At 40.9% G+C, this 144,179-nt stretch overlaps 7 protein-coding genes across 19 annotated transcripts in view; 3 read left to right on the top strand and 4 right to left on the bottom strand.

Moving 5' to 3' along the window:
- Positions 1 to 7,687: 7,687 nt before the first annotated feature.
- Positions 7,688 to 13,092, bottom strand: slc2a9l1 (solute carrier family 2 member 9, like 1). The gene is made up of 12 exons (XM_030778608.1): positions 13,069 to 13,092; positions 12,291 to 12,386; positions 11,880 to 12,040; positions 11,580 to 11,704; positions 11,136 to 11,265; positions 10,879 to 11,027; positions 10,317 to 10,504; positions 9,437 to 9,547; positions 9,020 to 9,121; positions 8,629 to 8,704; positions 8,341 to 8,468; positions 7,688 to 7,873 (listed from the first exon to the last, which is right to left on the bottom strand). The coding sequence occupies exons 1-12, from the start codon at positions 13,090 to 13,092 to the stop codon at positions 7,688 to 7,690; spliced, it is 1,476 nt and encodes a 491-aa protein (XP_030634468.1).
- An 885-nt stretch (positions 13,093 to 13,977) lies between these two features.
- On the top strand, positions 13,978 to 16,951 carry psmd6 (proteasome 26S subunit, non-ATPase 6). 2 transcript variants are annotated; one of them, XM_030776760.1, is made up of 8 exons: positions 13,978 to 14,211; positions 14,692 to 14,897; positions 15,018 to 15,163; positions 15,297 to 15,516; positions 15,818 to 15,926; positions 16,126 to 16,294; positions 16,549 to 16,626; positions 16,731 to 16,951. In XM_030776760.1, the coding sequence occupies exons 1-8, from the start codon at positions 14,067 to 14,069 to the stop codon at positions 16,825 to 16,827; spliced, it is 1,170 nt and encodes a 389-aa protein (XP_030632620.1). In that variant the 5' UTR covers positions 13,978 to 14,066; the 3' UTR covers positions 16,828 to 16,951. The 2 variants fall into 2 exon arrangements, with proteins under 2 accessions (XP_030632620.1, XP_030632621.1); XM_030776761.1 differs by having other exon boundaries at positions 13,978 to 14,094.
- Positions 16,952 to 20,526: 3,575 nt separating this feature from the next.
- atxn7 (ataxin 7) lies at positions 20,527 to 40,711 on the bottom strand. Its single transcript, XM_030777463.1, has 12 exons — positions 40,625 to 40,711; positions 36,436 to 36,651; positions 36,197 to 36,265; positions 31,176 to 31,280; positions 25,594 to 25,834; positions 24,825 to 25,096; positions 24,565 to 24,647; positions 24,127 to 24,395; positions 23,403 to 23,601; positions 22,724 to 22,845; positions 21,229 to 22,357; positions 20,527 to 20,865 (listed from the first exon to the last, which is right to left on the bottom strand). The coding sequence occupies exons 2-12, from the start codon at positions 36,641 to 36,643 to the stop codon at positions 20,848 to 20,850; spliced, it is 2,715 nt and encodes a 904-aa protein (XP_030633323.1). The 5' UTR covers positions 36,644 to 36,651; positions 40,625 to 40,711; the 3' UTR covers positions 20,527 to 20,847.
- A 2,417-nt stretch (positions 40,712 to 43,128) lies between these two features.
- On the top strand, positions 43,129 to 45,431 carry thoc7 (THO complex 7). The gene is made up of 8 exons (XM_030777655.1): positions 43,129 to 43,165; positions 43,753 to 43,873; positions 44,082 to 44,209; positions 44,314 to 44,400; positions 44,521 to 44,578; positions 44,863 to 44,929; positions 45,074 to 45,143; positions 45,242 to 45,431. Exons 1-8 carry the CDS (start codon positions 43,147 to 43,149, stop codon positions 45,301 to 45,303), a joined length of 612 nt encoding a protein of 203 aa, XP_030633515.1. The 5' UTR covers positions 43,129 to 43,146; the 3' UTR covers positions 45,304 to 45,431.
- A 7,947-nt stretch (positions 45,432 to 53,378) lies between these two features.
- synpra (synaptoporin a) lies at positions 53,379 to 75,529 on the bottom strand. Of its 2 annotated transcripts, XM_030777659.1 has the most exons (6): positions 75,512 to 75,529; positions 75,311 to 75,376; positions 56,545 to 56,669; positions 54,635 to 54,833; positions 54,163 to 54,354; positions 53,379 to 53,651 (listed from the first exon to the last, which is right to left on the bottom strand). In XM_030777659.1, exons 1-6 carry the CDS (start codon positions 75,527 to 75,529, stop codon positions 53,379 to 53,381), a joined length of 873 nt encoding a protein of 290 aa, XP_030633519.1. The 2 variants fall into 2 exon arrangements, with proteins under 2 accessions (XP_030633519.1, XP_030633520.1); XM_030777660.1 differs by lacking the exons at positions 75,311 to 75,376; positions 75,512 to 75,529 and adding an exon at positions 59,812 to 59,835.
- A 12,773-nt stretch (positions 75,530 to 88,302) lies between these two features.
- Positions 88,303 to 102,135, bottom strand: nampt2 (nicotinamide phosphoribosyltransferase 2). 2 transcript variants are annotated; one of them, XM_030777617.1, is made up of 11 exons: positions 101,976 to 102,135; positions 97,806 to 97,941; positions 96,715 to 96,818; positions 96,431 to 96,559; positions 95,836 to 95,994; positions 91,713 to 91,843; positions 91,190 to 91,415; positions 90,673 to 90,792; positions 90,380 to 90,520; positions 89,934 to 90,059; positions 88,303 to 89,149 (listed from the first exon to the last, which is right to left on the bottom strand). In XM_030777617.1, the coding sequence occupies exons 1-11, from the start codon at positions 102,021 to 102,023 to the stop codon at positions 88,976 to 88,978; spliced, it is 1,494 nt and encodes a 497-aa protein (XP_030633477.1). In that variant the 5' UTR covers positions 102,024 to 102,135; the 3' UTR covers positions 88,303 to 88,975. The 2 variants fall into 2 exon arrangements, with proteins under 2 accessions (XP_030633477.1, XP_030633478.1); XM_030777618.1 differs by having other exon boundaries at positions 89,925 to 90,059.
- Positions 102,136 to 106,220: 4,085 nt separating this feature from the next.
- Positions 106,221 to 144,179, top strand: part of cadpsa (Ca2+-dependent activator protein for secretion a) — an 86,974-nt gene continuing 49,015 nt past the window's right edge. For all 10 annotated transcript variants that reach the window (XM_030776274.1, XM_030776272.1, XM_030776275.1 and 7 more), the window contains exons 1-7: positions 106,221 to 106,553; positions 119,015 to 119,128; positions 121,373 to 121,705; positions 133,587 to 133,667; positions 134,193 to 134,426; positions 135,818 to 135,939; positions 143,303 to 143,414. In XM_030776274.1, the coding sequence (XP_030632134.1) occupies positions 106,221 to 106,553; positions 119,015 to 119,128; positions 121,373 to 121,705; positions 133,587 to 133,667; positions 134,193 to 134,426; positions 135,818 to 135,939; positions 143,303 to 143,414 (1,329 nt within the window). The remainder of the gene's footprint in view (positions 106,554 to 119,014; positions 119,129 to 121,372; positions 121,706 to 133,586; positions 133,668 to 134,192; positions 134,427 to 135,817; positions 135,940 to 143,302; positions 143,415 to 144,179) is intronic.

Genomic DNA, 144,179 nt, shown 5'->3' on the forward strand with positions numbered 1-144,179 from the left:
GTGTGTTATAGCTCCAGGCAAAAGCATTTGAGACCGGATCTCTCTCTCTCTCTTTCTCTCTCTCTCTCTCTCTCTCTCTCTCTCGCTGCCTGATAGGCCGTAGCTGCAGGCCTCTGCCACAGTGAAAGCAATATCAGAAGAAATGAATGTCTGCACTGCACCATTGTTTCCAGAGCAATGAGTCCAGAGCAGGAAAAACTCAATCATTATTTCCACTGGTCAGTGTATTGATTGTGGTGCTTGGCTTTGCTCCTGATGGCACTTGGAGCTGATGAAATTCTTTTCAGACTTATCTGTGAGGGAACCTTTCTGAATACACCCTAACTTTTCTTTACTCATTCATTTGACCAGGGCTTACTGAACAGAGAACAAATCTGAACTTGAGACAAGGAAAGCCACAGTCTTTCCATGGTTGAATAGCTTTTTAAGGTAGTGCAGATTGCAGCCGAATGTATTTTTGTTGTTGTTGTTGTTGTTGTTTTCAGATTGAAGTATTTGAAAAAAAAAGAAGGAACCACAACAGATATGTGCACTGTCTGCACACTTGTTATGCAGATGTGAAATCATTGATTAATATTTAAAGAATGGAATTTACTTTTTGTAAACTGTAAACCAGCACTAAGACTTCATTGTCAAATAGACATTGCAATCCTATTAACATTTTAATTAGTAGCAGGTGTGAACCGTGAGTATAAAAACATCAGAATTGGTGTGCACAGTTATTATTCAAGTTGTCTTTAATCAAAACATGGGAAGAAAAAACAACCTGTTTTTGGAAGAAAAGAGTAAAATTCTGGATGACCTGTTGCAAGGGAAGACGAGCATTGGAAATGCAGAGCACTTTCAAACAATTCATTGTGAAAACCTGAGAAATTTACTGGTAATAGTCAGGTCGGCAGGAAGAAATGCAAACAGGCCAATTTTAGGAGTATTTCCAGTAGGGAGCTTTCCAGAATCAAGTGAGAAGCAGCTAGGAATCCATTAGCCAACAGCAAGACTATTTTTGAAACCAGTGGTCTGGCAAAAATACCTCAGTCTACCAGATGTAAGGTGCCTCAGAGCCTTAGTACGGTACAAAAACCAAGGACCACACCACTAATTACTAAGGTACAGCAACAAAAACTATGAAGTGGCCAGAAAAGTATGTGAAGTATGACTTTTGAAAGGTTATCTCCACAGATGACTGTAGAGGAACTTGAGACAGGCCAGATGGATGGGTCTGAGGTTGGATGCCAGGTGGCCGGTCAGCACCCGTGAGGTTTCACCATCAACACTGCGGTGGAGGTGTTATGTTTTGGGCTGCAGTTGTTGACAACCAACTTATCGGTCCATTCCAAGTGAAAGATGGTGTAAAAGTAAACTCTTAGGGAGATTGCAATTTTGTAGAACAAAAACTTCGTTCCATAGTGCAGTAAAGACCTGAAAAAGTCTTGTATTTATGCATGGTACACACCAAAGTGGTTGAAACAGCACTGCATAAAAGATGACCAGCTGATGCAGCAGCCATCAAACTCACCAGATTTAAATCCAACAGACAATTTATGGTCCATCGTGAAGCAGGAAAGTACGTATATACCTCCAAAGCAGCGCTTTGAGAGGCCATCAGGGAAAGTTCATGCAGCATCAACAAAGATGCCGTCAAGACACTAACAACTTCAGTAGACATTAGACTTCATTAGGAATACTGTCAAGGAAAACACATTGATGTTTTCAAAAGATTTGTCTCTCTCTCTAATTCCTTTTAAAAGTGAAAAAAAAAAATCACTCGTGCAATAAGAGTGCACACAATCTGAGATGCTCGTGACGGGCACATTTAGACGTGTGGCAGTGGTCAGGTTTGGCTGAATGGAGAAAAGTCACAGAGGTGTAAATGCCAAGACAAGTTTGTGAAATGTGACCAACCAATTATCCAATGTTCCCAGCATTCCACTGGTCCAAGATCATGCGGCGGGACTAAACTTAGAAGAGCTGAACTCAAACAAAAGGCACACTCTCTACTGACTGATTAAACACACTGAAAAACACACCGGGGCGGCAATGGTCAAAGCGGCTTTTGATTTTGGGTGTGATGATAGCTATTACTCTATTTTAAAAGTACTGAATTCTCTGAATTGTTCTGTGAACGCGTCCTTACATACCAGGATGAATCTGACTTGTTAAGAAAAAAAATCACTCATTGTTTGAAATGCTTTAATATGAATTGGTCATACCGGAGACAATACTGTAGCAGCGTGAAAAATAATCACATGTTGTCAAAGATGACTGTCCATGAATGAGGTACATTAACAATGTGTGCCATTGACACAGTAACACATTAAGTGGTAATTCTGATTCTTTCTTTCTTTTTAACTACAGTTTCACGTGCCTTTAGCAGTTTCACAGTTTTAGTTCTGTGATAAATGACTCTTTTCCTCTTGTAATAATTAATCCAACCAAAGTTTACTTTCCAAAGTATTTAGTGTTATTATTTCATTATAGGATCAACTTAGAAGCTACACAGTTACAGATTTAAACTGACTGCAGTAAACTGGGGAAAACTTGCCTCTGGAGACCCAAAAGGTTTACACGTATCCAATTATAAAACATTAAAATGCCTTGTATGGCTGTAGTAGATTGTGTTTTCCCCCTCTTTTAGTTTTTTACTTCTCACGATTATCTCACACTTGTATCTGGCCACTTACTGAAATTTAGCCCTGCAATACTTATATCTGAGTCAGCTCCTATTACAAGTATAAGCTTGGACTGTATTTTGTCTCACTTGTAAGTCACTTTGGATAGAAGCGTCTTCCTAATAAATAATTCTGAATGTTTAGAATAAACAAATGATTATTTATTAGAACCATATGAAAACATGAACCACATGAACAAACGGTAAATTAACCGTAACTCCTAATGTGTTTATATCACTGTGCTGAAGCAGCGCACAGAGTTTGGTGCTGTATGTTAGCAAATACGATGCCGCAGATTGAAAGTGTAAGTGCAGGTAGTCCACTGCCCAATGAGACCTCTGTGTGAAGTGAAACTAAACTGAAATTTGGTTCATGCAATTTTTTTTTTTTTAAAGAAGGCCTTTAATTTCAATGTCTTTTGCCAAAAAAAAAATCCAAATTAAAACAAGCACAGATTATTTGTCTTTCACTTCATTTTAGCCCTTTAAAAATGGTTATGATGTTGGATACAGAACATTCTATGTACTGCATATTCATAGCTATGTAACACTGGGCTGAAGACATACTCTTGCACAGCAATCATTTGTTCCCTACAAGCAGAAAAGTGGTGTGTTGAGTCGTTTTGGAAGTCGCTGAAAGCCATAATTATCGGTCCTTAAGAGAGCAAAACTGCACCAAATTACAGCTCAGCACAGATGGGACTAAAATAGCATGATTCAATTATTTACAACTGAAGAATGTTGGTGTGTTATCGTGGCTCACCAGGGGCCAGGGCCGGCGAATAAGAGATGCGTGACTGGAATGGACAAGGCTTCCTCATGCTCTGCTCCTCATCATGTGTGTTCAATTAGCCCTTAGCGCCGTAGCTGGAGAGCTCGAGCCTCGGTTTTTAGCTTGCTATAACTGACCTCTCACATTCTTCCTTTCACGACTCACATACTCGCTTTTAGTTGCAATCTTCTCTACAAAAGAGAAATAGCTATTTTCTTCCTGCATTGTAAAACTGACCCCTAACAAAACAGGGATAGCTCCAATCTTGACTAAAAATCCAGCGATGGCTCTAATCCTGACAGTAGAAATGTGAGATAGATGGGTAAAAAGTCTGGTTTTATATGGACAGTGATTTACTAAGTGAGAGAAGGCATGTGAGCAGAGCTTAAAGAATGGAATTGTGTGTAACCAGAAATCCCCTCGGTGATAATATTTTACATACCCTGCATTACCGAGCATTCATTCCTACATGCCGAGCTGATTCAGTCTAAAAATGCTTGAATAGGGAAGTTCCATAATTTCAAATGTACAATGACAGCCCTTCAAAAGTTTCTAGATTTATTCCTCTCTAAAAAGCGCATAAAAAATAGCAAACAACGGCTCTGTATGAAAAACTGTGAGGGAAAAAAAAGAGACATGCTCTATTGGCGTCGACACGGATGTCCAAATATGACCTCCGCTTTTGAATTTAACCTATTTACAGACCAAGAGTTGACAAATCAACAGATTCAAAGGAGATTTTTTTTTGTATTCATAAAGAATGCCAAGCTCACAGATCACATTTAATCCCCCCGTGTCAAAGAGGTCCATCTGTTACGGACGGACGTCCAGCGCCCAGCGTCTTACAGAAACTAATGGCATTATCGTACCTCGGTCCTACTGTCACCCATCTGGGCCCCACTAACACAAACTCCGACTCCTGCTGAAAAAGCTGCTTTTCTCTTGCTGTGTCCTTCTCTGTATGTCTGCCTGTCTGTATAGCCAGTGGTTTCCATTTACACAGTAACCATGACAATCAAGAAGAGTGAGGAACTGAACCGCATTCACAGCAATAACGATTTCTTTCCATTTTTGTTTCACTAAGACAACCATTTAAGCTCTTATAATGCACTCTTCGTTTATTTTAGCGTCCCTGAAGTGTCCGCATGGACAAGTGAGTCATTTCTGGCATTAGACTGATGTGATTCAATACTTTCATGTCCTTAGCACAACGCAGTCATCGGTCAGAGCAGAGCTTTTTCACTGATTATCCGGCGTCTGCGCCGGTTCACGTCGTCAAGGCCTGAGTATGATGCGCACTCCGTTTTAGCCTTGAACAGTTTGTGAGTCAGACAATGCCTTTGATCTTGTGTCTGGACGTATTTCTCCCTCTCCCAGGTTCATCTGGAATGCAACAAATGAGATGGTTCAGCACACCATGAGCTCAGTGTCCTTGAATCAGATGAATTTTGACTGGGTTTTGTTCATAACTGTCAATGTAACCGTCAAGTGAGACCATCATTTTTCATGAGTGTATCACCAAGTGATCCTTGTATATATATTAAAATATTGAAAAAAATCATACATACATATTAAACATGTTTTTATTAGAGAAATCAGATGTCTTGTTTTTTAAGATTACTGTTAAATTCAGTAAGAGAGAGAGAGAAAAAAAAAGTCTGGGCGTTAGTCCATGAAGGATGTGAACTGTGTGTTTTTATCCTTTGATGAAAGAGAGCGCCCATCTGCTCCGACAGTCCTAATCACTCAGACGTCTAATGAGTGACTTCAGTCACATGTTTGATAGACCTAATCGAACATTAAAGGAAAACTGTGTCTGTGTGTGTGTGTGTGTCAATGAAACTAATTATACATTCTCAATCTCAAGTGACCCATGAATTTAAACAAGCACCATGTCATTGTGCGCTCTTTCCATTTACTTTCTCTTTTACATTATCTGTTAAACTCATAATCCCTCTATTCTACTGCTCTGTATGTCAGATGTCAGGATACTTCATCATCCAAGCTACTGAGAGGCAAATCATCAACCTTCCCAGAGAATGTCACATCCTCTTCGTTATCACAGACACTTAACCACACAGGAATTACCTGCGTCATTTTGACCTTTGAACACCTTAATTATTGCTCTGGAGACCTCTCCACTGTTTTTCTTTTTTTTTTTATGTCTTTCTAATATCCTCAAAGAAACAGAAAGGTGTCAGACTATATTCACTGCACAGAAGACTAAATGTAGCACACAGCACAGCTGAGTCTCAAAGACGAACATTGAAAGTAGGTCTCAGTGTTAACCCCGATTCACAGTGGAAGAAGTGCAAATTCTCAAGGATGATTCGCCTACATGAAGAAGTTAGACTAGAAAACAAATAAATCAAAAATTACAGAAATAACAACTACATAATATTACTGTAGTTACACATTAGTGTGTAATATGTACAATTAACTGACTCATTATATTGCTATAATGTAGAAAAATACATACTACATAAAAACGTTTGTAGCAATCGTCTACTTGACATATAAATTTGAATTAAATTTTGTGTTTTGGCTCTGAATAATCGTTATGTGTTAAAATTAAAACTGATCGAGATCTGGCCTTTAGAGTAAATTGACAAAATGTGCTGGCATCCAGTATGACTAACACCGTTCTCTGGAAAACAGATAAACAGCCCCACCTGCTGAATTGTCAGTTGTACTGCTGTTATCGGTGGATTCGTCAGGAGGGTTATGAAAATGGCTTCAAGAAAAAGCTTCAGCTACCAGTGTCATTAAACATTACATTCCTATTTTAACAAGTTTAAAATTTCAAACAAGCAGTGTCCAATAGTTAATGTCACATTAAGGCTGAGTGATTTGCCAAAGGTATCTAGAATTTAGTATTCTCAAATTCTGTACATGATGGTTCAGACTGGTTTGTGCCTAGGAAACAGTGCAATAGCAAGGTGAATGTTTATATGTTTTGTATCTTGTGCTCTATACCTTTTGCTTGTGACAAAGAAGCAGACATTTTGCAAAACTGCACTGTTTTGTAATTGTAAGCCGTTGTGTTCTATTAAGTGCCAAATCATTTTTATATATTTTTACACGTTTACATAACTTTTAAATATGTCTTCATAAACTACTGAACTACATATTTTTATCATTAATTCCAAATTGGTGAATTTCATAGCTAGGCAGTAGAATGTCTAGGTTGTTAATTCACAGTGGCCAGGTCCACGGGGAGAGAGGGGAAGTAAAGGCTCGTAGTCGCTCAAATTAATCCTATAGCTAATCCTCCACCGAGATAACACATAGTGGCCGATAGTTAATCTCATTTCTGCTCGGATAGCGTCAGTCGCCATTGGTCGTGCCTCTGAGTTGTAAATGGGGCTGATTTGAAGAGCAAATGAATTCAATCTCCAATGTGGGGCCTGGCACACGTTGATAAGAAAACTCCAAAAAAAAAACAAAACACCGCAGGTCTTCCAGAGGGTGCTATGTTAAAATGTTTAAAGTAGTTTAAGTGGAAAGTACAGACATACGCATTCTGACACAGAGAAGGGGAATTATGAGAAAACACAGAGCGCGTAGCAGAAGCCTGATCAAAACACTGATATCATCAAACTGTGCGAGCGATGTAAAAGTTGGCGTGACAGAGAACCTGAGTGCGATTGCTCTGAGATCATACACATTAAATGACTGACTTGCATGTATTTAAAATTACGAAAGTTCAAGTTTCGACAGAGGTGGCATCGTGCGGTGCTATGTGGGTTTTCCTTTGAAAAAGGTGTAACACAATCTTCAATGTAATGTTAAAATATCTGAAAAGTAGATATCAGTATGACAAAGACACGGAAACATAATTCATGAACATATGAAATATAGGCTTTAACCTAGGTTACAGTGGCCAAGTGGTACCAGCATAATGGTAAGACAATTGGCCCAGTACTTGGCAAGCTGGGGATTCAAAGCCCATAACAGTTCATTGCCGATGTCTTGTTGAGCAAGACACTTAACCTCATCATTGCGCCAGATGTCTGTGACAGCAGACAGTAATGATAATCAGTTGCTCCATAAATTCACTAGAACCAATATCAGTTTGCATAGAGTGAAACCAGCGTCACGATGGTTGTTTTTCTCTTGCGGCTGTACACAGACACACGCCAGCCATTAGGTCGATTTAACACCTTCCAAATCCTAAAGGGGTTTAGTGCTTTGTTTTCCTCACACTTTATAATAGTGTAGCACACTCGTATATTCAGCATGGCTTTTCACAGTTTTGTCTCAATGGTCATGTCCTCCACAGTTGAAGATCTACATGGCTGAATGTTCTTAAACTCCTCCGATATCTCCAGAGGCGTTTTCGCTTTGGTTTCAGGCAGAATGAAGAAGATGTAAAGCGCAGCCAGCAGACACACACAGGAGAAGAGGACAAAGCACAGAGACTTGAGCAGATCCTGCAGAAAGCGTGGAGCCAAGAGAGCTTTTGTTCAGTTCAAAATCATAGTCGTTAAAGCGAAAGGTTGTCGAAAGCTTACAATTACCTTTACTTAAAATCTAGCGAGTTCTATGTTGCCTTTGTCGAAATTGTAAAGATATTTTTAAAAAGCAGAAGATGAACAAAGGATACAATGAGAGAATCTTTAAATCACATCTCGCAGGAGAGAATGGTTCATATTCAGGCATCGACCTTAAATTTGACATCTCTATAATGTTTTCAAAGTAATGTGGTTTTGTTCTCCCCTGATTCAAATGTATTCTTTTTACAGGCTCCAACAATTTAAACACAGGTCAACAACTTTAGTTGGAGCATACACCTCCATGTAAGACTTACCCAACATCCTACACAAAGAACCTAGAGCAATGAGACATGATATATACTGTATAATATAATAGGAGCAGAGACAGTAGCGATGAAACTCACTATAAGAAAGGGGAAGGTAAGTCCGAGGACAGCAAATCCCGCCCAGCGCAAACAGCCTATGAAGACGAACGCTGCCGGTCGGTAGGACTGGACAAATATCTCGTGAGAGAGAGGTTGTGCGACCGCGGCTGGGAATCAGAAAAACCAGTGCAATCAAGTGCTTGTAATCTAACCTTAAGCGATACACTGTAGATAAGTATGAACTAAACGAATACATGCATAGATATTAATACATCTATGGGTAAACATTATTCGGTAATAATACATATTGTTGTGTATATTTAATACCTGGTCCTCCCCCATAGAATACCACAAAAAGAAATATCAGGCATGAACTGCTGTATGGAATCCACGAACTGTAGTCCTAGAGATGAAAATGAGATTAACAATACACACACACACACACACACACACACATACACACACAGAGCATGCTATGCACACAAATGTACACAAAATAAAAAACTTGTCATTTAAATTTACACCCTAATGATCACTGATAATAGCCAGCCTATCTAACAGTTCAGTGCATTAGTGATCTCCATTAGAAGTGAACATCTTGCTTACTGTGTACTGTTTGTGTCGTGAAAAATCAAGTACTAAATGGATGGAAGTTAACATACTCAGGGCTCATGGCACAGTGGACATGTCCTCAGATTATAATCTATAGAGGCCTTACCTTAAAGTATAGAGTGACTGTGATTAAGGCCATTATCACTGACATTCCCCCAAACCCCCCCAACAACAACACTCTCCTCCCCACCCTGTCAATGAGTAGACCCTGTACAGGGGGAGAGAGAGAGACAGAGAGAGAGAGAGAGAGAGTGAGAGAGAGAGAGAGTGTGTGACAGAGAGACAAAGAGACAGTGAGATCTGCTAGCACAAAAATAAAGCACTTATCCTGAACTCTCCAATCACTCATACTCGCAGCTCACGGACTGAAATCAAAAACACTGCTCCAAAATGATTTACCACGAGGTAATCAAGTGTTGTTCTCTAGTCTATGACAAACAAGCTCTATTTTTAATGCCTGCTTTAAATGAGAGTTAGAGGTGACCTGTGATGTTGTATGATGTGTTTTTAAAAGAGGACTCACACAGGAGATGGAGGTCAGGACCTCTGATGTCCCGATGCCCAGGGTCACGTAGCGGATCTTCTCCTCAGGAATGCCGGCCTCCAGGAAGATGTTGAAGGAGAAGACACTGATCTGTGAGATGTGACCAGAAAACATCAGAGAAAAAAAAGTAAGGGGAGATTTATCAGCACTTGTCTTACACGTATAAACTTTCCCCGTCATTCAAAGTGATACTCTTGTCAATAACTAACTAGGTTTGGGACTTACCTCATGCATATTTTTCAGAGGTGATTATGTCACGTGTGATTATGTCACATTTTTGTCTCTGACCCCTTTGTTCCAATGTATCAGCGATCGACTATTAACCACCCAGTTAACCACAGGCTAAACCAGCCCATGAACTGATCATCACACTCAGCTGTTCCTTCTCAGCTGTTCCTTCTTAACTCACTCATTTCGCCTTTTGTTTAAATACTTCACGTGCTGGCTCAGTTCTTCGGAGAGTATCTCAACCTCTCTGAGTGTACAGAGCTGTGCATGTCTCATGTATCCACTTTCGATTCTAGTTTTGTCTTAATACATCTGTTTACTGGGTTTTTACTCTGGCCTGTTCTAACGATCTGACTTTGGACATCAATTCAGTAAACTTCTGCTCAGAACTTGAATCCTCCCTCACAGACTATTCTCGACAGACTGGATGTGATTTTATGCGAGATTATATATTTGGTTAGACCTGGCACCAACGGTGTGGAATTCACACGTTGAATGTACTAGAGAGCGCACGAGGCTGACATAGTTTCTACCCGTTTGCTCCGATGCACGAAGCCAAAGACAAAACCCCTTGTTCGCCTTCTTTTATATTCTATCTGTTAATGACAGTAAGAGTCTGCTTGGGCTTTACCGCGGAGATGCCGCAGAATTGGATGGCTCCGCTGAGGACCAGCACGGAGATGAGCTGCCAACGTAGGTTTGTGTCTCTGACTAATTCCAGCAGGCTCTTACTGTGTTCTCCTCTTATAGCTGTCTGCTCAGCACGCATCTCCTCCAGTTCCGGCCTGTAGTCACCCGGGCCCCACAGACACTGCAGAGCTGCAGAGAACCAAAGAGAAGAGAGAACTCCAAGTACAGCAGTGCGGAAAATACACGTTGTACGATAGTAATACATCAACAGTTAAGATACTCTTACGCATGCATGAATGGACAACAAGATGTGTATAAGGTTGACATGCTGACAACATAGTTAAAGTTCCTCCTAAATATATGTTCTGTATAGAGCTGTTGGGGAGGGAAGGGGAGGGGAGGCGAGGGGCGGGGAGGCGAGGGGAGGGGAGGGGGGTGAGCACCTGATGGTACCTGATTAGACAAAGCCTTTGCTTGCCTGTGTTGTGCAATTCCTTTTTTAAATAACAAAATGCCAGTCCTTTGAGCAATGACGGGCAAAATTGAACAATGTAACTTTGTACCTTGTCTGCACTGGTCCGCGTTGTCTTTTTCTATCAATAAGTATCTTGGGGCTTCAGGAAAGAAGGGCAGGGTCACCAGTTGAACAACAGCGAAAACCGTCGAGACAGAGAGGAGAACATTCCAGCACTCCTCACGGCCAAGAACTTCCCTTTTCAAACCAAAGGATAGATTTACTTGGTCGGATAACAGGCCAAAAGTTTTAATCTTTCCATAAGCATTTTTTTTTGTCCATCTTAAAATATTCCTTTATATTTACCTCAGACCAGCAAACTGTCCAGCTAGCTTTCCAAGTGACACAAAGGTAGCGACTGTAAGAGTCACCATTCCTCTCAGTTTCTTTGGGGAACTTTCTCCAAGGTAAATGGCATGAATGTTTAAACCCAAACCTATAGAAACAAAAAGCTTAAATTGCAAATTCTTACCACCGTGATCTATGTAACATAAATGTGATCTTAAAAACATCAGTTGTCAAATATTACTCTAAAAATCAAATATACATTTCCTTAAACATATAATACAAAAGGTACTGATTAAAATCACCGGAAGCGTAAATGCTATTCCGCTGGGAATCATTATCGTAATGTAGTGTGACACCTGACTTTTTAGTAATTGAAAACTAGATGTCTGATGAAACACGCCATGTACGATTTCACATGACTTTACAGTTTTTCACGTCAGGCATGAGAAACCCGCAACACACCTGCAGTGACTCCATACAGGAATCGTGCCAGCAAGATCATTTCAAAAGAGTTGGCGACTTTACTTGAAAACATGATTACTGAAGCCACAATGTTGATCACTCCATTGAAGAGCATGGCCTTCTTTCTGAAATTAAAAAACAAAAAACAACAAAAAAAAAAAAAACATATTTGGGCTCATGTTTAAGGTGACAAAAACGTAATGTCACAAAAAAAAAAAAATTACATTGGTGATTGTTTTAATATTGTTAATATTGTTAATATATATGCGCTTTAATATTTTGTGACGGGCAGACTCTCACCTTCCGAGCTGACTTGTTAAACATCTGATGACCACAGAGCCAGCCAGGCCACCGACGGCGTAGGCAAAGACGACGGCTGACCAGACGAACGTCACCACGTTCGCCCTGGGGGCCTCACCGTATCGTTCTGCCCACGTGGCGTTGATGAAACTCTGGATATACTGAGGATATGAAGTGACATCAGACGGCAAGAGTGATTACACATGGGTCTTACATAGTTAGCATAGCACAGTTATCAATCAGGTGGATTTCATATGATCAAAGAGAAAGAACTGTGGCAAAAAAAAAAAAAAAAAAATTGCTGACGTCTAACAGAATAACGTACAAAAACAAAAGCATCGTCCTCTGTATGCTTAATTTCAATCTAATGATTTAGGCAAAATATGACAGTTAAGTGGAGTTGTGGCTTACTGGTGATGGTGAACTGATAACTGTAACGTGAAAGCCATTTTGAAAGGATCCACCAATCCCAAGGATGATAATGAAGACCAATGCTTTTCCTCGCACCTGAAAACATACACAAGTAAGTGAATCACGTCTGATGTTGCACAGTTTGAAAATGATGTGCATTCATCACTGATCTTTCTATATTTTAAATGTTTATATTTGACAAATAAAACATATTAAAAAATATAATATCATAATACATTTTACTATATTTTCTTTGTCCTTTATACCGCCCATAAACAGCAGCTGTGTAGATGAAGAACTATCATTTTAAATCATGTCATACGACATATATCGTATGACATGCCACTGAACATGGAATTTATCTGTCTGAGGTTTTAATAAAAAAAATCTGTTATCCACATTTGATCTCAAATCTACAGACATAGTTATTGTTCCTTGCACTGGAGAAAATGAAAAATAAATGTTGATGAAATCATAACAGTTTTCTCGACTCTTTAACACATGGCAAATTTGTTTTCATTAAAAATCATTCTTTATCAAATTCTTATATATTTAGTTGATTTACAGCAACTACTAAAAGAATAATAACTGTCTGCCTTATCAGTTAGACTATCAGCCATGTGCTCTCATATTACCAAAAGGCATTCTGCTTTCATACTGTAGTAGAAGTAAAATAATGAAAATACTGGCAGCTACAAATATCTAGTTTATCCAGTTGTTCAGATAACTCCAGAACGGTGAAAGGGTGAAAATATGGGTTGTTAAAAGGTTTGCTTACCAGCTGTTTTAGTAAATTCTGCATATTTATCTGATCGCAGGTTTAGGAAACACCAGCGTCTCCTGCGAGGTAAGTGCAAACTGTGAAGCCTAAAGTTAGACGCCTGAGTCATGGAGATTAATTTTTTACACAAGTTAATCCTTGATATGTTTCTTAACTGCCAAACAATGAGTGCAAGTTACAGAACCTGGGAAGTGGCACCCGTTTTTGCGTCTTTTTAATTGTGCGTACGATTTAGTCGAGTGCGGGCGGTTTCATTAAGTCGCGCGCACGTTTAAATTGTGCGAACGATTAAGCAAAGCGTGAGCACGAATGAATTACAAAGGCACGGGAGACTTTTTAAAAAAAAAAAAAAAAAAAAAGTAATATCGCACGTGAAATTATTTCAAAATTGGGGTGAAGCATAAAGGCATCTTGGAGTTGCTCGCCTTGAGGCATGGTATGATACTGTACTGGGAGGTGAGGTGTTTTTTTTTTTAATTATGCGCTTTTTTTTTTATTTGTACACACTACTCAATTAAGTCGTGCTCAAAAACAGAAAACAAAACGAACAAACTAAAAAAAAGTTTCTCACCCCGCGGGTCCTGTCGGAAGTTATCAGTTCGCATCTGCTCTTGTTTTACTGTTATATTGAAGATGACAAATGAGCGGCTACGTTTCTACCTCTAAAGATCAATGTTCATCAACACCGACCGTTCACTCACATTTCTCGTGTCCGACAAGATCCTCACCGATCCTCCTGTTACTCCTGTTGTAATTTGAAAGTAGTTTCTTCTTTTGCCAGAAGAGGGCAGTACTAATTTATTTGAGAACGCTGTAGTAACGTTCAAGCTTGTCTTTTCCTCGTATCGTTGATATGAAGGTTGGGGAAGTAGTTCTCATGCATTTTTTGTTTAGATTTCACCGTAGTCATCCTTGCCATTGCTAGTTCGCGTCGTCTTCGTGCACAGTCATAATTTAAAACACTCATTAGCTAGTCAACATTTATATTCGTCGAAATGCCTTTAGAAAATTTGGAAGAGGAAGGTTTACCAAAAAACCCTGATTTGAGGATAGCACAATTGAAATTTCTGCTGACTCTCGATGGTCACCGACAAGATGCTACAGTTAAAACGGAGCTCATGGAGGCCATCAGGGCTAACAGTAAGTTTGTTTGTAAAAATGCCTAACCGAGCTAGATATTTGGCACGCAACTGAGACAGGCCACATTAAATCGAATTAATGTGTAGGAAATGATCACTGGTTAACATTTACTACACTGTATCTTAGATAACCATAGTCACCTTAATAGCTAACTAGGTTAGCTTGTCACTTGGCTAGCTAGCATAGCTAACGTTAGAGTAGGGGAGCTCACAGCGGTTAAGTTTACCGGCTAGGTTTTATTTTGGCATGACAGCCATAGCTATAAAGCCGCGTTAAAAGCTTAGTGATACACACTTTAGGGACTTCAGTCGCTTGGCTTAACTTTTTGCGTGAGACGTTTTCATCTTGAAACTACATATTTTTCTGTTACTACAGTTGTGTGATATTTTGACAAGAGTGACGGTTGTGTTTACTAGCTTGTAGTTTTGTAAAAATCCGGTTAGTTTCTGTCATAATATTGGAGTGTTGACTTTGTTTTAGATATGGCTCCATACTACGAGGCTCTGTGTAAAGAACTGAAATGGCAGGTGGACGCAGACCTGCTGAGCAAAATGAAGAGGGCGAATGAAGAAGAGCTGAAACGCCTTGACGATGTTTTGGAAGACGCTGAGAAGAATCTTGGAGAAAGTGAAATACGAGATGCCATGATGGCTAAAGCTGAATACCTTATTCGGATTGGAGACAAAGTAAGTAACTTTTTTTTTACTTAAAGAAGTCATCAGAATATGTGATGGTTCTTACTCCTGCAGCTGTTGCGGGACCCACTCGTCCTTTCAAACTCTGACTCTCGCGTTGATCTCCTGTAGGAAGGAGCCTTGACTGCCTTCAGGAAGACTTACGATAAGACTGTCGCTCTTGGACATCGCCTAGATATTGTCTTTTACCTTCTAAGGATTGGCCTTTTTTACATGGACAGCGACTTAATCACACGCAATACCGAGAAGGCCAAAAGGTACCCAGTGATCATTTTATTTTTATTAAACAGTCTCAAAGTATCACAGCATGTGGTTTTATAGTAGCTTTTAGTCTCTTCATAATTTATGTGCCCAAGTACTTGAGTATGATATAATGATTTCTCGTTCCAGTCTTATTGAGGAGGGAGGTGACTGGGACAGGAGAAACCGTTTGAAGGTGTATCAGGGGCTCTATTGCGTAGCCATCCGGGACTTCAAACAGGCAGCTGAACTCTTCCTGGACACCGTGTCCACCTTTACCTCCTACGAGTTGATGGACTACAAGACCTTCGTTACATACACAGTGTATGTGTGTATGATAGCATTGAAGAGGCCTGACCTGAGAGAAAAGGTAAGTTCTACAAATGTGAATTATTACACTCCTGCTTGCCTGAATTATTCTTTTGAAATAGATGTTTTATGTAGCGCTTTTTTAGTAGGCTGCAGCTTGGTTCCCTCCTATAGTACCACAGCACTAATTTAATGTGACTATTTAAAAGGGAAAAAAATGATCCATTCTTAAATGTCCCTCTTTGCTTTGATATTACTCTTTCTCCTTTTGTGTATGCGTATATACAGATTGCACATTTCGGGTTGGCTTTAAAACGTTTGCATTCTGCACATCTTTTCCCTCTTCACCTCCTCCCTCACAGGTGATTAAAGGAGCAGAGATCCTGGAGGTGTTGCACAGTTTGCCCGCTGTCCGTCAGTACCTGTTCTCTCTCTACGAGTGTCGTTACTCCGTCTTCTTCCAGTCCCTGGGTGAGTTGAGTAGATTTGGCCAAACCATATCAGGCCTAATAATACACAACCCAAAAGCTACAGATCCAATTATACTAGCAGCAGATGAATGGGTACTTGACATCCTTCCAGGCTTCCATCTTCAGGAGAACACAGTATAACTTTTCATCCTCCTCACGAAGTGACCCCGATAAAATGCGTTTCCCTTCCTTTGTTGCAGCACAAGTGGAGCAGGAGATGAAGAAGGACTGGCTGTTTGCTCCCCATTACCGTTACTACGTACGAGAAATGCGTATCCACGCCTACAGCCAGCTTCTGGAGTCCTACCGTTCCCTCACTCTGGGCTACATGGCCGAGGCCTTTGGCGTCAGCACCGAGTTCATCGACCAGTACGTTCATCTTGAATGAGGTCTACTCAGAGCCCGCTTAGTGCTTCCAAATGAAGAGACAAACACGCTCGTCTCCAAATGGAGTGTTTATGTGAATCATCCTTTAGTCCCTTAGGCTGTTCAGCTGCCCAGTATGTTATGCTGGGATGAAGCACTGACTCTAAATGTGTGACATTATGTGAAGATGTTGTGCAAATCGTGTGTGGAGACTAAACATACTTTTTTTTTTTTTTTTCTCCCCCTTCTCTCTCCAGGGAACTCTCCAGATTCATCGCTGCCGGCCGTTTACACTGCAAGATCGACAAAGTTAATGAGATAGTGGAAACCAACAGGTACAAAGCACTGAAACAGCAGGATTAGCCATTTGTGTTTGGAAGTGCAATAAACCGTCTAATGCCATTTTCTCTTATGCCCCCCCCCCTCTTTCTTTTTTCAGACCAGACAGTAAGAACTGGCAGTACCAGGAAACCATCAAGAAAGGGGATCTCCTCCTGAACAGAGTTCAGAAGCTGTCCAGGGTTATCAACATGTAACGTAGCATGTGGCATCTTTTCAATGTGTCAAACCTCAGTGGTTGTAGGACAACACGTCTGAATTAAAAAAAAAAAAAAAAAGACCTTTGCTTTCTGTATATATAATAAAAACGTTTTCAGAGAACACCTTGTTTTTTTTTTTCCTTCTCTACGATGTCCAACATACAGAAAATATTTCAAGGAAAAAAAATAGACAGAGTTGTTTTTTCTTCATATAAATAACTGTATAAATTATTTTTTTTATTTACAGAAACCTGTTACAAAACAAATAGACTATACAATCTTTTCTTTAAATATTAAGTAAATCTACCCTACCATATTTGTTCATGAATTACATAGCAGCCAACACACAAAGTCCAGCTGATCAAATGATTTTTGATTATGTATACAAAAAAAGAAGAATCAAATATACACACTTGTACATACGTTTCTATGTAGAACCCTCTCCTCTACAAACAAGCTGTGTTCTATCACATTCCAAGTCTGTGGTGCTTTAGCAAACATCACAAAGTTTCCATCGTACAGAAACATCGTCGGCATTGTCAGTGGAGTTGGAGTTTGAAGGTAAAAAAAAAAAAAAAACTAAAATGGGTTAAAAACAAGTATTGACAACAGCCAAAATATCCAGGTTTAAAAAAAAAATTCATTTCTTTTACCCAGAAATTCCGGAGAGGACAAAACGAAAGTAGTCAATGAGATCAAATGATAGGAGAGATAAGAGGGAAAGATTTTTACCACGTCACTGTCTCTAACGCTTGCGTCATTCCTACATGACGCATACTTCATACACCAATCTGTGCAGCATTGCCGCTCAGTCTGGCCAAGACAATGATCATGTGTGTAGGACTCAAGCAGGTTTAAAAAGCAAGCTTCAAAACCAACTGTGACATTCAAGTAATGTTAAAAAATACTACTCAGGAAAAAAAAACAAACGAACAAAAAAAAAAAAAACCGCTCCGTCTTAAAACAGTCAGTGAAGAACTAATTCAGGCACTTCCTTTTTTTTCATTATTTAAACAGTTGCAAAATATTTGTTTTTTTGTTTTGTTTTTTAAATTAAAAGCAGTGTTTCTAATTTCACAATGTTTGGCAACAACGGTGCAAGCAGATGCACACTACAAGTGTTAACCTTCCTTGCGATAATTGCTTCACTCCTTCCAGCCACCATGTGAAAAGTGTTGCCGTAAAGAAATGCATAAGTACTCAAATTTCTCGTTTCTTCTAGAATCCACGTAACGCATGACGGACAAACCTCTTGCAGAATATCACAGGCAAAGTCGATCACATTCTCTGATAACATTTTGTTGATTGGGAGGCAACAAAGTAAAGTAAAAAGCACTATTGAGACTCTTGAAAATAAAACTGCATCACGTAAAAGGTTTCCGCTACAGTGGCAATACTTCTGAAGGACCCCAGTATACGACTAATAACGATGCTCCATTTGCTAGTTATAGAGGCGTATTGCAATATTGGCTTGGCAGTGAACCACTTCAAATAATCTTACAACTTATCCATTTACTAAATAAATAATAATGATCTCAGTTGTACCAAAAATTGTGTATACGAAAATGCCTGTGCAAAAATACATCTCAATATGTACAATTCTTTAACAAAATATGTATTCTGAAATAGGGATACTTCAATATTCGTTATAGTTCATGTAAGAAAAAAGCCAAAGTAAGATACAAAACGCTCTGCTGTTCAGCTACGCTTGCTGACTGACATCAGTGGAGTTGAGAAATTTACAGGAGTTAGAAAGAGTCACAGCTAGCTTACAACTTGCTCAGCGAAGCCATCTTGATGATTTTCCAGACAAATAAATACTTGCTCTCAAAGCTTTACATCTCGACTAAACAAGAGACCTATTGCCAGGAAAGGACTCCATGGAAAACTGACATATATTGAAAATGTAATATATAGCACTTAGCCGTTGCATAACAGAGGTGCAAGCACACCTTTTTTCATCAAGCAATAATCACTGATGATGAAGTACACTGACTTTAATTAAAATGGGTCATTTGCAAAGTCAGTGGAGGGTTAAGATAAAAAAAAAAAAAAAAAAAAGATTAAACAGTGGGCGCGACTGCGGGATGTTGAAACACGACTCGTGTCTGAAAACGAGAGCGGGGCGATGTTTAACTCTCTCATTTGAGCTCCACACCTCACGACATCAATTAAAACATTGAATAGTAACTACATATAATACAGGAGAACGTAATAACTGAAGTGCCCAAGAGCTGGTATAGTGGTCATCTGACAGACTAAGCGCGAGAGAAATTGCTTTTAGATTAATTACAAGAGCAAAGACTATGATATTCCTGGAATAAATAGTGGGGTTTTGCTCGTTAGTGCCTCTCACAGTATAGGCTATCACATCTTGTTCTTTATGCTATAACGAGATGCCCAAAAGATCGACCCATATGCGTGAATCATCCTATATTTACTGTGCAATTGCTGTGAACGCAAACGGTCACTTCTGCAACCTAAACTGCACTAATAGGGTAGAAAATTCCAAATATATGGATAATTATTTGGATGATCCATGTCTTAGTGTGTTTCGAGCAATTTTCAAGGAATGTCCAGGCAAATGACTTAGTACGGTGTAGCCTAGTTTTTAACGGTAATTATTACATTAGATATTCTTTACATTCTCTCCAAATGTCTGCAAGGATGCATAATTTGTTCAGAATTGTCTTCTAAAGCAAACGTCACTGTTCCACGACCTTTGTCATCTCTCGATGCCAAAACATCATCCGCACGCATTAAAATGAGTGTTGTGTTCAAACTGGGCTAATATAATTATATTGTTTAAGAGGAGAGCAGGGAGGTTCCCACAATTAATTAAAAAAAACAAACAAACCCTAAAATAAACACATAGGGGTAGGAAATTAAAGCATTCAAAAGGAGTAACTACTGTCATTTCAGCACTGCACATTCTAAGATGCAAAATTTGGTTGGGTTTGCTGACATTATGCTAAATTATGCACATTTATCTTAGTTTCCTCCCTGGCTTAAATCAGCTCCTAAATCAAACTGTCTGTGTGTCAGACCAGCTTAATGTGGTGATCTTGAGATATATGGGCATGGGTTCAACGGAAAAGCCAAGCGTAACAATACTCTGGTCAACTCGCTGACTTTACCAAGAGTTGAAATGCACAATTTGTTTTTTTTTTTTTTAACGACTTCATCTTTGCATAAAATTGGGTTTAAGCTAATCATTTAGAGACATGTTTGAAATCTCCCTCTAGTCTGCGCTGAGTAAACAATTCTTCTTGTTGAACAAGGTCGAATTTGATGTGTCAGGGCTAAAAAAAAACAAAAGAAACAATAAAACATGCTAAAAGTGACTGGATTGTATTTCATGAGTGTCTGGAACTCCTGTTGTATTCCGGTCTCTCATTCATTTCTGTGCATCTCATCAGAGGCTGTAGAGTTCAGGTGCTGTAGGTTTCTTTTTCCTTTTCCAGTCAAATCCAATCCGACAGACACACATACACCATTCTACGCATTCACACATTCGTACACACACACAAACACACACGGAAGAGATTGATGGGAACGAACTCATTTTGCCGTGTTGGCTTTTTTTTTCCAGTCACTCCCATGGTGCATGGTGATGCCGGTGTGACCATGTACCAGCCCTTATCTGTACCTCCGTATCCTCGACACGAGCTCACGGGCTTGGCTACTCCTCCTGCTCCCTCCACGTAGTAAAACCTAACACATAACTCCACAAACACTGAGAAGAAGCTGTGAGCGCGTCACCTTAGCCCGCTGTCTCAGTGCGACGCCCTCACATGGCTTTGGGAGGAATTTTTTTCTTTTGTTTTTTTGTTTTTTTTTTTTCCCCATGACGTCACCGGACTGTCCAGAACCAGAAGAAGATCTCCACCCCTGAGGATCATGGGAAGCTGAGAGTAACACATAAGAAGGCCTCATGCAGTCTGGAGCGACGTCGCTCGCCGAGCCACTCCAGATCCGTCCTACCCTTCGGCACACTCGGGAACCAGGCCACCAATGTCAGGGACGAGCCTTTGGCTGGTGGAAAGATGAACAAGGAAAAAAAAAAACAAACAAACAAAAAAAAAAACAGCTAAAACATCTCGACAATCAGCAAAACATAGATTACATGGGCTATACGTACAGAATTACTCAGCCTGAACTCACTGATCAAAGAACATCCCTCTGACTACGCTGGACATTGTGGAAAATTCAAGAAATCTATCAATAAACACTGGGTGGCACTCAAGAGTCCTTACTATTGGTACTGAGAAGCAACAAAGAGCATGAAGTTTTTGAGGTTAACACTCTCTAAGCACATTAGAGCTGCATATGGTAGAATACATCTGAAAACACAATCTCTCTGAGTAATCTGGGACAAAAGCCCACAGGTCCTCCTACCTGATGTATGAGGGAGTTGTTGGGGAGGCCTTGTGTTCCTGGTATAGGTCGAGCATGTTTGCCGTGAATGTTGTTTATGGCTGGAGATTTGGCCATTTTAGGCCTGCCTGGACCCTGGCCCCCTCCTTCTCCACCTCCGCCGCCTCCTCCTCCTCCTCCTCCTACAGCGCTATTGAGGTTGCTGGAGGCCGGCGAGCTCTTCCTCTTCTTGCCCTCCATCCGAACGTCGGCGTGGCCGTGAGAGAAGCTCCCGTGGTGCTCGCTGGACTGGTGTACGAAAGGTCCCAGCGACAGCGTGGAGTCGCTGCTGTTCATTACCACGCTCATCCGCTTGATGGATTCGGCGGGGCTTCCCGACGGAGGACCCCGCCCCGTGAGCTCCTGTCTCAGGCTCAGAGAGTTGGTCCTTCCCGGGGTGCAATTTAAACCCACGCTGTACACCCCGCTGTGAGAAGAGGTGGAGGAGGAGGAGGAGGAGGAGGTTGTGGTTGAGGTGAGGGAGGAGAGGTATGAGCTCCCTGAGCTGCCAGAGTTCACCGCACAGTTCTTCTTAAACGAGGAAGAGGAGGAGGACGAAGATGACAAGGAGTCAGTAGCGTAAGTGCTGTGAGACATGAGCAGAGAACTGTTCTTTCTTTTCTTTCCCGAACTGAGGCTTACGCTGTTGCTGCTGCTACTGCTGCTGCTGTTGTTACTGTTGCTGGAGCTGTTGACGGTGTTGCCGGGGGTGGGAGAGTTAGTGGCGGAGCTGGCCGTGGTGGAACCGGTTTCCTTGGTTCTGAAGGACTTGCCGCTGGAGCGGGACTTGAGGGGTCGGCCGGAAAGCATTGATGGTGCCGAGGAATGGGCAGAAGGCATCTGGGGCGATGAAGACACTTGTCTGGACGAGGCGCTGTAGGCGGGATGTTCGGCTTGGCCCTGCTGGGAGGCGCGGGCGTTTAAGGTCATCCCGTAAGACAGGGCAGACTTGCCGTCGTACGACTGGCTGTAGGGAGGCGGCAGGGGAGCTGGCGACGGGCTGAGGAAGCCCGAGGAAGAGGAGGAGGTGCTGTGGGCAGAGGACAGAGAGTTTGTGCTTGTCCTGTGTGACACTACTGAGGATGAGTTCTCCAACGCCAGAGGGATTTTCCTAAAGGGGCGACATGTCAAAGTGATGACACTGTGAGACCATACACAGAAAACGTCTTTCAAAAAAGCAAAACTCTCTAATCCTTATAAAAACCAACCAGGGGGGAAAAAAGTTGTGTGAGAGACAAAGCAATAAGTCTCTAAGTAGTATACACAGCATACTCAGCATGTAGTAGGACTCTGACATTAAGAATTTAAAACAATGATTCCTCCCAGAAACCAATGTTGTGTCTAAAGACCGTAGAGGGATAAAAACAAAATAGCAGGTTATAAATAAAAAAAACAAAAATTCTGGCAAAAAAATCTGAACTAAAACAAACAAACTAACAAACAATAAAAACGCCACCACCAACAACAAATAACTCACTTCCACATCTGAGAGTTGACGTGCTTGTCCATCATGGCGTTAAGTGCGCACCGGACTCGATCCCAGCGTCTGTCGAATGAATAACAGCTCCTCCCAAACAGTCGACTTCCAAAAGTGCAGAACTGAGTGGAGAGACAGACAGTGTGTCAACAGCCCTGCGGCACATCGACTCAGCAACCTCTGCATGCATGCTCACAGCCAGAGATGGTTTCTCAAATACTTCTCCCTAACACAGCAGTGTACGTGCTCAGAGAAATGAGAGGGGGGGAGAGAGAGAGAGCGAGAGAGAGAGAGAGAAAACAAAGTGGCAGAAATACAGCTAGAAATACAGCACAGACAGAGAACAAAGGGGCGGGAAAGAAGGTAGGTTGAGTGTAGGTAGGTGGACGACATGACAGCAGGGTTTATAGAAGATGCCGAAGATGAGAAAATTGCGGTTTTAAATTGGCTGTGGCGATGCGTATCATATCGCGATATCATATCCAAATCAGATCACATTGTTCTAATTTCATTTACGAGTACACGGAGGTCAATAAAAACTTTACCACTTCATTCTAACCAGTTTAAGACAAACTGTAAAGGCTGAACGGACGCTTAAAAAAATCAAGCCAAGCCCAGTGTATTTAAAGGCTAATTGGAGCTGGTCTCTCGGGTGACGGGGGCGGCTGCGTGGACTTACGGCTGCTGGCCGAGGATGGTAACCTGAATAATGGCAGTCCAGTTTCTCAGTGCCTTCCTCCCTCTCCTCATTCTCTCCCTCATCACTGGACAGACGACTGGCCCCGTCAGCAGAGGGTGGGGGGTGGTGGAGTAGCTCGTGGGCCACGCCCATGTCTCCCTGGGCATTGTTTCCACTGTAAGCGTTGCTGCTGTTAAGTCTTTCGAGACAAAACCAAAAAGCTCAAAACGTCAGTATTAAAAGAATTCAAAAATTTAACTTTGAAAGCCTGCGTTTCATGAAGGATATTCACTTTCACACCTTCTCTAAAAGTAAGACCCATTATATATATATACATATAAGAAGTTGCAACTGGTAAATAAAAGCGTGATTTTTTTTTTTTTTTTTACAAGACTTGGCAGTTGAGAATTGAATATGCACAACACCTGCTCTGAAAATGAAAATGAAAAATAATAATAACATCTGAATCACTCATTATGTTGTCATTATAATTCGTAACACATTTATTTGTGCAGTTATCAAGAGGGTTTGGTGTAGTTGCTAGCCATGACTAACAGATCCCTAGGAAAAAGACAAAAAGCTGCCAACTAAATGATTCAATCTACCGCTGCTAATGCGTGTGCAGCTCACCAGAGGTTTGTAGGTTTGCGCTGCAGGGCTAAGTGAGTGGGATGGATGCAGATAAGTCAGATAAGAGAGGAGTAGAGGAGGAGAGGAGCCTCACCGTGGAAGACCAGGATTGTGAGGTTTGGGTTTGCTGAGGGCCAAAGGCTTGGTGGCATCGGTTGTCCCGTTGCCGTGGGAGACCTGGTGGGGGTCTTGTAAAAGGCGGGAGGGGGAAGGATGAGGGTCCCTGAGAGGGGGTGTTTGCTGGGGAAGGTCGGACCTGTGCTGGAGCTCCTTTTCCCGGGCTTTGCTTTTGTGCTCTGCTAGCAGAGTGTCAAAGCGTTTCCTGCGGCCTGGCACCGCCCTCCTCTGGCTTAAGGAATGTGTCTGTCCAAAGAGACAGATCATGTGACAGTCAAAGCTGGATGTCTGACCAATTTTTGAACAGTATCATAATCTATGGTACAGTACAATACAGAGTCAAATACAGACATTGGTTTAACTTCAGATGAGGTTTCCATCACGCTATTTCACTGGAAGTTGTTGAGAAGGTTACCTTGCATGTTAAGGATCTTGTGCATGGCTTCCTGGCTCCTATGTCCAACACCCCACAGTGAATATCTGGATTAAATTCTCGTTCTGTTGAGGAAAAGAGAATGAAGGAAGCCTTATCAACCAGTCTCATCGACGATTAGAAAACAGGGACAATGAATACAAATCAAAGGTCGTCAAGCGATTCCTCTTATCTGTTCTCATTTATTCTACAGCTGTGTTACATATTACCATCTCCTCGTCGCTGTAGCTTACGATGCTCACCTGATAGCCTCTTGCACAGGTGTCTTCGGCTACTGATACTGCTGTCCTGCTTCTTGTCCAGGGAGGAGAGGTGGCCCTTACCGTTGGGGATCTGGCCAGGGGCCAGCAGAGGTGGCTTTGGTATGGAGGGGCAATTAAGGCCTGGCTTCATGGGAGAGCTCACAGTGGTGGAGGAGGTGGAGGAGGAGGAGGAAGAGGGGGGAATGTGGGACAGCTTGGCTAAGGGATCCACCTTTAGGTGCATCTTCTCCACTTTGACAGCAGGAGTATGGCTGGTTAGAGAAAGGCAAAGAGAGAGAAACAGGGAGGGTAGAGAGAGAGAGAGAGAGAGAGAGAGAGAGAGAGAAATGGAGAGAAAGGACTATTTTCAGTGTATGTGATCTTAAAGGTCAATATCCGCGTCATTTCAGCAGGGTTTTTGAGCGTGGGTACAAAAGCACTTGAGTGTGGTAAAAGTGAGGGAAATTCCTAGCCTGAGCTAGGGCCACTCTAACCCCCCACCCAAACACAGCTTGCCGAGTGTTCCAAGCAGCATTACTGACGCAATACTGAGCAATTATGAATTGTTTTTGACACAACAAAAAAAAAACGAAAAATAAAAACAAAAAAAAACACTTCCTTGTCTGAGGGCCCTTACAGCCAACACGGTCTGTTGAGATGATTATTTCAAGTATAAAGTGAGCCTGTATAAAATGAGTGAAGACGGCACAAATGAAGAGGAGGCAATTCAGACATACTTATGGGAGGAGAAGGCTGGAGAGAGACTTACACGTCATCAGGCAGCACCTTGAAGGGAAAGGGGGGCCTGCGATGAGGCAGCTTCTCTTTGGCTGGTTTGAGGATTTTGGAATTCGAGGAGGTGCTGTTCCCGCTGGAGGAACGGCCGATTGCCCCGCCGCTGACCACCCCGCCCCCGCCCCCCTTGCTCCGGGACGCCAGCGCAGAGAGAGGGAAAGCGGTCGAGGGCGCGAAACTGGACGGGGGCTTACTGGCAGAGCTGTGTCTTCTCTCTAAAAACGGCAAAAAGGACAACAGTTATAGTTGACAAGCTACAATCAAACAGTGTAACATTTATCTATGTACATCGCTCAACAGTATCATTAAGTACAGTTAAATTAGGCCTGATACTTAAGCACACTTGTGTTTACATCAAAACCAACGTAGATGCCAGAGGAAGTGTAACTAGTACAAATGTGACTTTGGTTCCTGTGCGGTTCTTAGACCGTCAAAGGGTTTGAGAACGATGCTACTTTACACCGTTGGGAGGATAAACAGGGATGAATCCTCTATCTATGGTAAAGTCAAGAATTCAGGCTCACAAAAGACACTGAAAAACGTTAGAGGTTCACACTAAGTACAGCATCATTAAGTACAGTTAAATTGGGCCTGATACTTAAGCACACTTGTGTTTACATCAAAACCAACGTAGATGCCAGAGGAAGTGCAACTAGTACAAATGTGACTTTGGTTCCTGTGTGGTTCTTAGACCGTCAAAGGGTTTGAGAACGATGCTACTTTACACCATTGGGAGGATATACAGGGATGAATCCTCTACCTATGGTAAAGTCAAGAATTCAAGCTCACGAAAGACACCGGAAAAACGTTAGAGGTTCACGACATCACTGGAATGATATCACTGGAGTGAGTTTTATTGTACACCACAGTAAGGCTGCAGTGAACAGAAGAAAAAGCTAGCTGTCCAACCTTGAGCTTCTAAGAGGTCTACAGAAAACCTTTCTGAATGAGGGTGCCTGTAATAAAACGCTCACAGCTTCTTTTGAGTCTTGAGAGCAGTGTAGTAAAAAAGGGATCTCCACAAACTCGGCATGTTAACTGTAAATATACCCTAATGAATGAGATGACTAGGACTGTGATGCTATTAATGGCAGAGCTGTTGACAAGTGTGGTGGAAATCTTTTTTCTTTTTTTTTTCTTAGCACATGTTCTGTACATACTCCGAGGACATGGCTAGGGGGTTATGTGGTAGAGGTGGATAAGAGGTCAGAGAGAAATGGTGGGTAGAAGAACAATAGAGAATAGACCGCTGAAAAAGAGGGAAATGGTTGCTCTGGTCTAGGACTCAATAATCTGGAACAAGTTCATCTTCAGCCCAGAGAGTTTTGTAGATGGACTTTTACATGCGATGAACAGTCCTCGCTCGTGAAGAGGGAGAACACTTTTTTCGACAACGAAATCACACTGACCTCTGACCTTTCAAACAGAGATTCACAAAAGCTTGGAATACTGTTATCAAACCGTCATAAACAAAACCTTTCACCCAAAAGACAGAAAGAAAGAGGAAAAAGTGTGCCAGAGAGAAAGAAATAAAGAAGGAAAGAAAGAGGAGAAAGACAGAAAGAGGAGAAAAGAAATAGGAGGAAAGAAAAGACAGGGGGAAAAAAAAAAGAAATGGCATTGTGCTTTATAGACTCCAGAGCAAACTCCTTTCCTGCTTCCAACTTTGCCTGAGCTCTCATTACGAGCACTGAACAATACAAATCTGTCCACTTCCCTCCAATTTCATCCCTATGAAAATGACTGCATACAGAAAAAAAAAAAGCTAGAGGCTCTCTGTAAAAGAATAAGATACAAAGGCATTAGATATCACTAGACCCAGCATGAGTTAGCTCTTTATACCAAACTACAGCTAAAACGGCAGCAGAAACAGCAGTCGAGCCGAGGCTCGCTGGCGTGTTGAGTTAATGCACAACTCCACTAACCTTCTGCAAACTCCATGCAGGTCTGGGCTGCCAGCCAAGGGCCGTACTCAGTGGGAGTGTATCAGCGGGCTTTCAAACACCCCCCCTCCCCCCTCCCTGCCTCCTCTCCCCAACTCTCTCACACACAGAGCACCAGCCTGGGCCTCTCCCCACACACACACAAACACACACACACACACTCATACATATCCCTGCTGGTCCCGCCCCGCAGAGGCAGTTAAGCCTGCACGCAAGCCTACGTCACACACACAACTTGAAACGCACTTCCGACTCTTACGTCTAAGACGCGCAAATCGATGTTGAGAAAGTCAAGGAGTCGTTCGGGTCTTAGCCGCTAAGAAAAATTCAGACACGAGGAGCAGCGGAGGAGAAGGAGGAGGAGAAGCTTTGATTTATGTCAGACTATCGAACACAAAGTCGCCAGCACGGCTAGGCCCTCTGGTGACGAAGCTGGCAGGGTTCCAAGAAAGTGAGCTCAAAACAATTTATATAGCTGAAGCTCCAATCAACAGAGGCCTAATTAGGCCAGAGCATTCCACAGTATCGCTCTGTTCTGCACCAAAAAGCAATCCAACAACAACAGTTAGTGATAAAGGCCACCACGCACTAAATAACGCCTAAGCTAATTGCTTAATGACAACAGGATATTGTGCATTAACAAACTATCATCCAAACAGATTCATGGCAGCAGCGCTGATGAAGTGAAAGCTTAAAAAGAAAAAAAAAAAATCAGTTCAGTCTTGTTTCAATCTCATTTAAACCAACCGCGGAATTATACCGACGATAAAAGTGTTTATTTGAGAGTCTTTTGGTAACAAAACCCGTTACCCAAAAGCCCTCGTGGACTACCCAGCGAAAGTGAAGGCGGAGGAGAGGAGAGTCTTTGTTCACCAGCTTTCATAAATTAATGAATAAAACACGAAGCCAGCAGCCTGCCCGAAACTCCCGACATGTCACTCCTGCTGTGAGCACAAGTATAGCTAAGCACTGCATCCAGAATCTCTAGCTAAAGCACACACAGCCGCAGCAGCAGCTCAATGAGCTGCAAGCACACAGTGCACAGACACACACACACACACACACACACACACACACACACACAGTACGTCAAACCGAGATTGGAGAACCCACGCAAATGAGTCCCTACATGGGCCCAGCGTGACACCAGCTAGACCACAACTATGGCAGATTGGGCCGCACACTCAATCCACTCCGCCACTCAAGTCTCTGAAAAAGACCTACGCTCGGGGAGGCACTTCAAGAGCGCAGGATACAAAAGGCAAGGAAAAGAAAAGAAAAAGAAAAAGAAAAAGATTGTGTTGGAAGAAAAGAAAACATTATTTTAACAAGCGTAATAAAGCCATGGCAAATCGGGGTAAACAGTAACCATGCTAGGCTTGGGGGGGCGGGGGGGCTCTTACACTTGTTAAAACGACTTGATGAATGAATCTAATTTACAGAAACTGTAGCTGATTCTGTAAAAAAAAAAAAAAATCATCATTTGAAATCTGATAGAAGAACAAGGCCTTTCATATACACGGACCATGCCAAGCCACGGGCTTTCCTCAGGTCATTGTCAAGCACGACAGATCCTTCACGCAGCTCAGTTACTGCACCCCCTCTGCCACACACACACACACACACACACACACACACGCAAACACACACACAGGATCGGTTGTGTTTCATTCACTGTAGTGTTAATCTGTGCATGAATCTTTCCCTCTGATGAATGAAAGTGGCTGTGTTAAGAAAAAAAAAAAAAAAAAACTCTGGCTGAAAGCGTGTGTGTGCAGTCAGCCTTAGAGAAGCACAAGTGTCTCTCTCTCTCTCTGTTTATGAGAGATAAACTCTCATTCTGTGAGATCACAGGAAATCTCCATACTTGTCCCTCCTTAGCATTTAGTTACACATCACGTAGTGACTCCCCCCCCCCCCCCCTCCCCCAACAGCTGGATCAAGCCGTTTACCAGAAATTTCTGGCATTGCAAAACTTGCCTGCTTTCAAAATCTTCAAGTGTTTGAATGAAGGGGGAAAAAAACGAAACAACAACAACAAAAACCCCCAAACAACAACGCTGCAATAAAACTTGCACAGCGGTCAGTGCTCACATAAAACGTTACACTTAACATCCCTACAGACAACGCTTTTCCAATATGAGCTTTAAATCTTGTACTGTATACAGCGCGAATCAGTCACTACGCTGAATAAGCGATGAAGGACGCCACCGTGGAGCGGTCGCGACATTGTGTCTCCCCCTTGTGGACAATCCTGATGGAATGAAGCCAACAGCGTCCACCCCTGAAAATAGCCATTCAGGTGCTCCTTATGCGAACCACGCTTTGTATTACAACAATGCGTTAATGAATACGACGGCATTAGGCTATGCCAGCCGGCGAGAGGGGGCTATTGACTGGCGAACAGATTAGGGACACATAGAGACAGGTGGTCATCCCACTCTCTTGAGATCTATTAGCGAGATGAGCGCGGCACCGACACGATGATCTCTCATTTAGACCGGTCTAAGCCACACAAACGCTTCCGTATCCGGAGAGGAAGCGCCGCTCACCTAAAGCACAAGCATCATCTCCGTGCAAATCCTTACGGGGTTTTAGGGAATTAAATTTTACCGTCGGAATGAGTCAAACCTGGGCTCAGTGGCGCAATGTTTCAAGTGGATGTCTTTACTGAGTTAATTTAAGATACTGGGGATTGTTATATGAAATAATTTCAGCTTGTGAAACATTTTATACTTATTATTCCAGAATCTTATTCCCACTGGAACCCTTCACTGTACCCCACATTCTATAATATAGTCTATATTCTATAACCGTGTATTCTGAAATCCCCAAAAATCTCAAGTACACATTTTTTGGCAAATCAGAAGCTCTCAAAAGAAGCCAAAAACAACCACAAACACCAATCATCTAACTCTATTGTCTGAGACAATAATCGGTATTGGCCAGGCTCGCCTAGGCTCTCAGAGGGACGGGTCGTTGAGTACAAATAATGGACAGTCAGTTTGCTAAACATAACCGAGAGCAGAGGTGGGGACGATACGCGTAATTTTTTTTTTTTTTTTAAACGAGAACCAGCAAAACGATCCCTCGATTCTCTGACTCATAATTCCATAACTCATCTCCATCTCCTCAACATGCAGGTCAGCGATCCCGGACCGAGCGCGCAAACGAGACGACGGCCCGGCCCTTTTTTTTTTTAAATTCATCAAGTGTTTTTAGACCTCTCGCAGACAGCTAGACATACTACAAAACACTGGATTTAAATAACCCTGCACGGACGCTGTGACTAAAAGGAGCACATCAAATATTAACTTGAGAATTGTAAACAGAACTCGGTGACGGTGAAAATCAAAGGCTCCTACTCTCCCTCTTCATGTTATGATAGCGTCGGCAGAGCACAGGCAGGAAAGAGGAAGATTTTTTTTTTTTTTTCCCCTCCCTTCTTTAAATCTCTTGAGTAAGATGAGATTTTTTTTTCTCCCCTAAAACACCTAAGCTGAGAGAGAGAGAGAGAGAGAGAGAGAGAGAGAGAGAGAGCTGTGAGACATGGAAGGTAGAAGGTACAGTAAAAGTTGGAGGATGAAGCAGAAGCTGGGTGGAGAAGACTCACCGTGGTGTGCCTGGAAGGCCTGCGGCTTGACGACCTGGCTGCAGTGGTTGCACATTACCAGGTAGAAATCATCCTGTGCAGGACACTGGCCGAAGATGGACATGTCTACAGTTACATGAGGGAGGAAAAAAAAACACACACACACACTTATCAGCAAGGGACAACTTTCAAGATAAGTTTATAATCTTTTTTTTTTTTTTTTTTGGTACTGTCGTGTTCTCATCTTAAAAGGGCTTTATCAGTGGGGATCGGATTCATTGCACTGGCCGTGACAGATGAGGTTCATGAAATTACCACAGATACCTTTATGACTGGACACTTTGAGAATAGGGATGAGGGGAATTACAGTCACCCCGTGGCTTCAAATATGCCCCTGGATTTCCCGCCGAGGATGCTAAGCATAAGCAATCACAGCCAATTGAACGCATCAAATCCCCGAAATCTACTTATTTAAGGTAAAAGCACAAAAACAAAAAGATAAGTGAAAATAACTGGTGCGCGTTCCCTATAATACATATACCACTGATATTAATACATCACCTTCAAAATGTTTTTTTTTATTATACGGTTATAAATAAAACTTTCAAACTGCCAGAACACCCATATTACAGTCTCTGATATTGCACTATATAAAAGCCACGAGTGTGTCCGACTACAAAGACCCAGTAAGACAGGACAGGTAATGAGTGAGAAGATTCCTACCCAAACAACTTAGGCCTCTAGAGAGGTAGTTACTGGACAGGACTTGGCCTACCAATAGCATGGGCAAGGCCAGACGTGGGGAGAGTGAGGTTAATAGCAGCCCACAGGCAAATGCCACTGTGTTTGTGTGTAATGAACAGTCACCATGGGCTGTCTGACAGTTCAGAGTAGAATACCCAGCCAATTTTAAGGGGGACATTCTGAGAGCAAATAACCATCCATTTCACACAATAAGTGAGTCATTACTAGGTACTCCTCCAATTTCAAAAAGGAAAGAAAGAAAGAATGCGTGATAACAAAATGAAGGTTAAAAAGAACTGGCATTCCAAAGGTTGCCGGAAGGAATGCCCAGTGGAGTGACGCGTGGAGTGCTCTGACTGCGAGTGGCAGTCATAGGTTATGAAACACCTGCGAGTGAAAATATCCATAAAACAAACCTTGTTGGGATAGGCATACAGTAAGTGCCTTGGTTTCGGTATTCCTGTTTTGAAAAGCTCACCTGGTTTCCCTGTGGAATTGTGCTGCCAAAAATGCAAGTGACCATGCCAAAAATAGACGGATGAGCTTTGAGAACAAATATAATTCCCCTCAGAGAAAACGGTAGATCGTCTTTACTCGTTTAATAACTAACTGAACTGGTCTGACGTGAAACTCGTCCAATACGCGCGTCGTTGGTGAGACGTGTCCGTAGAGCAATACACCAAATCTACGTTTGTACTGTTGGTGTTACTGATAATCTGGATGATGTTATAAAAAAAAAAGATCCACAACATAACCACTGCTCAGCCATGTGTCAGCCGACATACTCCTCAGATAAGTTCCAGTGTAACACATTAATAGACACGGTTAGGCCCACTATCAACAAATATCTCAAATGACATCACTATGATACATGTTTCGCTGCTGTGGAGGTACGTTAACTGTGCTGGTAAAAGACGACTCTGTCTCCGCTCCACCATGAGAGAGTCCTCCACCCCTCTCCGCACTAAACTGAATCTATCTGCTGTTCTTTACGTGGTGGATATGGGAAGTGACTTTCTTTCTTTAACGCTAAAATTAAGAGGAGCTGTGCAGAGGCCAGGTCTGATCACAAATTGCGGTCACCGGGAGAGCAGGCGAGCTAATTAAGCGGGGCTAATTAAGAGGCAGTCCGAAGTGCCCGGGCCAGGCCGCGGTGGCAGACTCCGACGCCATCCACGCGGAGCCTTGAAGACTCTTGAAAAATCAGAATTGCTTAAAAAGCGCTATTACGCCTTCATACCGGCTTACCTGGGCTCTTACGCCGATCATTAGCGGCCCTAAAACGAGAACATTTAAGACCTTCGCGAGGGCTAATCGTCAAGGCTCTAGTTCATCAGGCGCGTTACAAACGGTGCCATTCTCGATCGGCTTCCGGCGGCGTAATAGTCGTGAGGGAACAAGCGCTTTAAGGGCCGGCCTGTGAGGTCAGGAGGGCCGGGGCGGCTTTGCGAGGCGCAGGCCGAGCATTAAAAATCCATAACTGAAAAGATCGCTCGAGCAAGTCGTCTTTGCTCTGACGGCAAACGATGGTGCCGAAGAGGAGCAGATGGTTCTTAATAAAAAATAAATAAATAAAGCGGTGCACTTTTCGTGCGACTTAGCATGGCTAAGGACATCAATCCGAACGTTACGAGACATCCCAGCCGTGAAAGCAGACCAGGGTCTGATGTGCTCTGAATATGCTGACAGCTCTGCTCCAACAGAATGGTACGACTTCATATCACAGACGCTGCTTTTTTCTATTTCTGCATGTTTCAGGTTTGTGTGTGTGAGCGAGCGAGAGACAGAGAGAGAGAGAGGAGAGAGAGAGAGAGAGACTGAGCGGATAATTTCACCATCCCTTTCGTTGGCAGTGATAAACGATCAGGGGAGAGCGGCTCTTAGAAGGCCAGTGCACAAATCGAGACTGCGCACTCCCAGCACAAACTCCAACCTGATGTCTGCCACCCAGCTCTCTTTCTCTCTCTCATTCTCTCCTTCTCTCTCTCTTCATCTGCCCAGAGAAGGAGTCACTTGTTCAAACACCTTGTCTCCATGAGCTCATCAAAACAGTGGAGCCTTTTAGTCACGTTTCACAGATGATTGTACAAGCCTTGAGTCATGTCGTGGATATGGTAGCCTGTGTGCGCGTGCGTGTATGTGTGTGTGGGAATGGCTCTTACTGTGAGGGGGTAAAAAATTGTGAGTCATTGCTGAGGTGTTGTCAACAACATATGGGGGTCAATATTCAAGCCCCTAACTCAGAGGGCTAATTCTGAATGATGAGATAAAAGTCGTACAGAGGCTAAAGAGCAGTTACTCCTGCGTGACTCTATACAGACCTACATAGGAGCTTAGATACAAGTACTGATTTACATACCAGACCGAGAGCTTGTTGTTTTGCTTAACCATTTCTGGTACGACACAGATCAGAAATCATTTCTGTATTTCACAATTTCTGCTTTCTTTAGCCCGTGAGAGGATGTGGGTGTGAAAATGCTGAACACATATTGCCTCTCTCACTCTGCTGAAAGTATTCAGAGGACCACAATACACCACCTGGTGATCCTCAGAGAGAGAGAGAGAGAGGCCAAGCAGGCAGCAAACATGTTCCAGATATAACCCTGTCTTTGTTGTTATGATTGCTGCAGTCACCATTAGGCTTCAACATTTCAAAATAAATAAATAAATAAATAAAGGACGACAAAATCCGAAAGTGAAACTGAAATACAACTCTTCCTGAAACAGCAGAACGGCACAATGTCAACATGTTTGTTAATCTTCCTCAACCTCTCACGTAAAAAAGCTAAACTCCACAGCGAAAACAAAAGAAAAGCAAACAAAACAAAACCAAAAAAAAAGCTAAACTCTCTTCCAGTCTCGTTCTGAGTAGGAAAACAGACTAAATCTATCCTTAATTGCTGTATTATGTCAGACATGTACGGTAGTCACCATTTGTCATCTGTCAAACAGAAATGGCTACATCTCTCGTGTTGTGGCTTCTGTGGGTCTTCTAGGATCTGACTGATTTGTTGGAAATTGTGCAATGTTCCTACAGCGTACACACTGACTCCATTGTTTGCCAATGCAAATGCATGGTGAGATAAGTGTCCTGACAAGTACAGTATGTAACCCTTCCTTTTCAGCTTAAAAAAAAAAAGCTTTGCCTCAGTAGACCGAGGAAATACACCACTGATGTCTGAACACAGTTTGCCCAACTGGTTTACATGTCCTTAGCTTCTCTCTCTCTCTCTCTCTCTCACACACACACTAACTCGTGCTCTCTCTCTCTTTCTCACACTCTCTCTCTCCCCCTCTCTCTTGAAAAGGCAAACTGGGACATCACAGTAGGTGTAATCTGACATCAAATAAGCAAAGGATCTATGCCCTGCTTACAACTTTCGCTTTAAGTAGACAACGGGTTTAGCCGGAACGAAGAGGAAGAGCCCACAATGACTGCGTGAGCCATACGAGCTAACTATGAAAATGCATGCAGTGTATAAATTAGAGGATTTATTCAAATATTAAATTAACGGTGGACTGTTTAAAAAAATGTTCTGTTAAATCTTGGTCACTTAACTACCCAATTCTCCTCTCAGTCACGTTTCTCATTCTCTGGACAAAGTGATCGCTTTAATGATTGTTGATGTTTAGGTGTAAACTTGGCGTTATTTTATTCTACAGATAATGCCGTCTTCATGACAGACTTTTAGGGAAAAAAGGAGCAGCCCCCCCTCCCCCATAAAAACAGTATGGTTTTCCATAGGCTTCTCTTGGATTTAAGATTGAATATCACAAATTTGCCTTTTATAATGGCTACTTAATAGAAACTGGTGACAGATGGGCCATGGTATTCCGTAACAGTTAAAGTATGCTCTAGTCAATCTGAAGTTAACAATACAATTTCTTGCTTTTAAAGTCCTTCCATTCATCAAATTTTGGACAATCAATTGCACGATAATACAAACGAACTGACTGTCTAGACTGTCGAGTAACCAGCATTAATCCTTAATGACAAGCTCAGTTCTGCCATTTTTTCCCCCTTTGAAACTGCAGCCACAAGTGTGTGCATGTGTATATGTGAGTGATCCACTCCCCTCCAGTAAACTGCACAACACCATATTACCTGTGCAACCACATCATACAAGAAGGAGCTAACTTGTAGGTTTAAGTAGAGAATTGAAGCAATGTATCATGAGCCCTCAAGTCACAAGTCAGATGCACTTGTTAAACTGAGCCTCCACATTTCTGCCGGTGCGTGTGAAGTGTGCAAGGTACCAAAACAAAAACACACCTTTGCCCAGAAAAAGAGCACTCACCGTCTCTGCACAGCCGCGTGGCTTCTCGATTTTTCCCGCACTCTTTTAAACTTTCTTCCAATTCAGCACCTAAAGAAGCGATCGGATTCAGTTAGATAAACAGTTACACTTGCTTGCTTGTGCTGCTGCTACCAGCAACGTTTTAAAATATTTCCCAAACTGCACGCAATCGGTAAAAGCTCGCTATGTTCGGTCGTTGCCCGTTTAAACGCGCAGATTATTAATCCGCGACAACTCACCGTCGATCCCATGGAGTTTCACAGTATCGACCCAGTTGCTCCAAGGCTGTCCCAACATTATTTCTGGACTAGGCAGGGATCTGCGCTCCGCAACAGTCGCCATTGCTGTAGAGCCTTCTCCCCTCTGGTTCTGCTGCTGTTGCTGCTTTAGCTGCCTGGCCGCTTTGCGCTGCTCCCCCCTGACGTCATCATCGGCCCTTTCCGACATTCTTTCCGCTACATTGTAACAAAACAGCAATCAACGTTTAAGGTGGCAAACTAGGATTCCCCCATTGGCAGACACCACAAAAGCCTGTTTCATGCACACCCTTTCTCGATTCATACGTGTCAGTGGTAAAAGAGAGCCGGTTGAACTGAATGCCATTTCGACTGACAGGAGTAATGCATAGTATATTCGATGGACTAACTCGAAACATACATTCTGGGTAATCGGTGATTGCAGAGATAAAACTTATAGGAGGAACTAGAAACTTCACTGACGCGTATGGGGAAACAGCGGGAAACCAGGTCAAATATGAAAATTTCCTTCTATTGATATACTCACCTTGTCGGATAGCTAGTTTCAACTGCAATATCGCCGAAGCCATAACACGAGTAACACTCATACGAATTGTCAGTCAAACAGTCCTACTATTGAAAAGACGTGGTGACGTATGGTGGTCTATTACCATCGACTGATTACTGTTCCTGGACATATGAAAAATATGATCACGTGTCAGAGAGGATAATGAGCCAATATGAATGATAAGTAATATCAACTTAGCGGTATAAGGGCAGAGTTATTGACGTGAATCCCTTTTAACTAAGCATTATTGCACGATTTTAAATCGTAGTCTATTTCCTTAAGCACCACTTCAAGCTTCCTGTATTTTTTTCATGATCATCTGAAAAATGCTGAACCAACTACAAGTGCATATAAGACATACATGCCATAGTAGAATATTTGCAGTTCATGTGATAAACCATGGGTAATGGTTTGCATTGATTTCATGTTCATCAAACAATACAAGTGACCATCGGCCAGATACACCTCTACCAAAGGATTGAAGTTTACCAGTTTGAACAGTTTTATATTTCCTCAGGGTTACCTTGCCCTGTAAGGACTAGGATGCATCAGAATCATGCCAACAAAACAAAACCCATAGCATAACAGAGATGCCAGAAACCTTGGTCATAGTAAACCAGCCCTCAGGCTTATTGGTTTCCTCTAGCCTACACCATACATGCATTTCACTTGTTAAGAACAGGGTGAAAAACGACTCAACTGACTTTTCTACTGCTCAGTAGATCACTGTCAATATTGCTCACACCATGTTCTTCAGGAATATACATTCTTCAGCTTTAATAAGAGGTATGGGCACTGAAATCCAACCACTGTATCTGTGGACTGCTCTTCACGAAATTTGCTTGCTCATGTCCGAGGCTGATATCCGCTGTTAAAAGATTCAGATTAGCTTGTCTGTTTTGCCTTGCGTCTCACAATCACAGTCGAGCACAAAGCACTTTCAGCCACTGTCAACCCTTTCTCTCAGATTTCAATGCCAGAATCCTTTTAGCCTCTGATTCTTATGAAACATCAGCAAGCCCAGCAGTCATCACCGCTGAAAACCTTTCTGAAATGTGTCTGAACAATCACACAAGAAATTCTATTCCTGTTGAACAGATCGATACGCAGGGCAAGGTGGCCCTGTACTTTTATACATGACTCTAAGCATGATGGGAAGCCAACTGATTAACTAGCTCAAGAACCAAAACTCTTATGTACATATTAATTTAGCCAGTTACCTGTCTAAATGTATTTTAAGCACACATGCAAAAATTATAGCTAAATATATGTATCCATACTCCAAGGATGAACTGAAATCCATGACCATGTTGATATCGCTGGCCAATGCTTGGTGCAGATAGAGTAGTGATACAGTAATAAGCAATGAAGTTGGATTCACAGATGGTCCAGAACAGGTCTTCAGGTGAGTATGAGAAAGCATGACTGGCAGGTGCTGAAACAGCTGGTGTCACATCATCTCAAAAGACAGGCATGCATGTCGAGGACAGATCAGCCACAGGTTAAATAGCAAACAGTGTTCCTCAAAGATAGTACATTTCTACTGAGTTTTTGTTGTTATCAGTGCTGTTTTGAAAAACGGTAATGAATATTAAGATATCAGTAATAAGGAATTAAGGGGGAATGCAAAAAGGAATTAAAAAGGAATGCAAAGCTCTCATTTTTTTTTCTCTAATAATTGTGGTTGTTACACATTTCCTAAGTTTGTCAAGTTTAGTCGTAGCTGCTACATGTATCATAACAGTGTACTGTATTTTTACTCACTGCTCAACTGATTTTTTATCTTTTACTTTTCTTTGAAAATGTTAATACATTATGTAGCAGCACATTTTTCTGATGCTTTCTCTAGAGGTCTGTAATAAGAGAGAGCGCTTTATGTGATGAAATCATAATCTGTCAATAAAGGATTTGAGGAATGCCAATATCAGCATTTCCAACCCGTTTTTTTTTTCTTTTTTCACCAGTGGGTGATACAGGCAAAGAAAAGCTAATATTATAAATAGACTTTTAATGGTTTAATTAGCCGGTATGGATTCGGAAGAAAGTAGTTTTTTACTTTGCAAACCTGGTTTTCATTTTTCTGTTTGAAAATGCTCTCATTGTACACCTGACCTCGTCTGGCAGCACCTCAGTTTGCTGCAGCTCAGTGGCAGGGAAACGCTGAGCTCGAATTAACCTAATGCTCCAACAGGAAATGAAGTCAATCTTACAGTGTCTATTCAGCAAGCAAGTACTGCGACATATGTTAAAACCAATTCATGACAAAACCTACCCAATCACGGCTGCTCAGAGAACCATCTCTTAAAAAAACAAAAAAAAAATCCATAAACCTTTTTCGATCATCAACTAGTTTAAGTTCTGCCTACTAGATACTAGTGATGGGTGACATGCCTTAAAGATATTTTGTTTTTTTTTTTTTTTGGCGTTCTGGCAGTAACGACATCAAGTATTTAAGTATTTTAAGTGAGTATTTCCAAATTTTGCTCATGGTGTAGACTTGTGAGTTTAAATGCTCACACTTTCTCCCATGTGGGTTTTATGACTGTGAGTTAACTAGGTTAAATGTGAGTCTTAAGAGACAAGCAGCTGAAGTGAGATGCTTCAGTTATTTACATTCATCTCTTTGTTACACCTGTGCATTACATGTGAACAAACGAGCATGAATAAACATGAGAAACCGTGCATAAGGCACAGACAAAACCATGCTTAATCTAGGACATTGGAGTTTCTGTGCCAGGAACACAGTCTGTAGAGCTCTGACCATGCCACAGAGTGAGCACCACCAGGGACTCGTTGGAGTTCGCTGGAGGCAGCTTATTGCTCCGTGTCGATCATGAACAAAATCTTCAGTTCACTGCCACTACCTTTATAAACTTAGCGGGATAACAACTGTTTACGTCACTGGAGTTTGACAAGGAAAACTAAACTTAGGACAGGAAATGTAGGCATAATTGGTTTCCACACCTGGAGCAACTGGCAAAATGATGAACTAAAACTAGTCGGTCAACTGAACTAATATTACACAATCCACAAAGATCTTCATTATTAACCTCTTATCACCTCTATGACACTAAAAAAAAGGGAAAATGACAATTCTAAACTGTACTGTTCTATCAGTGTATGCTGTCAATGTTATCTATTTAGTGATTATTTTTGTTCAGGGTGTATTAATTTTTACTCAAACAAAGGCTTTGATGAGGTTCTCAATGCAATGCTAAAATGGTTCAATTGATATGAATGTTCCAATGACAGTGCGTGACTGTCACAGTTTTCTGTCAGTAGTTTTCAACTATTTGTTCTATCTGGAAATGTTGTTTAAGCACTGCAAAATGCAATGTCACATATAATAAATAAAGCCATTTGAAACACTGTGGACAGAGAATACATCAATAGATATTATCATGAACAAAAATATGTCACATAGCCCTAAAGCTTATTGTATGGATTACAATGATTGCTGATGACAGGAATAAATTATATTATTACAATGACTCTTACTAAGATGACATGGCACATAAACAACATACTAAAACACCTTTCTGGATAATACTCAGTTGGTTCCTTTCTGGATCACCGATCTCTCTATTGTCAAAGCATTTGGCGATGTGTTTATTTTATAAGTACCTTGTCAAACGTGAAAACGGGAAAATCAGCTGGACAAATCAGAAGATCCTCATAGGCTTTGGTGATTATAGTCCGCCACACAAGCTGGAGAGGATATCTGGGAGAGAGAGACAGAGGAATAAAAAGGGAACATGTTCATGTATCGCTATCACTTTCTGTGAATACTAATCACCATTCAGGGTATTAACTGTTTGTTTGTCTGTTAGGGGAGGCTGTGTGCTCTAAGGCCTAGAGAGACCGGCTGGAGCTCTCTGGTCTACGGTTTTCACACTGGTACATGAGCTACTTATGGAGCTACCCGTCGCTGCAGAGTAATCCAATCCAATAAGCACTATCCCTGGTTAACCATCTCAGAGCTCTACAGTTGGCAGCTCAATAATCCTTTTCAGGGATAAAAACGAAACACTGAAAACATTTGGCCTTTTCAGAATGTGACTTTAGCTTTCACTACTTAATGAAAGCGGAGGCTCAAATAGAGACTCTTCCAACTTCTCTGCAACAATAAAATAACCATTCTACTTTACCTGAGTGGATCAAATACTTTTTAAAGTCTATTTCAAGTTACAAAGCCACTTAAAAAGAAAACTTCTCAAAAAATTTCATCAAGGCTGCAATGTAGTTAAATGTAATTTTACTTAATGGATAGTAGTATTTACACTGTCAAAAATATAACTTCTTTATATATCTGCAAGCATAAACTGAGACTGTTATTTGAATTTGTATTATGCTCATTCATATCATCAATATCTGTTTAGTCACTGTTGCCTGAGATATAGCAATCAAATACATGAATTCAAAATGGAAGAACACAAAATAATATTCAACGTAGGCCTATGTAATCTATAACAATGTATGACTGTGGACCAGTTGTTTGTCTGGCTGGTGTGAGATGAGGATTTTCCATTTTTCTTGGTGCGTGTGTGAGGCGAATGCTGAAGCACTTGAAGCTACAAATGGACTTTCAATGTTTCTTGAGCAGCAATTTAACAATTAAATAAAGGAGATAAATTTCTAACAAGGTATTACAAGCTTTATCTAGGACTAACTGCAAACACAGAGACATGGAATAATAAGAACAGACCTAGAGCTATAAAGATCTGAATTGTGGCAAATTATACCTGAATTGAGAATATGAAAGCAATTCTAATAAGGGATAATAGTTCATTTCCAAGATCTTACTAATTGTATGTACCATTAACTACATTAAACAAACAAATAATGAAAAAATAAATGCAGCCGTTTGAAGATAAGGACAGTAATTTCACTCCACAAATGATAATCCAGAGAAATAAACTGTCACTGTTAATTATATTTACCCTTGTTACATACTATTAAATCATTTTTACAGCAAGATTATATATTGTATACTAATGCAAAAATCAAATTAGAGGCAATAACAGAACAGGAAGAGCAGCGGCAGATATGAGTGTTGCTCTCTTTTGCTTTAGCCCTTTGGACCTGCTAAAACTAAAAGTTCTGCACACCATCACATACAGTGCTGCAAAAACTTCAATATTAACAGCAGCAAAGATTACAGCGCAATGATTATGCAAATATTTGTGCGCCCATGGAATATCCCAGGCATTCTTTTTCTCCCCCTTCATCCAAAAACAATTCCACTTCTTTTCCTGTACTTGGGCAGGTAGTTACTTGAACTGTTGAAGTGCAGTTGACAGTGTCTCCATTAAGGCCACCTACTGGAAAACTGGGAAAAACTCGTTTTAAAATTAAAATTAATAGCAACTTTTTAATGTAACTTCTTAAATCTGAAGTATTATCGCAGGTCAAAAAGTGAAAATTAAAGATGCCGATTACGTCACCTAAATAAAATGTTTCTGACATTCGTGGGGAGGGGAGGGGGGAACAGTAGCAGAGCTAGCCTCTCCGCTAGCAGGGCAAGTGAAGCCAGCCAGCCATTAGTGGGGTAGCATGCTAGCATGAAACTGGCCATACAGCAGAACAGTTTTTTAGCTGCTAATATCGATGTCATCTTTGTTCTCTTACCTATTTCCTGGACGTTAGAGATGGCAGTTGAGCTCCAAACAGAACAATCGGTGTAGAATGTAGACTTTTCAAAGAATGAAGATCGGGTAAAAGAACGAATGCAATGTTTCACTGACTGTGGAGGTCTTCACCAGGTGCTTCCATGTCTGTTTACCAGGCAGCATTCTGGGACACGGACGTCACTTCACGCGCACGCACGCACGTCGGGCGCTGTGGCAGTTAATAGACCACACTGTCACAGCCCACGAGTATACAGTTTAGGAGGCAAGAGACAGGAATATATTATTTCATTGTGCATGAGTACTTATGAATATTTGAAGACTATCTTTTGCGCCGAAGGCTTAGAGGATGCTCTTATTAATAAATATTCGTCAGAGTATTACTGATGGCTCTGGTAACTTTTCTGAACCAATAAGCGTTCTCGGATACAGAGGCGGGGCGCTTTCCCTGTCCAGCGGCCGAGTTGTGTTCTACCGATTGTTAATAAAGTTTTTGAATGCGATTGCTGTTGTGAACAAATGGGTTCCGTCACTGATGGTAAGATAATTGATATTATTGCCAGCTTTAATCAAGTAATTGTTCAATTTGGCTATTATAGCATGCCTAGGTGTTTTCCTTATTAAGCACGTTGTAAACACAGGCTAGTTAGCCAATGTCGTGATACGTTGTGGAAACTTTCATACCACTAGTAAAAACAAATGATAGCTAAAGCTAACTAGCTTTTCAGTCGCGCTGATTCAAACAAGCTAAGCTAGTACAGCTGACTTTCTTGTGATAGGACACATTCTATCCCTGAAAATATGGGTATCTTGTCATGCTTATTATCAAAACTTGAATCACAATATAAGTGTCTTGTACAAGATATTTTGTGTCCATTAAGGCTAGGTAGCAGTTGTTTGAAATAGCTGGTGCTGGCTAATTCTGTTTCGATAGCTATCCTAGGTAAGGGTTAGCTGTACTGTAGTGTCACTAGTTATTAGATTGGTTAGTCTGTGTTCTGATAAATATTAAACAAAAACGTAGAAACTGGGAACCTATCTCAGTAGTTGGTAAGCTATAGCTAAGGTCGACTTAAATTTATCATTAGCAAAAGTTTTCTGATAACTGCTTTATCCCCCATCTAGATGAGGTTATTCGGAAGCGGCTTCTCATTGATGGCGACGGGGCAGGAGACGACCGGCGCATCAACGTGCTCCTGAAAAGCTTTACCAAATGGTGCAACTCAAATACATCACCTGAGGAGGGGTAATTTTCCTCAATTTTATGTTTACCAACACAGTTAATTCATTTAGTGTAGTTTAATAGAGCTTTTCCCAGGGCAACACTTCACAACCAAAATATGTTGTAAAAATCTCAGCAGACATAATTTGCATTCAAAATTCTGTCAGTGCTGTGGCTGGACAGTAAGATTTAATGTTTGAGGCAGGGGGCTCACAAATATTTGTCTGTCCAGGTTTGCCCAGTACCAGAGGATGTTGGGCACTTTGGCACAATGTGAATTTTCAATGGGGAAGACCTTGCTGGTGTATGACATGAACCTTAAAGAAATGGAGAATTATGAGAAAATCTACAGAGATATCGGTGAGAATTCTTCTTACACTTACAGTATACAAATAAGAATGATCTAAGTGGTGTATTATTAACTAAATTTAAGAAATTAAAATATTCCAGTTTTTTCTTTGCAGAACAAAGTATAACGTCTGCGCATGAGAAAATAGCAGAATGCAAAAAGGAGATCCAGAGGGCAAAGAGAATCCGGAAGAATCGTCAAGGTAATGATGAGTCTAGGGTCACGATGATTTTGACACTGATTGTTTATGCCATTAATCGAAATGTCTGTGCAGATAAATGACTGATCAGTAACAGTAAAATTTGTATTTCTTGTTTTCTAGAGTATGATGCGTTGGCTAAAGTTATCCAGAAACACCCTGACAGACATGAAACAATGGAGTGAGTATTTCACCTTTTATTATCGTACGTGTGCCAGATGGGGCATGTCATAATAGTGTGTGGACTAGTACTTGCGGTGATTATGTGAATTCATTTCGTCTACTTTATTTACCGCAAGTGCGGTACCGTTTACAGGATCCGCCGATGCTAATGCTTAAATTACCGCAAGTGCGGTACCGTTTACAGGATCCGCCGATGCTAATGCTTAAATTACCGCAAGTGCGGTACCGTTTACAGGATCCGCCGATGCTAATGCTTAAATGAGAGTTTGTTTATCTCTACAGGCAACTTGAGGCACTTGACAAAGAACTGCAGCAGCTCTCACACATAAAGGAGAACGTAGAGGACAAAGTATGTAAACAAAACAACTCCTTGCCTGTGTCTTGTGGTGGTTCCCCCCCCCCCCCCCCCCCCCCCCCCCCATTTGTTTTGGATGCAATTTTTTGCAAACACACTCCCACACATGGCTAATTTTGCATTTTGTCGTCCTCACAGTTAGAACTCCGGAAGAAACAGTTTCATGTTCTGCTTAGTACTATTCAAGAGCTACAACAGACCCTGGAAAGTAAGTTGGAGAAGTGTTTCCACCCAGTCTCAGAAGTGTGTTGCCATTTGCTTGAATTCACACAAAAAAAACGATGTCTTTTTTTCCTCTTTTGTCAGACGACGAGAAGTTGGAGAATGATGAAACCCAAGAGAGTTCAATGGAAAATGATGGAGATTAAAGCAAATGGTTTCATCAGCATTCTCAGCACAAGCAGCTGTTGTCATAAGCTGAGGCAGATTTTTTTTTTAAATTGTTTTTCAATGTGAAATTTTTAAATGTGTACCTAGCCCATGTTATGGTGTATTTTTGTATCACTTGATTATGCATTAGAAATTAAACTGATGCCAATACCATCCAAGTCCTTTGCAGTGTATCAGTTGTAGACCAGCATATTAGACTTTCTGAAGTGTATCTTGTTTTTTTTTTTCTTTAGTAATTGTGGCTCTCACTTGTCCACATACCAGCCCACCCAAGCCTGAAAAAATAATAATTACTGTAATACTGCAATTACAGATGTCTTGTCAGGCTCTGCGTTACCACAGCTGTTACTATGTGGCTGTTATTTGAGTCAGTACCTTCATATTACAGTTAGGTAGTATTCAGCTGTGTTCCAGACTAGAATGAATCTAAATGAGGTAGTGCAGTGAGCATGCAAGCCTCAAACTGGGCACTAGATGGTGCTGTGTGACCCGTTATTTGTATAATGTAGGGACAAGAGAAGCATATAGAGACAAGAGAAGCAAATGTAATAAATGACAAAGTGCTTTTAAGTGGTGTAAGAAAATTAAACTGAAACATTCTAGCATATGTTAGTTAAACTAGTGAAATACGATTATGGAGGAAAAAAAAAGGAATATTACGTTTAGCAACTTAGAGGGAAAGTACGCATAACCACAGTTAACTGTGTCTGTTGATGTTCTTCTCTGTCTGTGTGGCATCTTTTTTTTTTTTAAGTTTACATAATATGTTATATGATGTATTACACAAGCTTATATTTTTTTCCAAGGGGGGCGGGGGTGGATTGATGAGAACGTACAGTGTCACTGACATTTCACAAATAGAGGGTTTTTTTTTTTTAAAGAACGTTATTCTTCGGTCGTCATCAACTCTCAGTAGAACTCATTTTCTATTTATAATTATAAAGAGATTAAGCTTGCAGAAGAATCAAACTTTTGTGTTGCAACTTGGCTTCTGCTTAAATGAACTTTTGAGATAGACTGGGTTTTAAATATAAAAAAAATGATGGTTGGATGTCATTAGAAACCAGCAGATGTCACTGGTGCCATTCCATATTCAACATAATCCTATCAGGTTGATTGAGGAAATGCAAAGCGATGTGGTTTCTTTTTTCCTCTAGTAATCCACAGTCCCTCAGTGAGCCCTTTACCTATATGAAGGAAACTTAGTTGAGCAATGCAGTATGTTGTGAGAAATACTCCACAAACTCCAGACGCCATTACAGTGTTGTCCTCAGCAGAAACCTTTTTTTGGAGGTATGATGGTATTTGAGATGCTCTTTGGACAGCTTTGAAACAAAACAACATGAAATGATCAAGTGATCAACTTACTGTAATACACTTTACAGAGAAAGCAAATTACGTAACACATAATATTTTCCTCTCTGTCTGAGCTATGTAGGTTTTTAGAAAAAAGGTTTTTTTTTTGTTTGTTTTCTTTATGTTATTTTAGCAGTCATTGTTAGAGTTGTTAGAAGAAAACAGATAGTTGAAACAATGTCCTCACTTGTTCTCTGATTCAGAAAAGACCATGCCCCAGCCAATTGAGAGGATATGCGTGAAATTGCTATAACTAATTATAGCAGGGAACGGATGGTGTCAAACACTTGTCACACAGATATTAGAGCTGTGACAAGATGAGGAAATCTATTGCTTGTAATTGCTCTGTCCTGTGTATGAATGAAACTGATCATGCAAACCCCTCTGACACCCCCCCCTCTCCCTTTTCAATGAGGCAGAGCTGTTAACCACCAGTTGGACCACGCAAATGTTGTGGCATGCCGTGAAGGATCATGGGGATTTTCAGGGCCAGGATGATGGCTTCTAATTTAAAGGGGAGTTACTTAAGCATTTAAACATTCTAAAGTCACCTTATCTTAAAATGGAGCCTTCCGGAATCATGTGCTGGTTTGTTTGTGCTGTAAATACGCTTGGATTTCACTCTAACGTTGAGCAATACAGTAATAATAAAGTCTGATTGTACTTATAATAAGAAATGAGAGCTGAATGTTAGGGAACTGAAGACAATTCATTGCCTGAGCCTTCAGCAATGGTGCTTCAGGGTGATATGATTGCTTTAATCTCCCTCCACGGATGGAGAAGGGGTGGGGGTGGGAGGGTTATAATAGCATTTTCTCTGCAACCGTGTGAAGTCTTACCGGGGTGAGTGTCTGAAATGGTGTCCCTAATATCTCTCTGCTGAATGTTTTGCTGACTCGGCCATCTGGACCTGCAGAACCATAAAAAAGACCAACACCCATTGTGGGTACAGCCCTCCTCAGATCACAAATGTCATCCAGGGATGGAGCAAAAGGAGGAAAAAGCAGAGAGAGAGAGAGAGACTGAATGTGTAAAGAGGGGAAAAATTGCCATGAAGCGATGCATTCTGAGTCAAGCAGAACAACAACAGAGCCACAAAGACTGCGTCAGTCTGATAATTCCCCTCCTCTAGATTGGGTCCTCTGTGCAGCGTACTACATCGCACAGAGAGGTACAATTTATTTCAGAGGAAAAAAAAGTAGAAATAATTGTAAGTAGGTGAATTCAGCGAAAACTTTTGGAATCTATTCTTAGTAAATGTCTTGAATTATAATTTAGGTTTGACAAAGTGTCGCTGTTTAGAAGGTTGTCGCCTGTTGCAGCGTAACAGGAAGAATTTAGTTGACCGAGTCAGTTATGAGAAATGACGTTCAACCAAAACATTCCGAAAAGTTTCAGAATTATTATGAATGTAAAGAATTTAAACGTCTGGCCCCTGCACATGAATCGACACACACACACACACACACACACACACACACACACACACACACACACACACACACAGAGCTATAGATGGTCAGCTCAGAACAAATGTCACACTGTGACACTTACAGATTAAGTCTCCTGATCAACCAATTGGATGCAGACTTCTGCTTGAGTATTCTGCTTTTTTCATATCCTTTTTTAATTTTTTAAATTTTTTTTTTTTTTTGTGACCGGGTTCTGAAGTTGATCAGTCATCACTAACAGGGCATTTCACGTTGCACACATCGCTTGGTGACAGTTGGTATCACAAACCCTAGCTCTAAGCATGTCCAAACCAAAACTTGGTGTTTTTCTTTTTCTTTCTTTCTTTCTTTCTTTCTGTTTTTTTTTGTTCTGTTCAAAGCAATTAATCTACAGAGAGACTGAAAAGTAAAGACCTTTAATCATATTAAAATAACAAAGTTGATTTTGCAAATGAAATCTGAAATCTGAAATTTTTTTCGTTGGTTTCCAAGGATCTTTTTCTCACTTTGGCAAATGTTCACACAGCCGATATCAGTCTGGCAGAAATGTAAAGAAGATAAGGCAGATAACGCACAGAAGGCCCAGAGAGGGTGACACCAGGGACAAAGTGAACGGTGACATGGTGACACTTCATCTGACTTGAAGATTACCGCCTGCCTTCAACTGTTTTAACGGTTCACTTCAGTTTGGATCATCCAATATTCACAGTATAACATTTGCAGCCAAGCTAACAATATTTAGACACAAGGCTTTAGCGCAGGTCAAACTTAAATGCAATTGTCTTTCAGGAGATCCATTATGATTTGACTGAATAATGTAACGTGTGACAAGGGATGACAGAAATGTAACATTGAATTAGGATCAAGGAGGGCTTGATCTATTGCTTTCGTGAAGTCTCTGCTTTCCCTCTTAAAGCTAACGCAGTAAATAACAACGTGAGGAATCTGATTTTGCTTCTTACTGTATTTAATCATCATGAGTTCTCCTTTATATTCAAACAAGTAACAACCATTCTCTATGCAGTTTAGATGATTAACAGTAAATTCCGGTAGAATATGCCGATTAAAATGAGAATTGTGCGAGAAACAGGATAGTCAGTGAAGTGTTTACATTTTCAGTTTAGCAGCAATTTTCACATTTCCTGTGAGTAATCAAGTGGAGTTTTGAATTGATAGGTACGTTCTCTCTAATTAAGTTCCTTGTTTAAATTGTCAACATCAGCTGAATTCTCAGAGAGAGAGAGAGAGTGAGCAAGAGAGAGAGAGACAGAAACAGAAAGAGACAGAGAGAGAGAGACAGGCGCAGATATAGATACAGAACCAGAGAAGGGAGACTTGTGGAACAGTTAGTCAATTGAATTTGAATGAGACAAATTCAGTCAAATTCAGATTGTATGGCCAAACACTGAAAACTTTGTCTCTTTGGACATAACTTTCTCAGCAGATTCTACTGTTTTTGTGCAACAATCCTGATGCAATTAAGACCACCAGAAGAAATAAGCCAATCAGGAGATGAGTTATCATGTGACACAGACATCATAATTCCGCTGCTGTTCTAATGTTCCGCAATCAGCACAAGATCATTCTTTCTTTCAAATCCATATTCCCACTATCTTATTCAAAATAGGTGCTGGCAATCCTTGTTTACACATTTCACATGTCATTCTTGGCCAATTCGATGATTCAGCCAACAGATAATGATATCATATGGATGAGTGAAGAAACATTTATAGTAACATTTGCCCCAATGTTGAGCAGCACTTGAATAATTAGTCTGTACAGGTACACAGGAAAGCTTCATTTTGTTCTGTTTTCCAATGCCACTAACAACGCGTAGAAACTCTTGACACTTTCTGTTCTATCGCGCTGCTCTTAACAACAGTGGAGCATTTACCAGGAGAAACTTTATCAATATGAAAGTGTCTCAGCACAGAGCAAATCTATCACTGCTGTTGTTTATTTCCACTTTTTTGTTGCATACCATATTTAATACCCTGCAGACTTTTTCTACTTGTGAATCTTTTATCATAAAATTTTTAATGAGACCACACAGTATGAGAACCAACTAAAAGTCTCCCAGATTAGAATAGTTTTCTTGTGAGTTAGGATGAAGTCAGTGCAAAAGACCCAGTGAGTCATATTTTCTCTCTCTCTCTCTCTCTCTCTCTCCCCCCTTCCCTCTATATCTCTCTGCCTCTCCCTCTCCACCACTTTGTCTCTCTGATTTTCTTTCTCACCGGAACTGCTGAGGAAACAAAGACCACTCACTCTTATTGTCCATATCTGAGACTGCCTGCCTTGCCTCATCTCCCCAAGAGAAGAACATGGTAACATGCCATGACACAGTTCCCCTATTGCTATGGTAACAGCACGGTGATATTAGTTGAAAGGGAGTTGGAGTTCTGAGCTGTCACGGGAACATTGGGTCAGACCTTAACCGGTAACCTAGCTCTGCGGCTGGTTCACACTGCTCTTTGAACATCATTGGCCCCTAAAGGCAACCCAGTCTTCTTTGCACACCAGCTGCCATACTCAGTTCACTCACAGCTTATAAACTTCAGGAGACAGACTGCAAGTTGTTCTGACAATAAAATAATGCATTTGGGAGTAAAATATGGCCCTGCTTTCAAAACAAGTTGCTTGTCTGTTGTTTTCTGCCTTGAGCTTTCTCAGACAGAACTGATGAGTGATTTCTTAATTAGTGACGCTGGAAGCTGTTGAGACACATGGGGCTATGAAAAGTGATAAGAAATCTCTCTTCTGCTTGCCTGTTTTTGTCCAAATAAGGACAGATTACAGCTCTTACGCTGGAAAAGATGCGTCTACATCCCATTTCATCTTGATTTTGTCCAGATAAGAGTTGATTACTCTTTATTTGCTGGTGACAGTGTTATGTCAGAGTCACTAAATTGACACAGTGGCTACATTTGTATAACAACTGGACATTTGAGTTTTGCAAACAGAATGCAAACAGACCACCATGACTCATTTTCACTCCATGTAGTATTTACTGTCATTATGCAGAGAGAATTATGTGTTATCTTGTCATTGGCCAGTTTAGAAGAACATTTGGCACTGGGACTAAACAACAGAAAAAAGCCACATGATGACAGAAATGCCATTTCTTATCAGTAGATACCATTGTTGTGTAGTTGTAAGCAAGAATCTCCTCCTAAATTGAGTTAAATGTGCTGAAATGTTTAAAATGGAAGCTGTATAGTCAGTGTGAAAGTTGCACAGGTTTGTGTTACAGGATGCAGTAAAATGAAGAGAAATTGTATACTGAGCCCTATGTTGATAGGCTCTAAATAAATATATTGTATAGTCCACTGTCACTCATAACAGGTTCTTTTCACTCACTTGTTGTATTATGCACTATGTACAGCAGCCAGGCAGTCATTTTCCATCTCACTGCTGAATTTCATCTGTTGTTAAAACAGGTCTTTTGTTGGGGAGAGAGAATGGGCAGGGAAAGTAATTGCAGGCAAAAACAGCGCAATTGTCTCAGCTACAGTGTCCTGACATGTCAACCTCACATTCTAACAAACAAACAAATAAACAAGCAAAACTGAAAGAGAGGAAACAAAGAGAAAGAATAAACAGTTCTCATGTTAGAGAAAATAGCATTTGTCAATAGAAGAGGGAAACAGGTTCATTGCTTATTCCAAATAAGGATAAAGGAACGTATAATATATTCACAGTCCCTTTTAGACTTCAGTAAAACCTCCCAACAATAGAAAAAAAAGTTTTCACTCCCTCCTACAGAGTCTTGTATTATGTCTTTATTAGCATTACCTACAATGCATATACATTACAGTTTACACTCATTAATTATAAACAGAAAACAAGAATATACAGACCTTTCCACAATAAAAATAGAACACAGACAGTAGATAATGCACATCAATACAATTTCATCATTATCCATTATGTAGTATTATTATTATTTTTTTTGTTATTTGTTTTCTTTGGCCATTTGAGCCACATGCTTTGAAAATCAAGTAACAAGCTTGTTTTAATCAATAAAAATGATCTTCAGAGGACAGAGCTTGTCTGCTTTTTTTGTCTCTTTTTCTTCTTTTTTTTTGTCAATAATAACCATAATAAACTAATTGTGGCGAGAGAAAAAAAAAAACGAGAAAATGAGAGCTGAAGGGAGAAGTTCAGAGTGGACAGTGCAGTGATGTGATGATGTGAATTTTTGCCTCTCTCATTCTGAGAAATGAAATAAAGTCCTGCTTCTGTTCACTCAGCCCTTGTGCTTCATTGAGGGGGTAGACTCAATATCTACTGCAATGTACACTACAGTATTATTACAATAATTTGGCACTCACACCGCTTTGATTGAAAGCATTATTAAAGTTTCTTTGTAAACACTGAGGGTGCAACTATTTTCTCCCTCAACAACTACAAACACAAACGCAGTCATATAATGACGATGATAAAGCAACTGTCCGTGTAAAGATATTCTTTGTCAACAGAATAATAAACATTTCAAGATCATTAAGAAATTATGTATTTGTGTGAGAGGAAACATATATATTCATTGTATATTTTAAGAAAATATATTAATGTATTTTATTTAAAGTAAATAAAAGTTCTAAAATAGAATTCAGAGGAGAAAAAAAAAAGTCGTATTTTAATGCAGTCCTGTGGTCAAGAATTCACTAGCCTTAGAATCTTCATAAGCATCTGCACAAACAGGCATATTTTTTTTTAACTTCGACGACACAACTTCATGCAGTAAGTCAACACAACATATCAAACCTCAATTATACAAATGTTAACCACGTTTTTTTTTGTTTGTTTTGTTTCCATGACAGTGCAAACCTGAAAAATAGTCACTGTTTAAAAAGATCAAAGGCATAGCACCTATCACAAAAAAACACAAGCATTACATCATTCAGAAATGTAAAAATTCAAAAAAACAGCAAACAAATGTACAAACAAACAAAAAAGCTAGGAGCTACACCTATTTTTTCTATGATACTCTAGAGTTCTTATTGTACAGTTGGTGCATCTGTCTTTCTTTCCAGATAATTCGTCTCTACATAAAAACTACACATTAGAATTTGGGACAAACAGCGGCATTTACCATCTTGGTATGATTGGAAACACAATTACACTTTTCTTCACAATTACACATCTTTTCTCCTGACTGGCACTCCACCTCTCAGTCAGTACTATCCCACGCTCAAACTGAGCATTGCCTTTACACATTTACTGAGTTGTGATTATTCAAAATCTTACATTTGATTGGAGAAGGAGGTGGGTCCACTGGAGGCATAGCTGCCCACCTGGCTGTAATCTGACTGCTGTCCCAGGTCACCCTGAGCACTGAAGCCTCCTCCTGATTGGTCAAAGCTACCCTGGTTGTAGGGCTGCTGGTTGAAGGCAGCCACTGGTTTTTCAGGGGTGGTACCTGGATATCTCTGGGCACCACCTTTATGCCATCCAGTTTCTTTGAAGACGAACCAAATATTACCCGCCCATAGCACGAAGTTTAAGTAACCAAACACCTGTAAAGAGAGTGGATGAGGGTAACCTGAGAAAAATGACTCAGAATTCATATCTACATTTACAGTCATATCTTCAGTCATATCTACATTTACTGCATGTATGTTTATAGTACATTATTATATCACATTTATATCCTATGATGTTTGCATTACATTTATTATTACATTACATTACTCATTCAGCTATATCTATATCATATGTAGGTGATTTGTAGGGGGATGAGGAGGGATGTCATCCCCCTCGTTAGCAAAATGACCAAAGTGCATCCCCTTTGCTAACCTGCCATCACCCTATATATGCACAAATGGGGTTGGGGGTGGGGGGCATTTCACTGCCATTGTCTCGACATTGTGTACGTGAAGAATAAAACTTTAACTTGAACTTGAAACTAATTAAACTAATCAGTGTTTGACTTTTATACAAATTACATGTAATTTGTAACACTGGTCTTTGGAAAGCCAAACCGCACAGCACGGCTGATTTTTAACAAACAGATGTTTACAGACGTACCACTGACGTGTTGAGTCCAGACCACCTGGGTCCATAAACTGAGCCACACTTGTTGTTCTGCACTTTGCAGGCAGATATCAGCAGGACCACCTCGTCAGGGTCCGTTGCCACCTTCACGTCAGACAGACCCTTTGCCCAGGCCGACGAACTGACCAGCCACAAGAAGGAGAACACCACGGTTACGATGAAGTCCTACGGGAAAAGGATGCAGGGCACCAATATAAACACTAGTCAGAATTTTAATGTAGTAAATAGAAGATGCAGAAGATTCTCCAACTGTAAATTTAATGGATTGAGAAAAGCTTACAAAGTTTCTTGCCACGTATTCACATTGCATCTTGAAGAACACATTCTAATAAGAAACACTGCAACTTATCGTTTTTAAATTTCCCCTGCCCCATCTCTGAGCTTATCAGACAGTCCAGCAGGTCTGTGGCTGTGAAATGAAGGAATGTGGCTTTGAAATGCTCACAATGAGAGGTCCTCGGTTGTTCTCTCGATATTTGTTCTGGTAGAAGATGTAGACCACAGTGGCCATTAGGGAGTAGAGGAAGGCAAAGACGGCAATGGTCACAAAGAACTCAGCAGAGGAGGAGAAGTCTCCTACGAGAAAGAGACGCTCCCTCCTTTTCCCCTCGCACAAAGGAACCTCAAAGGAAACCTGGTTCAACCTGAAACCAGACAATAACAAGAACAACAACAACAACAACAAAAAAAAAGTGCAAAGACACGCTGGCATGAGGCACTGCGTCTTGAGAGAATAGTGTTCCTTGTCTAGTATGTCTCTTATTGACTAAAAAAGGCAGGATATGTCCTCACAAACTATAATTTGTTTTCTCTAAGTATAAAAATACCTCAGTAATACCCAGATCACATTTGGAGAGAAAAAAAAAAGAGAGAGATGGGACCAGCGAGCAAGAACAGACTTCGGTATCCGGCGATATGTCCCCAATATGAAATAACCTTCGATTGACAGTCGAGCTCTGCCAAAAATTCTAATGCAACTTTAAATTTCAACCATACCATCTGGTTATGTGTTGTGGGTTTTTTTTTGTAAAATACATGTTGGGTAATTCTATTTAATATATAATTTCTTAGTATTGCAGAGAGATCTGAGGGGTTTGCTTCAAGGAGTTGTTCTTGCTGTAAGAACTTGACAGGTATTTGGCTGAAGGGGCATAAAAGATATCTGGTGATTACTTTCATTTGTTTCATGAACACGTTTCAACGTTTCAAAATGTTCAAAGATGCAACGGTTCTAAAAGCACACGAGCCCGACACTGAATGATATTAGGACTAAGCCTGGGAGATGAGAGATAGAGGTTGTCTTGTCAAAAGACAATCAATCCAAGTCAGTCAGTCCTATTCATCTGATACAACTGAATTTGAAATGAATGTAGGCGTTCTTTGTCTCGCTCAGAGAGGGAGAAACGCTTCGACGCTATATGCTACAACCAGCAAAAAGAAATTGTTGCTGAGGGCAGATTTGTTTTTCAAGAATACTGTCTTCTTCTTAAAATTTTTTTTTTCAGGACGTAATGGTTTCTGAGACGTCAAACAGATGTTTTTTTAATTGGTGTGACTAATGCTTTCATATGATATTGTGCAGCAATAATGGAATGGACTGAGTTAGAAAGACCAGATGCAGATTAGGGTCTGCAGGTACTTCATCTTCACTGTTAGACAGAACATTTTAATGAGCAGAATCAACATTGTAACTTGTGGTAAATACAGCATATTTGCACTCTTGATTATTTATGAGGTTGTACTTGAGGTGAAAAAATAAATGTAAAGTAACACTGATGTGCTACTGAGAGTGAAACTGAAAAAAAGCAGTGACATGTATTATCATTATGTTGTTGTATTAAAACTTACCTCCAGACAATGCTCAACGTCTATAATAGCACCTAAATATTCAGTATAACCTGAATACAACAAACCTACGTATGTATGTATGTATGTAGGTACGTACTGTATCTATATATCTGTTTATCTTTCTGTCTGTCTGTCTGTCTTTCTACAGGTGTGTGTATGTGTGTGTGTATGTGTGTGTGTGTGTGTGTGTTGTTTCTTGTTGTGCTCCTGTGTAATCTTGAAAGAGAATAGAATCCACAGAGATCAGCAGAAAAATGAAGTTTTGACTTTGTTATCTTCATGTGTGCCCTATTGCACTCTCTACAGTGCCTCTCATTAAAATTCATGCAAACACACACACACACACACACACACACACACACGCACAAAAAGAATCAGATATTTTAAATAATGAAGTGTCCCTTTGAAACTGACAAGAGTAACGTCCAAAGCGAAAGCAATTAGGCTTCCTGTTACCCAGAGAGAAAGCATGCAACCTGCTGGATTATTTAAAGTTTCAGTTCCTACCTGAACGGGTAGGCGAAGTTGATGCCAATGCTGAGGTTACTCTCCAACTTGTTCATACAGTCCACACTAACCCGCAGCTGCCCAGAGTAACCTCCACATGTTGCAAATGCAAAAATGGCAAAAAGCTGCGAAGATAAAATGGTAACAACCAATAGTGAATGAGCTGTCAAAACAGCAAAGTACAAACTGTACAAATGATACTTCTTTGCAGTCAATACTTTTTCTTTCTTCCTTTTCTTCTTCTTCTTCTTCTTCTTCTTCTTTTTTTTTTAACGACGGAGATATATTGATTGATTTTGCACAATATACGCATGTCATTACTTTAAATTAATAAGTTCCTGCTCTGTCACACTGAGATGCGTCAGAGTGCGAATCAAACATTTAGGCAAGTTGTCATTGGGATTACTCATACAGGAACTCAATATGAGTGAGTGGATGGAGCTTCCCCTCAATCATGACTCTTTGTGTCCTTATGGTAGACATTAAATAAACGACAGTCTAGCAGCCTAATGGAGCTAAAAATCTTGTGCTGCATTGCTTCTTTGTTTGACCAGCTTTATCAAGGATAAAATGATAGTAAATATCAATTAAAGTGGCTCCCCTCCGAACAGGTAATTAAAGGTCATCAATAATCTTCACACAGAATGTTTGTCAATTAATGAGAAAGTGCTTGTACGCTACGGGATGACACTAATACCCAAAGAGTTATTGCTATAGCGTGTTATGATGCCACAAAAGTCCCCCCCCCCCCCCCCCCCCCCAGCTCTCCCTCTCTTTCAGTCCCCCTCCTCATCTCGACCAGGGTCTGGAACGAGGGCAGACTATAATAAGCATAGAAGACAAGCCTTCAGAAAGCCTAAAATTACCTTCCCAAAAACACATTACGGAGACACTGAAAAGGCGAATGGGCTCATGCCAAGAGGTAATACCTCTTTACTACACTCAGGTAAAGCTGATATTGAGTCTGCAGTTATGCAATGAACCACTGAAAAAAGTCAGTGGTAAATGTATTTTACCAGAACGTAAGAGAATTTCTCTGTATCAGATAGCACTTGTGTTTTCTATCATGAAAGCGGTCCATTCACCGTTTTCAACACGTCCCAGATATTGAATTTTTACATATGTGCCCCAATTTTAATATCTCTAGATATTTGCATATTGATAGATATTGCATTAACCAAATTTCAAAAGCTACAGTGAGATCAGTAAAGTTAACTCAAGAGTTCTTTAGGAGACTTACAACAGCAGATTTCAGAATAGTGATAGTGATTTTGATGGAGATTATTAACTCAGGATTTGCATTTACAATTCGCAACCCTGGTTCCACAGTGTCTGTGTTTTTGTGACAGTCTTCGGTGTATTTTAATAAGCGTGCCTGTGACTACTCACTAGTCAGCATTGTCCCAGTCAGTGGTTCAGGGACAATGAAATCCTTCGCATTAAGCAGCAGATGACCTTGTCATTGTTTCACTGAGAAGAATTCTGGAACATTCTGTGTCTTTCTCCACCCTGAGCACCCTTAATATGCGACTGACATAAGACATGGGATTTTTTTTTTCAAATTCTCAGGTCCTGAAGCATATATCATTCATTTGTTCTTGTTCAATTAAAATAATTTATAAATGAAGGTGCCAAGGCCAGGTAGAGTTGAAAGGCATTGTAAAAGAACAGTGGATTAATGAACATGTGATGCAACCAGGAATGCAGAGAATTTGCTGGTGCTGTAGCAATGTCTGAACTGAGACAGTGGTGAGTCAGAGGGATCTACACTCCCCCCATACTCCCCCCGACCACTACAGAACAGTGGATGAATTTCTGATGAGCGATACTCATTCCATATTAAAAGTATGTATGTCCCATAACGTTCTGCTTTCACTACTGCACTAAAAGTTGTACACTCAAAATCAAGTATGGACTGCCATAAAGCGCTTATATATCTGAATCAACCATGCTTATCATTTATGGGAGTACACCGTTTGCAACACAAACAGACTAAAGTTTCATTGTATTAACTGTTAAATAAGAACATAGGAATAGTTGAAGTGATGTACACAAGGAGCAGTATGAATTGAAGGTTGATCAAGAGAGAAGAGATCCAAAGGGACATTTCTAACAGAAGAAAATCTTTCCACTGATTATGTTCCATGAGTTGTTGCAGTATGAGGACGAGAAATGTGTTCAACCATTTGACTGGAGCCTCTAAAGACGCCTCTACTCTTCCCATATCACACCAACGGCAAGAGAACGCATTTCAAACAGGTGGTTCGGAGATTTGTACGGCGCTTTTGCTCGTCTAAGAATCCGATCAACAGGTGTTCATCTCGGCGACTGTCACTGAAGCTGAAGGGGGAAACTGTGAGAGTTGTAAGAGAAGTTACGTCACACCACATATCAGAGAGACAGAAAACGGAGCGCTACGTCTGTCCTCTCTGGAGTGAAAAAAATGACTCAAGTGATAAACGGTAGTTGTTAAGGAGGAGCGTAGGCTCGTCTGTACACCTGGCTCTGATGTATCGAGGATGAGGCAATGCGTACCATGAGTGGCTAGCTGATCAAGGCTAACTTCTGATGTGTCTCCTGGCAAAATCAGGGCCTTGCAACAAATGAATAATTGAAGAGGGGAGAGTCTGCAGGCACAGCCATAACGTCTAAAAGAAGCATGCGCCTTACTGGAGCTGCTCTACAGAGACCAGCTAAGCTTACTGCAATGTTTGATCAGCACCAGAAGAAATTGTAAGGCTAGAGAGAGAGGGAGAGAGAGAGAGAGATGAAGAGAGAGAGAGAGATGAAGAGAGCAAGAGAGAGAAAGAAGGGGAGAGAGAGAGAGTGCAATAGAGAGAGACGGAGAGAGAAATGTGGGTAAAAGTACTGGAATCAAGACTATTTGAGGAATTTTGGTCAACATACTCAAAAAAAAAAAGAAACCTTTTACAAGCAAACATATTTCCTACATAATGAGCATATAAAAATGGTCCTGGCATCATGTCCAAGAGCATTACAGCTCTTAAAACAGACACTGTACAGGCATTTCTCTCTGAAAGCCACAAGGCAATCCTGTAAAAAAAAATAGAAATGTTTTGGAGGGGGAAAAAAAAGAACAGCTGAGGAAACAGTGTCTGTGCATTTGTTGATCTGAAAATTGACTCTCAACCAAAATTTTAAAAAGTTACAAAAAAAAAAAATCCGTATCCAAATACAGGATCATACCACATAAAGATATAGATATATTTATATGCATATTAAAAAAAAACAGAGGCGTATACTTACCGGAGCAAATATAACCATACACATTTAAAAGCAATTCAAAGATATCCACTTTTCACCAAGCCCGTATAGATCCTCAACAGCTCTTTGCCATCCTAGTCAAAGAGACGCAAGGAGACGCTCTCACAAGAAAGTACAGAGTGATCAGTCTTTCTTCTGCTCTCCACTCCTCTTTTCTCCCCTTTCTCTCCCCTGCTCTTGTGGAGTAAATAAAGACTGGGTGGAATCGATGCAGCGAGGGGAGAGGGTGAGGGAAGCTCTGATGCCTCTGTCTGGTTCTCCAGCTTACGCATTCTCCTCTTCTCAGGGCTCCTTCATCACTGATCTCTCACACCACAAACATCAGATCTGTTACACAGCTTCCATTCTACTTTCTCAGCGTTGACTCATTACCGTATTGCTCTAAACATCACTTCTTTTCTTCTCTCCTCACGAAAAAAAACCAAAAAAACAAAAAAAACCCACATCATCACGTGGCTGTGAAAATACTTTAAGACTTATCAGTGATTTTACTCGGAGAACTGCGTCACACCGGGACTCACAACTGGATCATTACTGAATCACAAAGGATCATTAGATCTCTTACTAAGCACACGGTGTGTCACAGAGTCACAAGTTTAAAGCGCCATCTCATGACCGTACAAACCAGGGGATATCAAATCTGACCAAACAAGGTCCCAACTAAACACGGTTCACATGTTAGCCCCAAATGAGAGCCCTGTCGCCGTTTAACGCCGGCCGTGTTCTTCCACACATGCCGTCGTCTCATTTCTCAAAGTGTCAAATTATTACCACATCACAGCACAGGAACATCAATAAACCATCAACCGCTCATCCTACGACTCCTCGTACTGGATCATACAAACCTCCCGGCCTCACTACTCTGCCACGCAACAGTAAAAAAAATAAAACCCTGTAACATCACTATTCAGTTGGAAACATCAGATCTGTGACTTACACAGTACCATACATACCAGCAGTTTGATATTACCACACCGCTGTTAAAGTTGATCCTAAAACGTTAATGAAGCACCCCAAACATCAGCTCAGTTACTCTGTCATAAATACCTCCACTAAATATTCAAGTCATTTCCATTACTACGTATCATGCACTTGAGAAAACCACCAAAATATTTCTCAAGCAAGAGTACGTGTTATAATCACTCCACTTAAACGCATTGCTGCAGACAATGTCAAAGCCTATCTTATCTCTCTCTTCTACATGAAAACAATATGTCAGTAAAGAGACATCACACACACTGAGCTGTACAAGAAAAAAAATCTCAACACATCACAACAGAACTCCGTCCGAAGCTCTTAAATGAATCAAATATGACATTTTTCGAACGTTTTGCACAGCACCGCGTAAGAGCACACGGGACACATTAACATGTGGAATGATCTAATGACATTTCAAAACACGGCCATAAAGACACCATGTACGTGCCTGATGGACAGGATTATAGATTTAAAGGGAAAATATGAGGAGTAGAGCGCTTAAACAGAACGGTGGTTGAAATTCTGTTAATTAAAGAGGAAATGATGATGAATTTGTTTGTGGTGTTGGAAGGGGGAGGGTTGTTGAATTTCACATTGGAGAAAGTCTTAATCTGTATAGACATGGTCACATACTAGCCTATTATTCAGATGCATATAAAATGTCAGCACACTTAATGAATAAGATGATTAATCACCACTATGAAGATTTGCTTATTATCACTGAGACTCTGAGAGCTCTACAGGAAAAAAAAAAACAAAAACACTTATCCTCCCTTTAAAGCTTCAACATCAATAACAACAACAACAACAACAACAACAACAACAACAAAAAAAAACCCTAATATTTTAATCGAAAATTTCAAGTTACGATTTATACCACCCTAAGATTAAAAGTTACTACAAATGTTTATTATCTCAATATTAAACCTAAAATGATTTTCTTTGGAGCAGAACACTTAACATTCTGTGGCATTGATTTATATCTTTCAGTTCCTTCTCCTCAACTGTTGAAATCCAACACAGAAGCTTTTCATCTGACAAGGTCTCACTCTGCACAGTAAGGACCACTTTGAGGATCTCTGGCATCTAGAGGTGAAAACCATGTTTTAGGTGGAAACAGTAGGAAACTATAGTAGTTTATCCTGCTGAAAACAGGCAGGCTTTTCATACTCTTTCTTGCTTTCGTATTGATTGCACCTCAAAAGAGGAGGTCAGACTTCAATAGAAGGTTCGCCTTTAATAGGGAGTCTACCAGTTCTGTTCTGACAAGTATGGAATATGTAGAGGGGGGTGGGGGGGTTCAATCATAAAGAACTGTGAAAAGCACTGGCTGAAAGATGCAAACATTGAGGCGACCTGAGATCCACGTTAAGTATTTCAGGCTGTGTGACAGACAAACGTTCATTTCACTTTCAAAACCATCAACCAGAAACAAACTGCAGTGGGGTTATCAGTTAGCTCACCATATAGATTAGAGTGGCAGGCTGCCAGGCTGGATTAATCAGAACATCCAGTCGTGCAAATTCTGCCCATTTTTTTTTTTTGTACCTCTGAGCATGTGTTGTTCTCACAGCTTTCATCTTCCCATCGGCTTCCACCTCCACCCAATAAAAACAATGTTCTCCACCTCACTAGATGTTGGGTGATGGGACTGTCCAGAGCAGGAAGAGTTCGGGGGTGTCGTTGATGTAACAAAGTGAAACTGTGTCAGTAAGTGACGGAATCCGAAACAACACTCTGGAATCTAACGGACAGAGGTTGCCGTCGAGGGCGACTTAGGGGAAGACAGGTGGACAGAGTGTGGGTAGAATCACTGAATGCAGAGATCAGCTGTCAGAGTCCTGAACGTCTGCTCAGCAGTTGTTCATTGGGTAACGAGTTGGTCATCCCTGACATCAGCTCTGTAACATTTCTTCACTGAAAAAACATACAGGGGTTGTACAACATATGTAAAAGGTCCTTTGACCTGTTTCATTTTTTTGTATGAGCAAATGTTGCTGCCCCCCTTGATCTCTTGTTCCAGTGAGGTTTGACATACAGCCACATTTAATTAAATCAACTGGCTTAATCAAACAAAAAACAAACAAAGCAAAACAAAAGATGGGCGTCAAGCTCTGCTCTTCAGACGTTTAAGTTCTACTGATAAGTCGATTATCAGAGTGTCCGTTTCTGAACATGTCGTCTGATTAGCTGCTGCTTGCTGAGTGGAGGTGGCTCAGAAGCATTGATCTAATGAATGTCACTGTGCTCTCAAAGCCACCCACGCCAGGCTGCAGGTAACTGCTCCCGCAACCCGCCATTGATGTGTCAATCACCCGACTTTACAAAGGCAGATACGGAGCACTGCTGAGGTTGCTACACTCTCTTCCCAAAGGCACTCTGCTACCAACTCCCTCACAAAGGAACCGCAGAACTCCTCCAGTCGTGCACATTCCAACTAGACAACAAACCAACACATTTCTAACCAGATCTTTGGTTGGAAAAGATGTCAAGCATCGACGTATAGGAAAATGTGAATGTTTTGACGTATTTGACATGACGTGTCCTTTAAACAGTCGTAAGGAACGTCCTCAAATAGCTGCGTGAAAATTTGTGCAAAAAAAAAAAAAGGTCACTTATCATTGAAGACTTGTAAAACTGACAGTGTAAATGCAATTACATGTGGATGTGATAATATTTAGGATTTAGAAATTCAGTGTTATGGGTGAAAACAGATCAGCAGCATCAGATGGATCATGGTTCTGTCTAGAGAGTTGTCGGCTGAACCACACCTCAGGAAAAACATGTATGTGACGAACTTAAGAATGCTTTTCATGGTCTATTATATCTTGCCTGCTGAAAAGACTGTTTTATAAAAAAGCTCTTTACCAAGAGGCATGGCAAAAAATTTGTGAGAACATTAGCAAATGTTGCTACCTAATGAATCCTTAATCCAAACTCACTCTCAACAACTGATTAGCTGGCATGCCAAGAGGTCAGGGATCGTGGCATTTGTCATTGGTACAGCTCCTGTGGAACTTCATTTAATGTCTTTTGTTTACAGATTGTTCTGTTTGACATCAACCAATCAGCCAACCACAACTGCATCTTGTGTGGGCACACACACTCACACACACACACACACACACACAAACACACGCATGCATTTGTGGATAGATAATGGAGACACTCATAAAAATAACATAAAACAAGAATCATTGTATCATACAAATGCTAATTTGCGATATTAAAAAAAAGCTCAAATTGTGCTGCACATGATAGAAGGGAGTTTAAGCCTGGGAAGAAGTGAGCAAATTCCACAAAATAATGCACTCACCCTGACTACTCACTGATCTCGTGTTGCCATGGTAACACAAGTCTTGCATAGCCAGAACAATAACCATTTCTCCCAAACCAATAAAAGTTCATTCCAGCATTAAGCCAGTGAGACAGACACCATTTCTGGCTTGTGAATATTCAATAAAAGCCACATTGTTGAAGAAATACTGGCATTGCACATTCTTGAGTGTCTCATTTCAGAATGATTGTTATGAAATTAGGTGTCTTCCGGCAGTAGCCAGTTATAGCACGTAGGACAACCATGCGTATCAAATTCGACAGGAATGGCAGTTTAAATAGAAGACTTCAATTCCATCCCCAAGCTTGTCTGTTCTTACAAAAAGGAAGTACTTATTTTACTCTGGATGTGGTCGTTATGTGAGACTGGAAATATGATTGCCCATTGACAAAAAACCCCAAAAAACGTTATTTCTAACTGGGCGCGGTCATGAGGAACAGAAGTAATATGCGCGTCCATTGACCGGTCATTGATGATAATCACCAACCTCTTAATCTCTATTTAATGTTCTTCACTACATTAAACACTGAGAAATTAGGGGTGTTAAGCAGAATGAGGCCAAACACATTCAATAATTCCCTACATAAAAGCTTTTTTTGTAACAGCGAGGAATGCTGAATTTAGTCCAAACATCACCAGCATGGATTTTGGAGAAACGTTTTTAATGTACTTGCAGAGCAAGTTAGACTGAGTTAATTAACACTGTCTGCCAGTAGGGTTTTTAATTTCTGTCGGTGTGATAGCCCTCTGGTACCGAGCCCTACCAGTTCGTGAGATAATGTACTTCTTCTCGCATTAGCTAGAGTCCCGAGCGGAGTTGGTTTTCAAAAAAATCATATCCAGGATAGAGTTGTAGTGACCTGCTTTCTACTATCCTCTTGCGTCTCTCTTTAATGAGTACGCCGTCCTATGGTGTGACAGGGGGCAGTATGGAGACAGCACAGATCAAAGACAAAACAGCATCACAGTAACAGACCCTGACCTGAACTGGCCACCACGGCTTTAGTGTAAACTCCCTATCACCCTCTGTTCTCTCTTTCTCTCTCTCTCTCTCTCTCTCTCTCTCTCTCTCTCTCCTGTCTCTTTTCTTTATCTCTGTCTGCTTCAGCCTGTCTGTCTCTCTGCCTCTCACTTTTGTCTGTCTCTACTTTGTGTCTCTTTCTCTCCCTGTGTCTCTATCTTTCTGTCTGTCTCTCCCCTCCATCTGTTTCTATCTTTGTCTCTCGTTCTTCTCTCTCTCTCTCTCTCTCTCTCTCTCTCTTTCATTTTACCCATCATATCCACACACGCATAATCAAGAGCATTAGCAAGACCATCATTTGGTTTACCTGTTCCCAGGAATGCTATTACAATATAATGAGTTTGCGATTTGAACACAAAATGAAAAAACAAAACAACAGAAAATGTTTGATCATGATGATCAAGCTTTAATCGCAAGTTAATGATCCTAAGTCATACTGAAAATAAAAGAACACAAATGAACTAATCAGATATGATACTTTGATTAACCCATCACAGACTGACATAATCAGTCCCATCTGATATAACAATATAATTAAAGAACATATCTAGCATAATTCATGATTTTATGGATTTACGGCTATGTGACATCTGTTATTGTTTGAGGACTCTGTTTTCCATTCTTTATCAACAGGGCTTGTTGGACCAGATTCACAAAGCGTCTGACTGCTGCCCCTCTCTGGCTGTTGACTGGAACTACAGTTCTCTTCACCTGCGCCAGCCACACTGTACAGCTAAAAAGCATTCCAGTGACTGCAGCTGATATAAATGATGTCACTTTAACACATCTTTCTTCATAAATCTATAGCCTGAGACAACAACTGAACAACCACAACAAAAAGGTACTTTAAAAAATAAATTCAAAAATATTAATTCATTGAATTGGAAACCCGTTGTGGCAAAGATAAAATCATAAACGTCTGAAAACAAATCATAAATGCACAGAGCGTGAAATTATGACAGTCCACATATTCACATTAGAAGTTTAATATATCTCACACACAAAAAAGCGTTAGGTAACAGGGCAAAGTTGCCACAAGATTTCAATAGCACTGCAATCCTCTTTCCTTTAGCCCCTAGTCCAATCACAGTCAATTACATATTCATATGGCGTGGATTATGTAATGCTTCAGTTGTTCAGTAGCCATGAAAACAGGTCATATACGCCATCTTCTGGCCAACTCTAGCTACACACAATGCTCACGGTGTCCACTACAGACCTGAATAATCTTAGTAATAATACTTTGCTTGGTTTCTCACCTGACTTCCAGTATAAGAACAGTATAATACAGACACTGAGTCTTACTGCTTTTTAAAAGGTTCATAAATCATCATATTTCTGAATGGTTATTTTCTGACTTTGAAACCCCGATTAAATCGTTTGTCGATGTAAATATAAATGTAAAATAACTCCAGTCAAACAGAAAAAAAAAGCTGAAAAACCAAGTGTCTCTCTCGGAGTGAAAAGAGTTTAATGTGCATGGGTGAAAATAACCCAAAAATGACTGAACCCGACGAGCGTCAGCCCTGAGCGCAGAGTGAGACGAGAGCGACGGGTAATGTTTTGAAGCGGATCCCATGGTAACTTCGATACGATGTCACATTTTTCAGCATCTACACAACGCGACATTGCTCAGTTGAACATTAAGAGGGGCATTAAAACTTCCCTGTGGAGATTCCATTTTGTCTATGACATTTTTTTTTTTTATGACTTTTCTAAAATGTTCATAGCGTGCTTATTGAAGAAGTCAAGATAAAAAAAAAAAAAAAAAAAAAAACCTCTCCATTTTATATTTGCTTATTTCCATCCGATTAAAGGGACCAGCTTTAAGATATGAGAGTCATTTCGAATTCATTGTGTAGTAAACACTATGAATACCAGACTATACTGGTTGTTGTTAGAATAGTGACATGCCTCGTTCTGACAGCGTTCTGCGTGCTGTACTCTTCTGTTCAGAGTATTGGCTGAAAGACACAATGAAAGGAGTGAAATTAAAGGAGAGCCCAGAGGGATGGAGGGTCCCTCCATAATAATAATGTCCTAATTTGTTCCTGGTAAAGCAGCTGGATCTTATCTCATCTCCCATAATTAAAGGAGCAGAGGAAGCAAATCCAGATTCTTCTTTCCCTTGCAGTGTGTGAGGGAGAGAATGAGTGAGTGTGTGAGTGAGGTGGTGTGTGTGTGTGTGTGTGTGACAGAATTACACTGCCTGAGCAATAATACCATGTCGAAGATAAAAATACAGGCATCAAACTATGATCTGCATAATCGAAATGCCTCTTTCACCACCCTGCAGTTCCATAGACAGGGCTGAAAAACTGAAAAAAAACCCAACATTTTCTATAGATATAAAACCAGTAGAGGTTCATTCTGAAGACACCTGCTGTCATGCCTTTACCGAAACAGATATGACATTAACCACACATAGTCAAGATTAGTCAATGTTGTATTCTAAAATCAGCTGGGTGATTAAATACATAATTATTCAAATAAACAGTGAGGGAAATTTTTCAATCAGTGGGTGAGAGGAACCCTCGTGCTACTGATGTAAACGGAAAAAGCCTGTGCAGCACAGTTGTATATTACTACGTTGATTTCTACAATATATTCTTTTAGTATAGAGTCTCAAGCTGTCATATAATCAACCTCAACAACATGTCATGTGTATTTGCAATACTAGAGTATATCCATGTGCATTGGTATGGCTCTACTGAGAGAGAGAAAGGGAGAGAGAGAGAACCAGTGATGTTTGTATTTATCATCACACATGCACACACACACACACACACACACACACACACACACACACACACACACACATTTGTTACAGACACACACGCTCACATGCATAACCACATGAGTCTGTGATCACTAATGTACCCATGTACCCACACACAGGCACGCACACTCACACACACACACACACACACAGAGAGAGAGAGAGAGAGAGAAAGAAAGAACACATACACAAGCCTCCCAGCGTGGTGAGAAGCTTTTGAGTTCCTCCTCTTTCCTCCTGCAGCTGTGCCATCTCTCACTCTGCTGTCTCTCACTCTCACTCCTCTCTCTCTAACCCATAAAGTACAGCACTTTCAGCACACTGCTATGGTATTGTGAAGGGGGTTCGGCGCTGCCGCTAAGCCCCGCGCTCCTGTTTGTTTATCTGCCTCAAACAGCTGTGGTCCACAGGCCACAGATGAAGGCTGGTATCCTAGGCTGCGAGAGACGGGATTATACAAGCCCGTGGCTGGAGGGCTTGACAACCAGCACAATTAGAGGGTTCCATTTTGAGAGAGAGAGAGAGAGAGAGAGAGAAAGAGAGAGATTAGGGAGGGGATGGTTGGGAAGAGAATGGAGGAAAGATGGTGGAATAGGAAAGGTTAACAAACAGAAGGATGAATGGAGTTAGAACAAGAAACGAGTGAATGAGGAAAAGAGGTGGATGGAGGAGAAAGGGGGGGAATGGAGATGGATGAGAACAGAAATGACGGAGAAGGGAACGGTATTTGAAAGAGGATAAGAGAAATGTCAGGAGCAGACGCGTCGAATGACACAAACACAACAATCCAATAATGGAGAGATTGAGCAAGTAAGAGATCATGGGGTTTCACAGAAATAAAGGTACAGAAAGAAAAACAAGAGAGAGTCACTAGAGTCGAATGATAAGCACGAGGGCTAATGTTACATATGTATAAATCACAAAAGAAATGTGAACCAACTACCAACCTGTTCATTACGCAAGGCTGCTACATTCCCTATTAGCTTTCAAAATGAACATTTTATCATCTCGCGTCGGTTCTAGCCTTAGCCTACTCTTTGTTTCAGTCCAATCACTACACTTTGATTTCTAAGGGTGAGACACAGACAAAGCTGCACCTGCAGTCTATTAAGTCTAACAGCATCCTACCCAGCCTTAGGAAGTGCCATTTACCACACTCTTGATTGAGAGCTTAACAGAAGCGTGTTTTCCCCTCTCTGGAGCTCTTCAAGCACACTTCAGTCTGACTGTCTGACTTTGCTATGGTTCCTGAGTGTCTCTGAATATCTCTCTGACACACTATGCTTGCTTTAAGGAAGGCATACGCAAAGCAGCCTGCATTGAAAAATGCCTCTGCCTCCTCATTTCTGGCTAATACATCTATGTTGTGTCTCTTCAGTGACAGTCTCAGTGTGCGTGTGTGCGCGTGTGTGTATGTGCGCGCGCCCGTGTGTGTCTTTGTATGTTGTGTAATGTATGCTGTGTTTTTCTTCGGAGCGTGCATGTGCGTGCGTGCGTGTGTGTGTGTGTGTGTGTGTGTATGTGCGTGCGAGTGTGTGTGTGTGTGTGTGTGCTTGTTTATGGAGGATAAAAATATCCCACATCCTCCACTCGAGCGGAAGTATTAGCCACAATCCACAGTTTCCACTCCCTGCACTGTCAACGTGGCTATATGGGTGATTTTACGCTAGCTAGCCATGTACAAAACACAGCAAAGAGGTCCCTCTGATACAGAATCACAAGACAAACAGCAACAAAGCCAGTTTCTGGGCTGGCAAAAAAAAAGCCATCAAAGTCAACAACCCATCACAGTTAAAATGATACTAAGGACACATAACATGGTTTAGAAACAAATTTTTTGGAGTTCAGTCAATGGATTTATTCTTCAGAAACATACCTTTTGCTCAGTTATCACAAAATACAACAACCAATGGTTATTGATTGTTTGTAGAGACTGTTTGGTGACATAACAAACACTACTGTGAGTGTAATAAGATTCCGGCGAGGTCTATATGATGCACTGAATCAAAGCCTCATTATCCTACTATTTGAAAGATATGGTCTGCCAAGCTCAAGCCAAGCTGAGGCAATGTAGTCTTCCCACGCTTCACTGACCATAAGCAGGCATAAAATCTCAATTTATTTTTAAAACAGTGGGATTTTTTTTTTCTCCCCTGTCTTCGTCGTCTCTCTTGAGTTTCCATGGCTACTTGGTCAGGTGACTTTATTAGAGCCCATCCCCTGCCCTGCGGAGACTGTCACAGCGGTTAGTCAGCCCCGACCGCCCAGCAGGGATACGATCTGACCGCCCAACTCCTCAGAGAGGGGGAGTGTGTGTGTGTGTGCGTGTGTGTGCATGTGTGCGCGTGTGTGTATGTGCGTGTGTGTGTGTGTGGCCGTGTATGCATGTGTGTGTGACGAGGGTGAGGGTGTTGAAGATACTGATGTGTGTGTGTGGGTGGGTGGGTGTGTGTGTGTGTGTGCGTGCGTGTGTGCACGTGTGTGTGTGGGCGTGTATGCATGTGTGTGTGACGAGGGTGAGGGTGTTGAAGATACTGATGTGTGTGTATGGGTGGGTGTGTGTGTGTGTGTGTGCGTGCGTGTGTGCATGTGTGTGTGTGGGCGTGTATGCATGTGTGTGTGACGAGGATGAGGGTGTTGAAGATACTGATGTGTGTGGGTGGGTGTGTGTGTGTGTGTATGTACATGCGTGTGTGTGTGTGCACGCGCACGTGTGTGTGTTTGTGCGTGCGTGCGTGTGTGTGTGTGGGCGTGTATGCACGTGTGTGTGACAAGGGTGAAGGTGTTGAAGATACTGATGTGTGTGTGTGTGTGTGTGTGTGTGGGTGTGTGGGCGTGTATGCACGTGTGTGTGACAAGGGTGAGGGTGTTGAAGATACTGATGTGTGTGTGTGTGTGTGTGTGTGGGTGTGTGTGTGTGTGTGCGTGTGTGTGTGTGCATGCGTGTGAAAAGTATGAGAGTGTTGAAGATACTGGTGACAGCCATTCTCACCCTAAGGCTTCTTCAAACATATCCCTTAATAAAATACACATTGGACAACATTTCCCAACATAAAAACTATCATAAAACCATTCAGCTGTTCAACGCGTTCATGTCATGTGAGAGATGGTTATTCTTCCAGTTAAAACCTCCAGTTAAAGTCTTATCTAGACCCACCTGAATCCATCTGTTTCTACTGAAAAAAAAAACTGGGGAAAATGTGATTTGAATCAGGGCTTCAACCTTTCTGCTGCTGGGTCATATCCCATGAGTGACAGTGAGGTGAAGAGGCTGGGAGGAGCCCGACTCCTTAAACAGGCATTGGCCAGCCAGCGTGGAATAAGAAGTGACAGGCAACCTTTCTTTTCCGAGTTTCAGACGTCTGCCCAGAGTCTGCGTATAGTGACCTGAACTTTCAGGGGTCTCCCAGGCTAGACCACAACGGCACTAACTTTCCTGTCCTCCAACAGCGTAAAAACTCTCAGGGAGTTATATTAAATCAAGCTACCATTAGGTCACCTTTTTCAAAACAAAACTGACGTGCTTCACGATTGTATTCTTCGATTTATAGAAGGTCAAAGTTTAAAAGTAAGAATAGTTTTATACAAAAAAACAAATTATAGTGCACCACCCCATGTTTAAACGTCTTAAAACATCCTCATTAGCATTGAATTTTCTTCTCATAGCATTACATCACTATTAGCTGCTACTATTGACATGATATAATGATGCATAACTGCTTATTAAAACCATTTTAAACCTGTTATAACATTTTGTGATAGGCTGTTAACGTGTTTCATTTGCCCATTACCGTGAGATATATTCCCATAATAACATAACAACATCACTATTACCTATAATGAAAATAATGAGGTACTCATACTTTGTAATGGCATTACAAACACATTAATGCATTACAGAGCTTGGCCTTGTATAATATCATTACACAGAAACTTTCTTTGTCATCGCTTGAAGATTAAAGTTATTACTAATAGGTAACTGAACAGACGTTAAGTTTAGAACCAAAATAAATTAATCCTCAAACACTTCTTTTATAGTTACCTCTTCTTTTCAATATAATTCAAGTAATCGTCATGCTCTATTTTCTAAAAAAAAAAAAAAAAAAGACAAATGCATATAAAATAAGTATGTCAAAACAAAGAGTCACTTGACTTTAAAAAAAAAAAAGCTAATTTAGGGCAAAAACTAACCCACAGGGGAAAAACCCCGTTCAAACCCCCAGCCCAGAGAAAAGCCTTTCGGACCAAACGTGATTAAGGACTGCGTGTTTTCCGGGTGATAAGCTGCTCGTTTTGCAGAGGACACTTCAAATAGAAAGTGGAAAGATTAATTTACCCTGGAGAAGATGCATCTCTTTTCTCCAATCTCCCAGCATTCAATTGCAATAATTACGTGAAATGGCATTGCCACTTATGCAGGCTTCCATTTGCATAGCTGAGGGGCTTTTTTTCCACCCACCGACTCTCTGCATGATGGTATATGAGTCACAGGGAATAAAGGTTGCTCTCTCAAAGAAATGATTAGCACTTGACCTTTTTGACCTTGTGAACAACCTTTACTGGGGGAAAAAAAAAAGCACAAAGGCACTGTGCTTTGTCTGGACAACAAAATGAGATAGATGAAATTTTTATAGAATGAAACTGAAAACATTCATTATTTCCATTCTAACACCTCACAACAAAGTCTATTCATACGCAGAGCGTACATAATCTAAACAATTTCTCCATACGTAACAATTTATTCATTTATTGCTGCGGAAGCACACAAAGTGCACCTGAACATGTGTGGAGCACTCCCCTCATTGTTTAAGACATATACACACAAACAGAGGGCTAAATTACCTTTTATTTTGTTCAGTGTGAACAGTCTGAAGCAGCCAGGGTATTCAACACAGGATACTCAACACGGATGAGTTCAGACAAAGTCAGTGAATAATAATAATCCCTTAGAGATGAACACTCTCATACAACGGCAATATTTCTTAGCGTTGTGGGCACATAACCCTACACATGAGCTGATACTCTTCGAAGAGCACTTATGAAAATAAGTCTTGTCTTACGTGTACTCTATTTGACCCATGCTGCATCACGCAGCAATTACGGGCAGACGTCACTACAATAGCAAAAACAGGCATTTAGTGAATATCAAATGAGTGTCCAATCTAATGGTCTGTCAAACAGACATTCTGTTAGGTTGAGCCAGGCACACTGAGACAAAACAGACATGTCCTCAAAGGACAGGCAGAAAGAAGATCCCACTGGTAGATCTCAGACTGATAGTTCTTAAGAGAGTTACTAAGATATGTATGACTTGAAAGGGGAATGAGGGAAAAAAAAAAAAAAAGATATTTCACACAAAATTTGATGTGACGTGTCTGAATAACATTCACCACAACAAAACCAAGAGCACGAACATTGCGATAGTATACAATGCGATATGACATCCGAATATGAGAAACGGAATCGTATCGCTGACATGAAATTGAAGACGACAGAAAACGACCGACGTCACGTCACGTCCCGTCCCGTCCCGTCCCCGACAACGCACAAACACGCAAAAACACAGAACTGGACACTTGGCAGGGGCTGGACGCTTCTTAAAGGACATCTTTGGCACGACCTCGTAGTTTGGCCCTCACGGCTGCTCAGAGAATTTTTGTCCAGATGCTGGGAGCCTGCCAGAGTTTGTAAGCAATGACATGTCAAGCACATGCCCGCTCACCCTTTTCTACCGATACCCAGATCAGCGCCGTCAGCTTCTACAAAACACGAGGAGCAAACTACTGAGCATGCTCCCCTTACCAAGCAACAAGAACAGGTCAAAATAATGTTGAGAGAGCTCTCACTATGCACAAATTTACTTATTTGTGGATGGTTTATAAGTAGCAACTGTTTATATTAAGCACAAGCAATTGCACTGTTTTCAGTTGTTATATCTAGTCTTACATAATGTCTTTTGATGCTTATTAGAAGTGAACAGTGAGTGATCAGAATTGGACACTGAATTAGAGATGGGCTTAGGGTTGTGACAGATGTACTTTACTAACTTAATGCTTATTTGCAGGGATGGCTTTGATGCTACGTGCTGAATTAACAATGTGAAGGGGGGAAAGATCTTTATCAAGAGATATACAAAATCTGTCTTTCATTACCAACTAATCCAAATATCGGTAGCGATAAAAAAGCAATGATTGTCCATAACATGACAACCTTTTAAGGCAAAATACACACATGCACACATGCATCCACACACACAGCAGTTTAATATGCATATAATTAGTCCTTTCCAGATGTCTAAATTTCAGATGTTCCAGCACTGAATATTCAAAATGAAATGACACTTTTAAACTGGCATTACTTCACATTACTGACACATTAAAAAGGACAACAGATGTCCCGTCAAGTAGCTCCCTAACAATCTGCCCTGTCTCTCAGTCCTGCTGCGAGAGTCCTGTACAGTCATCTCTCTCTCTCTCTCTCTGTTAACTGACAAAACTGCTGTCTGCAGAACTAGGATAAATCTGTGTCCACAGCTGGATACAGTGAGAGCCCCCCCGTCTGTAGTCAGAATTCCCTCTCATATTACTGCAATGTGAAAAGACATAAACACGAGCTTTACACAGCTCACAATATGACCTGACTCACTTTGCAAACATACAGTGACTTTACTGAGAAAAGCAACATTTTACCAAGCGCAACAAATTTAGAACACACACATTTTAAGCATCTCTTTCTATTTAAGATAATGCACAAAAATTCTTTCATTCTTTCTTTCTTTCTTTCTTTCTTTCTACTGTAGTAGATGTCCAAGGTAATGTGTGGTGTTCACCTGATCTCTCCATTACGCAAAGATAAGAGCCACGTCTCTCTCTGCCTATACATTCTTTTGCCTTCCAATACATCCAAGGCAACCTGTAATGGGTACATCCGAATCAAGGCAGTGTCGATTCATTACATAAACCTGAGCCGTTTGGTCACGTATTGTTCACACACACAATGACAATATGTCAGTCCGGCTCTTTTAACAAGGACAATTAAATAAAAATCGCCATAAAGACCAACTCTTTCATATTAATTCAGTATAGAAGAACACGTAAGTATATGTTCGACAGACCGCATGGCGACCCTGGCTTCAAAGAAAAACATCAAAGGGGCAGAAATTAAGGCGCACGCGGGTTAAAGTACTCCATCATGAATAATAGCTGTGCCATGCATTCCCTCTGTGTTGCTCTTAAACAGTTAGTAGTAGAATGTACCTAATACATCTAGTACAGTTTCTTTTTAATCTAAACTTGTTTGGGTTTAATAAGTTTAGAGCAGAGTGAATGTGAGAGATAAATTTAAAACGTGCTATACGTTCACTTACCCATTCTAATACGCGAATAAATCCAAGAGGTAATTTAAGCACTTGGAACGTCCCAGCAGGCAAAATCTGAAACAGATGATGTTGTTTTCCATGCTGTTTGTTTCATATGGACATATTTTTCACCAGTTCCCCAGTATTCAAAATATCACCGTTAAGCATAAGCAATTAAAAAAGACGCAACAAAATTAGAGTACACCCTACCTGGTTTGCGGTTTCCATTACTTTTTTTTTAAGATGGTGTAATCCGTACACTGAAGTATGTCAATACTTAAACAGCGATATCACAAACGACTGATGTTCCTCCGTCTCATGTGCGGAGCGCGCGCACTCGACTCTAATTGCTCCTCTTTACGGAAAGACCCGAGTGTCTTCGACTTGGAGTAAAATACAAGCCAACATGCAGACATATAGAGAGGGACAGGCTGTACGGAAATTAATATAAACCGCAATATGTCTTTCATCTGGGTGATGTTTTCATGTGCATTTAGGATTTGTTTGTGATTAAGAAGTATTCCTTGAATGACTGGTGCCAGCGTCAGTGTCAGCTAAGAGAGAGTGTGCAATCCCTACCATAGTTTCAAACGGCAGCTTTTCTTTTTCAGCTCAGAGATGACATTGAAAAGACAGCAATGTCATTATAACTTATTTCAGTCGACTACCGCAGTTCTAGTCGATATTTCCAGGACGAAATTAATCAGATTATAGGATCACTTCAGATCTTGGATTGACCATTCATTTCCGTAAACTTTGGACAGTTCAAGTTTCAAACGTCAAATGGACAGTAGTCCATTGATGCGCATACGTTAGAGAAAGGGCACTGCGTCCTAATACGTATCAACAACAACACACGTTTTAAGGCAAAAATAACAGCGGCTAATAGATGAAAGAGGAAGAAAATTCAACCGAGTGCCACATACCCCTCTCTAACCATAACGCTTCTCGGCCAAACATCCGAGACTGCGCGCGCTGAAGTATGACTGCAGCGTAGCAAAATCTCTGCTCATGTTGAGTATTATGTAATAATGATAGCAATAACATCATATACAGTCATATTAAAAATGATTTTATAGAGCACGGCAGAAAAACAAAGCAAGACGCCTATATATTTACAGGCAACTGCCAAAATAAAGCAAACACGTGAGGACGGGAGTTATACAAAGTATATTGAAAGCAGGTGCTTAAACAGAGGGGTGGACATGTTCAGAGTCATGTATGAAGACAATTGGCTGGCCCAGTCATACACTGTTTTGGTCAGCATGCCTACAGGAAGAGATGTCAGACACTTTGAGAGAGCAATGATCATTGGCACACATTTAGTAGGTGTTTCAGTGATGATGACTACTCAGTTAGCGGGTCTTTCATGAGGAACTGTGGCTGAGGTGACAGGTATAAACACTTGAAGGCAAAACATCATTAGCAACACCAAACTTTTTAGTGTTAAACGGACTCTTAAGAGGTTTTTTGTTGTTGCTGTTTTTGTTCTATTCTCATTAGCGTGAAAGCATACAAGCATTAATTTTACACTGAAAATTTTACTGTGTAGGCTCAAGTTTGGATGAAAGTGCACAACCCTTCAGTCTAATGTCCCTTCATTCATTTGAAAAATGAGGCAGACAAACAGTGATAGATGGCAAATGGCAATATAAGGTATGAACAATCAAGAAAACTCCATTGAATGCATCAGTTCCCTTTCCAATGTATCCCTTGTCCCTTATCCACTGTACTGCATATGACATCCAAAATGCACAGTTGTGAGTAAAGTGGTAGAGAGAATACAGGCAGTGGTCCACTTTGCCATGGTAAAAAGTCATATGGTAAGAGGAGATGTCTCACATCTAGTTTCCAACAAGCAGATTGGTATCTGTGCGATTTCCTGGGTCTGTAGGTTTTTATTTTATTTTAAACTCTCATCTAGTGAGAGTAACATCTTCAATCCTGATGGCAGTGGCGAAGTGGTGTCTTCTCAGACGACGACGTCTCCATCCACAGGGCATGATTGTTCACTGAACAGTTTGACGAAAATGAAAACAATGGAAACCATATGCTATTGCCATCTCAGTCAGCAAATCAGAACCCCGTGGAACACATGGGAGATTCTGAGGCAGTGCCTAAGACAGTGATTCCCACAATCGTCAACATATTCTTCAAACCATGAAATGTTTTGTGGAGCGATACAGTTTAAATACTTGTAGAATCTATGCCAAGGTGAATTGAAGTTTTGGTGGCTTATGTTTTGGCTCAGTGGTTTATTAAGACAATTAGAAACACTTTTTGTTGTCCTTTGGTAATTATCTGAATATATACAGCACATAGTAGCAAGAACTCTTCCACTGACCACTGGAATGGCACAACACTTAAAGCATAATTCCCCCTGGCCCTGTTCATGCTGATTAAACCAGTTCATTCTTGCTTCACTGCCTCGCTACTACTCACATTTGACTTGCACTTTTGTATATGTTTAAACCGTAAAAGAAGGCTTGGGTCATTTTTCCAGCTACTGCAATTACCTTTGATGTGTTTTGCGTACTTTGCCGTGTTTGTGGTGTGTATTCCAAAATGATTTCGGCACGTGTACTTTGTCGCTGTCCTGGTTTCGAATCTGCGACATAAATACAAACATTGACTAAAAGAAAGCAGTGCATAGCCCCCGGACATCTTTACTGGGCTGCCATTTAAAACGTGAGTCACTACGCACGGTATAACATTATGTAACGTGAAACAAAGGTTAGTTGTAAGATTCAGCTACGTGCATTTGTACTAGGCTAAAGTAAATGCCTTTGTTTCCGTTAAGCACTCATGTTGCACTACGACGAATTAGATTCTATCCACTGAGATGAAGCACGACCTTCTTCTCTTGTTGAAGGACTGTCATTTCTTGCGTGCCCATTGGAGGGTTCTCAATTTGTCATTAAATTAGCCAGATGAAGCACAACAAAGAGAGCTGGACTGTAAATTTTCTGGAGGCAACATAACTACGAGCAAAAGAAACATCCTGGGACTCCTGAACCGATGCCGCCTATAAAAAGTGAAAACTTGGGTGACCGTGCAATTAATCCACACATCAGCTTGCATCTTCAATGTTCACGCAATTCATTTTATTTGTTCACTCTCGCCGTCTCTTAAGAAACAATGCTGCGGATTTGAACAATTCTATTCACTGTTTTAGCACTGTCTCTGGGATCATGCTTCTGTTTTTGTATTGAAAAAAAAAATGCGTGAGTGAATGAATGAATCAGTCAATCAATAAATCATTAGCTCCAACGAAACAAAGGACAGATTTCTTTCTTTTTTTCCCTTTTTTTTTTTTTTTTTTACAAACTCTTCTCTTGTCACTTGTTTTAGACCACAGGTGCCTGTCAGTCCCACTTAAAGTACTGCAACAAGCCCGACAGTAGTACGAGCCCCACCCCGGGTTTGCCTTAAGGAGCCACTGTTCATTTGAAGGAGGCTGAGTCTACCCACGCAAGGTTAAATCTGCCTCCCACCACCAGTCTTCCATTGTGCTGGGGGAGAGGTCCCAAATAGAACTAAAGCACCTGGAGTGTTCTTAGCTGTAGCCAATCACTGTCTCAGGTCCTCTCATCAGCTTCTCCTATCAAAGACACAAAGTCAATGAGGGTTGTCAAAACAAGCAGAGAAGCAGTCTCCAGATGAACGTGCGCTCATGGACCAAAAGGCTTAGAGGGAGGTCACTTAACAAAGACATCTCACATCATACTGTCATCAAGGGTAATAATGATAAATATGAATACGCATATAAATGTGTGTGTGTGTGTGTGTGAGAGAGAGAGAGAGAGAGAGAGAGAGAGAGTTTCTAGGCTCAGTTTCTGATATGTCTGTGGAAATCTCTTCAGGTTGAAACAGCACCTCACATGTTACCTGTTTGCTATTAAACACTGTAAACCTATTACACTTCCAGGCAGGTGTCCAAACAAATCACACACAGTTAAACCTACAAAAAACAACATACATAACCACACACACCTGGGTTCATCTCCTGCAGGCAGAGTCAGAGGAGCGTGTTTGTGAGTGTGTGTGTGTGTGTGTATTGTACCTGACAGAGGATGTGAGTGAGCATTCCTAATCTGGACTCAAGAGCACTAACACAATCCCCATTACAGCTGTGTACTTTGACACTATATTTATCAGGGAATGGGTCCCAAAGCTTGGCCAGGACCATATATAAAATAAAATGTGTATGGTACCACCTGTGTAAATAAAGTTGTCTCTACAAACCAGGAGACTCAGTAAGAAGGGAAATCATCAGAATGGCTATGATGTTAGTAAATTTTACTGGTTTTGGTTAGTGTCTGTAACTCTGGTTTCTCAGTGGGGGTTGATCTTAGAAGTTAAGATTGTTTTTTAAGTTTATTTTTAATAAGATTTGTTATTTTTTACTGTAGTCTCTTGAGACGGCACTTAAGAGACACTCAGGATGTATCTGCAGTAACACTGTCTGCTCCAGAGATCCCGAAAAGTATGGAGAGCAGTGCAATGCCATTACCATATGCCAGGAGACTTTATACACAGTTATTTAACAACCAAAGGAAAATATTCAAATTTTAATGTTTAACATCATTGAATGCTGTAACTCTAAAACAGTCTGACTGTGATGTTGAATATTTCACTCTTGGTGGTTTGGGTTTACAACTTAAAGACTTGATGTTTGATAGCGGAATCACAGCTTTGCCTGGACCTGACAAATTCCCCAGTTGGCCAGATTGTTTGTAAGACCTGACACACAGTTTAATATGTAAATTGCTTAATGGATTTTAATGTGGAAAGAAAAAAAATCAGATATTATTCAAGGAAATGTTACATGTAGCAAGCATGTGGGAATGAAGTAATGGCAAAAAGGATACAAACGTAATCTTGGGGACAAAAAATGAGAAAAATAAGAATAAAGCAGGTTTACAAGTTTAAGCAAATCAACATGATGTGTGAAATGTATAAAAAATACAAAGATTTGCTTTATTTCGGATTTCATTTAATGATCTAACATAAAACAAGATATAAAATATTAAATGTGCCAATAGCTTCTGTATTAGTTTTAAAACTTTATGCCTAGGCATTTTTCGAGCTGTCACAGTCAGGAACAGAAAATAATACCAAACGATTCATTGCTCTGCTCTCTCCCCGTCTCCTCAAACTCCATTAAATTAACCGACTTGACTCTTTTCTCAGTGTCTCTTGAAGTTTTGTCAATATTTATTCTTGAGAGCTCTTTGGGTGAAGAAAATGATGCTTGTCATCTGAAACATGAACGTTTGATTACACAATAAGACCTGGAGTGTAAATATCAAAATATTTGATGTCCATTTGCTCACCGTTCACATGAGCATCAAATCCTCTGTGTAATTATTACGGTTGAAGGTCAGCGCACAATGAAATATTAATTAATTGGCATTTTCAATTTTCTAACGCCGCCTGTTTTCTTAGTCACATGCTATACTATAATTGGGGTGTCGGTTGCTATAGATACAGTCTTCTCTGCTTTAACTGCCAGATTTTGAAGAGCAAATTACAGGCCCTGACAGCTCTGTACAGTACAGTTAAGGGGCCTGAAGCAGAACAGCTAAAGCTTAGTATAGTCTGCATCTTATGCATGGTAGTCAGTCAGACAAGCCAACTCAGTGTGGTTCCATCTGGTTTGAACCGGCTCTGGGGAGAGTGACAGACTGACACTCTTTTGGAAACCATGAGTTGACCATTGCACACCTGTGTCCCTCTTTAGCACATGTGTTTCATCTGTTCTATCCAGTCCAACTCTTTTGGAAGCAGTAGATTTAGCCACTAAAGAAAACCACTTAAAACTGAAATTTAAGCAGTTTGGTCATACATAGAAAGACAAACATTAAGATACCCCCTAATTAAAATCTTCATCATTTTGATAAAAGCACCACATGTGTGAAAGTGTTGAGTGTTTATCACAGAATTGTACATTAATGATAAATATGGAGACTCAAATATCGTGCTACTTAAAGCCATACCAAGGTTTTTGGGTGCAGATCTCTTAGACCTGCATCTTCTTCTTCTTTTTCTTTTTTTTACCATGGTATCATTAAGACTACGACTGCATTCCACATTCTAGCACGTTTAGCCTTAGCCTGTGACTGTGCACTAAAGACACACTGGCATTCATGATCCACTGAGCCACAATCATGGGCTAATGTACCAAAGAACCATGGTAATTAGACTCAGGCTCTCTCCAAGGGACTACAGTACCACAGAACAGAGGGAGAGTGAAGGCACTGGGATCTATAGTCTAGCAAGATTTAGACATTAACATAGACCTGATTCTACACATCTGTCTTGTGTCCAGAGGTGTGAGCAGTAGCGTCGTGTTAGCACAGAATAGCTTAGCTTACAAACTGCGAGCTCTTTGTTGTGAGGAGAGAGTATGCCGCCTTCATCCGTGGCACATCCTCTCTGTGGCACAAGAGTAAGTGACATGTGAAGCCAGGTTGCTGCCATAGAGGAGACATAAGCTGTGAGGCTGAGAGCGATCTCACGGGGCGCGTTTGAGTCAGAGCAACGGAGGGAACAATTAACATTATTCTACCCCATTTAAGCCTCTTTCACACTGTGCCTAGCAGAGGAATGATGGCTGCAAGTGCTCTGGTTACTTATCCACTTCAAATAGGAGGGCCGACAGAGCCCTCAAAGCAATTACTGTAAAGCTGGCCGTCATCCCGGGGCTGTGCCAACACTGTCCGCAGAGAGAGTGTGTGGACTGACCCCAGCTCGCCTGGGCCTGTCACTGCTCACGGGAGACGTCCAGACAGACAGATACACAGACAGAGAATAGGTAGACTGAATAACAGGGGGGAAAAGAAGGAGTTTCTGTACTGTACCTAATGCAAATTGTCATCGTCATTATCTCCTGTTACTATTTTTTTGTTATGTGATATATCTTTCATATGTTTTCACGTAAAACTGTGGACTTCTCAGCTTGTATCAGCTGATTATGTTATAACAGGATTTCCAAGCTCTATTCCTCAAAACCCATTTGACTGCATGTTTTTTTTTTGTTCTTTCTACCCGCTAACATACCAGTGCACTTACTTTAGCATGTGTGTTACTGACATAGCTCTTGATTTTTCTGAAATGAAAAGTTTATTGTTGTGTTAGAGTGAAAAAAAAATGCTGTGCAGTTTGTCTGTAAGACTGATATAATGCATTTTGGATTTGTTTTGAATGAACCCTCTATCAGAGGAGTTAAGATGTTTTATTTTGTTTTTGTTTTAAGAGTAAACAATTAAATGGGTTTAACATCTTAAGAGGTTAAATGTTGTTTGTTTCACGTTAACCTTAATGTCTTTGTGCGATATCTGAGCAGACATTCGCCTCAGATTGCTGATACCATATTAAAAAATATACAGGAAAAAAAATCATAAACTGTGAATCCCTCTGGCTGTTTTGAACCTCTCTGAAATTCTGACTCTTGACAACTGTAATGTAAACTCTGTTTGCGCAGTTAAATGTCACGCTTTGTCAGTTTTGGACATAAACCCATTTTCACAGTGGGCTACTAAACCCATAATCACGCTCATACCAAAACACAATGAAATGAAACATGATTAAACAATGAAACAAAAGGTGAGATTTTTGGGGAAATATGTCTGTCAAATTGCAGACATATTAGCCTTCTCCTCACTCTGAAGCAGTAATGCAGCGGAAATAATCAGGATTAAAATTAGCATTCTAGGGGTGAAAAAAAAAATGACACAGTCAAATTGTTCAGTTTGCGACATACCCCAGGAATGGTGATGTGCTGTGGCGATGAATGTCACATCAAACAACAAACAAACAAACAACACACAAAACACTCTCAAAAATGTCAGCCTCACTCATTAACTAAAAACATCTGGATGTTTTTTTTTCCTGTTCAGAAGCTTATAAATTCACAAGAAGAATATAGATGTTATTTTACAAAGAAATCCAACAACACAGGTTTAATGAATATCTTGAGCAAAGACACACATTAACTCATCACCACTGCTCAAACAATTGTCATTCATCCAGGTGGAGCATCCATCCAGATCTGCTCCACTACCTCCACCCTGGCTGTGTTATCAGTGGTCAACAGACCATTGCAGAGGGCAACAGGAAATGTTGAATCCATGACAACAAGCTGGGCAAATAGGTTGCTAGGCAACAAATCCGATGAGTGCAAACTGGGCCTATCAGTAGTGACAATGTTGGCCAATTATCAGATGCTTATTTCTCGGAAGATGCTCCGTCGTATACTGTTCTCTCCATTTGGAATACATGGGAAAATGTATGACGATTTCAGGCTGCATTTCAGAGAGGGGAACATAATCCTCACTCTCACAGCTATGACCCTCCCCATGTACTCAAACACTCACACACACACACACACACACACACACACACTCACTAACTCGCACACACGCATGCACACACACACATACACATACACACTCACACACATTGAGGCAACCAGAACCACAGATGAATCAAATTATGTGGCCAATTAAAATAAGATTGTTGAGGATGATGGAGGGTCATGACTTGCCTGTCTTCCAGCTGCAGCAAGAAAGCTTTCCTACCATCTCACCGCCTGGGATAATACAGCACATATGGACCGGTCATAGTCAACTTCATTACTTCATCTGTCCAATCACATTTCATGCATGACGAGCAAAGAGATAACCAACTAGCCAATGATGAGCCCGTTACTGAAATCAGGCATCTGAAATGTGACAAGTCCGCTCTAAATTGACGCTAAAGATGAAGCCTTGAGTGTGCACAGTTACCGCGAAAGGCTCATTTTAAAAACTAAACAATATAAATGAGAGAAATTAGACTGTAAATGCATATGAGAAATTGTCAGGAGACAGCTCATCAGGGATAATCTGCAGCTTGTAAAGCTGTCCTTTAGGAACAACTGCATACGGCCATAAACTGTATATTGTTTCCTGTGCCAATCCATCCTTTGCAGTTTCAGAAAATATGGAATGTTCCCAAGAGTTCTGAATCGCTGGAAGTGTGCAGTATTTATAGTCCCTAAATTACAATTATTATAATAGCACTGTTACCAGTACTGAGTCATCCTTGGCTGATGGCAGAGATTTTCAAAAACTCACCAATAGAGGTCCCTCTTTCATTGTTAGATGTGCAGTGTGAGCTTGTGTAAAGTGCAGTCCTTTGATTATGTCACATGAGTAAGAGAAAAAGACAATTGTTATTGGCAATGGTATTTCTATTATTTTCTTGCAGCACTGCATGTAGCAATACATAGCAAATTGTAGAGTCAGACTTCACTATAATTTTCATGTAATCATGGTGTGAAGCTGTTACATTGTCCTCTACCAATGAGGAACAAACCTCAGGGATCAATGAATGATCAAAAAAGTAAAAAAAAAAAGAACAAATAAATAAATCCTTAATATTACCATCTTCATGTAAAAGCTTTCTCCACAGTTTTTAACAAGGCCGCATGTGTCCAAATGCAAAGTGAACGCAATGTAAAATGCTGCTGTCATTTTCTATGCGGACAAATGTGTATCATATGCAATTCAGGTTAAGGACTAACAGAGGACAGTCTGATAGCTGATGTCCTTCACAGAGAAGCAGCAATGAAGTAAACTCATGTAATTTCCCACAGACGTCCTCAACGGTTTGTGCAGCCAGCGTTGCTTTCTTGGCAAGGATTAAAGCATGATGGTTCCCATGTCCTTCTTGGCTCTCAGCATCTTGCAGGTCTTAAAAGAGTTTTGCACAGTTGTGTCTTTCTTGGACAAAATGGGAAATGTGTGACTGTTTTGGACCGTACACAATATTTCATTATCTAAATAGGTCACGCTAGGTCTACTAAGCAAACACGCCTATGCTGCTAAGCAAGTCAACACAGAGGTAGTAAACATGGCCCTCAAATGCAGCGATTACGCCAAGAGCGTTAAACATTCTCAGCATCATAAGACATTCAAATGCGCCAGTTGGGGACTATAGCAGTGTAACGGAGATTTGAGTCGGACTGAAGTCTCACATAAATGGACATCAGATTTGACGTCAGACTCAACTCGACCTGTCTCGACAAAAAGGACCCGTGAACCTCGGAGTTGTGAACATTGAATAAGAGAGACAGTGGTGTGCTTGAGCATGCTTGTTCAGTAGGCTAACTGTTGCAGGTTAATTAATCCGTTAATGCTGAATCATTCTGAAGGCTTGAGATTTGACTCAGAGTCAAGCTCAAAGACCTCTCTGAACGTCTCTGCTGTACAATGCCTTTAACCCCTTTGCGTGCAGTATGTGATGTCGGACGATAATGTTATAACTGTCATAAGAATCGGTCTTACAGCTGTGCATGGGCAGAAGAACAAAGAAGTATGCCATTTTCAGTCAGGTCCCAGGTGGTTATGATTAAGAAGTTAAGAAATAAAGATTTGTAGAGTAGATGGAGACCATTGCTAGTCTGTCCACACCGGTCAGTGGGATGATCTAAGAGGACAGAATGTGAAATACGACCTTTATAAACTACAAACAGGTTCAAAACCATGGTGAGGCAGCATTCATCAACGGTGCGATCAAACGGATCAATGTAAGCCTTAAGCGTTCTCCTTTACACCGGCTCAAGACGAAACAACAGAATTCCCAATCTCTTCATTCATCAAAACCACAAAGAAAGCAACGGTTGTAAATTCCGAATAAAGGTGTCAGCGAAAATGCACAAATATACCTGGCAGGTCAGACAATCCCCAGTGGAACTCCAGAGAAACATCTGAGTCATCTTAACATGTATGCACATAACTATAATCAAATAAGAAACATCCGCATATCTTCGTGAGAAATCTGCTCTCTTTCAGATCACGCTCCGTTCCGCTTCAAGGCGTTTCCCGTCCAAAATGCTTTTTTATCTGTTCCTTTTTAGTGGCAGAAAAGAAGTCTACCATAACATATTCATAGATTTTTTTTTTTTAATGGATCTGTAAAGTGATATTTCCAATAATCCATAACTGTTTTATTGTAAGATATAAAGTAGACTACATTCTTATTGTGTGAACCCATCTGTCTGGTTAATAAGACTATAAAGACAGATCAGGGAATATCCATTGAATTGTAACCTGCTTCCAGAACGCTGGCTGAGCTAGCTAGTGATGTGGACCTTACACTTTGTAAGGCACTTGGACTTTAATTGCTCGTTGCTGTTTTATTGTTGAGTCTCTTATCGAAACGTGAGCCTCTGGAATGCATGTGCATGTTGTTTTATTTTTATTTCTACCTCTGTTGTAGTTGTTTTGAAGGCCGCACCTCCTTAATACGCTCGGCATTGTGCGCTGTGTTCATGCACTAGCCCCTTAGTTCTTTCTCTTATTGTAGATGTCAGTCTATGTAACACACATGTACCTTGCCCAGGTCTAAAGTTTTCCTGAGCATGTCCACTTGCATAATGCGCTTCTGCTTTCCCTTGTGTAATTTTACTGGAGACTGTAGTCTTTTAAATGCGCTCGCACTTTGCCGGTGTTTATTGTAAACTTAAGACTTTATGATGCTTTAACATGGAAGCATTACTGCAATACTTATTATGTTTTGGTTTTTTTATGTTCAGCCCTTTCCTCTCATTTCTATTTTTAGTGTAAACTCCAGTCTTTTGATGCTTTTGCACTGACACATTACTCTAATACTTTACTATGTTTTTTTTTTTGTTATGTTTGTGACTGCGCTATCTGTATGAAATGCATGCATGGCTACGTGGGGATTACTAAAGTTGTACTGTATCATATTGTGTCATATCTATAAAAAGGGATCCATGAAGAAAAGGGCACTGGACACACTAAAGGGTTAAGGTGTAGTCTTGCGATTTATATTTAGCTATGTCAGTTATGATGTCAAAGGGTAGACTAAAAGGGCACTTTTCTATTTATATCCAATTAAGGACATAGCTGCATGCAGAACAGACACTGCTCAGAGTCATCCGTCCTGTCTCTATGGAGAATCACAAGAGAATTCAACAGTTATTTAGATGAAAAAGACCTGACCCAACAAGATTGATATTAACAGGAGATAAACAGCATGTTTATTTCATTTTTTTTTATCATATAAAATAGAACTTTTGTAAAACCAAAAAAAAAGGAAAAAAAGAAAGAAAGAAAGAAAGAGAGAAAGAGTGAGAAATATTAAACTAAGACAACCTACAATTACTTTTTTTTTTAAACAGTATTTACTGAATGGATTGAAATACTATTTTACTGTAATTACATTATTATTATTCGCATAGAAAAAGAGGTAGGATCAGCTGCTTCATATAAGATATTCAACTCAAAACAATTCATTGTTTCCATAAACTCATACACAAGGTACTATAATGACAAAGAAGCACACATAAATACAACCTACTACACGTTGCATCCTGCATTCTAACGGACAGTTTGCATCAAGAATCAAACACATCAACAGCTCCACCAATTAAGGCCAAAACCAATTACAGTCAATGACAATTTGACTCATGGACAAAGGTAAAAGCAAAGAGGGAATTAAAATATAGAAAGATCAACCACAGAGCTTAGAGTGGCTCTTAAGGCAGCAGCTAGTGTACGGAGCTAGCAGGACCTTCTTTTTTTTAAGCTCCATGTCTTTCATACGCAAGTCTCAAGATTTTAACAACATACAGCACACTAATACTATTCTAATAATCACGTTAGAGGGGTGGCATCTCTTTCAAGTCTCTCTCTGTGCAGCATTGGTACAGCTGATACCAAAAAACAAATGATACCATTTAAAGAGTATCTTGATCTTCCACATGTTTTTTAATTTCATTGTATCTGCTCTCAGTGGAAGACTAAACCGGATTGGCGTGTGCATAATGGCAGTTGAAAAGAGTTTTATTAACAATAATTTGGTTGAAGTGGAAAAACAGCATAGTGTCATCATTACCAATGAAGAAAAAAAGAAAAGAAAATGGAAAAGAAAAACAGGGAAAAATGGAATCCCGTCCCTGAACAGTATGTAAAAAAAAAAAAAAAAAAAAAAAAAGAGAGAGACGACAGATTTTGTCAGTAAACCAAAGCAAGAATGTCTACACATATATTTCATGAGCCTTTTTTAGTGCACTTTAGTTCAACCTGTACATTAGCTTTAAGATCACAGTCACATGTCATGTCCACATGATGAAATCTGCCACAAATGCAGCGTCCAGGAGACGATCGTTAAATGACTTCAAATCAGCGTTCCTTCAATACCAGGCTACTTCTAAAGAGATTGCTTTAACGACATTAGAATTAGCAGCAAAATCTGAGTGTCGATATGTTATTAATGATTTTTCAGGGTCTGATATCTCTTGAACCCAGCATCAATAACAGCATTTGGCATCTGGACTAAAGAAAATATATATATATATATTTGTAGCTCTCTGAATAAGAACAGCTGCTGTTTTGTGGAATAAATAAGCATCAGTCTAAAAAGTAAAATCAAAAGTGTACTTCAAAAGTCTAAAATAACAGGTTTAATATGGTGTAGAATGGCAGTGCCTCAGTCTGACAGAAAGAGGATTAACTGCATATGTTTGCTTTGAAGACACACACACACACACACACACACCCACACACACAATAAAAAGCACCTGATCTGAACACTTTTTGGGCAGGGGTGGTGCTGTCATTGGTCCATGAAGCAGTGCTAGGGACAGTGTCCACACAAGGCGGGTTAGTGTATGCCATTCATGATGTGGTTCTGGTGGATCTCAAGGCTTTGGCCGTGGTCATTGTTGTGTTGGGAGGGGTCCAGGTCCTCCTCCCAGAGCTTAGCGGCCTTGCGTATCTCATCCAAGGTGTACTCCTGCAAAATGGCTCCGTTCTCAAACACTGTCACCAACAGGTCCTGCAGAGAGTGACCAGATGTACATTACCGCAGTGTTATTTTTTATTTGAACTTCTTTTTTTGTTTTAACTAATTATTGCAGGGTGACATAAGAAGGTAGTTATGCCTCCACAAAGTAGTTTACTCGCCATTTACGAGTTTGGTTTTTTTTTCCCCCGCTTCAAGGCTACTGATAACAAGACACGGGACAAAATGAAAGAAGTCTGCAGACATTGCAAAGCTCCTCTTCCCCATGCTGAAACAAGCGGTAACATAACAGGGCGTCTGCAGTTCGCCCAAACGAGTCCGACAGATTGATCGAGTCTTTGGTCGAGCTGCACTTTTGATCTTTGGCTAAGATCACTAAGATGTTCCGATGCTCAGATAAAAGGTGCCGCGTTTGAAAACGGAACTTGATATTTTTTTTTTGTCCGATTCCATTTTCTAATTTAGTAAATCTCAACCTCCCTGGTGACGTCTTGCCGACGCTCACCAGATGTCAGGGAGGCTTTATCGGCAATAAATATGCTGTGGTTGCATGCATATGCGAGCTGGAGATTTTTAATCATGACAACAACAAGTTGATAACAAAGCTTTGGTACAAAAATCAAAGATTAACACAACAACAGAAGTTAGCAGAAAATCTGATATTCAAACAGCGCTCAAACTTCAAATATAATCTCACAGCTCAATTTGTTCTAACAAAACTCATAAAATGAGGATCCTTGGTATATAAGAAACAAGTCAGTGATGAAGCTGCTTTCATAGGGATTCATACTGATGTGTCATGTTTAACTGTCGTTACCTCCTCTGGCTTGCCCGCGCCGCGTTCCACCGTTTCGATAAAACCATCCGAGTTTCTCCTGAGAGAGAGTCTGCCCCGCTTTGAAGCCTTGGATGGATCTGTCACAGGCAGTTTATACACATCCATCTAAACACACAAACAGAAAGACGACAGTGAGCCAAGCTGTAGTAATGTATCACTCTTTTTCACTCTCCTGCTCCTGTTCAAGCAGAAAACTAAACTGCCACTAGTGAAGGCGGGTGAAACGGGTCAATGATTTAGACATGATATCATTTACAGATAGCAACTTTACTAGATTTGAGTCAGAGAAAATGCTCCCACTCAAAAAAGTGAAATGGAGAATGTTGCAGATTTAGAAAAAAAAAAAAAAAATCAATTTTGACAATGTTATAGTTGGGAGGATATTTAGAACTGTGAACACAGTAATAAGGTAAAATAACACTCACCCCTTTTCCATTGGTCTCCACATAACTGCATTTGAAGGCACAGTGTAATGTGTCTCTGTTGAGTTTCTGCAGGAGGCCACTTCCACAGCCAAAAAACACGTTCTCTGTACTCCAACCCTCATCTCTCAGCTTGCTCAGGATCTGTGTTAACCAGACAGAAAAGTACTCCGGTTAGGCCTTTATCAATGTGGTTTTACAGTGCCCTGAAAGATATGTACATGATGATGATGATGATGATGATGGTGATACCTATGAAGATCATCGTCATCATTGCCAGAATCTGTTGTGCTTACCTCATCAATCGACTTGAGATCAATTCCATCTCCTTGTATGATACGGAGGTAAGATGGTAACACCTTATAGCCCATTGAATTCAGAGAGGAGCCAAAGCACTCCTCTAAAATCTTTAACACCTGGAGAAAGAGAATATGAATTAGTCAGACTGGCTCTCTAATTTCAAAATTCGATTAAATGGGAGAAACAGAAAGAAAACACAACTTACGGCAGAGGAATATCAATCAGAATCAATAACTTTAGCGGTACTTTAATGGCTGTTTATTTATCCACAAGTTGCAGAACTTGAGATGAGATCTAAATGAAAAACACAAGCCTATCTGTCTCTCAATCAGTAGAACATAATTTGTGATGGTCGGACAGAACTTCAATAAAAAAAAAAGAACAAGTTCTCCATCAACTGCAGTCAGCGGGTGCTAGAAGGGGGTTTTAAACTCTTTATGTTGATGATGATTTCTATGGTATGAAAAATTCCTCCGTGTGCTCCACTCTCAGTACCCACCCAACCACACCTACCTCTAGAAGGGTTTCTGCAGGGTCTCCTGAATCTGGGCGGATGACCAGGGTGGAATCTTCGCTGCGTTCCATTACTCGCTCCTTCAGCTTGTCTCCCCAGATGTGTTTACAGGCTTTGAAGATGTCATAGCTGTCGCTGACCACTGAGACAGGCCCGGAGGGGAACTGGTCTAACAGACACTCAAAGGCCTCCTTCTCCCGGTTTCTTCCCCAAGAGATGATAGTGCTGCGGAGGAGCAGATGAATGATGCATTAGTATGGTGAGCGGAGACAGAGACACGAGAGTGACTCACCGCCTTCAAATAACTCCTGTTTAGAAAATGCAGCTAATAAAATCCAGCGAGCGTGTTTATAAATGACAGTGCCGTTTGGTGACACAGTTGGAAGCTCTGGCGCTCACCAAATAACCTAGCTAATCGTATTCAGAGAGACAAGCTCCAGCGAGACGTTAGGGAGGGTTTGAGTCAAGACTCCCGAAACCACAGGGAATAGAACTGTGTGTGGATTCTTGACCCTGTCTGACCTGTGTTCTGCAGCCGGTATGGAGAATCCAGCCATGGGGCAGTTGTAATAGCGCTGAGCCATGAGAAGGCCTGCCACTGTATCTGTACTGCAAAAGTTCACCAGGTGAGCTGCCCCGCCAAGCCCTGCAGACTGAAGCACAGAGAGGAGAGAACACAGTGTGAAAGAGAGGTGCAAACTTTGCTAAAGCTTCAGGCAGAAAAACCCACGCATTAGCCTCTAATGTCCTCCACGACAGCAGCCGTAAGATGGATATGGATATTCATACTGAGGTGGATATGATTTAGCAACTCGTATCCATCGCAAGAAAAAAAGGCCTAAATTTACTACGGCATCTATGAGAAGATATAGTAGTGAAGTCTATTAGGATTCAGAGTCTTAGTTCCCATGAAAAAAAAACAAAACAAAAAACAAACAAACACCAGCCCCCACACAGAGCTAAGCCGTTTGCAAAAAATCAACAGAAACCCTTAATATTCTGCCATTTAAAGCAAAAAGCCTGATAATAAATCACTGACTGAATTAAGACAAGTACTTGGAAAGTTGTTATCACTGAATACAAACACTGTTTACACCAAACAAATCTTCCTTTGTCATTTGGGAGGAAAAAAAAGAAAAAGAAAAAGATCAAAAATAACAAGTGAAAAACAAGTTGACAAAAATCTTTTGCACTTTCATGTAATTGTAGAGAGACTGGGCAGAAAAACAGCGTACACGAGTAAAGCTGTTTGCAAGTCATGCTTTAGAAAGTTAAAAAAATACATAAATAAAAAATACTATTGGTGTACATTACGACAGTGAGGGCCACAGGTGGCAGAGATGGTATAATGATATCATCGTAGGAAATTTATTCGTTGCAGAGAACAACAAAGATCACAATACCAACCTGGGACCTCCTCCTGTAACTACAAACATATTAGTACAAGGACCAGAGCAGCTGTACATCAGAGAAAAGCCGTCAGTTACACTCCAGCCTGTGCGGATCTCAATCTCCATCCCCATAACAACTGATCTGGGCCAAATCAATTCCTCCACATGACGCAGTACAGTTTTCAAAGACACACCACTCAACTGCAAAGAAAAAAACAGTAGCCACATTATCTTTCTGGATTTTAGTCCGTTTAGCGTCATGTGACCTTATTTTTCTTCCCCCCCCCCCTCAAATTCTGTAGCCTATATATTTCACCACTCTTGTCTGTACGCAATTCCAGCTGGAATTAGTGTTTTATGCAATTAGCGTTTTGTGCAATACTTCATTGCGTGTTGCAAGGCTGTGAACTGTGAAGACTGTATTCACATTACACTGGGACCAAGTTTTGTTCCAGCCCTGCTAAATTTCATCTTCTGCCGTCTTCTCTCTTCACTTGCTGAACTGTAGTTGTAAAAGTAAATCCAGATTAAGTTCTACAGTCGTGTTTTTTTTTTTTGTCGTCAGCACCAGATGTGACTCAGTCCCTTTAAAACACACATAGTCGTTCCCTGCAGAGAAGAACAAGGAGATAGAAAGGAGGAAAGCAAGATATTTTGTATTGAGAAGCTGTACGGCGTAGACACAGGGACTGAAGTAAAAGAAAGTGCGACAACTAAGGACATTTAACTGCAAGCGATGTCATTTCCCTCCACAACGCATCATTAATCCAGTCAGCTGCAATCCAATCCATACCATCGACATCCCGTCCTCCCAAAAGCAAATCGCCAATGCTGAAATGTTAGCTCGCAACCAAACATGCTAGTTTCTAACAAATGTCAATGGCTGCAGAATACAGAAACAGTCTCCTTCAATGTAAATTATGTCATTATGGAATTCTGAAAACACAATATGTAGCTGAATCTATTCCGCATAAAATGAACGCAACACATCAGATTGAACACTGTACCACACTGAGTGACTAGGCTGAAACACATCCTGCCAGCCCCTTTACTTTATCACACTGGAAATAAGGAACTGGGCTACAGTGGGTTTGAGGAGTCATAAAACTTGCATTCCAAAACTATTCCAATTTTGTTGCAAGGGAACTGAATTCCATAGCTCATCTGGCCATGACATTAAAGTGGATTTGAAGGATTGATGAAGCCTGTAATCTGTTTGGATAAGAAAGCGCAGCCCCACTAAAAACATATGGGAAAGTCTTATTTAGATACTGAATGCCAGAGGAGAGAGGCACATGGTTTTACAAAACTAGAGGTCAACTCTGAAAAGACATAAATCATTTTCATATTAGGTCACGAACTGGCCCATTTAAGCACTTCAACACATCTTTTTCAGCACGCTGAATTAAGCTTGAGCTAAGATAAATCTGTTTGTTATTAAGACATTTAAAAAAAAGAAAAAAAAATTCAAATGATCATTTGTAAAGCTTGCTGCCTGCTGTTTCTCAGACCAGTGCTAATAATGGCAGAGATGACTTGGCCTGTAGTTGAGATACTGTTATAAGAACTGTTGATATAACTTTCAGGAGCCCATTTTAGTTGTGTGCTATTTATGAATTTGGCATGTGATGAAATAAAAACATCATCTGAATTACGCTGCAGAAAATCCGAACACGTGCTTGTGTAACATGTGTCTCTTTCATTTTTGCGCTTGTAAATTAAGGAACATTTTTATTAATATCGGTACTATCATTACCCCAACTGCTCATTACCACTTAAAGTAAGTTTTTAGGTTCTTCCAAAAATGGCTTTTTGCAGTGCACTGATACATTAGGAGACTAAATTAAGCGCTGGGCTCAGCCCTGACGCTCTGAGCACACGTCTGTGTCGTACTGAGCCGCACAGTTTCAGCGCTGTGTTTCTCTCGCCGCTGGTTCGCGTTGAAAGGTTGGCACAGCGGGGTCATGTCACACCTTATCAGCGTCTAATGGCGGCTGGAGAAACACACACAGGCACTCACACACACGGCGAATCCTGCTGCATGGGTGAAGCAGCAAGAGCAGCCGGAGAGATGAAGCGATTATTGCCAGCCAAACACCTTTCCCAACCTGACATGGATCAGAGATGGCAGTGTCGACCTTTCCAGCGAACGGACGCCAAAGGTCTTACGGAGCCAGGAACCTATCTTTTCTCCCACTACATTCAAGATATACCCAAACGGACGATCCATCACTGACTGGTAGAGTCTACATGTTACTCAACAGTAAAGTGACAACCATTCTCCTTCATACAAAAAAAAAAACCTTAAAAAAAAAAAAAAAAAGTGAACGTGTCGCTTGTTCTGCTTGCTTGTACGGCGAAAGGTCAGGATAGATCTCTTTTTGATTAAATGGAATTCAGCAGTGCCTGTGAGGAACTGTTTTTTGGTTTTTTTTTTTTCTTACATCAAATGATAGTTCTCTGATTTTATTAGTCTCGAGGGACAGATCTCTTTTGTAAGGGCTGAGCGGGGAAACCATGTTGTCTGCTACTCAGTTTAACGTTCAAACTCTATCAAGATCTAAAAATGAATTGCCATTTCTTCATTCTCACGGCTATAACATTGGGTTTTTATTTTGTCAAATCATAATCACACGTTGCTACTTCTATAGTTCTGAAATGTTACTTCAGATATTGTTTACAAAACATCATTTAAAAGACCCAAGAAACACACACAGAAAAACATCACAGCAGTTGCCAAGTGTGCTGCTACTGAGACTGGTGTACTATATTGCATACGGAACTCATATGACACAGGTTTGTGGAGGTTAGAATACGAATTTCAAGGACACAGTAACACATGTTAATGATGATGTATGCTATCTAGGCATTTCCTCAGACTAAAACTGGGCCTGGTAGGTCTCTGAGCAGAAAAAAAAAAAAAAAAAAAAAAAAAAAAAAAAGAAACAAACCCACGCAAAGGTTCCAAAACCTGCCAACACAGAGCACCTCAAACCCGCAGGGAGATCATCAAGCATGAAACAGTTCCACTCTCAAAAATGAACCAAAACTCTCTTTAAAGGTCATGTGTTCCCTTGGCGGAGTGTGAAGAATGTAGTAAATGATCTTGGCTTTAAGAAAATGAAAGCTCGAATCATTAAATCCACACATAACTGTTAAAAAAAAAAAAAAAAAAAAAAAAAGCAGCTTGTTAAATTGAGTGCAAAAAAAGAAGCTATGTGGAATAAGTGAAAAATGACTTGTGTCCGTCTCACCTCCTGTGATGACACGCCTCTGTAGCCAAAATCATGCAGTTTGAAGTCCAGCCCCTCCAGGCTCCCTGATGTGGCTTTCAGGTGTTTGGCCAGGATCTTTTTGAACTCCCTGGAGATGGTTGCCACGGTGATGGGGTACCACATTTGAACCAGCATAGTCTGCAGGAACAAAGAGCACGGGGGGCACATGTGCGTCAGTGACGAAGCCAGAGCATGCGGAACCCTGGATCCCATCACAGCCAAACAGCCCGCGGGGCAGTCGGCCAGCTGAGCATCACACCACACAGCATTCTCATTGACCTGATTTGCCTAATTAAACCTCCCAGCCCCGTTCCAGGGCACTATCAGTGACACAGAGTTTGCTGGAAATAAAAGACGCTTGTATTGCTGCCTTTCTGAACAATGGGTGCAAAAAAAAGAACCTTTTGATATCATCTGCAATGGTATTATGTTTGGTATTACGTTTATCAGCACTCTGGACATTTAACTGTATTCTTGGTACTGATTGACAATTTAGATGGAAATATGAAACTGACTACAATTTCACAAAGAAAATATAAAAAAGATATATATATAAAAAAAAAAAAAAACCTACCTCGATATAATTGGTCAGCCAAAAGAACTCTGGGTCTGTGTTCTCCACTGTGAAGAGGACATTGCCTCTGGGAATGATCTTTCCCTCGGGAACCGCTTTGATCCGGATTGGAAGACGTCCGTCGTATTTCTGATGGATACAATTAGAAGAAACAGTTGGACATTATTATGCTAAAGAATTATTCTCCGCTAATTTCTGTCAAAGATGGCAGACTGCGAATATAATAGTATCATAGGTAGTGAGAGAGAAGAAAAATGTATTATATTCATGAAGAATATTCTTACCTCCAGCACTTTCCTCCATCCTTCCTCATCAAACACAGATTGTCTAAAGTGCATCTGGTAAAAGAGTTTAGCCTCCTGAATTTTCTCCTCAGTGACAACAGGTCCTAGAGAATTTGATGATAAAATAAATAGCGGTTTCTCCCTAAAGATTCACAGCACATCAGTCAGAAGTTTACGCTACAAATAAGAAAACTAGAAAGATATATAATCCTATATTTACTATTTGAAATAGTACATAAAATGGCGCTGGCTAAAATTTGTGCAAAACCCTGGCTGAAGCGCCTTTAAGGGTCTTCTTCACTTAATGCACATGTAAAACTCAATTTTAGACAATTAAGGAACCAGTTGGAAGTAAACAAAGCAGTAAATCCCGTGGCAAAGATCGACCAAAGGACAGTCCTCGAGACAGCATGGGGTTTAATCCAGTTGGTAATGCAGGACTGCCAGAGATAGCGGCCGTTTTGAGGGCACTCGACCGGAAAACATTTAAGGTCTACAATCCACCAGCTGTGCCTTTAATAGAGTTTTAGTGGGGCTTTAGGCTGGGCACAGGGGTGAAGAAGGTCACTGTTCACACATTCCAAACATGCTTTCACTCTGATTCAGACTAAATACTTCACTCACGTCTCACCCTCATACAAAGGTAAAAAAAAAAAAAAAAAATTGTGCTGGCTTGGGTGAGACATTTTCTTTGTAACTTTGTCTAAAATATAGAACATTTCAAAATTGAGGGAGTATACATTTTGGGGCTTAAAATCAGAGCAAAAATTTGGAAAGTGGCTAATTTTTTTCACATCAACACTCCTCTTGGTCGTCAAGAATCATAACAAATTCAACGTAGAGACTGCCAAGGCTCCTGAATATAGACGCAAGGCAGTTTTTTTTAAAAAGTTTTCCAACATCATGTCGAGTCTATGACCACTGTGACCTTGAGTTAAGTGCAGTCTACACTGCAAACAAAGAGGTCATGTGACATGAAACAGGTCATAGAGGCATTTTGAACACGTTAGACAACCAAACAATGTTAGGCTACATAGCTGTCCACTGAATGTCAGAGCGTGTTGTTCAAACGTCTGCAGTCATTTTGATACCTGCTAAGTACTTCTTCAGGAGGTACTGCAAGCCAAAAAACACCACTTCGCTGAACTGGCCATCCTTTCTGCGCCGGCACTCAAAATAGGAGTATACCTTGCCTACGTTGGGTGGATACTGTTTGTAGTGCGTAATCTGAAAAAGAGAGATATCAGGAACGTGTCACTTTCGGTAAAGGGAAAAAGCCCTCACAAAAAGTCTTTCTAACCCTTTGTGATACCTTGAGGTCAGTGGCTACAGTATGCTCATTCAAATGTCAGCATGGTTCAAGTCAAACATCTATTAATGCACCAAAACTAACCTTAAAGCTGGAGGATCGTCGAGAAGGTAAAAAACCCCCAAAAAAACTAGCAATATATCTCAAGCAAAGTATCTGAAGGTTACTGTCAGACAAACAAAGTTCATAAAAGAGAGCACTAGTCACTGAGAAAGCCACTGTACTGTCCATTGTATTAAAAGGTCCATTAGTGGTCACATTACTAAAGTGCTTTTAAATGTTTCGGCATTATACTTTGACAGGCTCCAGGAAGAAGAAGAAGTGATGTTTGATTTCTGCTCATCTGACCTTGAGGCATTTATTTATTATTATTATTTATTATTTCATTTATTGTATCCAGAAGTCTGTGTGTCTATGTGTCACCTGTGAGCATATACGCTGGCGGCCAGAGATAAAGGACAATACGGAGAAATCTAGATATCCTTCTCACTGTACATTCATTCCTGCTAGCCCAACATGTGTAGACAGACAGCAAGCTGAGGTACACACGTTATTCACAAACACAAGCCTTCTTTTGTATTCCAATAGACACAGATTCAACAAATGGAAACGGGGGGCACTTTTAGCATTGTCAGTTCCAGTGGTGCATGTCTCTGAAATCCTGTCAATCTGAGGAAATGAAGATGACTTTATTTTCTTGAAGGTAGAGAAGAGCAGGTATATTCCTGAAGCTACAGAGACCCACATCAACAAACAATGACCTGCCCAAAAACATTCTGATCTTTCCAGGTCAGGCATGGAATTTCTAGGTCAAATCCCACCCCCACCATCCCATCCCCCGTCCCACCCCCACCCCCACCCCCACACACACACTCAAACATTATCTGAAACTAAGAGAGAGTCATTTCCACTGTGCAACTCTGCTCCAAAAAACAGTGCAGCGTTGGATAGTCAAATGTCCTGGGAATTGGTAAATTTGAATCTGGGCTGAAATTCAACTCAACACATCCTTGACAATAGAACGACACATTTTCCCCTTTTTCTAAATGTATTTTAGAGAGACAAAACAAACAATGAAGTTTCTGCAACCCAGTTTCTCCCATGTTGTTCAGAGCAACTTGTGCAATAGCTGCCCGCAGAGTACTAAAATGCTTGAAGCTGCTGGCAGAAGCCTGAGGAACCAAGGTCAACCAAATGTGCAAACAGCATTGCGAAATCACGCTGAAACATATAATAATACTGCACAGGGCAGCATAAAACAAGAACCCACCATCAAGCTTTCCCCTACATAGAGACATGCTACCACAAACTACATAATGTCATATGCCTTGTGGGGTGGCTGCTATTGAAAAACAAAAAACATTCCATTTCATGAACTAGATACTGAAACTGCAAACTGATATGGCTGTATGAGAACAATCTTTCTCTCTTCCTTGTTTATCCTGTCTCTCTCTCGCTCTCTCTTTTGCCATCGTTCTTGCTGAGATCTCGTCATCAGCCAGAAACTGACTAATTAAGATAGCAATCATTTAACAAATGGGCATTGTTAAAAGGTCATGATTAAGGCAAGGGTTCAAAGGCTAACACAATGGGCCAGTTGAACGTGCGGGAAGTAGTCAGCGGTCAAAAACTTTCCGGGAGGCACCTTCTGGATAGTGATCTAATAGTCTCCATCACTGAATCATAGAAAGGATGTAACCAAAGTTCAAGGGGTCAGTTCAGCAGAGTTCAGCACATCCAGAAGTGATGGAAAGTGTCATGTAGACAATCAATCAAGGGAGATCATAGCCTGAGCTTGAGGAACTGAAACTTCAACACTGTCTAGCATAATTGCCTCTGAGGTGGGGCTGACTTTTCTAAATTCATTCTCTTTCTCCTTCTTTCTCTCCTCAATGCCTCGTGCAAGTTGCTCTTCTCATAACACAATTCAGCCACTTGTCTTTTAACTAACTGTTCCTGTCTATGGAGAAGAAATCTTTGAAGAAATCATTGGTGAACCAGGAACTAGGCTAGTTAGCCATAAGAACTAAATTTGAAGAGTATTATTATTGTACTCAGTGTATTTAACGGTATTTCGCTGATTTATTTATTTGTATGTTTGACCAATGAGAAGTTATCCTGAATGATTCCTAGGCACAGTATTCAGAGCACTGGACCATTAAGGGTCGTATTCAGGCAAACTATAACTGGATTCAAATAGCCATATTGGTTTCAATTATTTCTATAACCCAGTATAAGGGTAAGTAATATTTTAATAATAACTATACTATTGATCTTACACCATTGGTACAACAGCCTCCATAAACTGACAACATGGTTAACTGTGGTAAAGCTTAGCGATCCGTCTGCCAAAGACATTTCAACACTGAGATTCACCTTTCTAATCTTAAGAAGCTTGACTGGGGTATTAGGCTACATGTAATATGGACGCACAATCTTTTGTAAATTTTACCTAGAATGAAAACACATGCACAAACTCACACACAAAAATATGAGAACGAGTATTATAACACTTGTTGATAAACTCCTGATTGGATAATTGGATACCCTGATAGGATAATCCTGATTGGACTGAATGGTATTCTCAGCCAATACCTTCTTTCGAAAGACAGAAAATCAGAGCTACAGAGACATGTGTACGTGACTCTAACTACTGAAAGTCAAACAAGAACAGGTATGAGAAGGCTGTACTTAGAATTCCTTCCATGTTGTGTTCATGACATCATCACTACACCTTCAACATGATCAACACCAGTAATAACCACTTATGCAACTGGGACAATGTCTGATCCTGAAACTATTAATTACGTAACAAATACACGTTGCAAATGCTTTTTTATGTGCCAAACTGGCGAATACAACAGATCAGCACCATTATCGATAACAGGATAGGTGAGAAAAAAAATATCTGACCTGTCTACAAATCTGTATTCCAGACGGGTTGACTGTACTTTGCGCAAATCTCTGACATGAGCCTAGGGAAGATCTGGAGTCACAGAAATGCCAAGCGTCATTTTTGAACACTTGCCAGAGTTCAAGGGCCGATTCGAGAGTAATGGGCTTAAGGCCCAAACTGGCAGTGAGGAGCTCTGGAATGATCCTTTGCCATTTGACAGTTATCTGACATCTGATCACATCTGACCTTTTCAGTACTCGGCCACAACTATCTAGAGTGAGTAGTAGCCTCCTAACATAGACTGTTCGCGAGTTGTATTGAAAGTGTTGGCACGGTTCGAAACTGAACACAAAATTGTGTTTATTCAACACGTCCACAAGACGTCTGTTACGGCATCTATGCAGCGATATCTAAACCTGAACAACTTTCTACCAGGTCGTCTTGGACCAGCTAAACTGCCCTGAGTACTACCTACCTGATTGGATAACAAAACAAAAACACAACGGACGGGTCAACGCATTATTAACTGCTAGTAACTAAGGACACAGGGTCACCTAGCTCAGCATTAGTTTTTACTATATCCCATATTTGTTCTGTACTCAACGTTATTTTCGCTTTCGTTTCCCGGTAAAGATGCTGAAGACTGCCACATTGCTATTAGCTATGAGCTAGCCAACAGAATACGGTAAAATGTTCACTCAGTGTCGAAGCTCCCCGTCCGGTGTTGTTTTAATTCGGATATAGCTTTTAAAACGAACTTCTTAATAGCTAACACGATTATACCCAAACTTAACGTTTGGTACATCTGATACACTCTAAGGCTCTCAAAACAGCTTAAGGTTAAGGGTGTAGTGGACCCTCTAAGGTTGAGTGCTGTAGTGGAACACTAGCCGTCGGAATAACCACAGTTAAAGAAATCAGGGCATCTAAATTTACTAAAGTGATTCACGAGAAGACAGCAAGTCTAACACAATGAATTTTCAGTTCATTGAATAAAGCTGCCTAGAGAGACATAAAAGATTATGTCATTGCTTATGTTGTTACGTTAACACTTACCTTGTAAGAGTCCGTTGCGAGTAAAAAATTGAAGTCCTGAGCTGCCATAATTGCAATACTTCAGACAAAATTAATGCACCCTCGTCACTTTATTTATACCGTTCTTACCAGCGTGACACTGGGCGGGGAAAGAGTCTGTAATTTAATCTTTTCCAAAAGCCTTTTGAATACCCACGGCGTTGCTAAAGGCTAGAAGCACTGAAATACGATTCTTTAGTAGCTAGTGTGTGTGAGTGTCTGTGCACCAATCAAATGCATCGTTCAGTCACAAAGTGGAGGGGTGGGAGGGTCGTGCAGAGCGTATGTTAGGATACGCAATACGCAGCACCGTGGCGTCATCAAAAAGGGGTGTCGAATCTTGAAGGGGGATCAGCCAGTCACTCGCAATATGCATAGGCAATCACGAAGGCTAATAAGACTTGCGCAATTAAGTTTTACTTTCAATTTCCCAGAAATGCACGGAATCATCCACATGGCCTTGTAACAGTGCACAAAGTTTATCACAGACATTGCTGACTGCTACCATTCCCTGGAAAGTTGCGCGTCATATCTCGAAAGGGTTATGTTGTTTAAACTATGTGGCATCTGCAGCGACCCATATGCTGTGTCAACATATAGGCCTATTGTTGTTGTTTTTTTCATAAATGCCTTATTCTCCGGACATAGTATTGTTTCCATTGTGTAGGCTTGGGTACGAATGGCTCTGGGCATATTAATCAATCATAAATCGTGTTAAACTTGCTTTCAGCTACTCCAGTTCAGTTCTTCGAGTTTCTTTTTTCAGAAACAGCCTCGGCTACTTGCACTTTTATTTCAGACGTCGGCATACCTCTTTACCCCATATATTGTCTCTTTCCCAAAGTGTTTTGAAACTGTATATTTATTCAGAGATTGGTCAAGCAGATGCATCTTTTTTTTTTAACAATGCAAGCCTAATTACATCGTGAGTTTTAAAAGCCGATCTTACTACACAGTTGAAGCTGATTTCAATAAAACAAATCCCCGTGCTGTCTCAGCCGTCATCGTGACGGAAGTTTACAACAAGATAGGTCAGTTCAGGCTTTCTCAATCCAGTCAAACGCACATTCACAAAAAGAGGATCTAGCACCCACAGCGAAAATATGTAGACAACTGAGAATGGCACATTTGAAAAACGAATGGAATGAGAACTAGGAGCTGGACTTGGATCTCTCAACCCTCTGATTGCATCCGTGGGAGGAGTATTCTTGTGCAGCAAGTTGGACGGCAATAAGAGTATTTATTATAAACGTAACACCTTCATACATAACATTCAGCAAGATCTTCTGTTTCGTAGACACTCAGCGGACAGAGCTCATGTATTTGATCTACCCCAAACATTTGCCCGTCCACATTTTTGGTTACGGTTTGAAAATTCGCCATGAAAAAGATATTAATTTCATATCAAAGCAATGTAACAGCAATTTATCAAAGCAACTTAAAAGCAGAAATATTTTTTTCTCTTCTTTAAACCGTTTGCAGAAATACAGGCTGTTCGCTTAAGGTCGTTACTTTGCATTAACGATGAGCGATAAGAAGTGAGCTACCGTCAGGTCGTTGACTTGTGAATATCGCTTAGTCGTGCACACCTTCAACCTTTCCCAACCTAGCCGGATCCTCAGCCACACGAACGGTTTTACAGTTGATGTTATTCAGGGTTTTGAGCAATTCAAAGAAGCTAGAAGTGCCAAAAGTTACGCAGTTACTGTTGACAAAGCCACCCAAAACGACACAACATTTAATCAGTAAATTCGACTGAGGTCTTTTAACAAGCAATTTATACATCATTCCGCCAATGTTATTTATTTTGGAAATAAGTTTATAAGAACTATTCATAATTCAGTAACAGTAATATGTCATTTGGTCATCTGTCTAATGAGTAGCCATGGTAATTATGAATTTGGTCTGCATCTCACATGTTTTAGCACTTTTTAAATGTAGGCTATTTCATCACTGTTGGTCTGGTCATCTGTCATTGCATTTGCAGTTGCAAATGTTAAACGGTTTTGCCAACAGATACAGATCAATTGTAAAGACTTAACATGAAGCAGTGAGTACTGAAAAGGTGATTTAGAGCCTAAGGGTTCCTCTGAGTGACACAGACTCTGAAAAATACATTAAGGCATAAAAAAAAGTGGAACAAAAGGAAAGGAGAGAGGGGAGGCTTCTGTTGCCACCCTCTAATCACACTCCTGTGAAGAGCTGCCCCGGAACAACTTTTCACAATGTCCACAATCCCAAAGACAAAATCTCTTTTGATATAAGGCTTAGAGACTTTACATAAGTATTCCTGATGATGAGATTCTCTGTGTTTTGCACAAAAAACTTGTTGGATAAACTTGTAGATTTAGTAGATTTATATAGCACCTCATATTGCAGTTTTGTAAAAGCAGTACACAGTGCTCAACATAGCCTACAAACTTTGCACACAAAGTCATGTAAAGTTAAATAAGAATAGACAGGGCCTCACAAGCGACTGATCTTCCGCATGCTTTACCATTTTCAGACCCTAGAATGGTTTCAAATAATAAAATGAAATAATATTTTGAATTATAAAGCATCTAAATTTTGGTTCTTTTTGACATAAATGTTATAATAGGATACATTCAGTATCTGCACCTTTGTTATGTTCTACAGGATATCCAAGGAAACTTCATATCATTCCCTGACGTCTGCTTGCCGCAGATGCAAATATTAGGCATAAAGTTCTACTGAACCTCTTAAGGAGAAGCTTTTGTGTTTACCATAAACTGGAACAGAGGACTTGTCAAGCCACCTTCATGATATAAATAATACTGAAATGAATAATCAGATTGATCTTGAATAATCTTGAAATGAATTTGTTAATCTGCCAGTTTTATTTCATAGTATACACCTTGGACATTGCAAGGTAAACACTACTGACCTCCATTAGGGGTGTGCCATTTTATTAGACTTGGATTTTTGAAGAAAATAAGAACAATGGAAAGATTAGAGCATAGCCAGATTTGTACTGAACGTTACATGAGGGAAAATGTAGAGTGCACGTTAGGATCAGGCTTTGAAATAAGAATAAGGGTTATTAGGGCTATTCAGCTCTGACCACTGAGTGCATGAATCCATCCTGTTGAATTTCATTTTGATGAAACCACTGCATATTTCTGATTGGCTGAGGGAATTTCAAGAGACATCAGCCTTTGATTATGTTGTGAGATGGAAAAGCCACAGGACCTTCATTCTCAAAGATTGGACTTTGGCACAATAGGGGGGATATATTTTTTAAGTGTGTGTGTGTGTGTGTGTGTGTGTGTGTATGAGAGAGAGAAAGAGAGAGAGAGAGATTCTGTAACCTTTACTTGCAACAAACACCCCCCTCCCCCCACCCCTTTAGTGCTATCTGCTGTAGCAATACACCATCTTCACAACAATAACAAAAGCTCTCTCTCTCTCTCTCTCACACACACACACACAGACATACAAACAAGATCAGAAAGGTTTTTTCTTTTCTTTTAAACGCATATTACTTTTCAAACAACCATTATTTTTCAAGTATACATGAATCTATGGGTGTGTCCCATGGTAGCAGGTAAACTTCACGGGGGGGGGGGGGGGGGGGGGGTTCTCCAATGCAAACTTACTCATGCTCATGTAAATTACACTATTTGTGTGTTCGTTAGATGAAGTGATGTGATTCTCGCGGAAACAACGTCAACGACCCCCTCCCCCTTCAGCTATTTGATTCGTCTCCTGTTCAGAACCATGGTCAGCGCCCAACGCTTTCTCCAGGAAGTGGCCAGCGACAGCTCTCAACTGACAGACCACAGCAGGAAGCAGAGGGAGTCAATGGATGAAAAAGGGTCCTGATAAAGCTGCCTCTCATCCCTCCCCTCACCATAGTATCTTCCAGCAAATCCCCGACGGTGACTGTAGAGTTAAAACGCAGAAAACACGTAAGCAGCAACAATTTCATACGGTTGGAGACTGCTGGCTGTGGAAGCAGTTTTTCCAGACTCGCCCAGCGTAAGTGAGACTTTAATACGATTCATGTCATTTGCAACATGAGAAGAGATGTCTAAATATACTTGGAACATGTAGTACCTTGGTTTTCCTTACTTTTCTGGCGTTACCAACGCAACATTAGTAGTCTTAATCACTCAAGATGCGTCTGTCTTTTTTCTCGTGGTGTTAAGCGCGTGTATTTTTTCCCCCTGTTTTCTCTCGACTAGAAAATCAACAACTTAAACAAAAATGCTTGACCCATCATCAAGCGAGGAAGAAGCGGATGAGATTGTGGAAGAAGAACGCAAAGTGGTGGTTCCACCTAAGGCAGGGGCTCGCGTGTCTCCAAGTCGGACCAGCGAGAGCTCTGGCGGGTTACAACCCAGTCGGAGCAGCAATGTCCGTCCATCAAGCCCCAGCCCTTCGGTTGCGAGCGAGAAGGAAAAGGAGGACTTGGAAAAGATGCAGAGAGAGGAAGAAGAACGTAAAAAGAGGCTTCAGCTATATGTCTTTGTCATGCGGTGTATTGCCTATCCCTTCAATGCTAAGCAGCCGACTGACATGGCGAGACGACAACAGAAGGTAAGATCTGTGTAAAAGAAAAGCGAGCAACAGCTAGCCACTGAAACGAATAGTAATCAACAAGTACATTTTGCAAATATACAGTGTCATTTAGCTATAGAGTATATTCATCACCACTGAAATCCATCATTTAAAGGACGCCTCACTGCTGGATTTTGCCTTGAAATATTTTACCGTTATCACGCAAAACTCCACGCACCCTGTGGTTAATAACTTGTCGGGTGGGGACATATCCAAAAGCTCTCTTGAAGGTAAGAAAACCCACCCTCAACTGTGAGTCAGGGGTCATGCGAGTTTAGACAACAACTCGACGCTACATGGTTCTGGAGGACTGATCGCGGTCCGTTGAGAAGTTAAAGTAGTTGATAAGTGTAGCTGACCAAAAGTGCCCACCGTGTGAATTTTCACTCAGAAACCAACGCTAATAATTGATGAAACGTAATTTTATCGATTCATACGACTCCTTTCATTGAAAGGTACAATAAATGGACATTGGCGACGCATTGAATTTTGACAAAAAATGATGGAAAGGTTGACTTATACCGTCAGATGTAGGGTAAACACGAGTGTGTTTTGTTCGTCCGACAAAAGCAGCCTGGTTACACCTACTGCCAGATGTGCTGCACTCCCAGTTGTATTTCATCCTCATCATGTTCTTTTAATCAAGTGCGGGTACCCATTAGATGGCGCTTGCGTAAGCGTGGCTCAAGGTGGAAAAGCATACTATTGCTCTGTCCCTGACAGAATTTTACGCCTTCAGTGCGACAATAGGTACTGCATAGTTTATAAAGTGTTTTGTGTAGACTACAATATACAGTAGCCTGTTGAAAATATGAGTAGACCACACTTTTTTCAATGCACACACCAAGGTAGGTCAACCACACCCCCAGTTCAAACCATTTGTCATCTTCTTTTGGTCAATATTGCATGATTATCATGATATTAACTGTAAATACTACCAGTAACTGGATATATGTCTGTAACTGGATATATGTATTCACACGTGATATTCTCAAGCAATAATGAAGCATTAATAGTTCAGTATAAAAGTGGCGCATACAAGCCATTACAACTGCCACTAAATAGTTTTGGAAATCGGAATGGATGTGACATGTAAAAGATGACCTCGGAATTTTTTTCTGATTGGTTTATTAAAATTTGGTGAACTGCGGGTCATTTTGTAATGAGTTGAATCTATTTGAATACATTCACCAACAAAACAAGGACACCCTTATCATCACTGATGTTTAGGTTTTTCTTCCACAGCAAAAGGAAAATCAAACCTCTATAGGCTACTTTCTTTAGCATAATACATAGGAGCTATTAGTTGATGTAAAATGTACTGTGCTCTTTGCCAGAAAGGATAGGAAATGTATGTATGTGGTGTGTATACAGACAGAGGCCTGTGGGAGTTTCTCCCTCTGTATACACTATAAGCAAATGATGAAATACACTGGATACTGTATTACTCTCTGGTGATGAAATCAGCCATTTGGCTTGCCTTTCTGTTCTGAGTTCTGTTGGTGAAAAGCACACTGAGTTCTACCTCACAGCGATATTTAAAAAGATGTTCTAGAGACATGGTGTTGTTCAAGACTGTCGGGTCTGATTCTGAGGGCATTATTTGAAATAATGAATTGCTTAAAACTTTCATCAACAAGTATCTTGTATCTTGTAAGAGTATCACAGCTGCATGCAGAATAGTTTGTGATTGTAACCCTTCAAAAAATCTCAAAAGAGTCTCAAAAAACCTAATCATTGTTGACTATAGGAGGAATCCATCCGCTAAATTTACTTTGATATCATAGACAACGGAGCAGTGGAGTTCTTCTAAAGCTGATGTTAAATTTCTTTTGATGTACTAAACTAAACTCCCCCCTTACTCATTTGTGAGAGGTTCTGGGAGGGAGGGCTTGTTTTTACGTTGGTATTGTCTTTGGAGACTGTGCACAGAGATGATGATGGAAGTCTCTGTTGACTCTCGTCTCAACTGAGACTATTTCTACTCGGATTTGAAACAACAGTCTCTGTTGAGAAAATAATTGTCATACGGTTTAAGAAGTCGGGAACTTAAAAAAAAAAATGTTTGAAATTCTACTCATCAGAAGGTAGTAGGAGAGTTGAGCATTCTTAGTAGCTGTGATATTGCCTTTATGTCGTTTGTGCCACAGTTTCGATAGAACTGTAGGAGTAGTGCTTGTCCGTAAGTATTTTAAAATATTTCTGTTTTTTTTTAAGCAGATAATGGCGTCATGTCTAAACACCTATCAACAGGTTCTGTATATTAAAGATAATATTCAGCTTTTAACAACTAAAATGGCATGGTAAGACTTCTCTTGAAAATATATAAAGAACTGTAACTTCAAGCACGCTGCTTTTCCTTGAGAAAGAAGTACTCTTTCCCATCCATTCAATGATCTGTCCACTACTTAAAATATGAATCTTGCTTTTATCTTTATTCAGGATTCAAAATATACTAAATGATGCTATTAGAAAAAAAAAACTGTTCCATGCTGGTTCCGTAAACTCAAATTATGTAATGACATAAGGTGGAGAAAAAAAAAACAGTCAAAAGGCAGAGGATGAATAACTGCCTTTATCAAACTGATGCACATATTGTCAGAACACAGCTGGCCTGAGACAGGATCAGGTGATGAGGTGACACTGCCTATCATCAGTTCTCACACTGAACTGGCTAATGAGACCAGCGTGCTAGCTCTCCCATCAGGGAAACCATGATCAGGAATCCAGCTGTCCAACATATGTGGGTATGAGGGGACTGGAGACAGTGTCTTATGTGAAGAAAAATCATGGTAAATCTCCAGAAGAACTTAACATTGTTATAGGTTTACTCAATTCATGGATGACAATTACAGCTGGTCTGCCTCTGGAGATTTCAATCTAAGGTCTTCATAATCAGATCAATTTCTGCAGTTATACTAACTATTGTAGATGTTTCGGCTGAACCATTCTCTCTGTTCTGCTCTATCTCACCACCACGTCTTTAACTCCTCAGTGTGCTTGATAACCCATCACAGGTGTCAGGAGGTAATATCCCAAGACTTCAGTTGACTGATCATGATTGAAACTGAGTTTGAACCTCATCGAGTTTTTCGGAGTCCCCTCTCTTTTCTCTTTCTCTCCTCTATTTCTCTCTTCTCTCTTTCTTTGCCCTCTTGCCCTCTCCCCCTCTCTCTCTCTCTCTCTCTCACTCACTTTTGAGCACTCCAGCTGTGTGAACTGAGACAGGTGTCACGGTCAAGCAGACTAAATTACTGTACCTTTGTGTCATTGATTAGGATGAGCTTCTCTGATAGCTGGTTTTATTGTCCGTAAAGTGCTGTAGATGACCAAGACGTGTGAGGAGCAACATCATAAAACAGCCACATTGACTTCTATTAGCAGGCAAGCAACCCTTGACCAATAAATTACCAACGGTAAACATATACAGTCGGGCAATGTGTATTCAGCCAAGACACTAAAACAGATGTCATGTCTATGTAAATACGCTTGCAAAATGGAGATAGGGAAGGAGGTTGTGTCTTGGCAGATCAATGACCAGATATATGACAAATACCACATGGAGCCTCCTTTCAATTTTTCAAGAGACAATTTAGTAAATTTTTTTCCTTTGGGTCTAAGCGTGCCTGTGTTCATTGAGATATCTATTCGTCCTAAAATATACTTATAGCCGTTTCTACTGCTATTATATCCTGTGGAGCAAAGACAAGCTCCATCTTGGGCATGTAATTCATTGTTTGCTCTTCTGAGCTGACATTTTTAGTCTTATCTCGATGTGTGGAAGAGCAGAACCTGCACATATTCATTTGTAATTACGAGCAGGGTTAAGTCAGCGTTTTAAGTGCAAGGCTGTGGTATGGAAATTGACTGTGCTCTACGTCTGAAATGAAGACTTTTTTTTTTCTTTATAAATTTAAACCATTGTAGAACTGCGATGTCTCCTTGCTCCTGTTGAGACCCATCCATGCAGCTGCTGCTCCTGACTCTGAAGGAGGCTAAAACAGCTTGTACATTATTCATGATGACATGATGCTCACACTTAACGATGTGGAAGACACTGTCAGGTGTTTTACCTTGCTGCCATTCACTCGCTGGCCTTGCAGCTCAGTGCACAGACACACACACACAGACAGACACACACACACACTGGAGAAAAGAGGCCTAATTAGTGCAAAGACTTTGAACAGTAACAATTGCTTTTTTTTGCTCTCTCTCCCCACTCTTACTGTCTTTCTCTTTCTTTGTCTAACTCACATACATGTGCCCAAAAACACGCACATAGAAATGCGCACGCACACACGCAAACGTGCACACCCGAACTGAAGCGAGTTGACATTCATTTAGAAACAAATAGACACTCTCAAACAGAACACAATAGCTAATCAGTTGAGTAAGTCACAATGAGCAGTCATGCACTCCCAAAGCTCAATCAATTATGCTACTAATGGCTTCTGCACAAAACCCACTGAATGATGGAGATGTCAATTAGTACATAGAACAAAAACAGAGCCTTTCTCTCTGCAAAAAAAAAAAAAAGCTTTCAGAAATCCCGATGACCTGTTCAGCAAAAACCTTGACAGTAGAAACAGGAGCCACGGTATGGCAGCATGTTTTGCTGTTAGCAATGGAACTATGTGCAAATCCAGGTTATTACTCTAAACTGGCAAAACAACATGGTGTCTACAATGACCGACCGCATCAGGTCTTATTATTGTGCGAAGACAAACAGTCAGTTTTTCAGATGGTCAGATTGTTGTAAACAGTTTGTATCCCAAGGGAAATGGCTTGTAGGCTCTGAAACCTGATATTCTGGGAGTGCATGTTTATGAGTGAATCATTGTTGCCCCACCCGGAGAGACCCTTTGGGAATTGCACTGTTCTGTGGAGAACAGACGGAGGGTTGGGAATTCACCTTTTACAACAGCACAACAGATTAGTAGCCAGAAAAGAAAGTTTGTGAACAGATTGGAAAAGTTGGTTCGGAGAAACAAAGGCTAAAAGGGCTTGACATCCGTGTTTCGAGGTTTCACAGTAACTTTGTTAATCATTTTGATCAGCTGTGAACTTAAAGAGACTATTTTGCTTGCAGTGGCAACTTTTTAGAGCACTCAAACAATCAAATACTCTCTAGTCTTTTTTTTTTCTCTCTCTTTGAACTTTTACAACTGTAAACTCATCCACTTTATAAGAAAATACTTTCCAAGAATTTAGTCCCAAAAGCAGCAGTCTCAAAAGCAGCAGCCCCCCCCCCCCCCCCCCCCCCACCCCCCACCCAGTGTTCTAAGATTACATTGTCGTGTTCTTGTTCCACTTTGGATCCATTTCTTTTGGATCTCTCACTGTGCTGATCGCTGGTGAAAGCCCATATCTGGTTCTTCCGGTCAGAGAATATGAGATGTCATTGTATGGTAGTAGTACAAGGGGGAAAAAAAAATGATAACACAGATAAAAGCTATCTAAGAGAGATGAGAGCGGGTTTTCTCTCAGTGGTCATACTCGGAGGAGTGTTGAATGTTCCAGGTAGGACTTAAAGAGGTCATGATGTGAATAGCCTACACCAGTGGACGACTCATCCGTCGTAGGGGGATCGGAACACGATGTCTACTCTAAAGAGCACAGATACTCCGGGACAATTTAAGGTTTTGACACATTGCATCTCGTCCATCTCAGATTGTTCTGTACTCCGGGGGTATACAGATGTGTCTTTTAGAGTAACGCAATTAAGAGTGATTGTCACAGTAAAGAGTTTAAAGACTCTTGGCTTTCAATAAAAGATTATTTCATTTATTTAATGTGAGTGTGTCTTCTGAACGCCCATATCTGTCTTTTCTCTTTTCATTTCTTTTTTTTTTTTTTTTTTTTTTTTGTGGAGCTTCTTAAATGTCAAACAAATAACATTGGCTAAGATTCAAAGCCAAAATATGCACTTCATGCATTTTCATGAGGGGCATATTGTACAATGCTCTGAAAAGATTGTAGAGCTATTGTTTGTAAAGTCAGATTTTTCCCATTGGATTAAATTATTTTTTAAACACCCACAAATGAGCATAAGCAAGACCAAAAAATTTACAGTGAATAGGAGAAAAGTGTGTATATGTGTGTGCGTGTGCGTGTGTGTGTGCGCGTGTATGTGTGTGTGTTCGTGTGTGTGTATCTGTGTGTGTGTATTAAGGCATTTGTAAGCATTATTGTTTCTTTCTGCTCTGTATGTGCGCACTTAGAAGTACAAAGTAGGCCATCAGAGGAACACTCTCCAGCTTTTGAATACAGTATTGTGTGTGTGTATTTGTGCATGTGTGATTGTGTGTCAATGCATGCAACCATACAATGGCAGTCAGCTGATTACCACCTCCTCCTTTCTTTGTTGCCTGTCCGTAATCTGGATTATGCATCCATTTGCTGTCCCACTTCAGTTATGTAATACCCTGTAAGAGGAAAGAGAGAGAGAGAGTGAGTAGAAATAAGAGAGAGTGCTGGAGCTGGCAGTAGGGCAATGGGGAGGAGGGGGGGCAGATGGGGTACTCATTATTTTAAGAAGCATAATCCAATCACATGAGTTCATGTTAAAGGCACCTTAGATTTACTGTGCTGCCATACTCATTTCCTATAGTTTGAAATCAGATCTTGCAAATGATTCAATTGTATGTTATTCTAGAATGCCTGCTCAAGTATGAGAACTGACTCCAGACGCTACATCACCAAAACAACTGGTCCTTTTAGACTTCAGCCACCCATAGATTAATGTGTGATACTTTTGAGCTTGAAGTGGGACTGACATAATTTTAGAGATATGGTAGAGATGATAGGTGTTGATTAAATAATGATTGATTGTGTTGCTAGGCTTGTGGTGCATGTTTTTGATTCTACACAGTACAATATAGCTGTGTGACTGTAATATTCAATGTGTTTCTTATATGATATTTACATCAACTGAGTCTTTCATCTTATTGTACAGCAGTGCAGTCCACAGGTGGTGGCACCAGATGAAGAGACGCGCACACACACACACACACACACACAAACGCACACACACCTAATACGTAGTCTTTCACATGAAGACTTCAGTGGAATACATCAGGAGTGCCTTGCTCCATTATACCAAGCGTTAGCATCAGGGCTGAGTATTGTCTGCATGGAAAAAAAAAGATCTTTCTGGGTTTATAACATGAACATGTGGGTTTGAGTGTATGTGGAGGTTAGTTAGGAATTAAATGTGTGTGTGTGTGTGTGTGTGTGTCTGTGAGTGTGTGCATGCCCACTCCTCAAACAGCAGATCAATAGCTCTCCTTTTGTCACGAGGCTGAATATAAATCAAGGAGAGAGTGAGACATCTGTCTGGGGAAATGATCGGCCTTGCCCAGGCTGTAAAGCCTCAGAGCAGAGGAACAAAAAAGAGGAGCCTCTGGACTGCCAGCACAGTGAATTATCAGCCCAGGACCAGTTCTTTCAAGGACCTGAGTATCCAGCCCTTCCTGTCAACCTTCAACTCCTCTTTATAAGGCATCTGCTTAGTGTGTAAACAGTGCTGAGCTCCCAAGAGACGTGAAAAGAGTGTCTTTCCTCACCTCAGGTGCTTGTGCACACACAAACACACACACACACACACACACGCACACACAAACTTACACACAGATCACTAATGGGTCCCTGCACTCTCCAGGCAGCCTGCCCTGCCCACGCCTGCCCTGTGGGTGACCAAGGATCACAGCGCAAGTACGCATTCATACACAGACAGACAGCCACACACACACACACACATTACATAACACTTTCACATAGTTAGATATAACTAAAACTATAACTATAACTATATATATATATATATATAAACTGTAACAGAATGTATTTTAATAGTGAGGTTAATTAAATAATAATTCTCAGGTTTACAATAATATTCTCTTAACTAGAGATTATTTGATTTGTATCATTATACCTCTGTATATTAGGAGGAAAAAATAGCTTAGTGTCTGGAGACTCTGAGGCCTCAGTCAGCATGTTCTGTATATGAACAGAAGTTGCAGAAATCCCTACTTATTTATACATGAATGCATTGATAAATAATAGAAAACAAACAAACAATACAGTACATATTAAAATCAACATCTCTGTTGTCAGTAATTTACATGCAAAGATTAAGGCCCAAATAACAGAACAAAAGAAACAAGAGAGGATGAATTAATGACTGCTCATTCAATTAGAAGCTTTTTTTTTCAGACTGATGAGGGTGTAATTAATGTAAGAGGAGGATGCAGGGGTAATGCTGCAAACCATGCTTTATTATACCATTGGAACACTCCCTTCAGATTGTTCCTATATGTTCATAGTGGACTTCTTAGAATTGCATCTGTTCATCACGACAACTTTAAGACTATCCTGCAACCAAATTTGTACTCGGAGCCAAAAAACAGTATTTGACCAAATTTTCGTGTAACTTGGCTTGAGCTGTTTTTGGAGGGCTGCCACATTTATCTGTGTGTCCATGAGACATTTTGAGAAACCTTTAGTGCTCTCTGTTCTCAGTCTTTGGCAAACAGAAAGAGAAAAACACAGGCGCGGTCTCTTGGCTCTCCCATCAACAAACCAAATAGAATGCTCTGCTAAGCATGAAGAAGCTCAGGGAATAGTCACTGAGAAAAAAAAAAAACCCACCAGTTTTTTCAGAGCCTACAGCACGTAAACCAGTCCAACCAGTGCTCCCAGAATAAAGCAGCGCTATGCTGATGTTTGGGATGTTTCTAGAAGGATTATGTCAATATATACTCAAACACAGAAAGTACTGGTTTCCTCTTGCCTTCTGTCTAATCATGAATATCTCCCTTCCCCCATACCTCACTTAACCCCACCCCCACCCCTCTGGATAACAGATTCTCCGGAATTTTCTCCCTGTGGATTGGTCACTTGCGAGGATTTAGCAGCTCAACGTTGATACACTCTCTCGGGCAGTGTTAGGAAGATCTCAGTATATATGTTGTGTGAATGTCTGAATGTGTCGGAAAATTACTACTTGGCAATGTGCGTGACGTGTGCCTGCGTTTATTTGGTTTCCGTGGTAACCTGGGTGGACTGGGGAAAAAGAGGTGAATCTCAGGTTGTCTGACTGTGTCTGTGGTATATGGTCTGTGCAGTAGCTACCGTGAGTGCTGATATGTAGTCTTCTAGAGTCACTGGACAGCATAACTAGTAATATTTTTTTTAACGCTTTTGGACTAAGATTTGAAGAAAAAAAAATTAGTTTTAGAAACATTAGCAACAGTTTTTTAGAACATGGAAACAGCAATTGTATTAACCATGTTCACATGTCGAGAGAGTGAGAGAGAGAGAGAGAGAGAGAGAGAGAACACTATCATTGCCTGATATTAACTGCAGAGTGATGGAACAAGCTTGTGCCAGAAGCTATAAAAGTCAATATGCTCAATTCATGCCCACACGCTTAGCACGGTAATGGATGACTGTTTAGGATGAGAAAATGAATGAGAGGAAGGGATAGAAAGAGGGGATGAAGAGAGAAAATGAGAAAAGGTTGGAAATAGAAGGACAGTTAGGAAGCTGTTTCTCCAGTGGGCTGAATTTTTGTGGCCTCTGGTAAGTTAATGGTAGAATCCAGGGGTCATTCGAGGGCTGATTTTAAGCTTTCACACAGAAATCTCCCCTCGATGTGCAGTTGAGTCAACCCTGTCTAAGTTAGCCCAAGAGGGTTAGAGAGAAATGATTTTCCAGTCATGTCAGAAACCATTACACGCCATTTTACAAAATGTTTGGGCTCCCAGTTGATTTTGATATAAAATGGAATACAGAGTCAAGAGATATCTGAACCTTAGACATAAAAAAGCTAATTGTCATTCATGCAATTTGCCACTACCCCACAATGTTCCGGCGACTGCAGGTGTAGTCAGTAGCTTTCTTCGTCTGCTTTGTACTCAGTCTCGTCAAAAGCTGTAGACTGCACCTTACATCAGTGGTCGAAGGAGAAAATTTAATTGCTGTGGTTATTACATGAATGGTCTGGCTGCTATCATCATTATTTCTCTCCAGTGTCAATGTAATAGCCTTAATGTACCATTTGGTCATCGGTAAGGATCGTGCGGCTAGCTGACCCCGGCCGTGGTAATAAGGAGGAGCTGGTATTTTATCTCTTACTGTGACCACAGTAACATGCTCCACAAGGAGAAATACAAAAAACCTGAGGCTTTGAAAAGAGAGGCAGATGGTAGGGGAGCCCTGGTGGAAGATTCCGACAGCTTTCAACAGACCACATATGATTCCAAAAACATCAAAGACTGGCTGCTCATTTTCCCTTTATTAGTCATGTACAGCATTGTTCTCAGTTGAATTTACCTAAGACAATCTGAGTGCAGTCACAGGGCTTGTTACAGATCTCTGGTTGTGTTTATGTATGTGTGTGTATGTGTGTGTGTGTTTAAGTGTTTGTGTAGCATGGCTTGAACCAAATGTTCCCCTGAGGATATCAATATCATGCTAGTGTTGACCTTGTAGAAGCATTTTGCAGTCTCTTTTTGAAAAGACATTGCTATTGTTGTCAAAACAAATAATGCAAAGATATTTCTTCGGTCAGGATTAGGCTAAGGTTATTTAATCCTCAGTAAGGGTGAAATTGAAGTCACTTGGAAGTTCACAGATAAGATGTAAAGACAAACGTTTGCGTGTCTGTGTGCTTGTCTGGTTTTTCTGTGTGTGTTTGCACAATGATAAGACATGAAAATATGAGTCGTCCAAGCAGCAGTTGGAAATGTGAGATCCATTCAATAAAAGGACACACTGTGAGCTTTAACTCCAGTGAAGCCATGGAGACCTGACTTGTTTGGTGTGATTTTAATGCTTTATATGGTCATTCATCAAATTCGCTCATCCATTCATGTTTGGAATACTACCTCAAAGCTTCATTTTGACACGTCTTACAGACTTTCGTTTTACACTTCACATAAAACTTTTCAGTTTGATTTCTTATGTTTTGAAACCGTTAAAATGACCAATAATTAGGGAAATAAAAAAGATGAATCTGGATGTTTTACAGAGGCTGACGTCAGACAATATCGCGCTTGGAATATTTCTTGTACACATTTAGTATGGTACCATAATAGCTCAGTAAGCATTAGTTTAATTCTAACTAAATATATTTTCCTAAAAATGTATGCTGCTTCATATGATATCTGGTCAGGACTGATATGTCCTATCAACATTAATGTATAAGAAAACCCCCCCTTTTTTTTTTTTAAAAAACGCATGCCTGGATATTGTTACAACCATATTGCAGTGTAATTGTTTTTCATTAGCGTTTACTGTCAATACTGACTTCATATCTTGCTTCTTCCTGGCTGGCTTATTTGCCTCCATTATGTGCTTAGCTGATTGGTTTTGTACAGAGGGTTAACATAAAACTTTTATTCAAATGACCCCTAGAACTACCCAGAAGAAACATGTTGTGAGAGATGTCCTTGTTTGCATTTGAAAACACACTTATTCGCTTGCCTTTGGTAAGGAAGTGAGTATTAATTTAAAGGCAATGACCTTTTCCTGCAATACACCTTAGGAGCGTTAATTAATCATAGTGCAAAATCTTCCCATTTTCTATGTTAGATGCTTTTAACCAAAATGTTTATTTATCATTTAAACAGTTATGTCAAAATAAAAACAGGTAAATGGAAAAGAGGCTGAAAACACAGTGGCACGAGGTCTATAATTACCTATTTCTGGACTTGGTTATGTGTGCAGAGACCACTTCTGCACAGAGCCTGTTAATAATTTCTGTGCTGAAAATGTTAGAGCAAACCGCTGTAGCATCTTAGATAGAGCCTGCATTTGGACTTGGGGAACAGCCTCAGACCATCTTTTTTGACAAAGTTTGACTCTTAGCTCCTTAAATAGGTGGCTAAATTGATAGGTGTCAGTCAGGACATGCAATGTATCCTGTGAGGCTATGACCATTTCCTGTCCAACGTGCAGAGATTCAGTCTTTGCCAGTAATATGACGCTGTGATTATTCTCTGAAGAACATGTTTGACATTTCTCTTTAATCATTTTTTTCCCCCCCTCTAAACTAGCAGAGACCGCTTTAAAATGAGCAGTGTCAATCAGTCTTATGTCAACTGTGAAGTAATGATTCTGTTTGGCACTGATTCTAAATGGATCACCGGGGCTAATAGTACATTGACTGGGAAACAGTTTGGTGGGCTTTCCTTTTGACTGAAGGACTTTTACAACGATGAACTGATCTGATGTATGTTTAGCATGAGCAAAACGGCCTTTCTCTTTACTGCAAGGTAGCATTTTCAAATCATTTACATCTTGTTCAAAACGCAGAGAAAAGAAATTCTCCCACCGTGCCGTCTCTTTCTCTTCTTCCTTGTTATTATTTTAAATGATCATACACTGTATTAAACACTGTAGTAAATCCACTCTCTCTCATTTCTTCACCACTCTAGATCAGTAAGCAACACCTTCAAACAGTGAAGGACCGCTTCCAGGCGTTCCTGAACGGAGAAACGCAGATCGTAGCCGACGAGGCCTTCATCAACGCAGTTCAGAGTTACTATGAGGTAAGATTCCTCCAAGATCCCTACGAGTGTGTCAGATAAATGACACACGTTCCAAGTACAAATTTATCAGAAGAGAGAGAGAGAGAGAGAGAGACAACTATGGCTCAATTTACGATAAGGTCTGAAAGATTCTGAGATGAAAGAAAGAATCAGATAGTCTAATTCACTCCCTTAGTGGGAGTATAAGGTCATCTCAAAAAAAAAAAAGATGATCAGGAGTGAAAATTTTGAAGTATCGGTGGAAATTAGATGGAAGAATATCAGTTGGAATTGGATGTTAGCATATCGTCAACCTCCTGCAGAAACCTTGTAACTCGAAAAAAAAGATAACATTTCAGAACGAATAAAAAAAAAAAAAAAAAAAATTGGCTGTATTCTTTAAAATTGGATGATGAAGTGGGACCCACGTCGATGCAATATTTAAAAAGGCTTCAGAGCTTTAAACGTGTACAGTACAAAAGGTGTGCAAGAGCTTTCAAACTGAATGAAACATGTTTACACATGGTTTCTGTCAAACCCCATTGATTTTAGGACAGCTTTGTAACGATTTAAAAAAGGGGTGTAACAATCCGCAAAATCATACACTTCAGTAACAAACAGCCAATGTTTTGGGATCATAGTTCTGTACATTTTTATGTAATGCCATAGTCATTATACATGATTGTTCATGTGAAAATGATATCAACCATCGTGCAGTCTTATACACCACATTAATTCTTACCCAGTGGAAAATATTTCAGTTTATGATAAGTACTGAGACACAAGCCCTGTGCCAGATGGTTTGGTGTGAATACACAGACGGTTACAGGCCTACTATGAGAGGGTGAAAATGGTACAAAAAGGACCTTTTCTACTCCAGTGCTTTAGAGGACACATGAATGACCTGTCTGATCCATTCCTGCTAATGTAATGAATGTTTTAGAAAATGTTTATAAGACTTACATTAAGCTTACTGTGTCAGCTCCTCTCCTAATTTGATGTGCAATTCTTTTAGGCTTACAGCATTACAAATTATATGTAATAGCCACGTCAAATTGTCACGTCAAAGAGGAGATTTCTCTGCTTCTGCACAATAATAAATATGTTTTTAAAATATATGTAGGTGTAATATGTGTAATAACCATACTGTACTAAATGTCTTTATTGCCCACAATAGCACCAACAACCTAATATATCTGTCCCACAGTACTTTATTGTTAAATGAAAGAAACAAAAGAAAAACAGGAAAAGAGTGTGCTTTGCTCTGCAAACTGCATCAGTGTTACAATTCAGCAGGCACAAATTAATGATTGAAATACTGCATTATTCAATACCCAGGCAAAGCCAGGTCTTTCAATTCAATTAACGCCTAATACGCTTATTGAGTTTGGGCTGGATGTTCCCATTATGCCAGCTCATCCTCACCTGCTTAGAGAGAGAGAGAGAGAGACAGGGGGGGGGAGAGAGAGAGAACTGCCATACAACTTTCAAAACAGAATGCACAGTTAGAAATTAGATCTGTTCCCTAGGCTTTTGAATGAGATTTTAGAATTAGGATTAAAGGAGTTTAGATTATTTCTTTCCTCATAGTACACATGTAACAACAGTTTATGAAGAGAGCGGTGTAGCCACTGATGAAGGAAGAAAAAGCGACAGGGAGTGAAAGAGTGAGAGAGAGTGAGAGAGAGAGTGAGAGAGAGAAGCTTCGGGATGGAAACAGTCTTGTATATTGTAAAGGGGCAGACTTTGTGATGAATGCCCATCCATCTTTGTCTGTGTTCAGTCAGAGGCCACAGCCTGGACATTTGGACACAGTGGAAACACTGAGTGATTTGAAACAGAGTGCTTTTGCCTCTGCCACTGAAAAAACTTAAGCAGGTCTGAGCTTGGTGCCAGGATTAGAGCCAGTCAACCTTAAATGACCCCAATCAGTTAAAAGACTGTTTCTTAAGGGGAAATACATGTATAATACATGCAGAATACTGCTAAAAAAGATGCAATGGAGCAAAGACAGAACTTCAAGAATCATCCATTGGCTGATGCTTCATCCGTTCATTTTTTCTTAGACAAAGGAATGCTGTTAACCAGTCAGTACTATTTTAAAACCAGCCTGAAGCTAATGATCTATGCACATCTATGTAATGATGCTCAAAACCAGTCCACTGTATTGTAGACATGACATTATGAATTATGGATCTTTATTGTCTCATGTAACCTGTGATTAATGAAGCTAACCTGCACCCCTGCTCTCGACCATGCCCACAGGTCTTTCTGAAGAGTGACCGCGTGTCGAGGATGGTGCAGAGTGGAGGCTGCTCGGCCAACGATTCCAGGGAAGTGTTCAAGAAGCACATCGAGAAGCGTGTGCGGAGCTTGCCCGAGATCGACGGTTTAAGCAAGGAGACGGTACTGAGCTCCTGGATGGCCAAGTTCGACACCATCTACAGAGGGGAAGAGGACCCACGCAAGCATCAGCAACGGATGACTGCCAGCGCTGCCTCGGAACTCATCCTCAGCAAGGACCAACTTTACGAGATGTTCCAGCAGATCCTCGGCATCAAGAAGTTTGAGCACCAGCTCCTCTACAACGCCTGTCAGGTGAGTCCACACAACAATCCCTCTGGTCCCTGGTGGTACCCCCGAAGAGAAGGAGTTCATCAAGCAGATCTTCATAGTTCATCACGGTCAAAGGTCATTTCTGTTTTGAACGTGGACAACAGCTCTCACACAGCCCACGAGAATCTTGGTAAAAGCCTTAATATGTTATTTTTTGGAAAATACAGTTGCGAGGTTTTTGTGGAAAGTGTCCTAACTGCATTGCGGTATTGAATATTTCATTGTCTCGGGATATCCCGAAAGTGATGTTGAGGCTTAGGTTTCCGTGTCACGGATAGCCTTTCGTCGGTGGAACTTAGATGATTGATGAGGATGTTGCAAGGAACATCAGAAAATGTCTGGAGTCACAGGGTTACGTTCAGATGAAGGAGTTACACTGAGAAAAAAAAACAGCCAAAGCCCAGAGATTAAAACAGGCTCCCTGACCTGAGTAGGCCAAGAATGTTCTGTGACAGGGCGAGCAACTGTCAGGAACACGCTCGCAGTGGTTATGAAGAAATAAAGTTAGGTTCTACTGAGGAAACATTATTAGCAATATACAAGAATGAATCTGAGCACTCTTTGAGAACTATCATCCGTGATAAATGTACAACAGCGTGAAAGCTGTTGAAATAATATTAATTTCACAAGTGTCAGTTTTGGAACAATGATAAGAGTATTCTATTGAATTCACATTGCAAATGAATGAAATGCATGTGGCAAGAAAGGTAGGAGGAAATGAAAACGAATTTGCTGGTTATGCTAACAGATACAATTTGTGAGCAGCCAAAGCAAGGAATAAATGAATGAAGCGGTGACTGGCCAGTCATTCACGGATGTAGCAGTGGGTAAAGTGAGTGGGCTACAGAACAATGTGGTTCTAACACGGTACACGGGAGATGAATGGATACAGGTCTGATGAGTGGTTGCAGTTTAGCGTTTTGCGTTTTATGCATTTTAAGCAAAGCTCTGAAAGCGGTCAATTCCAACACTGTAAAGCATATACTATAGATTTTTTTTTTTGTTTTTTTTTTCGCATGCTTAATATGTGATTAGTATTTTGCCCTTTGGCATACACCACAGTCATTCTGCACTTAATCCATTAGCAGAGCCCTGAACCTATTTCTATTCAAATCCATATTTCACTCACAGTGTCTCATCTGCATTGTGGAAATGACTCATCTTTTGTTGAGAGTGTATGGGCTGTGTTCTGCAGTTCCAGTGGAATGAAATGAACCACTGAACAGCTGTGTTTCTGGTTGTGCGTTTCTTGTGCAGAATGAGACGATTTCTTGCAAAATCACAGACACACACACACACACACACACACACACACACACAAATAGTAAAAATAATAATGAATGCAGAGGATAAAGCATAGCATTGTAAGGAATCTGTGTGCATCTGTTCTCCTAGCGTCACAGAGGACACTAATACGACCATGTGGCATTTTGATTATTTCCCCATTAGCCACCAGATCCCCCACCTCTCTTTTGATGGTAATAAACTGGTCACCGTAGCAACCTTGGATACACGGTGCCTCTGTTTAAATCAAACACACCGTGCTTTGCTCCTGGAGCTTAAAACCTATGAATGTCATGTTTTTGATTCATTTTTGCTTTCAACTGTGTTTCACCTTTATCACATTCTATCATAGCACCTTTCTAGAACATTCAATTTCACTGCATTGACTTGTGTTAAAGATTCTAGTCTAATCTATTGACTGTTTGGTAAGGGCATCTCAGGACATTGTCTTGGATTAGTAGTGATTGACATATAATTAAAGTTGTGAAAGAAGGTGCTAGAATGCAGTGCAGTCATTTGCCGTCAAACACTGATCTACAATTTATTTATTTATTTTTTAATTTGCACTTGGTCTCATAAACACCGTTCAAGGTTATTTTTAGTTCATTCACTTGCATTGACGTCTACCACTGAGTTGTATGGCGTGGCACTTTAATGTCTCTGATATAGAGGTGAGTTTTGTTGATATGGAAAGGATGAGGTTAGCATAGAAAAAGATGACAATTTTTACAAATTGTTTTATACACAATTCACCCTTTCGATTTCCTATAGAACATTACGGTATTATGACAGTATATCTTTGGTGAATTGGTACACATAGTGCTTTTGTGTTTCTGAACCTATGGCATTCCACCACGAAATGCCTTCAAAATTTTTCTTTCTTTCTTTCTTTCTTTTTTTTTGCCAAATTATGGCTTTTTTACTCCATGGCAGCTCTCCATTTTGAGGTCCATTGCATCACCGAAGCACAAGGCAACTCATAGTTAACGGGTCTCCAGCGAGACAGCCGTCAAATAAGGTAGAAGATTTACTCCATCTTACTGTAGCTGAGCGATTGAGCTAAGTCAACAAACAAGCACCAGTCATAAATCATGTAGCTAGCTGTGATACAGGTTATAAGGATTATTTTTTATACAACTCAGGTTGTAAAAGTGAAATTGCATCAAATATATTAGTTAAAGGTAAAATACAACAAGACATTTAACACAGGTCGGTGTTCTTTACCTTGACTGCTACGCCAGCTAAATAGACGTTAATGATGTAAATTAGGCATTTTTGCAACCAGGCTGCAAACATCTGTGAATTTAATGTACATTATGTGAACTGTAAATGAGTTTGTTGGTGTATTTAAGTAGTAGTACAGAAGGACAGAGCAGGAAATGACATGTGAGTCAGGTGAATATTTGATGAGGCTGCCTCTTGTTAGCTATTTCATTTAGATGAACACACACACACACACACACATTAAATAAAGCCAGAAACAAATCGTCTTAAGGGGGGCATTCAAATGGACCACTGATGCTGCTGGCTTTAAAGGTGTGGCAGAGGTGTGCAGTTGAATGAATCTATGACTCAGTGAAGTGCAATGCTAATTAAGAGGAACCCGGGGTATCTGTCGCTACGAAAAATCCTGAAACTCCTTCCCTGTGGCATGAAACATTTCATAAAATGGAAAATGGTGGAGCGACCACAAAGTAAATAATTGACAGCTGAAAATAATTGTCTTGTCTACCTCGCCACCCCTCCCCACATTCTGTTCTTGTATTATCCGTTTTTTTCAATTCAGATTGTATGTTAAAACCATAAACATGACTCATAGCTTAATTCTCAATAATACAGTTATGGTCAAAGTTTTTGTTTTCCCTTTCCTTCACATCACTTTCCAGCATTCTGGGAAAACGCAACGTTTCATCTCTATCAAGTGTATGAAAACCTAGGCTGCAGTAAAAGGGCTTAGCTAGGCTTCAGTGGGCATTGACTGGCTATAGAGCTCAGTGGGTGTCACCTCCTGACGCAGAGCTTTGAGGAGAATCTACAAACCCCCACCTGTAACAGACACCCCTCCTCCCCCCCCCTTCCCCCCCGTCCCCCCCGCACCCACCCTCCCTGGCCAGCATGGAGCATGGGAACAAAGCCTTTAATGACAGCTCCTGGAGCTGGGACTGCCATTGGATGATGCGTCTAACCCACGGCTCCCAGCCAGAGGTCTCCCTCTCTTCCTCCCTGTCCGTGTCAGGCACGACCCCGGAGGCAGGCTGACGTCAAGGGAGACACGGGCGCCGCTGTGCCAGAGCCTTGCAGACCCCACCCCCCCCCCCCCCCCCCCCCCCCCGCGGCATCGCCCAAGTCAGGGCCGGTCAGCGGCGGTTTGAGCAGTCCTCGCTCCCCCCCGTCGGTCTCGAACGGCGGCGAAGCATTTTGATGAATGTATTTAGCACTGTAATGGCGAACGAATTAGGAGGACTAATTGGATTTTGGCCGTTTTGCGTAGGATACGTGACTTTCTCAACGACATTGTGTGGGCGCCCTGTTTTTTTTCTTTGAATAGTTCTCGGTCATTACGGCTTTGGTGTTGCAGGTCCAGCGTTTGTTTAATGAAAGCCCAATCAGCTGTAATTGGCAAAAATGGACCGGCAACGGTAAACACAAGAATGACAACCGAGATGCCCTCATGTTGTATTTGCTCTTGTGAAGATCGATGCAGATACGTACAAAAATCACAGTCAACAAATGTATATTTCTTTCAAATGATGAAGATCTTTAGTCTTTGATCCACAATCCATAAAGCACAATATAGAATTTATAACAGCTGTTTGATCTAAACAGACATGCTAGTGTACTGAATGAAAAAAACCCCCCAGACAAACAAAAAACTACAAAGTCCTCTTTGAAACCTTTGCATCTTCTCTGTCCGGTTATCATAATTTGATTGAAATATCCCAATCACAATGGACCACAGTTCCCTTCATTTTGTCTCATCAAAGGTTATTGTTTGTTATGTCATCTTTCAGACTGCAGATTTCCACCAAGCTTTGATGTGTATCTGTTTAAACTGGTGTTTTGGTTGTCTTTGCTTTAGCATACACCGTGTTTGTTGGTTAAACGTGACCGCTGTCCAACAGCAACCAACAACCCCCCACCCCCCCCCACGCCCTTTGTCTGACCATCCATTGCTGCCATGGAGACAGTAAACATGCTGTGCTTTTAAACACACTCTCCTCCCCATCAGCTGTTCCCACACTGAATACATTACAGTCAAAATGCACATAATTACACCTCAGTCTGTCGTTGGCTCATTAGTCACCATGGTCTCCTGTTTCCACTACCGAATAACTGTCAAACACAGTGTACATTCACACCATACAGGAAACACAACAGTAAACTTAGCGCTGTCCCTCTCCCAATCTATGCACAGAATCAGATCATAGCATAATATCAGTATCATATATTCATGGATGGATATGAGACAGGTCACAACAAATAAAATAATTCAACATGTTTATTGATTTTACTCACTACACAATACTGAACTGAAAAATGTAAAAACATTTCCGGCTGATATTTTGAAATAAACCCTTCATATATATATATATATTTTATAATGTACTGAATTGTAGAGTTCTCCCACAAAAATATCATCTCAGATGTTGTATCGGTGGTAATTTGTCAGTCATAGTGTATTATTTTAGCCTCCAGTTTAAAGGTTATGGGAGGTTGGATTCTGTTTGATGACCCATCCCTGTCACCAGAGCTTGTAGTCTAGTCTCTGTAACCCCCAGAACACACTGATGGATTAGCGGGTTACTGCTGCTCCTGTCTGTAAACAGGGTTTAAAACAGAGCAGTTGCTCACGACACACTGAAATATTTGCTCGAAGAACGCTCAGACAAAGCGTGTTTACGTGTGTGTGCGTGTGTGCAAAAAAAAAAAAAAAAAAAGACCACAAGAACCCACTCAGTCTCAGGAATTCTCAGAGACATGTATGTATACAAGACACCATGAATGTATTGTTCCTTTCCTGCAGTCCGAGCCAAGTGGCATGTATTCTGTTGAATGCTTAGGTGTCTGTTTGCGTGGGTGTGTCTTTGCAGTCAGATCAGCCAGTGTAGTATGTGCGTAAAGCTAAGCACTGGTTTACATTTATGTTCAGTGACGTTAAAGAGACAAAGAGCAGAGTTGAATGAGGAGGTCACACACACACACACACACACACACACACACACATATATATATATATACATACATACATACTGCTGGGTTCTCATGCTCAGTTGCCTTTGCTCATCGATATTTCTCTGCACGGATATTTTCACTTTAGGCTGAGTTATATGGCCCACAGAGTGGCTGATGATTGCATTACGTGGACCAAGGAGTTTCAGAGCTCCAATAGCTGATGAAGATAAATGTCTCATGATACCGGTGAATTAGTCAGTCTAACGGAAGCACTACTCAGTATCCTACAGGTGTGTGTGTGTGTGTGTGTGTGTGTATGTGCGTGTGTGCGCGCGCGCACATGTGTTTGTACATATACATGTGCGAATACACAAACATTTTCACAGGCATGCATGTTCTCTCTCTCTCTCTCTCTCTCTCTCTCTCTCTCTCTCTCTCTCTCTCTCTCTCTCTCTCGCATACACACACTCATTGTCTATTTTAGCTTGCACGTTCTCTTCCATCTCAATTCGAGACGGATCCATTTGAGATCCTCTTCACCTTGGCAAAAAACGTTCCGTCTTAACAAGCTGCCGTTGCCACACTGATTGGACGGATAAAACGAAATTAATTTGATGTGCATACGCAGAGCGAGGTTTTCTATCAGGGCTGGCGAGAGGTCTCATTTTGCCAGTTTTGTCTTTTGTTTTCTCACGCTCTCATACGCAAAAGCAATCATCACGCTCAAAGCTGATGGGAGCGAATGTTACAATCACTTGTTCACTAGTGCCGCTGAAAATGTCCGCTATTAAAACTGGTCAGACAAGGTTTACTGATGTAATCACTCAGAGCTGTGTTTCATTAAAGCCCTTTGTGCCTATCCCCTCCAGAGGACAGGAAAAAAAAAAAAAAACCCACATTGAATGACATACTAGAAAATCAGCAACGAGAGGGGTTTTTTTTTTAGCAACAGTTTTGATGAGTGGCAAATTGACTAACATTACTACCGACTATATTTGTACTGAAGTGTTCCTGATAATCATAACACAGTGTTTGTGTCAATCAACAGTTCCCATGGTGGGAAAATACAGACTTCATTTTTCAGCTGAAATGGTTTTATTGTGAAGCGTAACCCCGTTTGTTGTCGTGTTGTCGAGTAAAGGATGTTATTTGGGATACTTGAAAACGGTTTTGTAGTTCATTGAGGAACGGCGCTTTTTCACATTTCTCAGGCAGAGTGAGACAGTCAACATTGGTCATTTTAAAACCACTGATATCTATTTTTAATTTAAAGCTAAAGTGGCTCTTTCACTCCAAAGTTCTTATTAAACATTTTATACTTTGTAAGGTACGCATAGATTGTATTAGTTTGAATGTAGAAAAACTGGCCATAGAAAATGCTTTTTGACCACAGAGCATCACAACTTTTCATTTATCACAGTTAGTGTTTTTCATCGGAAGAGAAATAGCAAAAATTCTAATTCACTTTGCATATAGGCTGCTCTCATAGTTCAGCTGGGAGTTTAGCATCTCAACAGGGAGCAGAAGATTTATCTGTCCATTGGTTTTATGGGCCAGACAGTGCCGTTGTTCTTATGATAATGTCTCTTGGGTTGTGGCCTCAAATTATACGAGCTGTATAATACAATGGGGTTTCAATTATTGAACAAATAGCCATCAGGCTGCCAGCACACTCCCCTCTATTTAAGTGGCGCTCAGTTATGGCTCTGACTGTAATAGCTGCAAGGCATGCTAGGTGCGCTAACGTGGTACTGGAGCGAAATATGGCTGAATGTTGTTCATAACAACAGAACTAGACCTAGTCATGACTCTACTTCAAACACATAAGCAGGCTGAGAGATACTGGGAGAGTGTGTATGTGTGTGTGAGAGAGAAAGTGTGTATGTGTGAGAGGTAGGTGGAGAGACAGAGAGAGAGAGAGACAGAGAAAGCTTAAGAAAAAGAGATTCTCTCACGTAGCGTGGATATGCTGTCATTTGAAGGTTGTATGATTTAGACTTTGTTCTTTTCACCTCAGGAGGTGTCTTTCATAGTGATTTGTGACTGAGGACATCAAGGATGTGATAATTCCTTGCAGCTAAAGTATCTTTCAGTGGACTAAACAGGACAAAAAAAAACCCAGAACACTGACAGTGTTGGGCTGCTGGATGTAAGAGAATTCTCCTTGGATCTGTAGTTCTGATGAGGTCCAGTGCTCTCTGTGGTAACAGCAGTAATTCAAACACATGCCACTTGTCTAGTCATTAGCGGGGGTGGGTGTAAAGGCAAAATGTTAACGCCACCCTAAAATAAATAAAAACAAATGGAGGAGGGGCACAAGAGATGAGATATAGATTCTGAGATGGGGGAGGAAGGAGAGTAGGAGAGATGGAGTGAATGGTTAGGTGAAACGGTAAAAGAGGGAAGAGAAAAAAATGAAGAGATGCAAGATGAACAACAGAAGAAGGGAAGAAAAAGAGACAATCGGGAGAGAGTAAAAGAATGAGAGAGAATCAAAGAGGAACTTAGATTTAGACAGTTAGAAAAGAATGTTTGTTAGAGAATGTGTGAAAAAAGGACAAATGTCCATTCTGCGTGAGAGAGACAAAAAGAGGGAAAGTGAATAGGGAAGGGGACATAAACAGAGAAAGAAAGAAAGAAAGAAAGAAAGAAAGAAAGAAAGAAAGAAAGAAAGAAAATGAGTGCATCTTGACTCATGCCTGGAGCCCTGTTCTCTTCCTGCCACCATGGGCTTCTATAATTGACTTCATACACGGATTCCTTATGTGAATTATTGATGTTAGGTTGCCAACCATTTTCGCTGTTTTATTACAGAGTCTGTGAGCTCGTAAGCTAACTGTGCTCCTGAGCAGTGTAGTCTCTGCTCAGATCATTTCAAATTACTGATCATTCAGACATCGATTCAATGCCCAAACATGAAAAGGCAATCAAAGGGCTTCTTTTCCTTTGGTTGGAATCATTTCTTTTTTTTTTTTTTCCCTCAGAATTTAGAGATGCTGCTCTCAGTTGGGTTGCATGGCAGCATTTCCCAGAAAGATCTGGTGACTAAACTCATCGCTCGCTGAGAGCCGAGTTTCTCCAAACTGCGTTCTAAAATTGCTTTATTGATTGGCCCAGAATTGACTTGAGGAGAAAGCCTTTTTTTTTTTTTTAGTGATTCAGCATTTGCCTTTCATTGAACTCTCTTGAAGAACCATGGAGATCTCCGATTGCTTGAAAGTTATAGAATCAGTTTAGGTTTGCATTCAACTCTGCTCAATTGTCCATGCATAGAATGCAGAACCTTAGTTCATGGACTGCACACAACATTTCAATGTTTGTTAGAATCTCTCTTAAACTTAGTCAACCAATAATTCCATGTCTGATGGTTTATCAGAGTTTTTCCCATTTCAATTCCAGTTTTCGTGACATAATTAGACCGTTTAAAAATAGCTATAATGAGACGCACACCATCCATCTTCCTTCCGCGTGAGTCTTTGCTTTGCGCGCATCAGTCACGGCACAGCGAGTAGCGCTCACTGTTATTACTCCTCACGTTCTCTGCATTATATGCTACATGCTAACAAGCAGCAATGCATTGCACTGCAGACGCATAGTGAACCTCAGTTAGTGAGAGGTTTTCTTGCTCTTTGAGTTTGGTTCTTTGCTCTGGAACTGGAGCCCTGTCAGCTTCCCTGTATGGGCCAGTGGAGAGATCAGGAAGATTTAATTAATCTAATTAGCCTTACATGAAATCTGATTACAGTACATCCCGGCTGGTACGCCACAGCGGACTCTCAGCACTGTATTCCAGTGACGACGAAGAGAGACCCTCACTGTATCCAAACTTGTGCCGTCCTCTAAAGACCCTTTCAAGTGCAGTTAGATGCTGGGACGTATAGCTGTAGTAAACTTTATCCTATGTCATGTCTTTTAGTGATATTAACTCCCCTTTGTGGGAGATTGCTGGGCCAACAGACCATCAAATAGATTTAGAATAATAGATTTAACAGAATAATAGAATAATAGATTTCCAATCAGAAGCCATACTGAGCAGTCTAATGAATTCTATGACAGTTTCCATTAGCAGTAAAACAGTTCTCATCGTTTTGAATCGTGACTTTTTAGATCTACGTTAAGAAACGTTGGTGTGTGAGAGAATTCAGAGCGCTGATTCATCTGCAGGATTGACTTCATCAGTCTGATGGGTTTATCGGGTCTGCTCTCTTCTCAGCTTCAGCTCCAGTAGGCCAGAGAAACCCTCGCTCGGCTCATCACTGGTTTCTAAGAATGGAGAGGCCATTCAGAGAGCTAATCATGGGACAGGGTTGAAAGTGCAATGACTGTGGTCTGGAATTTAGGCCAAGATTGGCATTTGCTGCCCATGCTTTCATCCACTTACTCTTTTATCATTTTTTTTTTCCTCTGCACACTAAGTGCCCTCTCTGTCACCCGTTCATTCTCTTCTCCTCAGCTGGCTGTAGAAGAGTAGCCCTCATTGCTCTAGTGAATCTAGGGAAGGCATGGCAGCAAAACTCTTGCCAAAACTTCATACAGCAGAAATCTTATAATCCTTATTATATTACATCCTTTTATAGGATAAGTTGTGTGTGCTGTCACTCTCGTAAATGTCTGGGTCACTCTCATGCACGTACGTTTATGTGAGTTGATGCGTTAAATCCACGGCGATGAAAGTGGGTTTTTGTGGCTTGTTGAGCTTAGAGAGGGCCAGCTGGTGACAGGAAGGGAAACACTGTAACCCTTCGCCTGTACAGATGGCCATTCAACGAGTCATACTGCTAACTGGCCCACTCACGAGTCCCCTGCACACCGCCAACAACATGCCTGTTGGAGTATTACATGTACAGGGGAGTTTACATGTACAGAGGAATTTACATGTCTTTATGTGCCAAAAAACATACCTTACCAGAGAGACATATGGCGTTCCCATTGAAACGAAGAAAAAAGCTACTACAGTGTTGCTTTGTATCTAAGCAGAATTATGTCTCTGTACCTGTAATATACGAAGCAAAAATGATAGCTTTATTTTTTTTGGAGATTAGCGCTGCAGTCTCGTTCTGCATTTTTGTAAACTGGTCAAGTGGGAAGTAAACTTGTTTTCGCATTTTCATCATGTAGCCTTGAGCTAGTCATTTCACTACTGGAAAGCACTTTCTTCAAAGGGACTCTCGCACAAATGATTTGAACATTTTTTGGAAAAGTAAAAATAAAATGCTTCAAGGCACACCAAGAGCTTTTTCGTAGAAGTAGATGTTAAAGACTCTGTCGGACTATTCTGGAAAGCAAATTCACTATAGGCGTTGTCACTATGAGAATCTCCCTCTCTCCCTCTCTCTCTCTCTCTCTCTCTCTCTCTCTCGCTCTCTCTCCCCCCCAGTCCCAGCTGAGTCCCATACCAACCAGAGGGAAAACAGACCAATCGATGTCAGCCCACGCTGACTGTATGTCCCCCAATTATTCTATTCACTCCCATTATGAGTTCTCTATAATCAGGTCTCTAACAGGCTGAGTATTAGATTAGAGGCAGAGTCACTGTGGTGAAGCACTTACACCCTTTCATAACGGACATGAAGAAAGCAGCTTGGCTGACCAGTAGTGTGTGTGTGTGTGTGTGTGTGGTGATACACTACTGTGTGTCTGAAAGGGTCTACAGGAAACCAGGGAAGGATAAGAAGAGTTAGGTGGTGATGTTTAAGAATGGTGTTGAGTAGCCAGTTGGCTTGACTCTATTGAGGTATCCTGTTTTCCATCAAAATGAACTGTGGCACTTCAGATGAGCGCGGGCGTTTACATTTGCAGGCTACACCTAAAACAATGTGTTGTTTTAATGTATGGAAATATGGTGTATGTGAGCTGAATGAAAACTGTGACCAGAATGAACATAAAAGGCAGTCTGTAAACTGTGTCACTGGCCAATGAATAAAATGTGCTACTTAGTTAAGTGCGTTGATTAATCGTAATTAAGCAGAACATGGTGTAGTGGATTTTTCTACAAGATTATGTAACAGTAAGCAATGACTAGGCCTATATTTAGAGAAAATTCTTTAAGCTCAAAGGAAATGGTTGTAAAAGAAAAAAAAATGTATCGCTTGTTACACTTTCACAATGTACAGTGTTTTAGCATAGTGTAAGAGTCTGAAATCCCTGAACATGGTTTTAAACAGACTATTTATTCCACATAACTCTTAAGACAGATTTGTTTTTTTTAATTTAGGGAACCTTGTTTAGATCTAACTGAAAGCGTATGTGATAATTGGAAGGTGTTAAGATATCGATTTTTTCTACAAAGTGAAAAGCCTTGATGTCTTTTTAATGAAAATCACATTGATTAAAGCTCATCTGGTTTTAGACGCGGGACTTGTGAGGCCTTTATAATTTCTTACATTTTTTCCTCCTTTTCCCTCAGCTGGACAACCCAGACGAACAGGCCGCTCAGATCAGGAGAGAACTGGACGGACGTCTTCAGATGGCTGATCAGATTGCAAAAGTAAGTGTAAGTCATCGCCTTAGCCAATGGTACGGCAGGAAAACGTTGGTCCACTTTGAATAATACCCATATGGCATAGCTGAGCGCTGAGCCCTGCACACGTAGCGTGATTCTGCACGGGATTCTGAGCGTATCTTAACGTGAACAAACCAACTTCAATAGTGCACTTACAGTGAGAGCACCAGGGAGGGAAAATGCATGAATGAAAGGGATCTCTTAAAAGTGATGCTAATCTCCCTTTATTACTTAGGCAGATTCACTCTTTTCTTTTTCATTCTTAAACAGAAGGACCATAGAGCATCTCAGAGGGAATCATTAGAAGTGTTTAACATTCAAAGGATATTCTTCTGATGTTAAATGATGAGTTCTCTTCCCTGCGCACTCTGATCTCTGATCTCTGTATCTGTTCTCTGTCTGTGCTCTGTGTGTGTGTGTGTGTGTGTGTGTGTGTGTGTGTGTGTGTGTGTGTGTGTGTGTGTGTGTGTGTGCGCGTGCACTTGTGTGTGTGTGTGTGTGGGTGTATAGGCTGGCAAGTTTCCCAAGTTTGTATCCAAAGACATGGAGGCCATGTATATTGAGGAGCTGAAGTCATCTGTGAACCTGTTGATGGCTAATTTGGAAAGCATGCCCGTGTCTAAGGGTGGAGAATTCAAACTGCAGAAGCTGAAGAGAGGCCATAACACTTCTATCATTGACATGGGACAGGAGGACGAGAATCAGCTCTCCAAGTCTGATGTTGTTCTTTCCTTCACTCTGGAGGTAAACCATTACTAAAAGCCACCTCCCTACTAAGTAGCAACACGCACTGACTCAGTCTTAAAAATATTTCAGTCCCAAAGGCTACAACATGATGCATGAAATCATTTAATAATGATAGTAAATCCTAAAATCACGAGACTGACCCCTGGGTTCTGCAACTAAATCGGTAATAGATAAATCCTGTTAAATAAGATATTAAGAACAAACTTGTACGTTCATAGTAAGTTAGTAATTAAGCAGACAGTAGAAAGTTCATTATATTAAATCAGTTTATTAAATAGAAAGTGAATTGCTCGTTTTATGAGGTCATGCAGGGACCTGTGTTGAATGTAGTTGGTATTCAAGTCTTGGTCCGGTCTGGTTCAAGTGAAGATCTAGATATCGCAAAACAGCTATTTCAGTCTCCTCACGATCTCTGAATCAAACAGTGCACCTTGCTGTTCTAAAAACATTCTGGATGGAAGTGAAACATGAGTGGATTTATCTGCTGATGGTGATCTGGGATGTTTAAATTGGCTAATCTGTCCAGCGTGTGGCAATATTAGCTAGTCTCAGTCTTATCAGGTCTAACCATGCACATCATTGTTTGTTGAATATAATAAAATATTGAACGAACAAATTAAATCTGATATCAACATCTTTCATGTACAGAGAGACTTGTATGGAAGGACAATTAGGATTCAAACTTTTGACTTTGGCTCCTGAAATTGCAAATGAAGTCTACAAAAAAACCCTGCTCCTGCTATATCTTATCGCATTGCTTATCAACATACGGCAAATCAAACCACAAAACGTATTCTCTGAATTGGTATTCTTTGATTTATTAATTTATTTTGAATTAAAACCATCACTTGACGCTTTGAGTTCAGTTGCCTGTGGTCTGAGGAAGGAGATCATTCAGTTCACTAAAGCCGGTCAGAGTGAAGAGTATCATAACCGGAAAAGACAGGCCGCGACACAATAAACATCCCATGCATCTTTAATCATTCTTCAGCCCTAAAGCATCCGGGTGCCCTCAGAGGGTCGTAACTGGAGGCGTTAGAACGATAAAGACAGACGTGACGGATGTCCTGTGTGTATTGCCTTTTCCCTTTCTCCCTCCTAACACACAAATGATCACTCCATCTGACAGCCCGGGATTTTCTCCTGCCAGTGTAGGGCAGTTGTGACTGAGAGCTGAAGGTTGGGTAGGTGGGGTGGGGGGTGGGGGAGGGGCAAACCATTTAAGATGATTTGTGGGGTACTTCTTCTTTACGCAACTGAGGTGGGTGATCTCGTGTGTTTCAGACAGAGGTTGTGCTCCGTGGGGGTCCATCCGTCACAGCGGACAGGTGGAGGGGACGCTGATGAATGTATTTTTAGACTGGGTTGTGTTTGCTCTTTGGTCTCAGGTGGTGATTATGGAGGTACAGGGCCTAAAGTCACTGGCACCCAATCGAATTGTCTACTGCACCATGGAGGTGGAGGGGGGACAGAAGCTCCAAACGGACCAGGCTGAGGCCTCTAAACCAACGTGAGTCTCTCCTGTGTGTGTGTGTGTGTGTGTGTGTCTGTGAGTCTGCGTGTCTGTGTGTCTGTGTGAGTGTTTGTAATCCTATATTATATATGGAAAATATATAGAATTATGGATATATCTGGGTACTTATCTTTCCTGATGTGTTAGGAAACATGGACCTGCAATACGCGTGGAACAAGCATTAGAAAGATTACGCAGGTGTTACATAGTGCTGTTATGTAACGTCATCAAAAGGGTTACATCAGTCGGTAAATAGTTCTGACACACCATTTCAAATTCTTGCTCACATCTGTGTGATGTGTGACGTGAGCTTTAAGGCAGGCCGCTCACTACAAGTAAAGCGTTCCCTTACTCCCCTTACCTTATTCCCAGACCATTAAAATAACTGCTTTAAAAATGACTGGACACACAAATCCTTCAGGACTCACATTTGGAGTGGGCTGTTGAATAATTCATTTGACAAGGTGATTGATTAAAGCAGCAGGTGCCCTACGCTGCTGTTGTTAGTATCAGTTCGTTCACCGGTCACACGTTGGTAACTTATTATTATGTACACAATGCTGTTTTCCCCTGTGTGTGCTTGCTGTCATGTAAGATTGCAGACTTGTAGTAGTCTTAAAGCCTGCTTAGTGCTGGTTCCCAGCGCCCCTCCCTTGAAGCCGTAGATTAGGTGGTGGCTGACACAGATTGGGCTGTTATATGATCAGTAGGCTGGGGATGGCTGTCCAGAGAGCCATCTCACGTTCCTGTTTGACATTGCCCAGCGTAGCGCTGAGGTAATAATACAGCTCATGTAAGCAAAGTCAGGAGACCCATTACGACAATCAGCAGCTTATCTTATTATTTAACTAGATTTACCCGCAACAAACATAAATACGGTTATGTTCTCAGACACGCACGCGCGCACACGCACACACACACACACACAAGCACACACATACACACACACTTACGTATGTAAATACGAATCCAAATACATATACGTACACTCTCTCTCTCTCTCTCTCTCTCTCTCACACACACACACACACACACACAAATACACACACACGCACACGCACACACGCACACGCACACACACACACGCGGAGGAGCACTTGGCTGCAGGCACTGTTGTTGTAATCCTGTGAACCCACTGGGTCTCTGGGGTAGCCGTGTGTATGGTTTGCTGGGGAAATCTAAGTGCTGGAGGGCTGCTGGGAGGTTGACAGGCTTTACCTATTTGATCAGACACCTAACTGCTGTCACGATTGATCTTTCCATTTCTCTTTTAATTAAAGAGCTCACTTAACATGTGACTGCATGAGACAGAGAGACAGGCAGAGAGAGAGACTGGAGAGAGAGACCAGAGAGAAAGAGGCACATGAATTTTGCATGTGACTGCATATGTATGTAAGCTTTCCATATACATAACATGTTCAATATTGTGCATGCACTTCTATATGGGTTTCAAGGAAAACGGGAAGACAGAGAAGAGCCCAATCATCCAAAAGTTCATGTCCTCTGACATAAAGAGCGCAGTAGTATCTGTGTGTGTTTCTGGTATAGATCACATATTCATCTTTTGTGAGGAGAGGATGTGATGCTCTAGTAATGCATAATTCAGAGCACTTGCTGATGTAAATGTATTGGAGCAGAAAGGATCAGTGAGCGATATTTCTATTGTAAACCTGGGTCTGCATTTACTGCCATGGGGCGTTCTGTAATGGGGTTTCGCTTTTGTAACTGCACATACAAATACATTGGTTCCCTTCCCATCAGTAAAAGAAAAGAAAACAGATGGCAGCTATTAGCGAAAATACTCCGTTCATCTAGTTAAAACAAGCTCTTCTAACACAACGTCATGTGTGGCATCTGGATTGTGTCTCATTATTTGGTCACGTACAAATACGCAGACTGCACTTGACAGAGACGCCCATCCAGGCTGTGGGCAGACAGGCATCTGTGCCAGCCTGCGACGGCTGTCTTTGTGTCTGATAAAGCGTGCTCTTTGTCTGGGCTATTTTAAGAACACCCCCCCCCCCACCACCACCACCCCCGTGTCCGGAAAGGCTCAGGTGCTGCTTTTGTGGGAGTGTGTTTAGGAGGACAAAAAAAGGGAGGGAGGGGTGCAGAAGAGGAGATGGGCATCATTTTTCCTCTTGCCCTACTGGTCATGCAAAGGGCAGAGAGCAGAACGAATGTATTGTCTGTGGACGATTCACAAAAACAGCTGCTTCATCAGGAGTTGGGTTCATTTTGTTTTGCTGGTAAGTTCTTATTATTCCAGGTGAACAATTCTGGATCAGTCAGAGCTGCTGTATTTTGAGGGTGGGGTGCGGGGGGGATGCCACGGACGCTTTGTGATGTGGAAAATCCTAAAATTTCATCCAAGTATTTTTCTCCCCGGTCAGTCCAAATAGCCCGGCAACCATCATTAAATCACGCTGGTCGATATAATAAACCGTACACAGACGCAGTAATATCCCAATCAATCTAATAAACCCCACGCAAACACATTCATATCAAAAATCAATCTAATAAACCGAACACAAACGCATTCACGTAAGACGAAATCAATCTAATAAATCCAACACAAATATGCTAATGATATCTGCGTAATGAATCCAATAGACTGACAAATATAACTGTCTCTCCAAAAGAGGCTGTCCACAAACAGAAGAGAGGTCTCTGATTGGTTTATCTGAATAGTTCCAAACCTCACTCGTGTGTGAGAACAGATGAATAGATATGGCCCTGTTCCATTTTATCCTGCTGCATGTTGTCTTGCCCCCAAGGCACTGGCTGGTTCTGTGTGGTGACTGTGAGTTATGTAACTCTAGGGCAGTGTTCAGTAGCTGGCCCTTCCACAGCCTGGAGTGAATTGCCCTGAGGGTCAGAGCACGCTGGTGATTTGAAAGCTTTAAGCGTAATGAGTGTCTCAGAAGAGGTCCTGTGAGGTTAGCACATGCCTGGCCGTCTGCTAAATCAATGGCAAATCTCTCACGAATGGCTCAAGACTAGTTCCATACCACGGAGCTGAGCCCTCAGAGAGAGAACCCGCCGCTGAAGAAACTTCTTTGTGTGCTGGTCAAACTGCGTCTGTGGCTATTTGTGCCTCGGTTTTGTAGAAGCGCATTGACGCAGCTTAATGTCTCCATGTGCGTGTCGTTTGTTTCACATGAGCACCCGTCCTTAACCAGACTGCGCTGCATTATTCAAAGCAATGAAAACGTGTGCACTAAGTGAATGATATTAATGGTTTAATTACTCAGGAAACCAGAAGGTTTGGTGGATGTTCTTCATTAGTGTTCTCAGACAGCACAGTGAGGTTATCAGATCTTCTCTCTCTCTCTCTCTCTCTCTCTCTCTCTTGCTCCTTTTATTTTTTAAGGGAAAGTATTTACAAACAGATTAACACGGGTAGTGGCTCTCTGCGTATTTCGTTTTGTTGCTCCACGCCTATGAAAATGTCTTGTGTCCAGCGCTAGCTTCATCATAAAAACTTTGCATGCGCAGAACTTAGCTTCTTGCTGTTTAGTTGTGAAATTCCTGATATTATGGTTTAATTTTGACTCGATCATACTCATTTTAGTTCAGCTTGCTAAGAAAATTCAAGTCCCTACAGTGCCACCTACAGGTGAAATAGGCTATGGCAACAGAATGTTTCCTTCACATGAAATATTTACATGAATAGAAATTCATTTATATGCAAATGGATGCATGCAGATAGGACAGAATTTAAACAATCTGAGGCAACCCTGATAGGCCAACAGTGACAATGGGTTTCTCTCATTAAGTATGCATGAAATTAGTTTGACTTTCCCATTGCAACTTTATTTTACACTTTGAGCTTGTGGTTTTTTCACTGTTAACCAAACACAAACTTCAAAGGAGAACTCCACAATGGAAATGGCTTCTACACACAAATGTACGCAAAAACAAGCACAAATGCATTTGCGTGGAGTCATGGACTCTCTCTCTCCTACACGTAAACACACACACACACACACACACAGATACACGGGGGGACGAGGGGGTGGGGGGTGGGAGAGTGTGGGGGCTCTGAAAACACCATAGAATCAGAGAGAAAAAGAAAGAAGAGAAAAAGACGAACAGATTTAGAGGGCAGGTCTCAGGAGCTCTGGCCATGCTGAGACTGAGGTGGAATGTGTCAGGAAAAGAGAATGAAAGTGAGCAGCTGAGAGAGAGACAGAGAGAGAGAGAGAGACAAAGACAGAGAGAGAGAGAGAGAGAGAGAGAGAGAGAGTTACATCTTCCGAGAGGACAGGCTGTCAGGGGGAGTTTTTACCTCAGCCAGATTTTTTTTTTCTTTGACATGGTGCTGAAACAGACTCTCAGGGAGATTGAAATAGCCAGATAAACTGACAGCTTCGAGTAATGATCAGTGCAGCCCTGGGGTTTCCCAAACTGGGGGAGATTCACAGAAACTGTCGAATTGTCACAACTGCCAAGACCCGAATACGGCGCCTAGTTGTCGAGGAAACAAAGGTCAGAACTGGCTGTGCTACAAGCATTTACCACTTACTCAATATTGCCCCCCCCCCTAAACAATAACTCTTTTCTGCTTTATTGTTATGTAATGCTTAATGTAATTTAATATGGCCTACAACACCAAAATGCCAATGGGAAGATTAACTGTTTGACCAGTAGGTTGTGACACTGTATGCTACATGCTCTTTATGCAGCAATAGAGCAAATATACGGGCAGATATTTTAGGAAATACGCAGATCCTCCTTGTACATTAATATGGTTCCAGTTCTCTTCAGTGATCTCCAAAAAAAAAATCCTCAATAATTCCTGTCAAATATTTAGAGATACTGCCCATTGCCAATACAGTCAATGTTTATGTGAGTTGATGGGTCGTACGATTGGGGACGCTCTGGTCTTTACACAGTCATTCTCCATGGTACCCGGTGGCCTCTGACCTTTGAACAGAGTCTGGGGCGTTCATCTCACAGATCTTGTGTGATAGCCGCAGTCTGTTTAACTCTCTGACTTGCAACATGGTGTCAGATGCTGCCCTCCTCTGCTGTTTGACCACTCGGTCAATTTGGGATGACTCAATGAAAAAAAAAAAAAAAAAAAACATGCCTGAGAGAAGCCTGTGTTGTGTGTGTATCTCTGTGTGTGTTTGTGTGTGTGTGTCCGGCCAGAAGCAGGCTGGTATGACTCACTGCAATTCATGTGTGACACAGAGCCACCAAACTAGACTGTCTCTTTTGTCTGTCTCTTTTACTTTCTGCATCTCTCACTCTCTCACAGTCATTCTCTATGTCTCTCTCTCTCTCTCTCTCTCACACACACACACACACACATACACATACACATGCTGGGATATTATGCTTTGGGCCATCTTGTTGGAAAACTCAGCATTTTTAAACAGATGTTCAGCATTAGATGTGAGAGATGATATGAGAGCTGCTTCAACTGTGTCTGCCATATGCCAGTTCTTTTTCCTCATGATCCAAGAGTGTGCATGCCATGTAGTACACATGGATTTTTGGTCTTCCCAGAGGAGGACATGCTCCAGCACAGTACAGATTAGACATGACCGAGTGCTAGTCCTCAAGAAGGAAATTGTGGAAATAATCCCCGCAGAACATATGGAATATGTTTCGGTTGTTTATGTTATTAATCTAATGTAAATACCCTATGTCTGCAGATTATCTGTTTGTTGTGCTGCTACAATTTGGTTCATGTTTGCTGTCATTGTTTATATTCAGACAGTTTACAAGCCCAACATACACTGAGACCTGCTGAAACTCACGGTATGTGTCCTGTGTTGTCATTGATACAGGCAGAGAGCAATCATCCAACCAGGTTCACTCTCAACAGCCTGTCAGAGAGTGCTCTGCTCCAAATCGAATTACAGCGAGGTGCCTTCCAGGGATCTGCCTCCCTGTGTGTGTGTGTGTGTGTGTCTTTGCAAAAAGAAATGGAGTGAAATGGTAAAAGAGATGGGAGCGATAGAGAGACTGCAGAACAGAGATGGAGAGACATGAAAGAGATCTAAAGCAGACAGACAGAGAGAGAGAGGGAAAGAGAGAGAGAGAGAGAGAGAGAGAGAGAAGGAGAGAGACACAGAATAAATGCAAATGCCAAGAGACACAAATTTAGTGAGTGAGCGAAACAGATGGGGCTACCAACAGAACTACAGCATATGAAAGCTTGACAGCAAATCCCATTTCTTAACAGACATGTCTGATTTCCCTGTTGTAGCTGAGTAGGTCAGAGAAGCAAAAGCAGTGTGTGATGCCCCTGTGAGATTTCCACTGGCCACTCAGAGTAACGGCTCTAAAGACAGCACATCAGTGTGAGACCCACTGGGACCGATGCTGATACACAGTGACAACACTGTAGCTGGGGATACTGACTGGTTAACCAGCACTGCTTAAGGTGTCTATTCATCCAAAGCTATTTCTCCCAGAGGTCTTCTATGCTTTGGGGGGGGGATTAAGTTGAGGGAGGGGGGGGTGGAGGTTCCATATTTATCTTCTGATTGGTCAGCCTGACTTCACGCGTCCTACCCATGTGCCACCGGCCTCACCCCTCTAGGCTCTATAGCACGGAGGTCTACGCACAGGGGGGTTGCCATGGCAGCGTGGATCATCAGCCTTCCCTTCCCTTGTGCACTGGGGCCAAGCTTATTGTCTTCTTTCCCTTGGGATGGCGCACCAACACACACTGAACACACTCTGAACATTCTCTTCAATCGGTGTTCTCTCGAGCTGTCTAGTGTGTAATGGTACGAAATCAAGCCCCCCCCCCCCCCCCTCCACACACACACACCTTTTGAAAGCTTAAGTAGAAAATACATTACCAAAACCTTTAGAATAGGATTTCACAGGAATACATCCATCAGGACAGTTTACTTATATGGTACTTGATATTGACAGGAATTCTTGCTCAGTAGAAGTACCTCTCAGAGGGGATAGATGGTGCACATTTAAAAATCATTACTTGGTGATTCTGCTAAATGGGAGAATGTAAAAAATTCTCAGTTTTATTTGGAGCAATTTGAAGTGACTCACATTATGGAGCTCCTCTCGGGTGTTAAGATGCCTCTTGGATTGTTCAACTGAAACATTTAACACAAGGAAAATGACAGAATAATAAATACAAAACACAAGAAAAACATTTTAAAACGCTGAGTTTCGGGAACACTTAACTCATTTTACAAGCACCTTTAAGCGGTCCTGTCTGGTATTGGTGAAAATGGAGGAAGACGTAGAGGCCAGTGACTACAGGTCTCTAGGAGGGAATGATGACAACGGAACCGAGGTCATATTTGCGCAGGGTGGACCAGGGTGTTAGTTATTAACCTTTTCTCTCACCTCTGGTCATCTTGTTTTTCAGATGGGGAACTCAAGGTGACTTCACTACTACACACCCTCTCCCTGCGGTTAAGGTGAAACTGTTTACAGAGAGCACTGGAGTTCTGGCACTGGAAGATAAAGAGTTAGGGAGGGTAAGACTGACTCTGTCTCTCCCTCTTTCCCACACACACACACACACACACACACACACCACACACACATGCACACGAATGCACATGAAACTATAAACACGCACCTGGGTATGCACAAAAACAGGAGAACATGAGAAACAGATTGAGAGTGATTGAGCAAGAGAGAGAGAGAGAGAGAGAGAGAGAGGGAGAGAGAGAGAGAGAGAGAGAGAGAGAGAGAGAGGGAGCATAAGAGCCTGATATCAGAATGTTAAAGCGGGCTGTAAATACCACGGAGTCAGAGGGAAAGAAAAAGAGAAAATGTGAGAGAACAAACAGAAAAAGGATACAGCAGCCTTCAGACAGCACAAGACCTCCCAGTGTTCAGTCAACTACCCTGGATTTTATTCTGCCCCCCCCCCCCCCCCCCCCCCCCCCACCTTCAGTGATAAAGCTTTAGTGAAATTCAATCCTTAGATAAGAATTCGCTCTGTGTTATTATGCAAATGAAGAGTAACTTCAAAGTTGTCGAGAGGTAGCAGAAATAATTGAAAGTGATATGTTAAAAAGGATATATCTGCAATGTGAGATAGCATGAGAAGGTTACAGAGCAGAAAGCAATAGTAAGCAGAATTTTCAATTTTCAGGGGTTTAAAATTCTATCAGAACTCTACAGTAGGAATAACTCTGTAAACATATGGTCTCTATATTATTGGCACAACATTGTGATGAAACACTTGTGAAAGTATTTTTTTCCCCAAATTGGTCAAAGATTGCCCCCCCCCC

The sequence above is a fragment of the Chanos chanos genome, chromosome 6, assembly GCF_902362185.1.
Source record: "Chanos chanos chromosome 6, fChaCha1.1, whole genome shotgun sequence".
NCBI classification, from domain to species: Eukaryota; Metazoa; Chordata; class Actinopteri; order Gonorynchiformes; family Chanidae; genus Chanos; species Chanos chanos.

What these genes read in the sequence shown, in the direction of transcription:
- atxn7 (XM_030777463.1), bottom strand. Translation starts at nt 36,643, where the DNA reads ATGTCGGAAAGGGCCGATGATGACGTCAGGGGGGAGCAGCGCAAAGCG. An exon ending in CACAATCCTGGTCTTCCACG is followed by an intron (nt 23,602 to 24,126) that starts GTGAGGCTCCTC and finishes TTGTCTCGAAAG; the next exon opens with ACTTAACAGCAGCAACGCTT. An exon ending in GTCAACTCTCAGATGTGGAA is followed by an intron (nt 22,358 to 22,723) that starts GTGAGTTATTTG and finishes TCGCCCCTTTAG; the next exon opens with GAAAATCCCTCTGGCGTTGG.
- synpra (XM_030777659.1), bottom strand. An exon ending in AACTTCGCCTACCCGTTCAG is followed by an intron (nt 54,834 to 56,544) that starts GTAGGAACTGAA and finishes GTCTGGTTTCAG; the next exon opens with GTTGAACCAGGTTTCCTTTG. An exon ending in ACAACCGAGGACCTCTCATT is followed by an intron (nt 54,355 to 54,634) that starts GTGAGCATTTCA and finishes CTTTTCCCGTAG; the next exon opens with GACTTCATCGTAACCGTGGT.
- nampt2 (XM_030777618.1), bottom strand. Translation starts at nt 102,023, where the DNA reads ATGGCAGCTCAGGACTTCAATTTTTTACTCGCAACGGACTCTTACAAG. An exon ending in GATGGAGGAAAGTGCTGGAG is followed by an intron (nt 96,560 to 96,714) that starts GTAAGAATATTC and finishes TGTATCCATCAG; the next exon opens with AAATACGACGGACGTCTTCC. An exon ending in ATACCGGCTGCAGAACACAG is followed by an intron (nt 91,416 to 91,712) that starts GTCAGACAGGGT and finishes GCTCCTCCGCAG; the next exon opens with CACTATCATCTCTTGGGGAA.
- psmd6 (XM_030776760.1), top strand. Translation starts at nt 14,067, where the DNA reads ATGCCTTTAGAAAATTTGGAAGAGGAAGGTTTACCAAAAAACCCTGAT. An exon ending in AATACCGAGAAGGCCAAAAG is followed by an intron (nt 15,164 to 15,296) that starts GTACCCAGTGAT and finishes TTCTCGTTCCAG; the next exon opens with TCTTATTGAGGAGGGAGGTG. An exon ending in CGTCTTCTTCCAGTCCCTGG is followed by an intron (nt 15,927 to 16,125) that starts GTGAGTTGAGTA and finishes CCTTTGTTGCAG; the next exon opens with CACAAGTGGAGCAGGAGATG.
- thoc7 (XM_030777655.1), top strand. An exon ending in GAAAATCTACAGAGATATCG is followed by an intron (nt 44,210 to 44,313) that starts GTGAGAATTCTT and finishes TTTTCTTTGCAG; the next exon opens with AACAAAGTATAACGTCTGCG. An exon ending in GCTACAACAGACCCTGGAAA is followed by an intron (nt 45,144 to 45,241) that starts GTAAGTTGGAGA and finishes CTCTTTTGTCAG; the next exon opens with ACGACGAGAAGTTGGAGAAT.
- slc2a9l1 (XM_030778608.1), bottom strand. Translation starts at nt 13,092, where the DNA reads ATGCAGAATTTACTAAAACAGCTG. An exon ending in AGAATTTACTAAAACAGCTG is followed by an intron (nt 12,387 to 13,068) that starts GTAAGCAAACCT and finishes GTATGTTTTCAG; the next exon opens with GTGCGAGGAAAAGCATTGGT. An exon ending in TTAACAAGTCAGCTCGGAAG is followed by an intron (nt 11,705 to 11,879) that starts GTGAGAGTCTGC and finishes TTTTAATTTCAG; the next exon opens with AAAGAAGGCCATGCTCTTCA.